Source organism: Pristis pectinata, chromosome 2 (genome assembly GCF_009764475.1).
Source record: "Pristis pectinata isolate sPriPec2 chromosome 2, sPriPec2.1.pri, whole genome shotgun sequence".
Classification (NCBI taxonomy): domain Eukaryota; kingdom Metazoa; phylum Chordata; class Chondrichthyes; order Rhinopristiformes; family Pristidae; genus Pristis; species Pristis pectinata.
Window position 1 is genome coordinate 102368833 of NC_067406.1, and position 144179 is coordinate 102513011.

A 144179-nucleotide genomic window follows, 5' to 3' on the forward strand; every position below is an offset into this window, starting at 1 on the left:
TAATATGGTACAGAGTGGAACTCTGGGATAACTCTTCTCCAATCAAACTTCCACTTGCAGGACAATTGAATACTTTGAAACATGAAAAGAGCAGAGCTTTTGGCATGAAACATGCTGGTTTGTAGCCTATAATGTCACTTAGAAGCTAGTCTGAGGGTACACCATTCATTTAGAATGGCAGTCAAGCTTATTTTCTTGTGAGACCTGGCATTACTGGTCCTTCTGCTTTCAACAAAACAGGCTCCCAGCTCACAATGGGTGTTTAACTCCATAAGAAAATTGGTGAATATCAGTAACAGCATTCTCACTTATATCTATGGATTTACTCTCCCATGATAGGTTTAAAATTAATTCCTCTTTCTACTTTCCTCCAGCATCTCTTGGGCATTCCTGGTAAAAATCTAGATCTGTATGATGTTCAATAATTCTTTCTTGAAATAAAATTACTTTTGTTCTCTGGGCAAATGCAGCCAATTTGCTCATAACAGAATCTTAGAATAAACTCACAAAACAGTTTTGATGTTGGTGGAGAGAGAAATGCAGCATAATATACTGTAAATATTTCCTTCCCTGAAAAGTATTGTGGAACCACTTACATTTTCCTGATCAAACAGACTGAGCATCTCAGCTAACAGATGATCAGAACAACATTAAGCACTGGCGCAGTGAAGCCTGGTGGTTGCACATTGGGTGCCCTTTTACTTCCCACCCAACATCCCTATTCACCAATGGTTGATCCACATTGACAGCCTTCCACACATAGACAAAGAGAAAATTACCTTATCTCACTACTGTACTGAAGCAAATCCCAGAATGGAGATGGAAAGCAAATGTTCATACTTAAAAGTGACTGTGCTACCTACAAGGGCAAACTGATGCTTGAAGTACAGTAATAGTTGTGGACTAGTTGACAGAATGACACTTATTGCGCTGAATCACATTGGAGACTTTGAATGATCGCTTCATGTCTGCCTTTGGAATATGAAGTAAGTCTGCTCACTCAGCTTTGTGAAGGCAATAAGGGTCCATCAGCTTCCCACTGATGGAACAATTTCCACACATAACCATTCATCAAAGGAAGACTAAGCAGTTTCAGATGTTGGCAAAGTGAATGCCCTCCTGCAGCAAGATAGACAGATTATTGAATAAGATTATAAGAACATAAAGTGCTGGAAACATTTAGAAGGTGCTCCCCAACCTGCTGCACATTTCCAGACTTTTATGTTAGCTTTCCACCACCTGCAGTTTTTTGATATTCAATTACTATCAAACTGGGTTACTTTGTGTACTCCAGGAGGAGACAAAAAATGTTCAAATTAACTGCACACCAAATATCCAGCTATATTTAAAGAAACAATGAATGGAAAAATAATTATTCCATATTGACATAAAGATTTTGTTCTTCAAATGAAAAATGCATCAAAGCTTAGTCTTAATTAGGAAGAAAAACTGAATGACTTCTTCAGGTTTTTACCTTGGTGACCTTGCAGTGGTAAAGGTAATGAACACCCAAATCCTGGTTATTTCTTTTAAAGTCTCTTCATAGCTTTTCATTTCAATATTTTCTTGTGCTCTGGTGCTTGACCGGATGAATGAACTAAGATGACATTTATGCTCATTCTTAAATGATCTCTTCATGTATGACATTGGTTCATTGTGCTGAATAAACCAACCTTGAGATTATTGTTTGCATTTTCAGTTCATCTTATTTGAACTATGTTCTCCCATTGTATGTTCTCCTACAGCATTCCTTCCATGGTGAATTATTCTTTTTTCCACATTGTGCTTTACATAGTCCTTACATCCCTGCTTCCTACAGTTCTCCCCCAAATCATATGTCTTGCCACCTCTACCCCTGTTTTAAACGCTACCAAAATTATTTCACACTGACCAGACCTTCAATATCCATGTCCTAAATTGGATTTCACTTTTTCTTACTTTATGTCCACCTTTTCTAAATAGTTAGGCTTTCTACTATGTGGGAAGCAGATAAAAATCATGTTGTTCTCAACAGTCCTGGTTGTTGCCACAATCCTGTGTCTCTAACAGAGGAGGAGTAATGTGATATATCAGTTTAGATCCTTAGGCCCAATTGAAGTTGCCAACAAAATCAACATTGTCATGTCTTCCATTAGATTACTCATGAAATTACACTTACAACACAATTGTATTATTGCTTACTTGGCCAGGGGATGGTGGTCAATTTCAGAATCTTTTTTGATGATTATTACTTTTGATATTCAGAATAAGTGCATTGTTACTATACATAGTTGTCGTCTCATAAAATATTATTTTTGATACTAGGTGTATGTGGATTTGCATTGAACTTGTGATACAGATAACATTCAGCACAACAGTTCCATGCCAGTGTTTGCACTCCACATGAGCCTCCACTTACCTTCCTTCATCCTAACATATCGCCATGTCATTCAATGTGTGTAATAAAAGCGTGATTGCATTGGGTTTAATTGGGATATTATAGAATTTCAGAAGACTACAGCTGGCTTACTTTGAGCATTATAAGACTCCTTGTTTTCTTTCATTTTGAAAGTATATTGAAATACAATATAGTTACATTGTCAAAAGATACATGATTAGTTTGAACATTCTGTCAAGTTCTGGCAGTGAAATTAGTGAAACCTAATCTATCTATAGAGTCTACTGACTAAACATCTAAGCTGTCTCCTGAGTTTCTCTCTGTTCTTTCTTTTGAAATTCATTACAATAAACAGATGATAGTCATAAATGTAATGCCTTAATAATATGCTTGAAAAAAAAACAGATTTGCCGTGGAGCACTTCTATTTCCCTTCATGTGCTGTAAAACATTTTGACTAGCTATTGTTTCTGTGGTCATTATGTGCAAAGTCTAATTAGTGTCAAGGAGAAGGATAATCCTTCCATTCTGCAGTTTGCAGTGCCTCTGATTGACCTCATTAGTAAGGGAGGTGAGATAGATCAAAACAAATTAATTCCTGCCCTGTGTTTTTTCTATAGATATTGCTCACTGGGGGAGGGGTGAGGAAACTTTCGATGTAGGATTGGGACTGAGTAGTAAATTGAGCTTGCATGTCTTTATCACTTCTTCCACAAATCTAAATCACACTGGTGGAATGAATTTCTCTTTGTTGAGTTCAGGCAGCTTGAATCCTTTGTGGACTTGAACGTGTAGCACAAACCCAATGATAACTTGAGGCAAATTGGAGATTCCATAATCTAAAAGCAACAAACTGTAGATGCTCAAAATCTAAAATGAAGGATGCCAGAGATACGCAGTGGATCCGGCAACATCTGTGGTGAGAGAAAAACCATCAATGCTTCATGTTGATGGCCTTCCAGCAGAATCAAGCAAAAATTGGAAATCAAACATGTATTAGGTTGCAAAGACATTTGGAAGAGGGTGGGAGCGGGGAGAAAGTGGGAATATCTGTGATAGGGTGGAAACCAGGAAAGACGGAATGACAGAAGTGGTAACAGTGCTGGCTGAGAAAGTGTGGTGAAGGTATGTTAATTGCAGATGATCTGTTTGGAGGGTATGTAAATAGGAGGGAACAAATGAAAAGAGAGGAGGAGAAAAAAGAAACGTAGCATAGAGGTTAGCATATTATGGCGCTAACAATCGGGGTTCAATTCCCGTCGCTGTCTGTAAGGAGTTTGTACGTTCTCCCTGTGACTGCGTGGGTTTCCTCTGGGTGCTCTGGTTTCCTCCCACATACCAAAGACATATGGATAGGTTAACACGGGTTTAACTGGGCAGCATGGACTCGTTGGGCTGGAAGGGTCTGTTACCATGTTGTAAATAAAGTTCTAAAAAATTTTTTTAATAGGCAAGTACAAACTGGAGAAGCAAGACACTGCAGATTTTGGATGTCTGAAACAAAATCTCAAGTGCTAGAAATTCTCAAAAGGTCAGGCAGCAGCTGTGGAGAAAGAAAGGGATTTAACATTTCAGGTTGACGACTTTTTATTAGAACTGGCCAGCTGTTCTAATGAAACAAGTTAAGTCCTGAGAGATTTAAGGGGTCTGCTCAGAAGATGAGTTACTGTTTCTCGAGCTTACATGGGGCTTCATCAAACTGGTGCACAAATCCAAAGACAGAGAGGTCAGGATGGAAGTGGGGAAGAGAATTAATATGACAAGTAACTGGTAAGCTCAGTGTCTCCTTTGAAAAATGATTGGAGTATTGAATGAATGAATGTGAGCATTGAATGGAGTACACCAAATTGGAAGAAATATGAGGAGTAGGTAAAATGGCAGCTATTGCACTTCTGATCTGTTTACAGTGCAGTTATGGTTTAGTAGATTCATAGAGTTACACAGCACGGAAACAGGCCCTTTGGCCCAACTCATCCATGTCAACTGAGACACCTATCTACACTAATCCTATTTGCTTGTATTTGGCCCATATTCGCTAAACCTTTCTTATCCATGTATCTGTCCAAGTGTTTTTTTTTTAACATTGTATTTGTACCTGCTTCTACCACCTCTTCTGGCGACTTGTTCCATATACCCACTGTCCTCTGTGAAAAACTTGCCCCTCAGATTCTCTTTAAATCTTTCCCCTCTCACCTTAACTCCATGCCCCCTAGTTTTAGAGTCTCCTACCCTGTGAAAAATTCTGTGACTATCTTTCCCATCCATGCCCCTCATAATTATACAAACCTTTATAAGGTCATCTCTCAGACTCCTTTGCTTCAGTAAAAAACAGTACCAGCCTATTCAATCTTTCCTATAAACTCAAGCCTTCCAGTCCTGGCAACATTTTAGTAGATCTTTTCTGAAACATCCTTCATCACATATGGTGATCAGAACTGCACACAATTCTCTGAGTTTGGTGTATTCACTTTTCTTTTTAGCCATGAATGTGAGCTCTCTGCCACTTCTCCTTCTTTTGACAAAAAGTGCTCGGGTCCCACAATGGCGGGAAGGGAGGAGATAAAAGAGCAGTTATTGAATCCCCTGCAAACGCATGAAAGTGTTAGGAGAAGGGAAGTAGGTACAGGTGGGAAGGGAAGAGTGAACCAGAGAAATGGTCCCTTGGGAACGGTGACAGAGGAGGGAAGGGGAAGACGTATCACATTGGAAATGTGGAGGATAATCCATGAAATGGAGGCCGGTTGGGTGGAAGGTAAGGATAAATGGAATCCTATCCTTGTTCTGGGTGGAAAAAGAGGGAGAGAGGACAAATGTGTTACAAATGGAACAGGAGTGGTTGAGGGTCTTGTCAGCTGTGATGGAATAAACCCAGAGTTGAGGATGAAGGAAGACAAAGACAGAGAAAGTGGGAGAATGGAGTCCTGACTAGGATTGGGTTAGGAGGAAGTGAAGTTGCAGCGGCTGACCATGACAGAGAGCATACACCAAGGTTTCCAGGCAATAAAATAAAAACCTTGGTGGAAGAGGAATGAAGGAGAGGCAGTTCCTGATAGATACTCAGTGGGGAAAAATAAGGCTCGAGGTCATAGCCAGAATTATAGCTGCAAGAACTCCCATACAGTGCAGGAAGAATTTTAATAATCTGATTTAAGTTGCCAAGGTCAGGGAGTTAATTTTCAAAGGCCAAATCACGCCAACTTTCACTGCTAACTTCATCCCTGGTCAATTTACCACAATCCCATTAGCATTACATCTATCAGCTAGATTAACACAACTGTAACTTGTATTTATATAATACCTCTAATGGGCCATTAACTAAAATTTAAGTCTAAGTCACTAAAGAAGTAGCAGGAGAGATCATTAAAGGTCAAATAATTGTGATTTAAGGATTGTCTTAAAGGAGAAGTAAGGCAGGTACAGAGTGTCAAGGAGAGATTCTTAGAACTTAGGCCAAGACAGCTGAAAGCATGGCTGCCAGTGTTCAGGTGATTAAGATTGGGGAGTGCATAAGAGGCCACCACTGGAGGACTGCAGTTATCTAGAAGGCTTGAAGGTTGTTACAGGTTTGTAGAGATAGGGAGGAGCGAGGCCAGGGAGAGATTTGGAAACAGGAAAGAGGATTGAAAACTGAAGTATCCTTGGACAAAGAGACTATCTGGGTCAGATCGTATAACTACAGCTGATGACTAAGACCTGTTGTAAGTTAAGATAAAGGAAGCGGAGCTTTGAGTGAGCATGAGTTTATGTAGGATGAAGGATGGGACAATGGTCAGGAAAGCATTAGAATGGTGGACCAGAGATAATAAATATGTGGATGAGGTTTCTGCTGCAAAGAAGAGGATGTAAGAAAAAATTGCAGAGATGGTAATCAGCAGCCAGTTAAAGATGCAGCCCTGTGGAAAACTCACCTTTGCATCAACTATAACACCTAAATTGTGAATAGTGTGGCTCAAGTTCATATCATTTAATGGATGGGAAAACTGGTCAGGAAACTAACCTTGTAGTGGGAACCAAAGGCAACAGCTTCAATCCTCCCATATTTAGTTGTAGTGGATTTCTGCTTATCCAGCACTGGTTATCAGACAGTGTGTTGTGTCTTTGAATATCACTGAAGAGTATCATTTAGATTGGCAATAGAGGGGAACCAAGGAGAAACCTTGGGTATTCCAGAGTTAATGGTATGGGTGCCAGAGGTGAAGTCACTGCAGCAGTTCTGTAGATGTAGTTTACTAATGAGAATGAAACTAAGCAAGAGCAGTTGCACACTGGACAATGGTGGAGAGAAGCTGAAGGAGCAAAGACTGGTCAACCATGTCAAGGGCTGCAGATAGGTTGAGATGATTGAGGACTGGTAGTTTACCCAGTTAGGGTGGTAAAGAATGAGATTTGTGATTTTGATAGGGGCCATTTCAGTACTGTAGAAACGTTGGGAACCAGACTGGAAGACTCAAAGGCAGTCCCAACAGATTTATGAAGCTGACAACGTATTCAACGTTAGGAAAGTGATGGAGGTGGAGGAGCATTAGGAATATGGTAACAATTTGCAAGGAGGCTGACCAAGGTTGGTTTGCTTGTATGTACTGGATGGGGATAGAGGTGTTGGGATGTAGCATGGTGATGATTATATTGTTATATTACATCATGTAATGCTATCTTGTCTTTCTCTTTTATGGATGGATGAGTAAAGAAGTAGAAATACTTCCATTGTGTTAAGTAGTAAATCTGTATAATTAATCAAAAGTATAAGGGCTAAAGGCATGGAAGTTTACACCAGCAATGAGTATAATGAACTTTAATAGCCGTTGTCATCTGTCTGAGAATTTCATGCTTGCAGTACCAACTAAGTTGAGCTTTGCTGTTGATTTCTTCTTTGATCCATTACGTGGGGTTGCTTGCAACACCTTTTTAGCTGTGATGTTTCAAACTGAGTCAGCCATTTAACTTTACAGTTTTGGAGGAGACTAACTCTCACACCTTTTCAAAGTAAAGTGATCTGTTCTAGTGGATAAACCAGTTTCCCGCTATATATGCAGAGATGTGGATGCAATATTTCAATAAGTAACCACATTTGGACACACTTAGCCCAGCTGCTAGCCTGAAATCCACATCAGCAACTTGTACACTCTGGCAGCTATTCGACCATGATGGCTATATCATCCAAACATTCATTTTTTTTTTAAATTTCACTTTTGGAAACTGGGAATGGTGGCAAGACCAGCATTTATGCTCATCTCTATTTGCCAGTGAGATGATGGTGGTGAACTGCCTCCTTGAAATGTCTGGTGAAGGTATTTCTATAGGGCTGCTGAGTGGGAGCTTCGGGATTTAGATCCAATGACAATGAAGAAGCAGTAACATATGATCAATGGCATCTAAGGGAAACATGCAGGTAATGGTGTTCCTGTATATTTTCTTCCCTTGTCCTTCTTCGTGGTAGAAGTCACAGATTTGGGAAGTGCTGTTATGAAGTAGCCCAGGCAAGTATATTTACATTTTGCATGAAGTGCATATTTCAGCCACTATGCACTGATCATGGAGGGAATAAATATTTAGAATGGTGGATAGTATATGAATTAAGTGGTTTGCCTTGTCATGGATGGTGTTGAGCTTCTTGAGTAATGGTACTGGAATTGCACTCATCCAAGCAGATGAAGGATATTCCATAACATTCATGACCTGTGTCTTGTAGATGGTGGAAAGGTGGGTGAGTCACTTGCCATTGAATATCTAGCCACTTATCTGCTCTTGTGGCCACAATAGTTATGTGATTGAATTTTTGGTCCATGGTGGTCCCTGAGATGTTGGTAATCCAGAGAAAATTCACTAGGCTAATTCCTAGGTTGAGAGAGTTGTCCTATCATGAGGGGCTAAAGAAATTAGATCTATATTCTTTTAAGTTTAGAAGAATGAAGAGTGATCTTATTGACACGCATAAGATCATGAGGGGATGGGTCATGACAGGGTAGAAGTCAAATTGTTCCCATGAGTGGAGAGTCTTGAATGAGGGTACCTAGTTATAAGTTTAGGGGCAGTCATTTAAAACTGAGGTGCACAGGACTGTCTTCTTGCAGAAGTGATGAATCTCTGGAATTCTCTATCTTGGGAGGGTTGTGGAGATCATTGGGGGTATTTGAAGTAGATAAAGATCAGGGAGTTGAGGGTTATGGGGAATTAGCACAGAAGGGGAGATGACAACTGGACCAGATCAGCTATGACCATATTGAACCGTACAGAAGGCATGAGGGGCCGAGTGGCCTTCTCCTGCTCCTACAATGGGATTAGTGTAAATGGGTTCTTGGTGGCTGGTGTGGATTTGGTGGACCAAAGAGCTTGGTTCTGTGTTATATGTCTTGTGATATCATAGATTACTTTTTTGAATTTTAGGAGGCCTCTTAACATGAAAACAATAGACTACACAATTTCTCTACCTGCTCTCCCCCACCACCTTCCCCACATGCTACCACCATGTTATTAACTATTAATCACTGATATGCCATAGGTCATTGAAGTTTTATCACCCTCTGACTCACTATCACCCATTTACTACTACTGCACTGACCAGATTTACATGCGTACACATATGAGGAAAGGACCTGAATAACTTACAAAGTAATTAAGTGGAAAATTAAATGGGTGGTGATACTAACATTGGTGGAATAATAAGGCAAATACATGTGATTAAAGCTACTTATAAGAATTGTGAATAATTGAAGAGGTGTGAGGTAAGCAAGGTATGAATGGAAGAATGAGCAACTGTTAGGGGTCAGAATCCAATGGCCCAGAAGCTTGAAAGAAGGCTCTGCCATTGGATGTTTTAGAACGGTGGTATTCAATCGAACTATTTAGGCATAAGAGTTCTTCTAGGATTAGACCTCTCCTTGTGATGGGTAACTCATGGATGAAGAAAGCAAATATCAGGGCTAAAAGAAAAGAGATCATGACTATGGAGAAAGAGTCTGGGAATGTGATCAATTAGATAGCTCACTCACAAGCTGGCAAAGTTATGATGGACTGAAAGGACTCCTTATGTAATGACGACATTTGCCGCAGCCATCTCTTGTTGAATAATAGTAATTCACCTTTGTTGAATCCTTTGGTTTTATTTACATTGTGTAGAAATGAAAGTAGCATTTGGCCAAAAGAAAATGACCATTCATGGAATTCCCCTTGGTTGTGGCTGAAAGGGTCTAATGGTTTGAACCAGGTGTTCAATACTCTGGTGTTGTAGATAGTTTTTTGCAGGCTGCCTTCTACCAGATGGCCTTTATTTATCACAACAAACCTGTTGAGACTGAACCTCTTCATGCCCAGTAGCAGGCGAGTGTTGCCTAGGGTATGTAGTGCCTGTGGTGTCTTCTATGCCTTTTGTGTTCATTGGCAATACCTGCTTCTTCTTCCTGTTGTACAGTGTTTTATGTATTAGCTCACTGACTGAAAACACTGACAAACTAAAAATTTCGGATAAATGAAATCTTCCTGTTTATCAAAAAAAGAAAACTAGTCCTGCAATTAGAGAGGGTAAAAGGGCAGAATACTCCAGAAGGATTTAATTTGGTTTATCAAGAAAACTCCCTCCATTTATGGAGAAATTATAAATTTACTTTGAATTTGAAAAAAAATAGTTTTCACTTCGTATCTTCCTCCTTACTTGATTGCTGACTGCTTTACTGATATGTTGTTCAGTATGAGTGGTAGGGCACAAGACTTCAAGCCGTTTTGAAAGGTTGTGGTGGTATTTGTGTTTTGGGAGCCCAGTGCAAAGATTTGATTTTGGATCTCCAAATTTCAGTGATGGTGATGATTTTGAGTGTTACCTGCATAATCTCTGTCAAATCTGGACACATAAATTATAAGAAGACATATTTGCAATGGCTAATGTAAATATGGGTGATTAAAGTGGTTTGGGAACAGGTATTGCCATTGTACAGATTTTGTTTCACTGCATCGCATAATCTCTGACTACTTCAGGATCTCCTGAAAATCCACAGACTACATGATCCTAACACCACAGTTGTGAAAATCAGACAGAAGGGAGCAATCTATGGAAGTTGTACACAGTAGCCTGGGCTCTGAATCAGATAATTATGGGTTTAATTTCCACTTCAAGTATTTGATCCCTTAACATTAGACATTACAATACTATATGGAGGGAGTACTGTGTTCTTGAAGCATTAACTTGAACTCCCACCTATCTGTTTAACAGCTATTTATCTCTGCTCTTTGTGGCATCTTGCTGTACAAAAATTTGTTGCATGACAAGTGTGAATTCAACTCAGAAGTATTTCAATAGCTGAAAAACATTATTGCATGTCCTGAGAAATGCATGGCCCTATAAAAAAGGAAATTCTTACTTCGCTTGACATATTTTATAGGCATTGGATGTTTTGAACTCTAAAGCTGCTTTGAGTTCACAGCCTCCTACTGTTTACACTGAGCCAGCCTGAAACCCTAGAATGGCAAATAGTAGAAACTATTTAAGTCAAATTTATCATTTTCTACTAAAAGAAATGACCATGAATAATTTCTGTTCCTTGGTGCTCCTTTTTCTAACCTCAGGAATGACCTGGAATAAAATCTCACATTTCAATTTCACTGTTCATCATTATAATGACCTTTATAGATCATTGAATTATAGAATAATGCAACATAGAAGACAGCCATTCGGCCTATGTGTCAACTTTTTGAAAGAGCTACCCAATTAGTTCTACTCTCCCTCTCTCCATAACCCTACAAATTTTCCCCTTCTGGTATTTAATCCAATTATTATTGAATCTGCTTTCATCAGCTTTTCAGGCAATGCATTCCAGATCAAAACAACCGTGGGTGTGATTTTTTTTCTCTTGGCTCCTTTGCCAATTATCTTCAATCAGTCGGCTATGTCTATTGCCCCTTCTGCCTCTAAAAGCTATTTCTCCTTATTTCTTAACTCAAAAATGCAATTAATAATCATTTCCATTCCTGTTAATTCTATCATTCAGCATTGTGGTGTCAACATTCAAATATGAACCAACACTGGGCTTTGCTGACCCTAGTTCATTTTTTTTTCTGCAGTTATTTCACCCCTGTTTGGAATGACCTGGTCTGGAACTCTTTTTATGCTCAATATCCCTGGCATGGTTTAGCAACAAGTTGTCATTAACTCAGCATATGTTTCTAATGGAAATTTGAAATAAATGTCCTATTTTCTTCTGTTGAAATAGGACAGTATGTCCAATAAGAACATTCCTAATCATCACAAAATCACAGGGGAACCAGGAACAAATTACTTGTTGGTTTGCCTATGCAGCTGTAGAATGGAGTACAGATTTATCAATAATGAGCAAATGCAGGCTTTTACCAGCAAAAGGTTTTTTCATTCAATATCTTTGTCCAATGCAGGTTAATTTTGGAAGAATGAGCATCAGGATTAAATAATACTTACCACTTTCCACTGACACACCTTACCTTTCCATGATTAACACTATGGAATTTATTTCCATTAAAGTCAATGAAAAGAGAAATTGATAGATCTAAAACAATCTAGAAATACCTGATTCGGTGTATCATGGGAAATATTTTCATGTAATTATTAATATTATCAATTGAAATGTTTTGCTATCAAGTTATCAAGAATTTAATGTTAATTATTTTGAAAGCTTCACACTGCACATCATTAAAGTTTTAATGCTAAACTAAGTTGTGCTATGAATCTTAGAATATTTCCAAATGAAACTGTGCTGTGTTAATGTATTACTCTATCTGATGGCTTCTGGGCTATGCAGGCTCTATCAAGGAAATAATGATGCAGCACATGGATGATTGGTCTTTAAGCACATACATTCATAATTATAACACAAATGTGAACTTCTTTATTTTTTCTCACCATACCTGAGTTTTTTTTTGAGATGAGGGAACATTCTGGTATCAATTCTTGTTAGTATTTTAATGTTCCCAAATTGCTGCTGTGTGATTGATAACAGAGTTTTCTTATAAAGTGTGTATTTATGGAGGGCAGCATTCTACTTGACAGGGTCAGTTACTTGACAGAATTAATGACAGACATGATGAAACTTCTGTGAATAAAGAAGTACAGATCATTTCATATTTTCAAAATGCTTACCCACGGAAAAGAAAACAAAATGGAGTTAAAGCATTTCTGTGATTTCATCATTATTTTGTAAGGCATCATTGTAAAGGGTAACATTGCTCGTTTTAAGTCAATGTTTTTTAAAGTGTTTCTGACAAGCACCTAGGGTTTGTGGGATGTTAATTGTCATGGATTAATTGGAAAGTTTAACAGAGCACGGAAAGCATTTCAAAGGGACTGACCCAGAACCAATTAGAATTTGGTAACAATTGACCATTCACCACAAAGCTCCAGTGAGCCTTGGACTCTGGGGGTGGGGGAGAAGACTGGAGGAGACAGTGGTTACACAAAAGAAGAAAACCTCTCTTTGCTTTTTAAAAGGTTTTTGATACACTGAGCAATCAATCAGCATATCTGTCAAAGCAGAAATCTGCTTAAATGTGCAGCAAATGCCAATACAAAGGCTGAAGAAGATGCTTAAGCAGTTGCTTTGGGAGGCTGCACAATGTCGCTTAGGATTCTGAAAAAAGCAGGTCATGCGCAGGGATATTCTTAGTCAAATTACTGTTGACAGCCCAAACAAGAAATGGCAGATTTTCCACACAAAGGTCTTTTCAACTACAGACAACAAAATTCATAATTAGTCAGTTTTCATCCCCCTCCTTCCTCATCAAATGTGGCCTTCTCTTGTGTATTCAGTCTTCCCCAGACACAGCATATGGATGATGACAGAACATAACCATGCCTTTCTTACAGAGTCGGCACTTTTACCATCCGGCAGACATTAATGTGGTCTGTATGAAAATCCGGATGAAGTCTTCAAAAAGTCAACACTTTGAGTGGCCCCTGGCAAATTATGGGTGTTTTAAATGTAATTACCATCTTAAAGACATTAAGATAGAAGGAAAGTATTTTATTACCATGTTAATAGGTATAAGGGTAACACTATTCCATATACATTTCTAATGGCCAGATGAGTTCATAACATAAAACCAGAAATGTTGATGTCAAGGAACATTGCGAGAGGGATAACTGATAATTATTTTTTGGAATTTGTTACATGCACATGCATAGGAGTGTAGCATAGATGTAAGCAAAGCAGTTTAGATTATATTATTATGATTCCATAATATTTAATGGGTACCAAGTATTCACAGTACTGTCATAGAACCAGAGTGTTGAACAGCACAAAAAATGGCCCTTCAGCCCACTGAGTCTGTGCTTCCCACCAATTATTTGGGAACAAAACAAATTTCAAATTTTTTTTTCCAGGAATCAACATTCCAGCTATCCATAGTAAGGTCAGACATAAAGTTCCGTACTTACAGCGCAGTAGTGGGGCACATGAGTAGTGTGGGAGAGGATTAGGGGCATGTCTTAAATTGCTAATAATTGTGAAAGTGCACCCTAACGTGTTGTAAATGTTCCTCCACAATGCTTAGCAATTTTGAGATTAAGTGATATTAATAGGTTAATGCCTGATGTGTATCTTCAATTTTTGGCAGCCAACATCTACTGACTTCCTTTCCCTGTCTGCAACCAAAACTGCCTGTTTTGGTGAAGCAGTTATGCCTGGCTCTGTGACATCCCGCCTCCCTTCAGCTGCCAGAGCAAGAGGTATTTTACCCAGATTCCCAAGCAAACCTGCAATAATCTTTCCTCCATGATCACCCCTCATCTTACATGCTCTCTCCACACCATCTTCGCCCTATGATTTCTTGGCAATTGCTCCCCATCCCTGCACACTCCTTCTTCCTCTGGATTGATATTTTCTTTCTCTCTCCCTTCCCTTCCTTCCCTTCCCTTCCCTTCCCTTCCCTTCCCTTCCCTTCCCTTCCCTTCCCTTCCCTTCCCTTCCCTTCCCTCCCTTCCTCTCTCCCTTCCCTTCCTCTCTCCCTTCCCTTCCCTTCCTTCCCTTCCATTCCCTTCCCTTCCCTTCATCCCTTCCCTTCCCTTTACCTTTCTTCCTCTCTCCTTCTTCCTCTTCCCTTCCCTTCCTCTCCCTTCCCTTCCCTTCCCTTCCCTTCCCTTCCCTTCCCTTCCCTTCCCCTTCTCTTCCCTTCCCTCTCCCTTCCTTCCCTTCCCTTCCCTTCCCTTCCTTCCCTTCCCTTCCCTTCCTTCCCTTCTCTCCCCTTCCCTTCCCTTCCCTTCCCTTTCCTTCCCTTCCCTTCCCTTCCCTTCCCTTCCCTTCCCTTCCTTCTCCTCTCTTCCCTTCCCTTCCCTTTCCTTCCCTTCCCTTCCCTTCCCTTCCTTCCCTTTCCTTCCTCTCTCCCTTCTCTTCCCTTCCTCTCTCCCTTCCTTCCCTTCCCTCTTCCCTTCCCTTCCTTCCCTTCCCTTCCCTTCCCTTCCCTTCCCTTCCCTTCCTTCCTCTCTCCCTTCCTTCTCCTCTCCCCCCTTCCCTTCCTCTCTCCTTCCCTTCCCTTCCCTTCCTTCCTCTCCCTTCCCTTCCCTTCCCTTCCTCCTTCCCTTCCCTTCCCTTCCCTTCCCTTCCCTTCCTCTCCCCTTCCCTTTCCTTCCTCTCTCCCCTTCCCTTCCCTTCCCTTCCCTTCCCTTCCCTTCCCTTCCCTTCCCTTCCCTTCCCTTCCCTTCCCTTCCCTCCCCTGAGATCTCTACCTGGAATGTGCCCCTTAATCTCTCCAACAATATCTCCCTGTGATTTCTCACCTGCAATTTCTTGCTGACCATCTCACCTCGTTAACTCTCCTTGATCACTCAACATACAAAAATGAAGGCTGGCTCACCACAGTAGTGCTGAGGGAATGCTGTGCTGTCAGGATGTCATAAAGTCATAGAGCAATCCAGCATGGATACAAGCCCTTTGACTCAATGAGTCCATACCAACCACGCTGCCACCCCAGTAGTCACAATTTCCTGCGTTAGGCCCATATCCTTCTAAGCCCACCTCTCCAAGTATTCTATCCAAGTGCTTCTTAAGTTGATACTATTGTACCTGCCTCGACCACTTCCTCTTGCAGCTTGTTCCATATACTCACCACCCTCTGCGGTGAAAAAGTTGTCCCTCGGGTCCCTTTTAAATCTTTCTTCTCTCACCTTAAATCTATCCCCCCTCGTTTTGGACTCTCTTAACCTGGGGCAAAACCCTAACCATCCACGTTATCCATGCTTCTCGTAATTTTGAACCCTTCTATAAGATTGGCCCTCATTCTCCCTCGTTCCTAGGAATAAAGACCTAGCCTGGCCAACTTCTTCCTATAACTCAGGCCCTCTTCTCCTGGCAACATCCTTGTAAATCTTTCCTGCATTCTTTCCAGTTTAACACGTCTTTCCTATAACAGGGTGACCTAAATTGTACACAGTATTCCAAGTACAGCCTCACCAACGACTTATACAACTGCAACATAATGTCCCAACTCCTATATTCAAAGCCCTGACTGATAATGGCCAGCACGCTAAGTGCCTTTCTCACCACTCTGTCTACTTGTGGTGCCCCTTTCAACAAACTATGCATTTGTACTCCCAGGTCCCTCTGTCCCATTACACTTCCTAGTGCCCTACCCTTCATAGTATAAGTCCTATGCTAGTTTGACTTTCCAAAGTGCATCACCTCACACTTATCTGTATTGAAATCCATTTGCCACTCTTCAGCCCACTTCCCCAACTGATCAAGGTCCTCTTGTAATCTATGATAATCTTCTTCACCTCCTAATTTTGTGTCATCTGCAAACTTACTGATCAAGCCTTGTGCATTCGCATCCAAATCATTTATATAAATAGCAAATAACAAGAGTCCCAACACTGACCCCTGCGGCACACCACTGTTCACTGGTCTCCATTCCGAGAAACAACCTTCAACCAGCACCCTCTGCTTCCTACCTCCAAGCCAATTTTGAATCCACCTAACTAGGTCTCCCTAAACTCCATGGGACCTAACCTTCTAGATCAGCTTCCTATGCGGACCTTGTCGAAGGCCTTGCTAAAGTCCAAATAGACAACATCTACTACACTACCCTTTCGGTTACCTCTTCAAGGAACTCTAAAGGATTCATCAAACACAATCTTCCTCACACAAAGCCATGCTGACTCCTCCTAATCAGACTTTGTCTATCCAAATGCTGATAGATCCTGACCCTCAGAATTCCCTACAGTAACTCCCCACCACTGATGTCAGGCTGGACTGGCCTGTAGTTCCCAGGCTTGTCCTTGCTACTCTTCTTAAACAACGGAACAACATTGGCCACCTTCTAGCCTTTAGGAACTTCACCAGTGGCTTACAATGAAACAAACATCTCCACAAGGGCCTCCACAATTTCTTCTCAAAGTCCGAGGATGCACTCAGTCAGGTCCTGAGGATCTATCATTTTAAGGTGCTGTAAGGCTATAAATACTTCCTCTCTGGTAATATTAGCGTTCTCCGAAACACCTCCACTTGTTTCCCATATCTCTTGAACAACTGTGATTTCTCACTGAGGAGAAATATTCATTAAAAATCCCACCCATCTCCTGTAGCTAGAGACATAGGCAGCCCTGCTGATCTCTAAGGGGACCTACTCTCTCCCTAGCCACCTTTTACTCTTTATATATCTATAGAACCTGTGGGGCCTTTCCTTAACCTTACCTTCCAGATCCATCCCATACCCTCTCTTTGCCCTCCTGATTTCCCTCTTAAATGTATTCTTAATCTTTTTATAGTCATCAAGGGATTCACTCATCCCTGACCCCCTAAACCCAATGTATGCTTCATTCTTTTTCTTGATCAGAGCCTCAATATCTCTCCTCAACCAGGGTTCCCTAAACTTGTCAGGTTTACCCCTCACCCCAACAGGAACCTGGACTCTTGATATCACACTCTTGAAAGCATCCTACTTGCCATTCGTTCCTTTCCCTTCAAACAGGCTCTCCCAATAGACCCCTGCTAGATCCTGCCTAATTCTCTCAAAATTAGCCCTGGTCCAGTTTAGGATCCTCACCTGTGGACCTGCCTTATTCTTTTCCATCACTATCTTAAAACTAATAGAATTATGGTCACTAGAGCCAAAGAGATCCTTGATTGCCACTTCAGTTACCTGCTCTGCCTCGTTCCCCAAGAGGAGGTCCAGTATTGCATCCTCCAGAGTACAGCCCTCTATATATTGACTCAGGAAACTTTCCTGGACACATTTCATAAATTCCACCCTATACAGGCCCTTAACACTCTATGTGGCCTGGTCAATACTGGGGAAATTAAAATCTCCCACGAATACAACCCTGTTATTCTTACAACTTTGAGCAATTTCTCAACACATCTGCTCCTCAAGTTCCCACTGACTATTGGAGGGGTCTATAATGCTGCCCCACTAGAGTGAAGATCCTCTTCTTGTTCCTAAGTTCTACCCATATGACCTCACTGGATGAGCACCCGAGAATGTCCTCTCTAAGCACTGCTGTTATGTCCTCCCTTATCAAAAGGGCAACACCCCCTGCTCGCTTACCTGTACCTCTGTCACACCTGTAGCATCTGTATCCTGGAACACTGAGCTGCCAGTCCTGCCCTTCTCTCAGTTGTGTCTCTGTTACGGCTGTAACATTCCAGTCCCCAGAGCCAATCCATACTCTGAGTTCATCCACTTTACTTGTTAAGCCTCATGCGCTGAAATAGATGCAGTTTAAACTGAGTATTCCTTTTCCCTGCTGTTACTGTGCCCCTGGCTATCCTGATTACTAAACTTGCTCTTGTAGGCTACTGCTTTATCCCATGATTGCTCCTGCTCAGAGGTCCCACCCCCCACCCCCCCCCCTCCGCCAATCTAGTTTAAATCCTCCAGTGTAACTTTCCTGCAAGGATATTGGTCCCTCTCTGGTTCAGGTGCAACCCGTCCCTCTTGTACAGGTCACCTGTACCCCAGAAGAGAGCCCAATGGTCCAAGAACCTGAGTCTCTGCCCCCCGCACCAGCTCCTCGGCCATGAATTCATCTGGCCTGTCCTACTTCTGACCTCGCTGGCACGTGGCACCAGGAGCAATCCAGAGATCACTACCCTCAAGGTCCTGCTTCTTAAATTCTTACCTAACTCCCTGTACTAATTCTGCAGAATCGTATCCCTTGTTCTACCCATGTCGTTTGTACCAACATGTACAATGACCTCTGGCTGTTCGCCATCCCCCTCGAGAATGTTCTGCACCCGCTCAGAGACATCCTTGACCCTGGCACCTAGGATGCATCACACCATCCTGGCATCTGTTTTGCGGCCATAGAGTCTCCTGTCTGTCCCCCTCACTATCGAGTCTCCTATCACTATTGCCCTGTCTGACTGCACCCTTTCCCTCTGAGCCTCTGAGTCACAGTGCCAGAGACCTGATTGCTGCTGCTAGCCTCTGAAAGGCCATCCCCCTCAAGAGTATCCAAAGAAGTGTACCTGTTAGTGAGGTTCTTTGGCCCTTGCTTTTCCTGGTAGTCACCTATCTATCCGAAGTCTGTATCTTGGGTGAAACCACCTCAGTAAAGTCTCATCTATGATTCCTTTGCATGAGGTCGAAAAAGAGCAAGGGAATAATACTCTTTTTGACAAAGAAGACACTATGTCTGCATTTTATTGATTTGCCATAATCATTCTTCTCTGTGATGGGTTGGTGCATTGTTTTGGTGTTGTGGTGTTAGTTATTCTTGTTGATGCAGTAGTTACACTCTCTTCAACTGATATTGCTCCAATTTTGTGGGAGTTGCTATTGATATTTCTGTTCCATCATCTCTGGGGTAGGTTGGAGATGGATTCTGTTCCATTTTCTCTGTTGACTCATCTCTGTCTGGAAGATGGAGTATTGGTTTCATTGATGACTTTAGCCTGGTTCCAGGCTTTCATATTTACTTTGGAAATGCACTTCTTTTTCTCTGCATGACTTGGGTAATAATTTACCACAATTGTTTTTGTGTTGCTTCCTTTTACTTGTGCATCAGCCAATTATTATCTTCTGGGTGATTTGGAGCATGTATTTTACCTGACAAAGTTGTCTTGTACTTCTGGCCTTATATGCATGTTGCCACTATTGACTCCATGTAGCTGATAATTCATTGACAGTTTATTTTGCTCAGCTTGCAACTTTCTATATTCCTATGGTCGCATTTCTCATATCCCTTTGTAGATCTTATGTAATAATTCTCCTTGCATATTTTTGGGTATGATGAATTTGGATCTAGCTGGTACAACACAACCTTCCAATGAGGTGCCATCTCTGCTTGACCAATAACATCTTATTGCTGGCTGTATTTCCATTTTTACATATTTCATATTTCATCATGGGGGCCTTTCAGCCCACTGAGTCGATGTCAACTGCAATCAATCCCATTTTCTACTATTTTCTCTATAGTTTACTGTTTATCAATTCCCATCAAGTCCTTTGTGATTCTCACCCTCCTATCAAAATTCGGGGCAATTTACAGGAACCAGTTAAGATAACGACCGGCACATCCTTGGGATGCGGGAGGAAACCGGAAGCAATGACGGGAAACCCATTCAGTTACAGGGAGAATAAGCAAATTCTACATAGCCAACATCAGAGATCAGAATTGAACCTGAGTTGCTGGAGCTGTGCTTCAGCAGCTCTAACTTCAACACCACTATTCCATCCATGATGGAATTTGTTTCAACTTTTCATACCATCCCTAACCCATTTGTTGAGACAATGTCTGTGACTCCTCACCTTTGTTAGTTTCTCCTCTGATCCTATTCAGTTTGCGGGTATCACATTTACTAGGTAGTATATCTTTACACCTTGAAGCCTCATCTCATGTTTCTCCTGTGGCGACAGTTGAGGTAGTATAACTGCCATTTAGTACCATTTCTTTTCCTTGTTTGTATTCCAGAGCAGTCATTACTCTGAAGCCTCTGGAGTAAGCTTCGTGGTCTCACTGGTGGTCCACATAGGTTTTTCTTGTAGATTTACTCCATGGGGCAGTGATCAGTTTCCTTCTGTGGAGAAGAGTGGGGAGTTTCCCATATCTATGTGGAACCGCTATTACCTTTCTGAGTGGTGTGCCTTTTTTCAGCAGCTTGAGTCTTTTCAATGCAAACATCATCAGCTTGCCAGCTTTTTAGTGGGCTTCTCCCAGACCTTTTAATATGGCAGTGGATACTCTTTTAAAACCACATCCCGGACAGTTTGTTGCCTCCCAAATGCCAGGGTCCGGGATGTCACTGATCGGGTCCACAAGATTCTTGAGCGGGAGGGAGAGCAGCCAGAAGTTGTGGTCCATGTTGGCACCAATGACATAGGTAGGAAGAGGAATGAGGTCCTGAAGAGCGAGTTCAGGGAGCTAGGCAGAAGACTGAGGAACAGGACCTCAAGGGTAGCAATCTCAGTATTGCTGCCAGTGCCATGTGATAGTGAAGGCAGGAACAGGAGGAGGTGGCAGATAAATGCGTGGCTGAGAAGTTAGTGCAGGAGGGAAGGTTTTAGATTTCTGGATCATTGGGATCTCTTCTCAGGAAGGTGGGACCTGTACAGAGAGGACGGGTTACACCCAAACCAGAAGGGGGCCAATATCCTTGCGGCTAGGTTTGCTAGGGTGGTTCGGGAGGGTTTAAACTAGTTTGTGAGGGGGAAGGGAACCGGAGGAGTAGGTCAGAGGAAGAAGGGGATGGGGAAAAGTTAGATCAAACAGGTAGAGAGGCTTTGGGGAAGGAGAAGCAGAATACAGGCTATAAAAGTAGTAAGGTAGATGGACTGAAGTGTGTTTACTTAAATGCAAGAAGTGTCAGGAATAAGGGAGATGAACTGAGGGCTTGGATGGGGGACTATGATATTGTGGCTATTACTGAGACGTGGCTGACGTCAGGGCAGGATTGGATATTGAATATTCCTGGTTTTCGATGTTTTAAGAGGGATAGGGAAGAGGGGAGAAGAGGAGGAGGGGTGGCGATACTGGTCAGGGACACTGTTACGGCTGTGGAAAGGATGGATGTTGTAGAAGGATCATCTCTAGAGTCCGTATGGGTGGAAGTAAGGAACAAGAAAGGAGCAGTTATTCTACTAGGATTATTCTATAGGCCCCCCCGGTAGCAGTAGAGATATAGAGGAGCAGATTGGCAGGCAGTGTTTGGAGAGAAGCAAAAATAACAGGGTTGTTATAATGGGAGACTTCAACTTCCCAAATATAGACTGGAACCTGATTAGTGCCAAAGGTTTAGATGGGACGGAATTTGTTAAATGTGTCCAGGAGGGATTCCTGGCACAGTATGTCGACAGGCCGACTAGAGGGAATACCATGCTAGATCTAGTTTTAGGAAATGAACCGGGACAGGTGAAGGATCATATGGTGGGTGAGCATTTGGGGGACAGTGACCATTGCTCCATAACCTTTAAAATTGTCATGGACAGGGACAGGTGCAGAGAGGACAAGAAGATATTTAATTGGGGAAGGGCGAACTATGAGGCTATAAGGAGAGAACTTGGGAGTGTAAAGTGGGATGTCCTTTTTGAAGGGAAATGTACCATGGAGATGTGGTCGATGTCAGGATCTTATGCAGGATGTTAAGGATAAATATGTCCCAGTGAGGCAGAGAAGGAATGGCAGGGTGAAGGAACCGTGGGTGATGAGAGAGGTGGAATGACTAGTTAAGGAGAAGAAGCGTAGCATACATAAGGTATAAGCAGCAAGGTTCAGGACATGGGCCCGTGAGGAATATAGAAGTAGCGAGGAAGGAACTTAAGAAAGGGCTGAGGAGAGCTAGAAGGGGACATGAAAAGGCTTTGGCTAGTAGGGTTAAGGAAAATCCCAAGGCCTTTATCACATATGTGAAGGGTAGGAGGATGGCTAGGGGAAAGGTAGGTGCGATTAAAGACAAAGGTGGGAGAATGTGCCTGGAGGCGGCAGAAGTGGGAGAAGTTCTCAATGAATACTTCTCTTCGGTATTCACCAAGGAGAGGGGTCTTGATGATGCGGAAGGGAGTGCTGGTAAGGGTAATGCTCTCGAGGTTGTAGATATCAAGAGAGAGGATGTGTTGAAGTTGTTAAATAATATCAAGACAGATAAATATCCGGGGCCTGACGGGATTTCCCCAGGCTGCTTCAAGAGGCGAGGGAGGAGATTGTTGAACCACTGGTTAAGGATCTTTGAGTCCTCGTTGTCCACGGGGATGGTGCAGGAGGATTGGAGGGTGGTGAATGTTGTCCCCTTGTTCAAAAAAGGTAGTAGGGATAGTCCAGGAAATTACAGACCAGTGAGCCTTACATCTGTGGTGGGTAAGCTGTTAGAAAGGATTCTAAGGGATAGGATCTATGAACACCTGGAGAATCATAGACTGATTAGGGACAGGCAGCATGGCTTTGCGAAGGGAAGATCTTTGCCTCACAAGCCTGATAGAGTTTCTTTAAGGGGGTGACAAGGAATATTGATAAGGGTAGTGCGGTGGATGTGGTCTATATGGATTTTAGTAAGGCGTTTGATAAGGTTCCTCATGGTAGGCTTCTTCAGAAGGTCAGAGGCCAAGGGATCCAGGGAAGCTTGGCTGTGTGGATTAGGAATTGGCTTGCCTGTAGAAAGCAGAGGGTTGTGGTGGAAGGAGTGCCCTCGGATTGGAGGGCAGTGACTAGTGGTGTCCCGCAGGGATTGGTTCTGGGACCTCTACTTTTTGTGATATTTATAGATGACTTAGATGAGGGGGTGGAAGGCTGGGTTAGTAAGTTTGCGGACAACACTAAGATTGGCGGTGTTGTGGATAGTGTGGAGGGCTGTCGGAGCTTACAGAGGGATATTGATAGGATGCAGAGCTGGGCTGACAAGTGGCAGATGGAGTTCAATCTGGAGAAGTGTGAGGTGGTACACTTTGGAAGGACAAACTTCAGGGCAGAGTACAGGGTAAGTGGCAAGGTACTTGGCAGTGTAGAGGAGCAGAGGACCTGGGGGGTTCATATTCACAGTTCACTGAAAGTTGCCTCACAGGTGGATAGAGCAGTTAAGAAGGCCTATGGGATGGTTAGCTTTCATAAATCGTGGGATTGAGTTTAAGAGCCGCGAAGTGATGATGCAGCTTTACAAAACTCTAGTTAGACCACACTTAGAGTACTGTGTTCAGTTTTTGGTTGCCGCATTATAGGAAGGATGTGGAGGCATTGGAGAGGTGCAGAGGAGATGTACCAGGATGCCTGCCTGGATTAGAGCGTAGGATATGAGGAAAGGCTGAAGGTGCTAGGGCTTTATTCACTGGAAAGGAGGAGGATGAGAGGAGACATGATAGAGGTATATAAAATATTGAGAGGAATAGATAGAGTAGACAGCCAGCACCTCCTTTCCAGGGCACCAATGCTCAAGACGAGAGGGCATGGCTTTAAGGTTATGGGTGGGAGGTTCAGGGGAGATGTCAGGGGGACGTTTTTCACCCAGAGAGTGGTTGGTGCATGGAATGCACTGCCTGGGGTGGTGGTGGAGGCAGATACATTGGACAGGTTCAAGAGTTTGTTGGATAGACATATGGAGAATGTGAGATAGAGGGATATGCGGAGGAAAGGGTTAGATAGTGTGAGGGTGGTTTGATGGATGGCACAACATGGTGGGCCGAGGGGCCTGTTTTGTGCTGTATGGTTCTATGGTTCCATGGTTCTATGGAGTCATCTACCTATAAAATAATGAGTTTTTCCTTGTGTGTGACAGACTCACATCTTTTCATGTGATCTCCTTGAGTTTACTGTAACTTGCTTCATGGGGTTGTGACCATTGGTAATCATTTCTTTCCTTCAGTAATTCTCTCAAGTTTGCTGTACATTCTGACAGATGACTAGTGAAAGAATTCACTTATTAGATTACCCTTAGAAAGCTTCTGAGTGTTTCTTGGCCTGTGCTGTTTCCATTTTAGCAATAGTTGTGACATTTTCTGGGCTTGATTTCACTCCATCTGGCTTGTATACCACTCCAAAGAATTGATATTATTTTCCTTTTATGATGCTTTTGTCAGTATTTAGTTCTGGCTCAGTGATTCAGGTTCCATCCACTGCCTGTGGATAGTCCCAGGCTTTGTCCAGAGATTTTGACTTCATAGATCTGGATATAATCTGCCTGGCCTACTGCTCCTTTGCATCCTCTCATTAATCTTTTACTGAAATGTGTACTGACAAAGGTACATATTGGGACTTTTATTGTTTGAATGGCATGCTGTTGACAGTGAAAATTTCTGAAAGCTTCAAAATCCTGTATCCATTTCTGGCAAAGGATTTGCTGAAAATCTTGGCCCCTGCCTATGCAAGTATGATTTCTTCCAGAGTTGGAGGTTGGGTGGTGGTGCCTTTTGATCACCTGATTCAGGAGCTTTTGGTGTAGGCATATCTTTAGCCATCTCTTAGTTTTCTCTGGTTAGTGCAGTGCAGTTTCCCTTGTCTGAAGGTTTAGTTTAATTTGACTTCTACTACTTTCTGATTTATCTCTTGGACTTCCTTTTTCAAGCTTCATTTTCAACTCAGTTGATTTCTTCTGTTGTGGCTGGATCATTGTTTTCACGGTGAGGTGATATTCTAAGCATCAGCTTTAAAACATTCTAGGTCTAGGAATAGGTCTGCTTGGACATTTTCAATTGTTATGTTATTTTCAATTTTCTTTGTTGTCTCTCCCATCTTGTGTTTTATTGAGTTTTACTGTAATTCATCATAATTTTATAGAACCAGAAAGAAAGTCCTTCCATTTCTGTGATATTGAACTTCTTTTCCTTGGTGCATCCCTATGATTTGGGTTATTCCAAGTTATGGAATTTTACCTCCTCCATACTCCACTGACATGTTTTGTTTCAAGATGCTTGCTTTTGGATTCCCACCTTCTTTTGTGTTTGTAGCGACGTTCCTTTGATACAAGTGGAGTGGTTTGATGTTACTGTTCTGGGCCAGGTTGCTATTTGGTGAATGTCCCTTTAAGGCACCTGGACAATAGAGTAGTAGTGTGTGTGTGGTGTCGTCATGACAGCAAGATTACAATGTGCTGTTTTTGCTCAGTGAGTGGAAGTGAGTCAAGAAGAGAAAGAGAGAGAGAGGGAGAGAGACACCGACTGCTGGTCTCCGTAACAATGGATGAAGAACAATAACTGTGTCTGTCATTACAATCCATGTATGGATTTTTGGAGCAAACAAGTGGACTCCACTTCGCTGTTAACCTGTAGAGGGAAACAGGTATTTGTGTGGACGGCCATGTCTCGAATGCCTTTTGGGGTGGCAGATACTTCGGAACAAAGCAATGGAGATCATCAGTGATTGAGGTGTCGTACGGGTTCCATCGTGGAACATTTGGATTTTGTAATTTCTCTCTATATTCTCTCTCTATGTTTTATCTTCAGTCAAAGGTGGTTTTGCAAAAGCCTTTGCTCACGTTTCACCTTATGACTTGCTGAACTGAACTTTGAGAACTATTCCTGGACTTAGAGTTTGGGAATTTGCCACACACACACTTTGAGTTTAGTTTTGGCGTTAATGTTTAATATCTAACATTTTTACTTTTCTTATTATCATAAGTAGTTATTAATAAAATAGTTTCTAACACTTATACATGACTCGGTGTGTTTCTATTGTTGCTGGTATGTGACATTATCTTGACCTTTTGTAAACAGTTTTAGCTTTAGATTTGTGACTGTGGGTTTGAATTTGTAGTCATCACATTTACTGCATAGCCTTCTTGTACTCTCGCTTTTATTCTTTTATTTCTGTTACCTAACTTCATCATTCCCGTTTGCTTTCCAAGGAATAGCCAGAATTTCACTCAATGTTCATCATATTCATTTGTCTACTTGTGGCTTCCTGTGCTCTTGCTATATTTTTTGTTTGTGCTATTGTGAATTCTACTTTTCCGATGAAAGCTTTTTTATACATATAGGCATGCTGAATTCCACGTGGATTGATACTCTAACCTTTCATCAATTTCCTTAAATCTGCATTTACTGGCCGTGTTTCTAAGTTAGGTGAAGAAATTACAGGCAGGCTCATTAGTTTCTTGCTGCAGACTTTGGAATTTATGTCTGTGGATCAAATGATGTGATTTTGGTTTGAGGTGTGTGTTGCATGTTCAAAGATCTTGTCAGGATTTTTATTTACTGACTCATATATGTCCCAACTATTGAAAAGATCTGTGTTTTTCTCTCCCCTCAATCAAACAAATGAAACTTACCTTCCCTTCATTATTCATGCCTTTTGGAAAACTACTGAATGTTTGTTCAAATTTATATTTAAATCTCATTAATGCTTTTACGTCATCAGCCCACAAGTCCATTATGGGTTGAAACTCAGCAGAATCATAGAATTATGGAATCATAGAACAGTACAGCACAATACAGGCCCTTCGGCCCACAATGCTGTGCTGAACTTTAAACCTCACCTAAGACTATGTAACCTCTACCTCCCCCATATCCCTCTATTTTACATTCCTCCATATACTTATCTAGCAACCTCTTGAATTTGACCAATGTACCCACCCCCACCACCACCCCAGGCAGCGCATTCCATGCCCCAACCACTCTCTGGGTAAAAAACCTTCCTCTGATATCTCCCTTGAACTTCCCACCTATTACTTGGAGCCATGCCCTCTTGTATTGAGCATTGGTGCCCTGGGAAAGAGGCACTGGCTGTCTACTCTATCTATTCCTCATAATATTTTGTACACCTTTATCATGTCTCCTCTCATCCTTCTTCTCTCCAATGAGTAAAGCCCTAGCTCCCTTAGTCTCTCCTCATAATCCATACTCTCCAAACCAGGCAGCATCCTGGTAAATCTCCTCTGCACCCTTTCCAATGCTTCCACATCCTTCTTATAATGAGGCGACCAGAACTAGACACAGTACTCTAAGTGTGGTCTAACCAGAGTTTTGTAGAGCTGCAGCATTACCTCGTGGCTCCTAAACTCGATCCCACGACTTAGGAATGCTAACATCCCATAAGCTTTCTTAACTACCCTATCCACCTGTGAGGCAAATTTCAGTGATCTGTGGATATGAACCCCCAGATCCCTCTGCTCCTCCACACTACCCAGAATCCTGCCATTAACTTCGTACTCTGCCTTGGAGTTTGTCCTTCCAAAGTGTACCACCTCACACTTCTCCAGATTGAACCCCATCTGCCACTTCTTAGCCCAGCTCTGCATCCTATCAATGTCCCTCTGCAATTTTCGACAATCCTCCACAATATCCAAAACACCACTGACCCTTGCGTCATCTGCAAACTTGCCAACCCACCCTTCTACCCCCTCATCCAAGTCATGAATAAAAATCACTAAAAGCAGAGTCCCAGAACCAATCCTTGCAGGACACTACTAGTTACAGCCCTCCAATCTGAACACACTCCCTCCACCACAACCCTCTGCTTTCTACAGGCAAGCCAATTCTGAATCCACACTGCCAAGCCTCCCTGGATCCCTTGGCCTCTGACCTTCTGAAGAAGCCCCCCATGTGGAACCTTATCAAACGCCTTACTAAAATCCATGTACACCACACATACTGCACTACCCTCATCAATCTGCCTGGTCACCTCCTCAAAGAACCCTATCAGGCTTGTGAGGCAAGATCTTCCCTTCACAAAGCCATGCTGGCTGTCCCTGATCAGGCCATGATTCTCTAAATGCCCATAGATCCTTTCTCTAAGAATCCTTTGCAATAGCTTGCCCACCACAGACGAAGGCTCACTGGTCTATAATTCCCTGGACTATCCCTACTACCTTTTTTGAATAAGGGGACAACATTTGCCACCCTCCAATCTTCCGGTACCATTCCCGTGGACAACAAGGACTCAAAGATCCTAGCCAACGGTTCAGCAATCTCCTCCCTCACCTCGCAGAGCAGCCTGGGGAATATTCCATCAGGCCCCGGGGACTTATCTGTCCTAATATTTTCTAACAGCTCCAACACATCCTCTCTCTTGGTATCTACATACTCTAGAACATTAACCTTACCAACACTGTCCACAGTGTCATCAAGGCCCTTCTCTTTGGTGAATACTGAAGAGAAGTATTCATTGAGGACCTCACCCATTTCCACAGCTTCTAGGCACATCTTCCCATCTTTGTCTCTAATCGGTCCTACCTTTACTCTCGTCATCCTTCTGCCTCGGGATTTTACTTAACCCTACTTGTCAAGGCCTTTTCATGTCCCCTTCTTGCTCTCCTCAGCCCCTTCTTAAGTTCCTTCCTTGCTACCCTATATTCCTCATTAGTCCTATCTGATCCTTGCTGCCAACACCTTATGTATGCTGCCTTCTTCCTCCTAACTAGATGTTCCTCCTCTCTTGTCACTCATGGTTCCTTCACCCCGCCATTCCTTCTCTGCCTTACCAGGACAAAATTATCCCTAACATCCTGCAAGAAATCCCTGAACAATGACCACATCTGCATAGTACATTTCCCTTCAAAAATGTCATCCCAATTTACACTTGCAAGTTCTAGCCTTATAGCCTAATAATTTGCCCTTCCCCAATTAAATATCTTCCTGTCCTCTTTGCTCCTATCCTTGTCCATGACAACGCTAAAGGTTATGGAGCAGTGGTCACTGTCCCCCAAATGCTCACCCACTGATAGATCTGTCACCTGACCCGGTTCATTACTTAATACTAGATCTGATATGGAATTCCCTCTATTCGGCCTATCAACATACTGTGACAGAAATCTGTCCTGGACACACTTAACAAACTCTGCCCTGTCTAAACCTTTGGTACTAAGCAGGTGCTAATCAATATTTGGGAAGTTGAAGTCTCCCATGATAACAACCCTGTTATTCTTGCACCTTTCCAAAATCTGCCTCCCAATCTGCTCCTCAGTATCCCTGCTGCTACCAGAAATCATATACGTCTCCCACATCAGATGTAACAATCATCAGAACCTAGTGTTGAATTTCTAATATAAAGGTACAAAGATATAGATACTTCTTTCTGTCGTTTACTTAACTACTGTGACCATGTTACATCTTGTTGCTATCCAGAGTTCTGCTTGTTAATTAGATATTCAGACTCAGATCTATGACTAAACAACATGCTTACTCTTACAGATACAATGCCATGCACTGATTGAATGATACATGTTATCAGTACCAGTCAATGATGAGTTTCCTTACACCTAAAGATATACCTCTATCCTCAATCTTACAGTAATGTAACATATACAATAATGTACCTATATAACAAAATTTTCCAAGAAAAATGAGACATTACGAATTCACTGAAGGCTGTGGGCCTGACACATGGTCAGTAGTCTTCTAAGGAGTACCAATATAAATCAAAAGAATCCTGAGTTTGCTTTTTGATAGGTGTCCATTTGGAGTGATAAGAGGATTACGAGGGCTTTGAACAATCAGCTTTGATGGATGGGCAGCTTGCCAGGCATGGGCATGCTAAGAAGTGTCTGAAGTAACATGTTCAGCACCAGTCTAAAACATAGGCTAAAGCTAAAGTTGAAGGCATTGGTTGGTCCACTTCTGATGCAGGTACTGGTGTTATAACCCCCTGAATTCCAGGCTTGGTATGTACAGCCCAGAAATGTATCTTTCAGAATTTATAGATTTTGTCATCGTTAAAAAGGAAAACAGATTTTCATTTAAACATGTATTATCTCTTTTTGTGGGCTCTGATAAAATATGGATTACTGTATTTGTTTCAAAATAATTTTGCTTTGGATTTAAGTGAACAGCCAATGAATCGGAACTGGGCAAAAAAATTTGTTTGACTAAGTTGTTTTCCTTTTGCATCAACAGAACTGAATTTGCAGATTGACAGTGCCCTCCACAGTTTCTGCATAATGGCCTCATTCCTATCCTCCACTGATCTGGGAATACACAACATTGTGGTTGGTTTGTTTTTTGATGACTGGACATGGTCAGTGTTGAGTCCCAGTATCAATCCAATGGTTCTCGCAGCATTTCTCGTTAGTTTGTGAATATTCAGCGATAATATGTTCAATGTGCATAACCACATATTCAGTTTCATTTACCACAATGCTATCCATTTTAAAATATTGCTTTGATTTTTTAATTACTTTCTTAATTTGTTAAAAGCAAGTATTTCCTTTTTTCTCTCCCAGCTACACCCACTACCCCTAGTCACTACCATCTTAATATCATCAGCAAATCTGACCAAATTACTCTTTCTGAATTTCAATCATATTGAAAACAAGACAGCTCCAGCAGCAATTGCTGAGCTACCATACATCTTGTATCTCCCATTGCAGCTCATCATTCCACATGCATTCCTGAGGTTTCATTAACTTTATTGAAAATTTTCCATAAAGCTTTCTTTTTGGGGACAGAACTCGATCTATCCACACACTCTCTGAAATGTGCCCTACTCATCCTTACTCTCCTACAGTGAGCTGACCATAAATGTATAGAGGATCCTTCAAGAGGAGGATGAGGATGGGCTAGACTTTGTATTGAAAGTTGTATAAAAGAGGAAGCTTTAAAATTGCATTTTTGTAGTGCTTAAAAGATCAAAGGATGTCTTAGATGGCAATGAGGAGGCATACAGGAGTGAGATAGATCGGTTGGTTGAAACCTCACACTCAACGTCAGTAAGACCAAGGAATTGATTGTGGACTTCAGGAAGGGGAAGTTGAGGGAACACACACCAGTCTTCATTGAGGAGTCAGCGGTGGAAAGGGTGAGCAGCTTCAAGTTCCTAGCTGTCAACATCTCAGAGGATCTCTCTTGGGCCCAACACAATGATGCAATCATGAAGAAGGCATGCCAGTGGCACTACTTCGTTAGGAGTTTGAGGAGATTTGGTGTGTCACCAAAGACTCTTTCAAATTTCTACAGAAGTACAGTGGAGAGCATTCTGACCGGTTCATTACTGCCTGCTATGGAGGATTTAATGTGCAGGATTGAAAGAGGCTGCAGTGGGTTGTAGACTCAGCCAGCTCCATCACGGGCACAACCCTCCCCACCATCGAGGATGTCTTCAAGAGGTGGTGCCTCAAGAAGGCAGCATCCATCATTAAGGACGCTCACCACCTCGGACATGCCCTCTTCAAGTTACTACCATCGGGGAAGAGGTACAGGAGCCTGAAGACCCACACTCAACATTTCAGGAACAGCTTCTTCCCCTCTGTCATCAGACTTCTGAACTCTCCTTGAACCCATGAACACTACCTCATTATTCCTTTCTTTTGCACTATTTATTTATTTTTGTAACTTATAGTAATTTTTATGTTTTTATGTCTTGCACCATACTGCTGCCGTAAAACAACAAATTTCATACATCTGTCAGTGATAATAAACCTGATTCTGAATCTGTTAAGATGTTTTTTTAAATGTAGTCATTTTTGTAATGAAGGAATTGAAAGTTCTGTAGATTATTTGAAGATGATTTGCTACACCATTTTTGCTCTACTGCTATTTAAATTTTGAGAGGACTTTTATGCCATTGTACTGTTGTGACACTGTTCTCTTGGTGCTGTAAATGGGGTTTCCAATGGAAACCACCCCTCTGAGGCTTTTGGAAGCGGAGGAGGAGAAGTATTACCAGAAGGCTGGTTGGGATATCAGTCTGTATCATGCATATCATATACCCATTCCCCAAATGCCTCAATTCCACATCCACAGATAGATATGCGCATGCAGTTCATTGTTATAAAGTTGGTGCACAGCAGATTCTGCATTGCTTTCTAACTAAATTAAGATTCTGCTCATGATTGAAAGTCCTGCAGCACAATTTAAAGACTAGGATATTATTCCTGTTTTTCCAAGCCATTTCGTTCTCAAGCAACGCTGTCAAGAATGATAAACAGGTTATTTATCTCATAATGGTTTGTGGGAATTTGCATTGTGCAAAATGGCCCATGTATATGGCTACATAACCGCAGTCGTTACATTTCAAAAAGTAATTTATTATGAAACACTTTGAGGTTTATCTGCATATCATAAACTATTCACTAAATGGATATTTCTCATGTATACATGATTTTCATCCATTATTTCCAGTTATATAATTGTGTAAATAAGATGTATAAAACTGAAATATATTTACCATATGCCAATTCAGCAATTTGAATTTTATTTATTCATTTATGGAGTGTGGGCATGTTGTGCCTAATATATAATTATATTAGAGATACTCCTGACAACTGGTGAAAGATAAACTTAGCCTTATTCAAACACTTATTTGCAAAGACTAAGTACAAGCACTCAAACTTGAACAGTATCCTACCTGTCAAGACACTGGTGATCAGTCTTGCACTTCTGGTTCCTTTATTCTCTGAGTCTCAGACTCAGGGCTCCTCCTGCTGAGTGTTGGTGCTGGGTTCTCACACACCAAATTCCAGGGTTCAGTAAGGAGTTAAATCCTGTCTCCAAGACCCATCTCCCTCTTATCCCTTCTGTTCTCTTCCACTGAAATGATACCACATTGACAGTTTCAGTCCTGATCTGACACATTTTGTCCATCATTGTCCCATTACCACACCATTGGATGTGGTTGCCATCTCCATCTTCCACTTCACCAATTGTGAAGCATCTTAGTTGTTGATAGTGGGCCAATCAAGTACATCGACGCATAAGATTGATTCCTCCTGACAGCTCGGACAAGGACTTCACACCTCAAACCAGGTTAGCTCTTCTTCCCGCTTGTGAAGTTGTGGATGTCACTGAGATGGAAACTTTGTTACAGCCAAATGGCCAATGTCTTTGTTTACACCTTTTTTGGCCACTGTTTGTCTTTTGTCTCATGCTAGACTGGTTTATGCTGTGATTATGTTGCTGGTAACTTCTTAGAGAACTTTCAGAGAACTTCATGGACCATTAACCATCGTCATATGTGACAGCCTACGAATATTTATTCAAAATGAAATCTGTCCATTCTTCTATTCTGCATCGTTGTTTTTAACTACTTGACAATCACAGCACGTCACAGGTAAGACCAAAATATTTTCACGTCCCCAAACACCCTTGAGAAGTTAGAGCTGAGCTGCATTCTCTATCTGTTACAGTGGTGCTGGTGCAATTATATCCACAGTGCTGTTGGGAAGGGAGTTCCAGGATTTAGACCGTGTTGATGAAGGAATGGCGATATTGGAAATATTCAATAACATTAATTAAAAATACATATGAGCTTCCTCAATTTAAGGAACAAAGAGGTCTGATTTTAGATTTGAGCTCTCATAGAGAGTTCATGGATGGACGGTTGATGCTCTCCATGTCCCTTCCTTCTCTGCCTCAGTGTGGAACAGACATCGGAGATCTCCAGTCCTGTTCATTTGGTAGCTGGTGGAACTGGTTAAGTATTTTTTAATGAATATTTCCCTTTGACTGGGAGGCCTGGGCTGACTGCATTAATTGCACAGGATTTCCCTATACTGCACTTGTCTATTCTGTTCAGACACCATCTTCGACATAGATATCCTAGCTCCAGTAAGAATTTCAACAGAAACATTGTATTCCCAGGTTCCAGCAGAATTCCCAACTCTGTCAGCTTTCCTGTGCCCCAACTACAGTGCAAGATCACTGATGTGGATAAATTCCAAGGTGCATTGAGTGCATTTGTAAATGTTGGTGTTTATTCAATTGCCTCTGGTTGTCCTTTGTCTCTTCTAATCAGGAGAGATGTTTAGCTATTGTCTGAATAGATAGTGCCCAATTTAATCTAATACACAATGTATTGTTCCCACTGTTTTTGTTTAGAAATGAAGGCAGTAGCCTTGGCACCGATCTGGGGGGAAATATCAGTTACTGACTGCAAGCTTGGGTTTTCCATGCACATGCAGAAGTCCTAAAGTCCTGAAACCCAGCAGTGTGAAGCTGTTGCAATTTGTCAGCACTTCAGCTGGGTGATTCATCCAAATAAGTTTTGTCTCAGCTCATTGACTCAGCATGGAAGGGCTGTGAGAGACAAAGGTAGTATTTAGTTAATTGACATTTTTTGAATTGCTTTTATTTAACTAAATGCCCCTTTCTAACCCAGCATAAGATGTCTGCAGCCCATCAGCAGCTAACAAATCCATCCTCATCCATCTCACTGGTCTCCCAAACACTTGTCATATGTACAGGCTGTCTGTAAATCAGACATTCATAACTTGGGGAGGACCTGTAATTAGGAGAGCAAATGGAATACTAGTCTTCATTACAAAGAGGATGGAGTATAAATGAAGGGAAGTCTTGCTGAAGCTGCAAAGGGCATTGGGGAGACCATACCTGGAATCCTACCAATTATTTAAGGAAGGATATATTTGAATTAGAATCAGTTCAGAGATAGGTCAGTAGGTTGATTCCTGGGATGAGGAAAAACTGAGCAGTTTGCTCTTATATTCACTGCAGCTTAGAAGAATGAGAGAACCTTATTGAAGCATATATGGGGGCTTGACAGGGTAGATGCTGAGAGGACGTTTTCCCCTCATGGAAGAATCTGGAAATAGTCAAGTCTAAGTTTATTGTCATGGGCAGACATACCCAGCATATAAATGGCATGAAGATTAGCTTTTTGTAGCTGCAGCACAATACATTATAAACGTAGCAAACCTAAATTACATAAACTTAAATTAACATGACAAAATAAAGAAAAATAACCATAACAATATTAGTGCAAGTTGAGGGAAATATACTCCAAGAGAGAATGAGGGTTTTTCAGGTCAGTTCAAGAACCTGATGGTAGTGGGGAAGAAGAACTTGTTGCTGTGTGGATCTTCAGGTTCCTGTACCTCCTGCCTGATGGCAACATCGAGAAGAGCGCATGGCCTGGATGGTGGGGGTCCTTAATGGTGTATGTTGCTTTCTTGAGACATCATCTCTTGTCAATATCCTCGATGGTGGGGAGAACTGTATCCATGAGGGAACTGGCTGAGCCCAGCACTTTCTGTAGCCTCTTGCATTCCTGTGCATTTGAGTTTCCATAGCAGGCTGTGATGCAACCAGTCAGAATATATAAATGTAGAATGTAGGGGATATAGTTTTGGAATAAGGCAATGAAGAATAGTCTTCACTCAGGTGGTGAATCTTTGGAATTATCTGCCCCAGAGACATGTGGTGGCTGGATAATTGAATATATTCAAGGTTGAGATGGACAAATTGTTGATCCAGGAGGAATTAATGGCTACAAGGAACAGGCAGGAAAGTGCAATTGAAGCCAAGATCAAATCAGCTATGAACTAATTCAATAACGGAGCAAATATAAGCCCACTTCTGCTTATATTTCTTTATTCTTATTCTTGAGAATATCAAGTGATAAAATTAAATTGAACAATTTGTGTATGTTTAATTATATTTCCTATTAACCTTGGCTGCCAGTGCTTTTCTATAGAAACTGGCAGGTAATTCATCTCCACATGTTCCCTAGATCCAGGCATGAATGAATCACAGTTGTTTCATAAAGCGTCAATATGATTTTACTTATGAATATCAACTAAAGACAAAGAGGGCACTGCACAATGGCATAAGTGCTCAACTGCCATGAAATGTAATTTGGTCCATTTATAAAGTTATTCGAATTAAATTAGGTGGCATAGTTTGTTTTATGTTACTACACAGTATGTGAGATGGTCCTATTATAAATTGTTGCTCAAAGTGGTTCATCCTCTATAATGGCAATTTAATGATAACCTTGGTTTCTAAGTGGAAATACTTGTTTGACCTCTCAAAGTTTTAACAGCCTGACGGACCAAATGAGGAATGAGGTGCCAGCCACTAACTAATATTTGGTTTCCGTCCCTTTTTTCCCTTTCTTACAACCACCGCTATTCCATTAATGTTCTTTCCTCACCCGCTAATGGTGAGAGGAATGTAAATACCCAGACTTGCTGACTCTTCCTACGTGCAAAGCTGATAAACACAAGACCACCTTCTGCCGCCAGTTAACATTCTCCAAAACCACAGGTCTCAAATGACCTTCTAGTTCATTGCACTTTGTCGTGCCTTGTTTGGTACCAAGATTTGTTGGGAGAAAATCTATCCGATTATTTCACCAATGCAAAGCACTTCTCAAAAAAATACACCATCTGTTGGATATTCATGACGACAGTGCATTACAATATTGTTTTGTACAAGTTATTGATTATTCTCCTTGGTAGTGGCTATTAACGCTGAGCTTCAAATTTCCCTGTACAGTCAGCACACTATGTCTTTCTTCTCCAACATCCTTCTCCTTATAGCTGGTAAAATCTTCTTATTGTTTATGAAGATTTACATCTCTGTGATTAGAGGCAGTATTTTCTTCTGCTGTTAAAAAAGGAAGTTTTAAAATTATCATTGCCTTTGAAAAAACAGATAATGATTTTGATTCTGGGGCTGCCAACCAGCCCTGCAGCAGATAAGACCTGGTCACTTTGAGTCTCTGTCCTCACCTAAGTTTGTCCAGTGAATTGTGGGTTTGGAGGAAGCATTCAAAAATGACTGCTTTTGAATTGGACTCTCACTTTTTCTGCGGGTGAGGATGTTCACAGCAAAGGATTGCCATCTTCTAATTATAGGTGGGTAATTCAGCAATGATATCAGGAAACACATTTTTGTCCATAGGTAATGAAAGTCTGAAATATCGTCTCCCAAAAGTGAAAAGGCATATGGTTTTTCATTGTCTGATTTTCTTTTACAAGGAACTCAGTGGTATGTAAAATGATGGATTGGGTGACACAGCCAACCTATTTTTAAGGCAACCATTTTGCACTACTATTGTAGATCAATCTCACCTCTTTAAAAACTAGTGGGGCAAAAATGTATTTAGGAGAGTGTCACAGTTGTACATTCCCTGTTGTATCTCATTGGATGAGGGATATTTTTAAAACTAATACAATGCAGCACAGTTTTGTTCAGTGACTGGTGAGCATACTCACTTGGAAATCTTTTGAGGACATCACATTACTCCATTTCTGAGGCCAGTTTCAATGCAAAGGTGAGTAAGCATTCGCCCTTTTAATCATCTTTTTCCAGGCTATTCTGCTGCTTTCCTTGACCTTGGCTTCCAGAAGAGCCAGCATTTTTACCAAGATCTTCTCAATAAAAGTTCTGATCAATGCTTGTGCTAGAGTGTTTTCTGCCCCTCTTCATCATTAGGACAGTTTTAAAGACCTTTGAGAGCTGGAACACTGTGTAATCGACTCTTTGTCCATTCCTAGTATATCATGTCCTAAGAGACAAGTGTTAAGTGTGCGGCAAGACTGCAGGTTCACAGGACCCATGCCTTCAGCTTCCATGAGCCGATCATCATTTCACTAATTGTTTTCAAGTGCTTTACATTTTGATTGGTAAAAACAGAAGGTCTTGGAAAATACTTATATAAGACAATATGCATAGATTTTTTTTGCATTAGTGCGTGATCTGCTGAAAATTTTTGAATATTTTTGATTATTTTTCATCTTAAGCTTTCATTGTCTGCACTGTCATATTCTTTAGTTTCTTTATCAGTTGAGTTCTTATGATTGGAAACACTGTCACTGTTGACCTCAATTCACATGCTGCAGATAACTGATGGATGCAAATATTCATACGAAGAATGATCTTACTGATGTCAGGACTAGAGAGCTATTCAGAAATAACCTTCAGTTGATTATGAGGAATTCTGTTGTCCAATATCCATTTGCCTTAATGAAGTGGTATGTGATAGCCAGATACTTCTCAGATGAATTCCTAATTAGACTTTTTATTTGCTCTCTGAAAGACAATCCACACTGGTTGTGAAAAGAACTTGCAATCTTCCTCTGGTTTAGTGCAGCCAAATGCCTTAGCTAAGCTGATTTCCAGACCCATATTGTTATTTTATTTTTGTTTTTGTTGAACTAATGAGTTCACCATACATATTATTTGGAGTTTCAAGTCACAAAAGACCTAAATAGGAAACTCTGAGAGTTTTACCAGGCTTTAGGTAAAATTAAAATAAGCATATTAAAAATTGATTGTTCAAGTTTCTATTGACCTACTATAAGGCTCAATTCAAATGCATAGTTCAGTGCCCTGGAAGAGAGAATGCTGTCTATATTTGGAAAGGTTACCATGGTGGCTCTATGTCATGATGGTTTATGACTTGGAGACACACTTGCATGGGGTGGTGCATCTGGGTGACTTCTACTCTTCTTCTAAGTGTTAGAAGCTGTAGGTTTTCCAGGTGTTGCCAGAGAAGTTCTGGTGAGTTGCTTCTGTGCATTTCATAAAATATATGCACTGTATCCATGGTATATTGGAAGGGGTAAATGCTCAGCATAGTTAATGGGAGTCCCAGTCAAATAGGCTGCCCTGTTCTTTATGATGTCAACCTTCTTCACTGTTATTAGAAATTGCCATTATCTAGGAAAATAGAAACAACTTCTTGTTCGAGCTGTACATTTTCTATGCAAACACACTCCTGATTGGTATCTTGCAGTTGAAGGAAAGGTTTCGAGAAGTCAGGGCCTGAATCACTCATTATTCACCACTTAACCTCCAACCTGCTCTTGTAGGTACAGTTATATTGCTGCTTCAGTTACATTTCTGGATAATGATAACCCTCCAGAATGTTGGCAGTGAAGGATCTGGTAATTAATGTCACTCCTTGTAAAGGTAGAGTGGTTAGACTCTCTCCTCATTATTTGTGAGGTTGGGGATACTTAGCACTCAAAAAGTCAAGCCTGAATATTGGCCAGGGCTTACTGCATGCGGACACAGACTGCTTCATGCTCCGAGGAAGATTGGCTCCTTTCAGGCTTCTCTTCACTGAAAGTTTAATGCTTTTTCAGTTTATATGTGGCCAAAAAGGGGCTTCCCTTTCCCCATTGCATCTCCTCTTCTTCCTCCTCCTCCTCCTCTACCTCTTTTTATTGCATGTCCTTCTCCTTCTCAACCTTATGCCAACTTCTTTTTTTTTCCCTCCTATTCCACCATCTCTTGCTCCCAAGGCTTGAGCCCATATATTCACCAGTCTGGGTTGTTGCATTGCAAAGTCCTTCCTGCATCATTCAAGGAATGGAATTCTTGCTTCAGGAATTCAGTGGGCTAATTGACCACATGGTAGTTGAAAGTAAGGCTCTCATTATATATGTACTTTTCATTGGTGGGCAGGCTTTAGTCGGGTGTGATAAGCCACTGGTTGGGTGGATGGTCCTTGACTTTGAGGAACCACAGTTACTTTGGTGAAAAATGTGGACACATTGAGTTATCACATTATGAAGGAACCAAGGCAGCTCATAAGTGTTTAGCACTGGCTTTCACTAACTTTTGAAAGGTCTGGATAGAATGGACATGGAGGGGATGTTTCCAGTAATGGGAGAGTCAAGGACCAGAGGGCACAGCCTCAGAATAAAAGGACATCCCTTTATAACTGATATGAGGAGGAATTTCTTTAGCCATAGGGTGGTGAATCTGTGGAGTTTATTGCCACAGACGGCTGTGGAGGCCAAGTCATTGGGTATATTTAACGCAGAGGTTGATAGGTTCTTGATTAGTAAGGGCATCAAAGGTTACAGGGAGAAGCCAGGAGAATGGGGTTGAGAGAGAAAAATAAATAAGCCATGATCGAATGGCGGAGCAGACTCGATGGGCCAAAAGGTCTAATTCTGCTGTTATATCTTATGGTCTAAGATTACAGAATTACTGCGTACTGAAGGAGGAATGTTCCATTGTGAAACATATCTGGGTTCTGGGATGGAACCCTTGAAGCAATGTGGAATGTGGTTTGCTGTCAATAACACATTGCCCTTTAAGAAATCCTGCTATTGTGGAAAATTCGTCAACCAACTCTGCCTGGTGATCATTTCCCAAGGAGAAAGAGATGAATTTGTCTCCATGAGCAGGGATCCCTGTTAACTCCCTTCGGCAGCAATGTGTTGCAAATTGAAAACTGTGACTTAAGTCACAAGGCTCAGCTTGTAATGAATGGGAGGCATAGAAGTTCAGCCTTTTTTTACCTTAAATGCTACCGACAAGTCAGTAATGACTGTGCTGCTCAGCTACAAGTGTGCCTGCAGAATGTAATTAATCTAGGAGATGAGTTCCTTGGAAAAGGGAAGTTCCATCAAGCATTGCTTCTCCCTCATGTTAAAGGTGGAGAAGTCCTCTTGGAATACTTTGGAGGCATAGTTCTTCTCCTCGTGCTTCTGTCTCTTCTGGCATTCTGGCCTATTCATTAGGCCATCTCTTCCTCCTCCCTTTCTTGCTAAGTCCTCAGGTACGTTTAAAATTGGTGTAAGCTTAAGTAATATTCTGGCACTCCCTCACAACTCTTTCTTCAAAAAGTGAACACTAGCGCTTCTCCACATCCAAATCAACTCCAACAATCACCAGCAAACCTCCTGGTCATTTGTCATCCTCATGGTTTGGGTGGGGGTGAGAGTTCATCCCTGGTTTTACTGCTAAGTTTCCTGAGTATGGTACACACATTGCATCAGCTGGATCAATGAGGGCCATTTACATGATGCATATGTTAACATATTATGCAGTTTGCTCAATCACTCAATTCAAAGTGCATTCAGATATCCTGAGGTCATGAAAGGCACTATATCAGTGGAATTTCTTTCTTTAATGAGGTGATCTCATTGTTAATATGAGTTTAATAAATACATCTCAGCAGGTACTGTAAAAATGTGACCACTTACCATGATACACGTGACAGAGAAGCAGGAGCACTCCATGTAGGATGGTGATTGAATGCGAGAAAGTTAAGAGGGAGAAGCATTGGGAGATGTCATGCAAAATTTCTTGACGTTGTATCAGCATCAGTTTCAGTGTGGCTTTGGCAGCTAATATGCACCAACATTTGTGCCAGGGAGATTAATTTTGTGGGGTTAGCATGTCCTATGAAACCACATAAGTTACAATCATCTCAGTCCTATTTACATACATTTATACTTCGAATTAAACAGAGTGATATCATTAAACCACCAACATCAGCACCAAGGTCTGTTTGTTCATTTTACATCATTTCATACTGTTTTAGTGCCCAGTGTCCAGATTTTAATTGAAACTAGCTGAAATAACCAGGTGGATGGTTCATATACCGCAGAGATAAAAATTAAACTCTGAAAATTGTTTACGTGAATGAAAGAAAATCCATGTTTAGCTTTTTTATTTTCTTCTCCATTTCCAAATTCTGGTGATAGGATTTTGATGGGTGAAATATTTCCTTTTACCATTAGTCTGTAAGGAAAGGGGTAGATTTCATCAGTATTTCTTACACTTTTGATATTAGTATACTTTTTATTCATAATTTTATGTTAAAGAATTAATGGTGTGAGCATTTTAATTAATTTCATTTTGCATTTATGGCACCAATAAAGCATTTATCCGGTAAGCATCTGTTAATTTCCTTAACCTTACTTCATCAATTATGTAGAGCTTTTGTGTTTCTGTCCTTTTCAAAGCTTGAATATGACTAAACTCTTAAATAATGTACACCTTCCACTTTATTTATGCTCAATTGCAAAACCTGCTTTTAGCAACTTTTAGTCGTGGTCACTCAATTATCCAATTGTTACACAAAAATGAAAACTTTATGTTGGTATTATTGGGAAGGACAGAAACTGCAAATACATGACATAAATTTTATAGTTAATGTGCTTGAGTGGGCTGTGAATTGATCTCAGATTTAAATAGACTACCATGAAGCCAGCTTTCATGTAAAAAAGATTTTAAATTTTAGTTCATTTGTGATTCTTGAAGCCAATTTGAAAGATTCCTTTGAGAAAATAAGAGAGTTCCCAATGATGATTTTCCATTGTTTGATCTTCCATTGTTGCAGGATCTATTCTGAAATTGACATTCTTTTGTGCTACATGTAGTTTGTCATCTTTATTTGTGTGGTTTCTGCTGGTTATTGCATGTAAGGATTAATTGTGATAGAGAAATAATGATTAAAGCAGTAATATCCTTGCCAGTTTGTATATCTTTGGTGTATGATCCTGGTGGCATTGGAGATTACTCATCATTGGCTTCCATTTTCATGGTGATTTAATGAGAGTTTACACAAGAGGCATCCATTTTCATGGTGGTTTTGAGATGCTTACAAAATATCCGCTCTCTGGAGAATTGATAGGAATGTTAATTCATAAAGGTCATTTCTGCTGATATGTTAAGAAGACTGTTCACCTTAGTTGCTGATTTGTTAAATGGAGTATTTGATTTTGTTTTTAATTACTAGAATTTGGCTATATTAATATAACTTAAAATACTGCAATTAGTAATGTTATCATGGTGAAAGAATGCACTTTTAGATCTCTACATAGCAAGATTCTATCCTGCACAGCCAGATCTCTACACAGCAAATTTAAATGCAAACATTTAAAATTTGAATGCATGGTTCCCCTTTAGAGTTGGTTCCTACACTTATCCGTTTCCTATATGGTTCAAGAAGACACCTGCCAGTTCAACCCAGAAAGCTACCAATAATGTTTTTGGTCAGTTTCATGTGCACTCAGAGTAGAAACATTAAGGAGGTTCTTTTGGATAATTTGGTAGAAACAAGTTAATGGGAAATAAGTATATCATTCAAAACATTCATCACACCACAGAAATAAATGTCCGAGACACAAGGGACTGTAGATGCTGGAATCTGGAGCATTCTTGCTCCAGTAATAAATGTAGTACCTACTGTACCTGGTTAATGAGAAAAGACTGTAATTTTCAAATTATTATTAGTTAATGAAAAATGTGATATTCTAATGAAACATTAGCATTTGTTCATTAATAATCTCATCATATGACAACAGACAACATCAGCTCCCAGAAGAACAATCCCATTCATCTCATTCCCCCTCTCCTTATTTCCCTGTACCCCTGCAATTTATTTTCTCATACATGACCCTTGACTTCTCATATGTCTTTCTTGCCATTAACCTACACTAATGGGTAATTTACAGAAGCTAATTAATTACTTAATTGCTGTCAATTAATCTGCAACAAATAGTAGCAAAATACATTTTGCAAATACAAATAAAATGATATTTAAATAATAAGTGCCAAAATGGGACCTATTTTTATCTTTCTTGCATGTGAAATGCTCGTAGAAGTAATTTTGTACAAGTTTTCATGAGATTGTGCCCATTTCTGATTGAAATCCTGTCCACTGAGAAACTGGTCTGGGTACTTCCATGCATGATTCATCTTAGCATGGATATCATTTCCTCAATGTCACTTTTATACATGATGAGATTACTAAGGTGCACAACTCTGATTTCTTCATTTGTGACTGGAATTGGTGGGAAATTGTATAACCTATGACCTACATTTTTCTTTTCCTGTGAAATACAGAGCACACCTGCAGCAAGTCAACTAACTGTACATGAATTAAATTGTCCCTGCGTATTGCTCCCTCGTTGTGCTTGCCTAACTAATAACTAACCTGCTAGTTGAACACAGCAGCTCTGTGTGCTTGTGTGCATGCAGCAGCTTTCCACTACAGAGATCCCTGCTCTGCTCTCTGTCTGTGTTGTGATCCTGTCTCACAGTAGCTGGGGGCCACTTGGAGCATGGGAATAGAACCATGAATGTGAATGGTGGGGTGCTTTGTGGGGCAGGTGGTGGTCAGGCTAAGTGAAGAGACATGTCACCCTCACCTGTGTTTTCCCTTCTCTCTGTAGCTGCTTATTGTACAGCTGCAGTGGCTGCCACAGAGAGCATACTTCTTTAAAGCACTGACATGATTCCCAAGATCCCTGTCAATTTTGCAATGGGAACTACTGTCATGCAGGTCATGGTTTAGCACAACAAAGTGAGATAAAAATACCCTAATGACATTTTAAATGTAAGTTTCACCCATTTAATGTTGACTGATTGGTTATTATAGATAAGATAAGATCTTTATTAGTCACATGTACATCGAAACACACAGTGAAATACATCTTTTGCATAGTGATAGCTAAATGAGCAATGTATATAATGTGCCAAAAATAGGTGAAGTCTATTTTCCAGGCAAATATTTTTTAATGGAAAATGTCCAAAGAAAGAGAAAATCTTAAATCCTAAAAGATATGAAATTGCGTTGGGATAGTTTCATAAAAAAAAGTTTCTTTTACAAATCTGAATCTGAGGCAAAGTAATGATTAAAATACCTGGATGTATTTCTGGATATTTGATCGACAATGCTTTTAGACTTAAAAACTGTATAGGAAATGTGCAGGACCATTTATGAAAAAGATCTTTAGATCACACAAAGTACTTGTCTAAAAAATTACTGGGATCAAATGCTAAAAGCCTGTTTGGGTGCTAGGAACAACATGTTCTCAAGCACCCTTAATAGCCATCAGAGATGTCTCGGGTTTCTGTACATTCTGTCATGCATTTGTCTACTAATGTTGGAAGCAAATGCCCTGTGGCTGTTCCAGCATCTGCAGACTTTATTCCGATCTATAGGGGCCAATGGCCATGCATCCTGTCAAGCGCTGTAACTGAAGAAGAGCCTAAGCACAGTTGAGAGAGACATACAAGGCATCTCTTAATTAGCTGCTCATCAGTGGGTCCTGACACAGGCTTTGGGTGTAGCCTAGAGGCTCGAAGTCAACACTTTATGGACAAGGCTTTAAAAATAAATTGAGAGCCAGGTCAGAGGTTTCGCAGATTCCGTCTGCATTGTCAGAAATAATTGCATATTTTCTTTGCATATCCCTGTTTAACAAATTCCATTGCACTGTTGACATGCTGTGAATTTCAGGAAGTAGGAATCTGCATAAGTTTTATTCGTAAGTTTTTAAGCATGAGTTGATAAGAGACATTGCTTCTGGGGAATTAAAACACATTTCTTGCAATAAAGCATATTTAATGCTCCTTTGTTATCTTTAGTACAGTATATACATATTAGACATATAACCCTAAAATACCAGCAGTCAGCAATAACCACAAACTAGCCTCAGTCCAGTAATTGCTGTCAAACTCTGAACTAAATCAGAGCGATATCAAAACACAGATATCAAGTGCAAGTGAAAACCTGTCTTGATTCAAGGTTGTTATTGTGCTTTCATGATAGTTTTATGTATGGGGGGGGGAGAAAGACTCTACTTTTATTTTTTTTTAAAAAATGGATAATAATATAATAATTAAGAATTATCACAATTCAGACAATCAGTTTATTTTTGAATTTATGTTTCTTACATTTCTTTGCATTTAGCTTTGAATATTTTGGTGTATTTTAGCAATTCGGGATTCTAGCATAACTAAATCCCTGGTGCTCTGTTAAATTTTTGGGTATTTTCACAAATATTTCTCTTTTATTTAGTATCAATAATCATTCCCATAAGTGAGTTTTCAGACCCAATAAAACAGTGTAGATTTATTGCAGTGGCCCAAGGGACAGTCAGAAATGCATGTCATTATACTTAGCTTACCAGATACATTACAAGCCCTTCCATGACTGCCTAGTGGTAAGCAGTGGAAGAAACATGATCAGCTTACAACTATATGACAGCTTTATTAATAAAATTAGAAGATCAACAATTGCAGAAATAGTTTCATAATTTATCAATTCTTTCTTCAGTACAGAAAACAGTTTATAGGTACAATCTTACAAATTTAGATGACCTACTTGTTATTGTAAGGATTCTCTCAGCTATCTCTTGATTGGTCTCAGAAAACTGATGAACTGTGACATGCTTTCAGATGAATACCCCTGACACCCATTTGAAGTTCAAACTGGTAAAGAAGAAATAAAAAATGTAACAGGAACTTTTTTTTTGGAATGTCAGCAGTTCTCATCAGCAGAAACCCACATACTATGCATCAGGCCTATTTCCTGACTGAAAATCATTTTGACTTAATGGATAATTTGAAGTGAGACAAGTCTAGCCATTGTGCCAGTTTGTTCTTCACTGAAATACATCTTTTACCAAATATCACCAGAAATATATTTTCAAGGAAAGGAGATCCCATTTATGAAACTGAATACAAACTTTGTATTTTTCATAGAAAAACAAAGCTCCTATCTAGTCATATTTTAAAAAAAAGTACTGACTTCCTTGTGATTAGAATTGTGGCTAAAATCCATATTGGAACTGAACCAAACACAAAAATCTTTGCATGAGTAGAATGAAAGTTGGGCAATTTTGTGTTGAATGACTCACCTCCTGACTTTTTAACCATTTCCAGTAACAGCAGGAGTGGGATAGAGAACTCTTCTCTGCATAAGCATAGTTTTAATAACATTCAAGAATATCCAAGGAAAAGCAGCCTGTTTGATTGACACTGCATTCACCATTCTAACCATTCATTTGCTCCTCTACTACAGCGCTATTGCTCCAATATACACTACACACAAAATGCACTGCAGGAATTTTCCAAGGATCCTTTAACAGCTCCATCTCAACCTCTCATGAAGCAGGTCAAGAATATCAGGTGCAGGGAATTCACCACCAATAAGTTTCACTCTAAGCCACATGTGGCCTTGATTGGAATCAAATTGCTGTTCAAATTGGAATCAAACAGGACATTCCAGTTTGATTCCAATCCTGATTGACATAGGAGGCTCATTGTGACCTTTGCAGGAGCTTGAGGTATAGACATAAATGCTAACCTTGCAATTGATGAGCACATCCTGCAAATGAATAATAAAATGTCATTCTCCCAGAAACCGAATAACAGAATAGACCATTGATCGAGTTGTTCAGTGGCCTGCTACTGTAAATCCAGGAGCATATAAGATCCTAGGCACAGTGCACTGCTGGAATACTGAACAACCTTTATACTCTGCCAATGGAGAGCAAGAGAAAGAAATTTAGTGATTACGGGTCCAGATCATTTTGTTGAGGTTGGGAAGAGAGAAATGAAATGAAGCTATCAATTTGAGGGCTTCAGGACTGGGAGAGTATAATTTTGTATAATTTATGTTTAATTTATGTTTTTCTTGTGAATGATGTGCCTCTAATGCTATGTGCCTGTGATGCTGAAGTTTATTATTGCACCTGTACTTGTACCCATACACTTACTTGTGCATGTGACAATAAACTTGACTTTGACTTTGGACTTTGAATCACTTGGGATCACTGGAGGTGGAAGGTGGTGATTAGCTGCTGTAGATCGGTAGGGTCATTGTGGCAAGTTTTGGGCAGGAAGTGTAATAGAGGTGTTGAGGAGTGATTGGTGGATCAATGTGGGATGTAGATCAGGAGGCAGATTGGTGGTGGTGGACGTTGGATGAGGATCAAAAGCTGGGAGAGGATCAGGACTGAGACCAGGAGGGATTGGAGTCTTGAAGGAGAGCTGTCATGACAGGTGTATAACATTCCTGGGTAGTGCACAGGCTGTTGAGTTTGTCAGTGGGACCTAATTAGGAATGTTTCCATTATGTAATGATGAAACTGGCCTTGCAAGGGTTTTGAAAGCTTTGTTCAGCATGAGTGCTCAATAACAGTCAGAGACTGCACAGGTACCTTCCAAAATTCTGCAGGAGACACCAAGATATGTGTTGCATGCTGCTAGATGTCACAATCTGTGTTTTGCCTCTGCCATGTGTTAGCATGTAATACATCTATGACCAGAGGAAAATTATGACTTCACAGATAAGTCCATAATTTTAATTTGTGAATAATTTTGAGTGCAATGAATCACAGAGTACATGAGAATAATCCAGTCCAATTGTCCATTTGGCGCGCCTGTAATCCGGCTACTCAGAGGTGGAGGCTGTCAGATTGCTTGAGGCCAGGAGGTCTGGGCTGCTGTGGGTTGTGCTGATTGGGTGTCCTCACTAAGCTGGGCATCGATATGGTGTCTCCAAAGGAGTCTGGGATCACCAGGTTGTGTAAAGAGGGGTGAATTGACCCAGGTCAGAAATGGAGCAGGTCAAAGCCCCCGTGCCCATCAGTAGTCGGATTGCACCCGTGAATAGACATTGCAGCGCAGCCTGGTCAACACGGTAAGACATGGTCTCTTTTGGGGTGGCACGGTAGCGTAGTGGTTAGCGAGACGCTATTACAGCGCCAGTAATCGGGGTTCAATTCCCGCCACTGTCTGTAAGGAGTTTGCACGTTCTTCCTGTGACTGTGTGGGTTTCCTCCAGGTGCACCAGTTTCCTCCCATATTCCAAAGACGTATGGGTTAGTAGGTTAACATGGGTGTAATTGGGCAGTGCGGGCTTGTTGGCCCATAAGGGCCTGTTACCGTGCTGTATAAAGTTTTAAAAGCTCATTCTGAACTCAAAATCGCATTCTGAGTCCCCTCCTTTGCAGAGTTCAAAATTCTAAATAATTTAAAGGGTGTGTAGAAAGAATTCTGAGACACAGATTGACATCAAAAAGCAGAAAATTTGTTCATGAAGTAAATGTTGCTATCATGAATTATAAACAAAGGGAAGTTCCATCCAAGGTTATAGTCAGAACTGTGGAGATGAATTGTCCATTTTACGACTTAAGTGTATCATCAATAAACAGATTAAAATTTAGACCTGTCAATTAGATTAGGTTTCTTCTCTTGGAAATGCATTACAGAAGACTTTGAGTGATTCTACAGTTATTAGTCAGTCAAAGTCGAGTTTATTGTCACATGCACAAGTACATGTACGCACAGGTGCAATGAAAATCTTGGAGCAGCATCACAGGTACATAACATCATATAAGCAGCATTCACAAGAAAAACATAAATTAAACACAATTTTTACAAGAAAAAAAACAAGTAGAACAAATAAAAAGACAAAGTCTATTTTAGTGCAAAGTGATCAGAGTGGTCATAGTGTTGCTAAACTGTTGTGGTGATTAGGGTTTTGCTGGTTGGTTCAAGAACCGAATTGTTGAAAGGAAGTAGCTATTCTTGAACCTGGTGGTGTGGGACCTCAAGCTTCTGTACCTCCTGCCCAATGGTAGCTGCAAAAAGATGTCATGGCCTGGATGGTCGGGATCTTTGATGATGGATGTTGCCTTCTTTAGACAGCGCCTCCCGTAGATACTACAAATGGTGGGGAGGGATGCGCTTGTGATGTATTGGACAGAGTTCACTACTCTCTGCAGCTTATGTTCCTGCACATTCAAATTGCTGTACCAGACGATGATGCAACCTGTCAGGCCCTAGGAGTAGACTAAAAGATCCTGAATGCTCCATAACTTCAACACAGAAGGCAGAAATATGTTGAGGTCCTGGACAAGCCTCAGTGTGAAAAGGATGTTATTATGTAATTTACAAGGAAATATATATGTAGTTTTAGGTTGAATTTTTCAATTGTTGAGAAACCATGATTTTATTATTTAGCATCAACCACATATAAAGCATGGAACTAGATCTGAGGCATCAGGTTTACTGTGTGAGACCTTGTTACTCAAAACTCAAGCATTTTAGAGAAATCAAGTTCTATTATATTAATAAACTAACCTGGATTGTTTGATTACATTCAATGTAATTCTTTCATTGTGTTTAATTCTGTTGCAATTTTAATCTGATGAAAATGCTTATTCAACATGTTTCATGATGCAAATTTACTTCTCTTCTTATCTGCATATATTTCCTCAGTCTCTCCTGGCCTTAATTTGAGTGAAAAGCCTTGAAAATACCACAGTTCTTAATTTTTGTATATTTCTCATGGCCAGGTAGAATATTATTGTAAATGATCAGCTGTGCGTCTTAAAGTACATTCACTGTCGATAAAGAAAGAGATGTTATAAAATAGTGTCTCTTTATAACACTTTGAAATGCTATGTACAGCAATGAAATGGGCATGAACCCACCATCTTTTTTTATATAACAGTACAGCACAGGAACAGGTCCTTCAGCCACAATGACTGAACTGATCACGATGCCAATCTATCTAATCCCATCTGCCTGAACATGGTCCATATCTGTCTATTCCCAGCCTGTTCATGTGTATGTCTAAGTGCCTCATAGATATTGCTATCATATCTGCTTCCACCACAACCCTGACAGCACATTCTAGGCATCTACTACTTGCCTTACATACCTCTTTTAAACCCTCTGCCTCTCACCTAAAGCTATGCCCTCTAGTATTTGACATTTTCCATCCTGGGAAAAAGACTTTGACTATTTACCTTCTCTATGCCTCTCAAAATTTTACATACTTCTCTCAGGTCACTCCTCAGACTCCGATGCTCCAAAGAAAACAATCCAAGTTTGTCCAATCTCTCTTTATGGATAATACTCTCTAATCCAGGCAAGATTACACAAAATAGATTTGGAATGCTTGAACAGTAATTTATAATGGTGAATTTGATAACTTCTTGAAAAGGGGAAATAATATTGCAGGAAAGAGCTGGGGAATGGAACAAATTGCAGGACTCCTTCAAAAGAGCTAGCACAGGTATGATGAGAATCTTGTGCTAACTGATTCAATGATTATTGCTAACTTAATTAATTTGGCCACATTTCTCACTTCAATGAGAAAACTAATTTCAGATAGTGCAAATTAATATGGAATTATTTTATTATTATTTAAATAAATGTTTAGCTGGGCATATTTTACACTTTTGAATGGAGCTTTTCAAAAACTAATGGGGAGCAGCAATAGTGCTGCCTTGTGTCAATATCTAAAGATATATATTAAAATAGAACATACGTGTGTCCTGCGCATAGCTCAGTAACAAAACAACCTAGAAACCTGAACTTTTGCATGTAAGTTAAGTTTAGCCTAAGGATGTGCAATACACTCTAGTTTTTCTAAAACCCCCAAAGGAAGCCCTCTATACCATAAATGGGATCTAATTTCAATTTTCCTCATTGAAAATAGGTGAGATTTATTTCAGATCAATTTTTGAGGTATATTCCTGAGATTTTCTTTCAAGTTGGTTGTTTTGAAATGGCTTTATTTGTCTCAATTCAAAATTACATCCATAATCGCCTTGCCAAAAAAGAATGGGATATTGCAGACGGTCATAAGAATGATGTGTTGCATGCATGGCTCAGTACTGAAATAATCTTGAAATCTGAAATTTTGCATGCTAGTTAGGTTTAGCATAAGGTTGTGCTCTACACTTTTGATTTTTCTAAACCCATCCCCCCCAAAGGAGACCCTTCATAGCCTAAAGGGTGCCTAATTGTAATTTTCCCTGTTGAAAATTGATGAGATTTTTTTTCTCAGATCTAATTTTGATGTACTAAATATTTGATGTAAGTATTTTAGTCTACCTGAACCATGAAGTGAAACTGAAAATTTGTGCACTGAATTTCTGCAGAAGACCAGCTGCAATTTAAACCGATTAGATGAATATATCCAAGAGAAAGCACCAAGTTTAGTGAGATACTAAAGAAAAGCCTCAGATATCGTTAAAGAGGCAGTTTACAATGCCTAAAGATGTTTTTTTTATGCTTCTACTGGAACAGGGAAAAAAATCATTATTGATCCACTTTTGGCTAAAGTTTGAAGACAAAACATGATTGCCCTGGTCATGGCATCAATAAGCGTTGCTTCAACATTTTTGACGGGGGAAAAACTGCACACTTAGCTTTTAAAACCCCTTTAGGTTTGACAAATGTGGAAACTCCGACATGTAACATTGGTTGGGGAATTGCAAAGGAAAAAAAAGGAAAAAAGACTGTACACTTATTGTCTGGGATATATGTATAATATCTCACAAAGCAGCCACTGAAGTATTAGATCAAGCATTGCAAGTTCTTAGAAATAGTAACTTGAGGTAGTTAATGGAGATGTCTTGGGGATAGTCCGCATTACAGCAGAGGAGGTACTGGATGTCTTAAAACATACGAAGGTACATAAATCTCCAGAGCATGATCAGGTATATCCAAGATCACTGTGGGAATCTAGAGAAGAAATTGTGGGAGCCCTGGCTGAGATACTTACATCATCGTTAGCAACGGGTGAAGTGCCAGAAGACTGGAGGGTGGCTAATGTTGTGCCTTTACTTAAGAATGGCTGCAAAGAAAAACCTGGGAACTATAGACTAATAAGCCTAACATCTGTGGTAGGTAAGTAACTGGAGGGGATTCTGAGGCATACGATATATAAACATTTGGAAAGACGGGTGTTGATTAAGGATAGTCCGCACGGCTTTGTGCGTGGGAGATCATGTCTCACGAATTTGAGTTTTTTGAAGAAGTAATCAAGAAGGTCCGTAAGGGCAGGGTGGTAGATGTAGTCTAATATGAACTTCATTAAGGCCATTGGTAAGCGTCTGCATGGTAGGCTGCAATGGAAAGTTAGTTCGCATGGGATCCAGGGAGAGCTAGCTAATTGGATACACAATTGCCATGATGGTAGGACGCAGAGGGTGATGATGGAAGGCTGTCTCTCAGACTAGAGTCCCATGTCTGTAGTGTTCTCCAGAGGTTAATGCTAGGCCCACTGCTATTTGTCATCTATATCAATGATTTGGATGAAAATGTACAAGGCATGAGTTGTATGTTTGCAGATAACACTGAAGTAGGTGGTGTCATTGACAGTGAAAACAGTTATCAGGATTTACAAAAGGATCTTGATCAGCTGGGTAAGTGGGCTGAGGAATAGCAAATGGAGCATAATTTGGATAAGTGCATTATAAGTGTTGCATTTTGGGAAGACAAATGAGGGTGGGACTTTCACAGTGAATGGTAGGTCCCTGGAAGTGTTGTAGAACAGAGGGGCCTAGGAGTGAAAGTGCATGGTTCCCAGAAAGTGGTGTCACAGGTAGAAGGGTAGTGAAGAAGGCTTTTGGCATGTTGGCCTTTGTCTGTCAGGGCATTAAGTATTGAATTTGGGATGGTATGTTACAGTTGTACAAGATGTTTGGGAGGCCACATTTGGAAAATTCTGTTCAGTTTTGGTAACCCTGATATAGGAAAGATGCCATTAAACTGGAAAGAGTGCAGAGGAAATTTATGAGGATATTGTTGGGACTTGATGGACTAAGTTATGGAAAGAAGTTGAGCAAGTTGGGACTTTTTTTGATTGGAGCATAGGAGAATGAGGGGTGACCTTATACAGGTGTATAAAATCATTAGGGTCATAGATAGGTTCAATGGGCACAGTCTTTTTCCTAGGATTGGGGAATCAAGAACTAGAGGGCAGAGGTTTAAGATGAGAGGGGAGACATTTAATAGGAACCCAAGGGGCAACTTTTTCACCCAGAGAGTTGTCAGAATATGGAATGAGCTGCCAGAGGAAGTAGTTGAGGTAGGTGCATTAACAACGTTTAAAAGGTACTTGGACAGGTCTGTAGATAGGAAAAATTTAGAGGGATATGGGACGAACTTAGATGGAAATCTTGGTTAGAATGGACCAGTTGGGTCAAAGAGCCAGTTTTCCATGCTGTATGACTCTATAATAAATTAATGGGACATGTTAAGTTAGTGCAAGCTGGAGATTTTCATCAAAGGTTACCAGTAATTCCATTAAGTACTGAAGCAGATAAATTGAAAGTCTGTATTGATGCTTATTTGGGAAAATGTTAAGTGAGTACACTTGAAATCCAATATGTGAGTGCATTTGACAGGGGTCTACCTGTGAGACAACTTGCTTCAAATTTATTCAAATTAGGAAAAGGGGAAATGAAACTCAAAGATTCAACAGGAATGATTTTGATGAAAGTCTTGAGCCACATTGTTGCATCACTTCATGGTCTGATGCAAGCTGTTGTCCCACATGTAACTCAACACTATTTGAATTACCAATGGTTATGTGAAAGGGCAATCTTAGCACCAAAAAATAATGCAAAGAAGGCCATGAATAGATAATTTCTTTTGAAACTTCCCGAAGAACCTGTATGATATAAATCTGTTGACAGTGTGACAGACATTGATGAGACTACATTTTCCTGTTGTATTTTTAAACTCCCTGTAAACACTCTTTGTGCCATCACATAATCTTGAACTAAAAAAGGAACCTCCAATCATACTTCTTAGGAATTTGGAACTACCAATACTATGCAACAGTATATGTTTATCAGGCTATCATAACATCTTCAGCCTTCGGATATCAATTGCCTGATTTGATTTACCTCTTCAATTCAAGCAACTTCAGTTTCCCGTTCAACTTAGTTTTGCTATGAGCATTAACAGGGGACAAGGACGATCACTAAAAGTTATTGGCCTTAATCTCGAAACTCAATGCTTTTCCCATTGTCAGGTGTATGTTGGTTGCTCCAGAGCTGGAGATAAAAATGATCTATATATTTTTACACCAGATGCAGATATTGTGTGCAGTTATGGTTGCCCCATTACAGGAAGGATGTGGAAGCTTTGGAAAGGCTACTGCAGAGGTTTACAAGGATGCTGCTGGATTAGAGGGTATGAGCTATAAGGAGAGGTTGGACAAACTTGGGTTGTTTTCGCTGGAGTGTTGCAGGCTGAGAGGAGACCTGATAGAAGTTTATAAAATTATGAGAAGCATAGATAAGGTAGCTAGTCAGAATCATTTTCCCAGGGTGGAAATATCAAATACAAGAGGACGTGCACTTAAGGTGAGATGGGGACATTTTAAGGAGATGTGCTGGGCAAGTATTTCTACACAGAGATTCCAACTCCTGGAACGGGCTGCTTAGGGGTAGTGGTGGAAGCAGATACAATAGTGATGATTAAGAGGCTTTTAGGTAGACACATGAACTTGCAGGAAATGGAGGGATATGGATCATGCGCAGGCAGAAGAGATTTAATTTAATTTGGCAAAGTGTTTGGCACAGATATTGTGGGCTGTTCTCTCAAAATGCTGCTCTCAATTTTGCTTCAACTTATCAAGGGCAGTCACAGGTTTCTTGATGTTCTTTTAAAAACAAAGATGCAATTTGAGGTGGAATAGGAGATGAGATGCTGTTTTGTTCATTTCTGGATTCTAAAGCTGGATTTTGTCTGAACTGAGATGTTGGAAATTTTCCAGCAGATTTTCCTGCTCTGGTGCCAGACAGGAGCAAAGAGCTCCTGAGGTTTCCTCCCCAGTGATAAAGATCAGATTCATGGCTGAAAGTTGGGCAGGGAAGTCAGGAGCGGCTTTAGATATTTCTCTGGCCTTTATGATCAGAATCTTCAGCTCACCGATGGAGATCAGTAGCCAGGAGGTCCTGGTGAGGCAAAATAAAAACAATTGAAACAGATTCTCACTTCTAAACCTTTGGTTTGTCCTGAAACCTGGCAATGAGACAATGACTCGAGGGAAGACCACCTATTTCAGAATATCTGCCAAGGCAGGCAAGCAGGATTTTTAAAGAATAATGTAGGATGCTTGGCATATCCCTCTCAGTTAAATAACTTGATGAACTTGAGTTAACCAGGTCAAATCTGTTCTCCCCACTCCCAGGGAGAGGCCGGAGTTCTGAAAAATTGGAACTTTTATTTTGTGATGTCTGCTGAAATCCAAGGTGAAAAAAATTTGGGCCTTCTCAGCAAGCTCTTGGAACAATGACTCTACAAAAGCAAAATAGTTCATAATTTATTTCAACTTGTCAGCCATGCTTACAGTGATAGCAATGATGATTTCTGTAGGTGAAGATTAAGTCCTATTAACATAATAAAGATCAATTGTTTTCAATTGTCACAAAGCATGATGTCATTGTAGAACTAACAATAGTCTGATGTCAGTTGTATTTAGAATCTTTGAGATGGAAATTTTGCTCAAAAACTAAGAAGTGGCCGTTCTTCAGGAATGTTATTATTCATATGAATAAACTTGAAACAAATCAAGAAAGAATCTTAAGAGAGAAAAAGGAAGTGCAGTTATTACCAAAATATCAAAACAATTTATTTAATTTTGAAGTGGTGGAGCCAAAAACATTTTGCTTGTTGGCAACTCTGACAACTTCAGTATCCTATCAAATAATGCTATCAAAATAATCTTTAATTTGTTTCTTCCTGTTGTGTTTATCCAGCTTTCCCTTAAATGAATGTGTACTAATTATGTCAGCCATTCTTGTGATAATAAGTTTCAAAGTCTGGGTAAAGAACATTCTCCTGAGGAAAAGCAAAATATCCAGTAACTGGGGTTAGTTAAATCTTTAAAAAAATCACCTATTGCCCAATCCATCCAGAAAATTAGCAACGAGAGCCCCAACCCCTGACTGTCCCATCCAGTAAATATCCTGCATAGACTAAGAGAAATTAATGCAAAAGTGGCAAGTCTTCAAATAAATCAACTGATGGGCATCTGTGTATTTCAGTGCTCTGCTGCCTTTGGTGTCCGGACAGCTGAGACAGAGAAAAAAAACATATATTAAAACTGCAGTCCTAGAATTCCTGGGTTTGCGGACAGATTGAAACTTTTGTGGGCACATGTCTCCTTCCCAGTTCTGATGAAGTGCCTTAGACTTGAAATGTTAACTCTGTTTCTCGTCCCACAGATATAGCCTGACCTGTTGGATCTTTTCGGCATTTTTGATCTTTACTTTAAGTTGTTCTGCAAACCTGCTCCATGCAAACCTTTTCACATTCTTTATCTCAGAACTTATCAGCATATCTTTTTAATATTTGCTCTGTCATACAGTTATCTGGCTTCCCTTTAAATGCATTGATGTTAATCACCTCATCTATACATGGTAGTGAGTTCCATATTCTAATTACTCTTGGGGCAAAGAAGTTTTTAAATGATTAATAATTACTTTCAGTGTCCAGATTGTAGCTTTCTTGGTAGCACAAATTAATCCCAGAAGATTGAGATATTTCACACAGACCATAGTTTTGATAGTGTTAACAAACTAAATTTAACATTAGCATTAGAGAGGCATTCCATTTAACAATAAACATATTTATGAACCAACAAATTAAATTTATTATATGATAATAATATGGAACAATCACTATGTTTGCTGTTCAATATTACTGATTTTGCAATAAACAGTGTAGAAATTTCCCACCAGATATAAATTTAAACTGATTAATCAATTATATGCCAGGTTATCAACATTGGTATAATTTATTTGGAATTCAACAGAAAATTATAGGCATTTTCAAAATAAACTGATAGCAAGGCGGAACAGTTGAGATAATGATCTGTCAGGTTGATTCCTGTACAGACTGTATTTATCTGGTAGAAAGTGCATGAAAGCAGTTGACCTGTAACAATCACATTAGTGGCTTTGTAGTCGTTAACAAGTACATTAATGGCGTGAAATAGATGTGCATGGTCTCCTGAGGCAAGGCATGCTGGTTTCATTGCTAACTGATTACAAAGTCTGTGCTCCACTTTACTAATCCATATTTTTATAGCACAGTTGAGACTGTGAAACCAAATACAGTGGCAGGAAAAGCATTTGCTGCCTTGCTTCACACTGAATTATTTTCTTTGTGTGATCACACAATTTACCTTTGCTGAGCAGTCAAGGATGAACAAGTTAGTCAATGTTTGTATATATAAAAGATATGTATTTTATGCAAAGTATATATTGGCCATTCAACTACAGAAATAAACTACACTATTGTTGTTCTTTTTAAATGGAAACTGAGTACACTCTTGACCGATAGAATGATATACACGGGAGACATGTGGTCTGCTCATTGGCATTCACATTGGTGCCGGCATTGGCACAAAACCAATGTAAAATGATGTTGTATATGTGATATTTCTGTGGGTTCTCCTATTCAACAAGTAACATATTTAATAGATTCTTCTGATCTGGCTTAGCAAAAAGCAATATATAATTCAAGATTATGATAATAATATGGAACAATCAAGATTTTTGGTTCCCCAACCTTAGGAATAAAACTGTACATATTGACCCTATCTATGCCCCTCATGATTTTATACACCTCTATTAGATCACCATCACTCTCCTATGCTCGAGTAAAAAAAGTCCCAACCTGCTCAACCTCTCTCCATAACTCAGTCCCTTGAGTCCCAGCAACATCCTCGTAAATCTCCTCTGCAGGGATGCAGCCATCTTTGCTGCAGGGTTACCAAAACTGAATACAATATTCCAAATGCAGCCTCACCAGCTTCTTGTACAACTGCAACATAACATCCCAACTTGTATACTCAGTGCCCGGACTGATGAAGGCCAGTGTGCCAAAAGCCTTCTTCACCACCCTGTCTACCTGGATGCCACTTCCAGGAAACCATGTACTTGTACTCCAAGGTCCCCCGTTCTACAACACTCCCCAGGGCCCTACCATTTATTGTGAAAGTCCTACTCTCATTTGACTTTCCAAAATACAACACCTTACACTTATCTGAATTAAACTCCATTTGCCATTCCTCAGACCACCTACCCAGCTAATCAAGATCCCTCTTTAAATTTTGATAACCATCTTCATCGACAAAGACGCCACTTACTTTAGTGTCACCTGCAAACTTGTTACCCATGCCTTGTACATTCTAATCCAAATTGTTGATATAGATGACAAATAGCAATGGGCCTAGCACTGACCCCTGGGGAACACCACTATTCACGGGCCTTCAGTTCGAATAACAACCTCCCCCCATCATCCTCTGCTTCCGACCATCAAGCCAAATGTCTGTCCTATTAGTTAGCTCTCCTGGATCCCATGCAAACTAACTTTCCATAGCAGCCTACCATGCGGAACCTTATCAAAGTCCTTACTGAAATCCATATAGACTACATCTTATGCCCTGCCCTCATCGACCTTCTTGGTTACTCCTTCGAAAGACTCAATTAAATTCATGAGGCATGATCTTCCACACACATAGTCGTGCTGATTATCCCTAATCAAAGATGATGCATATATCTCAGCCAGGGCTCCCACAATTTCTTCTCTAATTTCCCGCAGCTTTCTTGGATATATGCCATCAGGTCCTGGAGATTTATCTACCTTCATACATTTTAAGACATCCAGTACCTCCTCTGCTGTAATGCAGACTATCCTCAAGACATCCCCATAAATTATCTCAAGTTCTGAAGTCTTCATGTCCTTCCCCATGGTAAAAACAGAGGACAACTATTAATTGAGGACCTCACTCATCTCCTGTAGCTCCACACAAAGATGTTTACTTTGGTCTTTGAGGGGCCCTATTCCCTCTCTAGCTTCTCTTTTTCCCTTAATATATTTATAAAATCTCTTTGGATTCTCCTCAATCTTCTCTGCCAAATCTATCTCGTGCCCCCTTTTTGCCCTTCTGATTTCCCTCTTGAGTACACTCCTGCATCCCCTGCACTCTTCCAGGGATTCGCTTGATCCCAGTTGCCTGTACCTGACCCATGACTCCTTCTTTTTCTTGACCAGAGCCTCAATATCCCTTGTCATCCAGGTTTCCCTACCCCTGCCAGCTTTGCCCTTCACTCGAACAGGAATATTCAAATCCTGAACTCTCGATATCTCAATTTTAAAAGCCTTCCACTTGCCAGATGTTCACTTGCCTGCAAACAACCTACTCCAATCAACTTTTGCAAGTTTCTGTCTAATACCGTCAAAGTTTGCCTTGCCACAATTTAGACCTTTAACTTGTGGTCCAGATCTTGTCCTGCCCTATTTCCCAAGAGTAGGTCAAGCTTTGCCCCCTCCCTAGTATGGCCTTCTATACTATGGCAGTCCCAGTCTATATCAGGAAAGTTAAAATCCCCTACTATGACAACCCTATTATTCTTGCAGCTTTCTGCAATCTTCTTGTACATTTGTTCCTCTGATTCCCATTGACTATTCGGGAGCCTACAGTACAATCCCAACAAGGTGACCATCCCCTTCTTATTTCTCAGCTCCACCCATAAAGCCTCACTGGATGGTCCTTTAGTAATTTCATGTCTGACTACTGCCGTGACATTCTCCTTAATCAGAAATGCAACTCTTCCTCCTCTCTTTCTTCCACCTCTATCCCACCTGTAGCACCTGTACCCTGGAACATTTAGCTGCCAATCCTGTCCCTCCCTTAGCCATGTTTCTGTAATGGCTATGATATCCCAGTCCAACGTAACTATCCATGCCCTGAGTTCATCCACCTTACCTGTCCGGCCTCTTGCATTGAAATAAATGCAATTTAACCCAACAGTCTTTCCTCACTGCCCACCATGCTGCTGCCCATCATGTCTAATGACCTTACTGTCATTGAATTCTGTCTCAACTTCCAGCCTCCCATCTGTGTCGCTTCTGCTTTGGATCCAACCCCCACCCCCCGGCCAATCTAGTTTAAACCCTCCCTGATAACGCTAGCAAATCTGCCTGCCAGAATATTGGTCCCGTTCCAATTCAGGTGGAACCTGTCCCTCTTGTACAAGTCACCTCTGCCCCAGAAGAAATCTCAATGATCCAAAAAAATTGAAACCCTGCCCCTGGCCCAACTGTTCAACCATGTGTTCATCTGCCACATCCTCCTATTCTTACTCTCACTTGCACATGGCATGGAGACTAATCTGGAGATTACTACCCTCGAGGTCTTGCTTTTTGACCTCTTTCCTTACTCCCTATATTCACTCCGCAAGCCCTCATTCCTTTTTACACTTATGTCATTTGTGCCAATTGTGCACAACAATTTTTGGCTGCTCCCCCCCCACCCCCATCCCCGAGAATGTTCTGCAACTGCTCAGAGGCATCCTCGACCCTGGCACCAGGGAGGCAACACACCATCCTAGAGTTCCTTTTGTGGCCACAGAATCTCCTGTGTGTTCCCTAATTATTGAGCCTCCTATCACTATAGTCCTGTCTGCCTTCACCTTTCCCTTCTGAGCCTCAGAGCCATTCCCGGTGCCACAGATCTGGCTACTGTTGTTCCTTTCTCCTGAATGGTCATCTCTCCAACAGAATCCAAAACGGCATGCATGCTTTCCAGAGGAATGGCCACAGGGGAACCTTCATACCCCCTTTCCTGGTGGTCATCCAACTACCTGCAGTGTGCACCTTAGGTGTAACCACCTCACTGAAACTCTTATCTATGATGCTCTCAGCATCCCCAATGATCTTAAGTGCATTTAGCTCCAGCTCCAACTCCCTAATGCGGTCAGCTAGGAGCTGCAACTGGACACACTTCCTATATGTGTAGTCCTCGGGGACACTAGAAGTCTCTCCGATCTCTCACATTCTGCAGGATGAGTATACCGCTTCACTAACTGCCATCCTGATGCATCAAGTATGAAAATTGAAGTTGAGAATTCTTACCAGTGCTTACCTCGACTCTTACCTCTGCCAAAGCCTCAGCACTTTGACCTCACACTCAACCAGAATGCTCCAAAGTGATCACTCCATTAGATCCTGTCTCTCTTTTATACCTGCAAAACATGTTTTAAACTCTACTGGCTCCACCCCTATGCTGTAGAGACTGCTGGGTCTCAAATCCTTTGACTAAGAATTTTTTCCCATGTTTTTCCCTTTGATAAAGGATGAGATTGGATGATCTACATCATTCTTTTTGCACACTTTGATATTTGGGCCAAAGTGAGTATATAAAAGCAAAATACTAATGGATGCTAGACATTTGAAAAAATATAGGTCATGTTGGAAATGGTAAAATGTAATGGTAATGGCTTGGTTGAGTGGAGAATTAATCTTTTTTCAAAAGCATAAATCTGTTAACCTTCATGCTAGAAGTTACAGGGCAAAAATAAAATAGTGAGTTCACACTTGGAGTACTGCATACAGTTTTGGTCACCCTGTTATGGGAAAGATGTGGTTAAACTCAAAGAATGCAGAAGACATTTATGAGGATGTTGCCAGGAACAGAGGGCATGAATTATAGGGAGAGGTTGGCCAGGCTAGCTCTTTATTCCTTGGAACGTAGGAGAATGAGGGACGACCTTATAGAAGGTTTAAAGTTTTAAGGGGCATAGATAAGGTGGATGGTAACAGTCTTTTCCTCAGGGTAGGGGAGTCTAGGGGGCATAGATTTAGGGTGAGAGGAAAAAGATTTAAAAGGGAACCAAGGGACAACTTTTTCATGCAGAGGGTGGTGAGTATATGGAATGAGCTGCCAGAGGAAGTGGTTGAGGCAGGTATCATTTTAGAAGCACTTGGATAGGTACTTGGAAGGGCGGGCTAAGAGGGGTATGGGCCGAACGCAGGAAATTGGGACTAGCTGTGTGGGCATTCAGTTCTCTTTGACTGTTGAAATAATCATTAGACTATGTTCAACTGAATGTTATTATCTGAATAATTGTAAAGTATCTGGTTAAATTAAAGGCTTGTGATTTATAGGTCAATTGCTCAAATAATAAAATTACGGGAACAATTAGTTCAATTTCTTTCTCAATTTGAACTGTTTACTTATAACTCAGGAAAACAGTCTGGACTCTGAGTTAAGCTGTTGAATATGAGCATGTACAGTACATGCTTCATCACTTCACTGCAATTTCGCTCTGCTATTTAAACTGAAGGTTTAATCTAAAAATAAATAGATTGACATCCTATTAGTAGAGGGTTTAACCTGTTTTGAATGTTAATTTATATCCTCTTTTGTGAAACTTGTTTCTTCTGAAGATCAGGAATGTAAGTGAATGAAACCTTTTTTGCACCAAGTGACAACATGGTGGGCCGAAGGGCCCGTATTGCGCTGTATCGTTCTATGGTTCTATGAAACTTTACCACTTCAGGCGGAGCACAGATTAAGTGCTGGATAAAGCTTCTTGTACTCGATTGATTTAATCCCAACTTCATTACTTACACAATGCTTTCTCAAAGAAAACCATCCATGTGTATTTTGTAAATGAAACTGATAACTTAGTGTCAATTTATATCAAGTACTTTTGGCTTGTGCCCACATTCATCTCACTGAGGATCCTTAGAATAGTTTGAGCAAAGAGGCTTTCATCCATTCAGCCTTGATTGGATTTAAAACTAGACTTCAGCAACAGGCTGTGGTAATACTATCTCCCACTCAACGTCTTCTATATCCTTACTGATAAACTTGTGGTGGAAGTCTCCATGTTAGCAAAATATTTCCTTTAAGGTTGTTTTGGGGAGCAGATCACAGTAAGAAATATACACATTGCAATGATTGCTTTGTTAATAACACAGCTATAAACATGATTATACACAGAATATTTTATTTCTTTTATATAATTCTATGTGAAAGAAGATGAGAGGACTTCAAAGGTTTACTGAATCCAATCAATCAATATAATTAAACATTAGTCTTTATGTTGACACGAAGTTTTAAAAGGCTATTGCACCTGCATAATTCTTTGGTCGATTTGCTTTGAATTACTGGGCCAAAGTGGCAGTATTTGCTGCGAGGCGCAATTACTGTACTTAAATATAATTGTTTTACTACACGTCGCATACAATTTGCGTCAGACATTGCATAAGACTATTTATTTAAGAGTTTAACCCAGTTCAGGCATGCACCACCCAACTAAAGCTCAATAATAATTGCTCACATTTCGATTCCAGTTTCTTTCACCCATTATCTAGCTTGTTTGTTCCCATTATACAGGATGGATTACCTTTTGGACAAGAGAACAAATCATTTCTGATTGAATTATAAAAACACACTTTACCTGCCATTCTTTTTACAATTCAGATTTACAAAGTCTCTCTGTATTATGTTCTAAACTGTTTAATATTAAATTCTTTCCCTATTTATTACACTCTGAAAGGTGTTTAGTGGAACTTATGAACCTGTCTGACATTGGATGAGCCTCAAATGTTTTGTTTGAGGTCACAAAGCATGCATTTCATGGACTAAAGGATCAAGTCCCGAATGCTATTTCTGCATGAACAGACTGTTATTATAAATCAACGCAACACCAGTACCTCCCTCAGTACTGACCTTTACCCTTTGTTAAATAGTATGACAGAGGTCATTGTCTACAAATGAACATGATGGAAGCAGCTATTCATTCAGCTGTAATTTGAGGAAAGCCTAGGCTCTTAATAGGCTTATACATTAATGTTATCTTGATGACATATTCTTTCAATATTTATACATATTAATAAATGGATGAATTTTATTGAAAGGGAAAGAGAAAATGCTTGTATCTCAACTAAATTATTTTTAAGTAAAATACCATAGTCAATAAAAGTTGTTATAAAGCTAACCAAGTAACTCTTACAACCAAATAGTTATAAACACTTCAAACCAAGATGTAAAAACCTCTCCATAATGTATAAAATAGAAAATGAATGCTTGGGGTCCATAACAAATAGCCTCAGCCTAAATAAAGGCAAGTACAACTGTTTACAGGTAGAGTTATCAGGAGTGTATTGGCTTAGGGATAGTTCAGTGGATGAGCAGTGGCAGATATTCAAACAGCTGCTTCATAATGCTAAGCAGAAATTCAGGCATTTCAATTAGATTCCCATTAGAAAAAGAAATTCTGGGAGACAGATGAGCCACCTGTGGTTAACAAAGGAAGTCAAGGAAAAATATTAAATAAAAGACTAGAGCATGCAAAGAGGCAAGGGCTAGTGGTAGACCAGAGGAAATTTACAAGAACCAGCAGTGAGAAACTAAAAGTTAATAAGGAATAAGAAAATTGATTATGAGAGAAACTGGCAATAGTACTAAAATGAACAGTGACGGCTTCTACGGAAATTTAAAAGCAAGGAGTAGCTAGGGTAAATGTGGAACCCCTCAAGGGTGAGACTGGGGAATTAATAACAGGAAAGAAGGAAATGACAGATGTTAAATCAATACTTTGCATCAGTCATCACAGTGGAGGAGATTGCAAATATCCCAAAGATTTCTGATGATCTAATTTCAAAGAGTAAGGAAGAACTTGTAACAGTCACTATCACATGAGACAAGGCATTGGAAAAACTAATAGGACTAAAGTAAGATAAGTCTCCAGGTCCCAATGGCCTGCACCCAAGGGTTTTAAAGGAAGCTGCAGAAGAGATAGTGAAGTTATTGGTTGAAGCTTTTCAAAACTCACTGAGTTCCAGGAAGGTACCTGTGGATTGGAAAACTGCAAGTGTGACTCCATTGTTCAAGAAGGGAGGAAGACAAAAAAAAAGTGTAACTATTGCCATGTTAACCTAACATCTATTGTTGGTAAAATGCTGGAGTCTATAAACAAGAAAGTAATAGCTAATCATTTATTCATTTGTTTGAGAGCCAAGGACCTTAATGTAGCCTAACGCAATCAAACCGAGTCTACATGGTTTTGTGAAGGTTAATCATATTTGACAAATTTGCTGGAGTCCTTTGAGGATGTAACAAGCTAAATTGATAAAGGGGAACCTGTAGATAGAGTATATTTGGATTTCCAGAGCCTTTCCACAAGGTGGCACATAAAAAGCAGATGCATAAGATAACAGCTCATGGTATGGGGGAAGTACGTTAGCATAAATTGAAGATTGATTATCGCATAGATGACAGAGTCAGAATGAAGGGTTCTTTTTTAGGCTGGAAGGATGTAAAAACTGGACTACCCCAAGGACCCAGTTCTTGTCATTCAATCATTTACTATTTATATTAATAACTTAGAGGAGGGGGCAGAGCATAATGCATCCAAGTTTACCAATGACACAAAAATAGGTGAGAGAGCATGATGTGATGAGGATATTTGGACTCTGCAATGGGATATGCACAGGTTAAAAGAACAGATGAAAACTTGGCAAATGGAGTTTAATGTGGAAAAGAGTGAGGTCATCTACTTTGGGAAGAGGAATCTAAAGGCAGAATATTATCTGAATGGAGAAAGATTGCAGATGGGCAAAGTACAGAAGAATCTAGAGTTATTGTGCAGAAATTGCAAAAGGTTAGCAGGCAGGTACAGCAAGTGGTTAGGAAGGGTAATGATATATTGGCCTTCACTACAAGAGGGTTGGAGTTTAGAAATAGAGCAGTATTGTTACTATTGTACAGGGTGTTGGGGAAGCCACAATTTTGGTTCCCTTATTTAAGAAAGGATATACCGGCATTGGAGGCAGATCAAAAGAGACTCACAAAATTAATTTCTGGAATAAGTGGGTTTTCTTATTCAGAGTGGCTAAAGAAATTAGAGCTATATTCTCTGGAGTTCTGAAGAATGAGAGGTGATCTTATTGAAACATGTAAGATCCTGAGGGGGCGTGACAAGGTAAATGTTGAGATGTTTTCACTAATGAGAGAATCACGAATGAGTGGATGTAGTTTGAAGACTAGAGGTGGGCATTTAAAATTGAGGTGTATAAGAACTTCTTCTCACAGAGCGTGGTGTATCTCTGGAATTCTCCACTCTGAACCGTTGTGAAGGCTAAAGCATTGGGAGTACTTAAACAGGAAGTAGATTCATTTTTGAAAGATCAGGGAATTGAGGGCTATGGGGAACTGGCAGGGAAGTGAAGATAAGGCCTGGGGCAGATCAACCATGATCATATTGAATAGTAGGATAAGCTTGAGGGCTTATGTGGCCTGCTCTTGCACCTTTTTTTAAATGTTTTTATGTTCTTACATTCTTAAAATGACCCAAAGAGTTGAGAATTCCACATTGGAGTTTCCAGCAAAATAGGACAAGGGACTAAGGTATCACAAGTAAGAAACATCAGAAAAACATTGACAGACAAATGGATGTTTTGTACACTGGAAACCGTATTTTCTTTGGCATAGGTACACAGGAAAAAGAAACCTTGGGAAAAAAAACAATGCAGTAATGATACATGGTTACTGCGTTGTACATCCAATTCATGCTTCCCCTCATCATCATGATTGCAGATTCTAACCAGCAACATAATTGCTTTTGTGGTTTTTTTTTGCTTTGGTGGTTATTCACGAACCCCACAATTTTGAGCAGCTAGCACTGATTGATACTATCTGGCACAAATTCAGTTCATGCTTGAATCTCTCAAGGGGAACGTTCTCATTTTCTTCAGCCCTTTTAGGAAGTCATTCCAAGGTTTGGGAAGGATGTTGTGAGTCATGCTCGGACAGGGCAGAGAGTGGGCATTCTGATCATAAGACACTACTCTGGATGCCATGTATGATTATATAAGGAGGACCTTTATACTCATGGAAGCCATTCACAATAATCATGAAGCCTTGTGAGTGGTAGTGGAGGGTGTGGGGAAGTGAAGTATTTGGGGTTGTTGGGTGAGAGGTGGTATGGGTGATGGCTAATTGTGTTAACACCAGGATATGGGTGCAATGCTAGAAAAAGAATTAATAAGTTCAAGTGTTGTCAAGTGAAGACATCAGTTCTATCTTTCAATAAATGCTTTAATAGGATCACACATTGCTCCCTGCTTTATACTGCCATCACCCAAATAGCAACAATTCCTATCAATCTCCATTCTTATCCCATTTTCATACCTCCATGCCACATATCCAAAAAGTTACCACTACTCCAGAATGCAAACTCATATCTCACAGCTATTCAACCATACCAGGCACATCCCCAAGGTACATTGCACCTTCACTAACACACATAGCCCTTTTGAGGAGAAGATGGCACACAATGATCATCAACATCAGTAAACTAGCAAAAGTTAATGCTATGTCCATCAATAGCCTAACAGGGAGATTGCTGGCACACAGCCTGTGGCTAGCAACAGTGTAGGGCTCATTGAAGGTGTTGATCGACCAATATTCAATTCTGGCCTGCAAATCCTTCTGACTTACAACCTTCAAATTATATAAGCATGCACCTTTCTCTTTCTCTCTCTTCAACCCTCGCCCCTCCCCACCCCACCACCCACCACCACCAAACCCAACCTAATACCTACCTTCCTTAGATACATGAGCTTTCAGCTGCTGAGCCATAACGGAGTTAAGAATAAGACAACTTGTCACTGTTTTGAAGGTTGTAGCCAGCCAATACAAAACTGAGATTTTATATGTTGTTGAGGGAGTTTAGATATGAAACCAGACATAATGAGTTAACAGGTATGACTGGAGTGTATCACAAATAGATGATAAGAATCACGTAGATGCCAGTTCATTAGGTGGTGACGTTGCATGTGAGCTTTGATCCAGAGGATTCAGATTAGGACTTTAATTGGGCAGCCTATAAAGACTGGGGTGGGGTGTGTATTATGAAATTCTTGATGCATCAGCAGGCCTCCCAGAAAATACACATGCAGTGATAAGGAGCGTGCGGCTGATGAAACCTAGACATTTGGAGTCACCTCCATTGTAAAAACTTAATTTGGCCAAATTGACATCAAATAGCAGTTGTTTGAGGACCATTATCACAAGTTAAAAAAAAATTTAAAACAAAATTTTATTTACAGTATGGTAACAGGCCCTTCGGCCCAACAAGTCCGCGCCGCCCATTTTAAACACGAATTGACCTATCCGTACATCTTTTTTAGAATGTGGGAGGAAACCGGAGCACCCGGAGGAAACCCACGCAGACACAGGAGAACATACAAACTCCTTACAGGCAGCGACGGGAATTGAACGCCGATCGCTGGCGCTGTAATAGCGTCGTGCTAACCGCTACACTACCGTGCCTGCAGTGAAGAAAATTATTTCAGATAGACAAGTCAGGATTTTCAGGTCAGGATTAGCACTGCACAGTCACTTGCATAAAGCTTCCATCCTGTCCTAATAGTGTGGCTCAACCTCATCATAACTGCCTAGTGTGCCATTGGATTTTTTCCAAGCCTCTCTATATAATATCAGAAAAAATAAAGCTTACAAGTATTTTGGAATTTCTGTGTGGCTATTTTCTAAACTCTTGTGGGAGTTAATCAAAAAGGAAAAGATTGCGGATGCTGAGAATCTGAAATAAAAACAGAAAATGCTGGTAATAGTCAGCAGGTCAGGCAGCCTCTGTCATCAGCCTAAATCACAAACTCTGTTCTTAACTCCATAGATGCTGCCGACCTGCGGAGTATTTCCATCATTTTCTGTATTTATTGCTTATTTTAAAGTCAATTAAAAGCCAATTAAAGTCAATTAAAAGCCAATTAGTACCAGATTATGAGCTGTATTGAGCTGTTGACTCACACTGAAACTCCTTTTCCTAAGGAAACCATGAGGACATCAAGATGGGGATTTCCTTGGTGAATTCAGAACATGCAGCATATTTAGATGAAAGATGAATGATCTTAAAAGACCAATAAATAAAGATCCAGTGAGACCTGAGATTACTTTTTTGTTTGGATCCATCTCCATTGTGGGCCTTGCATATGCAAAACTCACCAATGGGTGCTTGGAAATGTTAGAGCAAATCTGTTATTGCAGCTTGTGCTTTACAAGACAGGTAATTGCAAAGTTAGAGCATCTCCCAAAGGAAAACTCGAAGAACATCTGCAGAAAGGAGATCTCTGTCCATAAGGTTGCAGAGCATTAAGCTTTCTTGCCAATAGATTTTTCCAAGTCTTTCTAGAGAATATCAACCATAATAAAGTTTACAAGAAATAACTACAATGTTTTCAATCTCTTCCCACATTGAAGTGAGGCATTAATGGGGTGACAGGATTCCCTTAAATTCAAATAATATGCAGTTGGCTATCAACGTTACTCTGTCGAATCCTAAAAATGCTGCAAGGACAATGCATAATTAACCTGAAAACATTTACTCTGATACAATTTGTGCTGCCTGCTTTTTCAAGCTCAGCAATGCTCAGATTACCTGCTCAAAAATCAAACAGCACCAAATGAGCTTAGTACCTCAGTATTGCACCCAATTTTGCGAGTAGCCACCACTAGTTCATGTTGGGTCATATTGGTTATAGCCAGCCTATTGCCTCTTAAAAGAATAAGTGTATTGAGATTGTGGAAACCATTTAAGGCATCACTGGATCAAATGATGCTGCAGATGGCAAAAAGCAGACTCCATGATTGCCTGATACAACACCGTAATTTGAGATAATTGAAATGGGGATGATCCTGCACATAGAGCTTCACATTATTAGCACTCACTTACCTGCAATCTTTGTCAATTGGGACTCCTATCTAGCAATCATTTTCCCCCGCTAGATCTTCTTAGACTTACCACTGTTACAAGTCCAGCATCTGTATCACACAGCTTGCACATGTTGCCAGCAATTCAACAGCAACAGCAACACCACTGAAATACATTCTGTAATAGTCACTAACAAACTTCCATTCATCTGGAGCAAAACTAAATCTTGCAGGAACAGAAGCGAAGACTGCCCACAATTGGAGTGGCCACAACAGACTTCAGACCTGTGACAGGGCTGAAACTGTTGAAGATGACAATGTCCTTACACCTAATCCTCCTTTTCGCATCTTATTTCTCCCCCAGGTGAGAAATCCAGCTTCTGTTCAACGAAAGGATCTACTGTAAATCTTAATGATTGTGTAGATTGCTTTAACTGACACCTTGTGAAGGGTCCAAAACCAGGTACGTATCGCATTTGATCTGTGTCATGCAACTCGGTTGTAAAAGTGAGAGCCATTATTACATTTGCCTCCCACCTGACACCAAGAAATTTCTTTTTGCAGCCCAGGATGACAGATCTGGGTGATCACACTAACTCACTGTTATGTCTCATTTTGTCATTGTACCTATATTTATTTTGGAGGTTGGCCTTCTGCCTCACATTCAGCCACTGACTCTTCCGAATGAATGACAGCACTGCTCCCTGCATGTCTCTGCTGTGTACTTGGGACCAATTAGTCCACTTTTCTGTCATCACTATCACCTCCCTTTAAATGTTGGCTTCAACTCTTTAAGGAGACTGGCATTATATATCATGGCCACATAGAGAATGAGGAAGACCTTCTGACTGTGAGAGTTTTATGGCCTTTTCTCTGAGCTGTCTGCACAAGTAGCAAGGGAAATAATATAATCATGAGGGACTTTAATCTACATTAGCATTTGACAAACCAAGTTAACAGTTATACTGTGGAGGATAAATTCATGGATTTCAAGATCAGTATGCTGAAGAATGAACATGGGAACAGGCTATTTTGGATTTTGTGCAATAAAAAAAGTGTTAATTCATAACATGGTAGTTAAGAGGCCTACAGGGAAGAGTGATCTTAATTTAATTTCATGGAGGTATTGTAAGTGATTTAGTTCAATCTGAAACCAGGGTCCTAAATCTAAACAAAGCAAACTCTGAAAGTATGAAATAAAAAGATTCTTTAATCTGAAATGTTAACTCTTTCCTCCTTTCACAGATGCTGCCTGACTTGCTGAGTGTTTCCAACATTTTTTTGTTTTTATTTCAGATTTCTAGCGGCGACAGTTTTTTTGATTTTCATTCACAAAGATACGTTGGCTACGGTAGATTGGGAAGCTACATTAAAAAGTATGGCAGTGAACAAGCAATAGCAATCTTTTTAACAAATTAATAAACAGTTTACAACAAATACGTATCCCTTTGAGGCATAAAAACCCAACAAGTAAAGTAATCCAGCTGTGGTTAATGAGAACATTTAAAAATAGCATTAGATCAAAGGAAAAAGCTTATACTATTACCAAAGAGAACAGGAGCCTGAGGGTTGAGAAAATTTTATAATTCAGAAAAGGAGGACCAAGACCTTATGAAGGAAAAGTAATAGAAAGTAAAATATGAGAGTAATTAGGCAGGAAACACGAAAAGCAATTGTAAAAGCTATGACATAGGAAAAGATTAGAAGATGTTAATGTGGGTTCAATGCAGACTGAGACAGAAAGAATTATATTCGGCAATAAGGAGATGCTGGAGAAATTAAACAGATATTTTGTGTCTGTCTTTATGGAAGGAGACATAGAAAACCTCCCCAGTATAGTGGAGAATGACAAGGTTGGAGCGAGTGAGGAGCTGAAAGAGATTACTGTCAGTAAAAATAAAATTAGAGAAAATAATTGGTCTGAAAAATGAGTGCTACAGTGGCAAAGATAGTTGAGCTGCTTCCTCAGTCACCCGGTTCCAATCCTGACCACTGTTGCTGTCTGCAGGTTTGCATGTTCTCCCTTGTATGTTCTAATTTTGTCCCACAACCCAAAAACATACAGTTGGTAGGTTAACTTGCCATGGTAAATTGCTTCTAGTGTGCAGGTGAATGACATAATCTGGAGGGAGTTGATGGGAAAGTGAAGAGAATAGGTTACAGGGAAAAAATAGTAGTGGAAAGGGATTGCTGTGTGAGCTGACATACACTTGATGGGCTGAATGTTGGAAGCTCAAATTAAGGGATCAACCATCAGGTTTGTGATGAAAAGAAATTCTTGTCCACAAATTCTTGCCTTGTGAATATTTGGAATTCTCCACTCAAGAGGGCTGTCGAGGTTCAGTTGCTGAGTATATTCAAGGTAGAGATTGATAGATCTTTGGATTATTAAGGAAATCAAGGCATGAGGTAAGTGCAACAAATTAGAAAGTAGCATGATGTAAAAGGTCAGCCATGATCTTATTGAATGGCATGAGGGGTGTTATGGGTTATCCTTGCTTCTATTTACGTTCTTAATTAATCCCATGCCTTCACTTGTTTAACCCCATTTTTGTCAGAATGCTAAAAATTGGAGATCTAATGTAATCCCATTTTTTTGTTTTTTTCTCCACGCATCTCAATACTCTTCTGCTTCAAGTGCCTAATTCCCTTTTAAATGAATTTCTGGATTCTGCTCCAATAATGCTTGAGGAAGGAAGTTCCAAATTCAGCTGACATTTGCATGCAGCATGTTCCTAGCCCTCATCCTGTTGTGCTCTCTTGTCACAGAAATTTGGTCTGGACAAGGTGGGCTCCATGTGGGCTGGAGAATGAAAAAATATAATCACTGGAAGCCTAGCAGTAGGATGAATTGGACACCTTGCCTTCCATGGTTAATTCTCTGAAAGCTCTGAGAGTTTATCCCACTGATTTTAATTTATGCTCAGAACTCACACTCTTTCCTATGGTCATGTAGAAATATTTATTTTAAGTTGTTGTGGGCATTGTAAGTTTAAATATCTACAAGTACATTGAGCAAACAATTATTGGTTTAGATGTTCATAGCATATTGAAAAATATAATTTAAATGATTGTATGAATCAAGTTTACTGGAAAAGGCGTGCATTCTTGCAGCTAGTAAAAATGTGCCAAGTTACTAAAATTATTGCTTCTTGCAAGCTGGTGGGATGACAACAAGGGACAAGACTAAGTGTGATAATCATTGGCCAAAAGGATGCTTCCCTTGCCGAAGTTGGTAAAGGGCACGTGACTTGTACGAATCAATTTCTTCCAATTTTCCACTTACTTTTTTTTGCTCCTTGACAACTTTTAGAATATAAACAGTTGGGGATACCAGGGTCAAACACCTCTTGAATCCACCAACTTAATAAGTTATAAGGAAACAATTAATGCATTAAAATGACACTGCTGAGGAGGGGTTTAAGTGGCATATTGGTGGTTAAGGGCTTAGGAGGCAGATCATTGTGTTAGAGTGAGGCTGTAAATTATGAGGGCAGGAAAGGTCTGTGAACGGAGGAACTCAGGAAACAAGCTGGAGGAGGATACAGGTCATGGGTGTCCCAGTATATACATTCCCCATCAGTGGGCTAGAAGCCAGCTCTAGAATGCATCGAGGGCACATGTCAAAAGTAGATGAGCTGTTCCAGTCTGTTAAATTTCTGCAAGCAACTCAGTCTTGTTGGTACATGGATTTGTCTTACCGGCAGCAGCCCCAGGATGTGTCATACTCTGTGAATGGAAGTAGATGTTTGGCCCACAGAGTCCATATTACACTAATCCTGTTTTATTTTCCCCATATTTCCATCAACTCCCCTCAGATTCCGTCACTTACCTACACACTGGGAGCAATTTGCAGTGGCTGATTAACCAACTAACTAACATGGCTTTAGGGTGTGGGAGAAAATTGGAATACCGAGAGAAAACCCATTTCATCATGGGAAGAAGTTGCAAAGGTCAGGATTGAAGCCAGGTCACTAGATCTGTGAGGCAGCAGTTCACAGATGCACCACTGCCATAACGTGTTGGCAGGTGCTGTGGGGTATGTTGTGGAGCAGGGACGAGTACCCCTGTCTCTCATAAGTCTACAGGAATTTTTTTAAACAAATGAAGATCAAATTTTTGTTAATGGTTAGTTCCTAAGTCACATCCTATGTCTGGAAAATCTAATGAGAGCAGACCACAGCCTGCTGCAATTATGGCAATCTAGTGTCTCAATCTTTCTAGAGCAGACACTAAGCTTCCATGAAAGGAACATGATTGTTTCAGATGTTGGATGCTTGAAATCTGCCAAGGTACAGATTGTGCAGACAACCTTGAAGCACAGAGAATAGCCCTGCAAAATTGGTCATTTTCCCTCTTGAAAACTGGGCACAACGATAACCAATTTCTACCCCAGTCTCTCTTTCTTCATAACATATGACATATGTTTATGAACCTGACAGAAAACATGTTGCTGTGTTACAACCCACAAGAATGTAGTTCAGGGTTATGCTTCCATCTTGAGACAGATATGTTTTCGCTAATGGTCTCAATATTGATCTGATGTGCACATTTAGGCTTCTGCCATAATGTAATTTATATTAATCTGCTTGATGATGTATAAAGTAGCAGTGAAATGTAAATGGGAGCTAGTCACCTATTAGCTGATTGCAGATATTACATTATTAGATACACTAGCCTTTCAGTGCATTCAGTTACCAGTTCCAATTATCTTAACAGAATACACTCCTTATTTATCGGCAGACAGAAGAAACCATTTTAATACAATAATTAAAAGATCTCATGTGTGAAATAAAACATAAAGGAGAAGACGTGTTACTGTATTAATTAAGTGACTGGAACCATTAAAGTATTTTATCGCTATTAACAATTTATATTTAGCCAAAGCAAAATGCATCGTTAGGAAGAAGTATCTGCTCCTTTGCATGTACTTTTCTGACACTTCTACAGCACATTGTAACACAGATGAAGAGCCTAACAAAAAGCTGCCCAAGCCTAATTAAGGGTTTCTGAAGTTGTAGAAGGGATCATTACAATCAATACAACATTCCATATGTGGGCCACTTAGTCCAGTTACACTGTAATCATAGAAGTGAGTAGCTGTAAGTATGCATGCTAAGAAAGTGATGAATTGAACATCATACCCTACTATTGCATTTTGATTATCCATTTTGTAGTTCATAAACTTTGGGGAATAAATTGGTGTAGGAAGTCTCATTAATTATTAAAAGTGTGTCTGAATGATATGTAGTTAACAGATCGAATAGTAACAGCAATGTTATAACTTAGCTCTATGGAATAGCAATTATACATGAAGGCAATAAAAAGATAGAGCACTAATTAGCTTGATGCCTGAGGTGGACAACCCACAGTTTATAGATCATGACTCCTCACTAATAAATGAGGATCAATCCTGAACAATACGCAAGCTCGAATCTTGAATTGATAAAGCCGTATTAACTAATAAAGCATTAGACTCAAAGCTATTATTTCAAGCACTTTAAACTGACGGTTTGTCTGGAACAGTGTGTGGTTGAAAGGCAAATTGCATTTTTAGACCTAAACAATTCTTCTAAGGTTGACAAAGAAATGATTTGGAAGATGCAACGAGGTATCCACACTCTACAGGGTTCTATAATTTTTAAGTTTTATTTCTATCTGCATGTTTCTGTGGGCAAAATGTATTGGAGAATGGAACAGCAACTCCCCATGGCTCCACTGAGTCGCTTATCTATCTTTCAAAGCTACATTTAACTAAGTGTTTTATGGAGTGTGACTTGAGCATTCTGGGGATTGGGGGAAGGGAGCAGATTTCCGAGAGTTTTCCGTTTCAACTGCCATAGTTTTCGTTGCAGACAGAATCTCCTTAACGTGAAATTAGTACTGTTTAATGTAATTTCCCTATGTTTTTTTGCACTTCCCCGGTATTTCAGAAAAGTCGACGAACCCAAGGAAGTTCACCTTCTTCCCTTAATATTGTGGTGGTCTGTAGTGTGGTGGTCTGGCATGGTCTCGCTGTAAGTTCCATGCGAGTGGAGCGGCAAGAATGTAGTTCAAGTCTGGGATATGGTCGTGGCGAAGTCTGTACGCCTCATGGACATGGACATCAACGGAAGCAGAGGGAAGGGAGGGAAGATTGGACCAAAACTCTGATAATATGATGATCCCATTCCTTGGACATAATCAGGACCTGCCCGGAGACTTGCCGCTCCAGCGAGAGCTGTCACTGACCTGCGTAAATATAGGATCCGCATCGTACTTATTATACTGTACTTTTTACGTATTTGGCTTTCCCCTTTTGAAAGCTCTAAAACTATGTGGCTGACTTCTACTTTTCTAAATCTTCAGCTGACTATTCTCTTTAAAAAAAATAACTTACGTGTTATTTTATATAGTACTTATCAACCCATACAGAGACCAACTTTCTGTCTGCAATGCTCTGGTTAAAATAATAAATATGCATGCCATAAATATGAACAACTTTAGTGCAACATTGTCGGTTACTGAGATATTAAACGGTTACGGTGATGGTCAATTAAGGACTGTCGGGCAGCCTTATTAGCATCAAACATGAAAGAGCGAGATAATCCCCGAGTGTGCTTTAATGCTAGTAATGAGCTTGTAACATGAACTCTATAACACTGCAAAGTACAACACAAACAACAACCTACTCATTTAGGCCTGTAATTTGAGAGGGACAGTGGGTATTACAGTGTTCCCAGTTGAGAATCGGATGACGTATCGATCTTTTAATTCAGCAGCTTTCAGCGCTTAAATAAATACCCTGTCCCACTGTAGGATCCACTTGGGCAAGAGATTACATGGGAAAACAGACCATAATGGGAAAGGGAAAAACCTGACACAGCGTATCCAACATCCAAATCAAAGGTCGTCCGCAAGTTTCCTCGTAATGCACTCCCGTACCCTTTGTCACGTGAATTCGGTTAATGTTTCTACAGTTTGACAAGGGGATTTTCGGAGGTTAGACGATGTCACGTATATCCATTAATTCTTGAAATTTTGCAGATGGAATGCTGTAAAGTAGGACAGCATTCTGCAAATGAGTTTTGTGTATACTGAATCAGGCAGAAAGAACATAGAATCAAGCAGATCTATCATTATGACTCAAAAAACAGAGTCACCTTTAATTTTCTTGCACTATTTCATTGAAGGAGTTGTAGGACAAGGGCAACAAGTGTTGATAAAACAAATATATTCATCAAGAATATAATATTGGCTTAGTCTTTACTAAATTGGCTCGTCCTTTAATTTTCGGGTATATATTTAATATTGTGTTCAGCTGACTGATAAGAGACAACTTAATTCAGGGCTCTGGTGGTGCTGAAATGGCAGATTTTCCTGATTATTGGATCTTATTCTCCATTAATACTCCAACCCTCTTTTAATTCACTGTTTTCAGATGTTACACAATATAATGGTATAATTCATTTTCGAATGAAACCGTTATGCTTTAATGGAACGTGGGAAATAGAACCAGGTGACTTTCAAGGGTGCGCAGGAACCTGGGCCCCAGTGAGTTTCAAGTGAAAGTGGGAACCAGCACCTGGTGAGCCAGTTGCCTAATCATCGGCAATTTCAATTAGATTAGACTGGAGTGCATTAGTTTATTGCCATATATACCAGAGTGCGATGAAATTCCTTGTTCACTTGAAGCTCACAGAGAAAGCAGTATACATAGCAATAAAAAATATAACAATAAATACAATGACCAGTGCAAAAACAGCAGAATAGTGCAAAGATGGTAGTGCCATCTGAAATAGTGCAAAAAGAAATGCTAAGGTGAAAATTGGTATTGGTATTGGTTTATTATTGTCACTTGTACAGAGGTACATTGAAAAACTTGTATACCATTCATACAGAGCAATTCAGTACACAGTGCATTGAGGAAGTACAGGGTAAAACAATAACAGACTACAGAGTAAAGTGTCACAGCTACAGGGAAGTGCATTGCAGGTAGACAATAAGGTGCAAGGTCATAACAAGGTAGATTGTGAGATCAAGAGTCCATCTTATTGTATAAGGGAACCATTCAATAGTCTTATAACAGCAGGATAGAGGCTGTCCTTGAGCCTGGTGGTATGTGCCCTCACGTTCCTGTATCTTATGTCTGATGGGAGAGTGGAGAAGAAAGAATGATCCGGGTGGGTGGGGTCTTTTATTATGCTGGCTGGTTCACTGGGGCAGCGAGAAGTATAGACAGAGTCCATGGAGGGGAGGCTGGTTTCCGTGACGCGCTGGGCTGTGTCCACGACTCTCTGCAGTTTCTTGTGGTCCTGGGCAAAGCAATTGCCATACCAAACCATGATGCATCCAGATGGGATGCTTTCTATGGTGCATCAATAAAAATTGATGAGAGTCAAAGGGGACATGCCAAATTTCTTTAGCCTCCTGAGGAAGTGGAGGTTAACAGAATAACCGAGAGAGGTAGAGTTAAGAGTATGATAATGTGGCAGCACCACCAGGAAGGGGGTGTGAAAGCTTTGATCAGTTCAGAAATCTGATAGTGGGGGGGCGGGGGCGGGGGTGGAGCGCAGAGAAGCTGGTCTTAAGTTTGGATATCTTGGCTTTCAAGCTCCCGTATATTCTCCCAGAAGGCAGAAGGCAGAAAAGGGAATAGCCAGCATGGCAGGTATCCTTAATGATACTGTTAGCCTTCCTGAAGCAACACACCAATGAAGACGGACTGAATGGAAGGAAGTGATGACCCTGTAATGGACGGGGCTATGTTTACCACTCCCTGGTAAAGGATGAGGTTCCATCGGTCAAGAGCAGAGCAGTTGCAATACCAGGCTGAGATGTAACCCGTCAGAATACTTTCTATAGTGCATCTGTAGAAGTTTGAGAAAATCCTTGTGGACATGTTGAATTTTCCCAGGTGCCTAAGAAAATAAATAAACTGATGTGTTTTCTTGATCATTGCGTCGGATAGTGGATTATTGGAGTTTTACTGCAGATTGGATTTAAGCATATTAAAGTGGAAAAATCCCCTGCCTGACCAAGTGTATCCTAGGACATTTTAGGAAGTTAGAGAAAACAAATTACAGGGGTTCTGGCAGAGATACTTGCATTATCTTTAGCCACAGGTGAGATACTGGAAGACTGGAGGGTGGTTAACATTGTGCCTTTATTTAAAAAGGGCTGTAAGGACAAGCCAGGCATTAACAGACTGCTGAGCCTAACATCAGTGGTCCAAAAGTTACAGGAGGAGATTCTGAAGCATCTACCAGCACTTGGAAAGGCAAGGACAGATTTGTGATAGTCAGCATGATTTTATGTATGGGATTTGTGCCTCAGAAATTTGATTGAGTTTTTTGAAGAGGTGACAAAGAGGGTTGATGAGGCCAGAGCAGTAGATGTTGTCTACATGGACTGTAGCAAGGCCTTTGACAAGGTCCCGCATAGGAGGTTGGTCTCACATGGGATCCAGGGTAAGCTAGCCAATTGGATACAAAATTAGCTTAGTGGAAGGAGTCAGAGGGTGGTAGTGGAGAGTTGTTTTTCATATTGGAGGCCTCTGACCAGTGGTGTGCTGCAGGGATTGGTGCTTCGTCGGCTGTTATTTGTCATATATATTAATGGTTTGGGTGAGAGTGCAGTTGGCATGGTTAGTAAGTTTGTGGATAACACCAAAATTAGTTGTACAGTGGACAATGAAGAGAGCTATCTAAGATTACAATGGGATCTACGTCAACTGGGGAAGTGGGTCAAAGGATGACAGACGGAATTTAATGGACTAATGTGAGTTGTTGCACTGTGGTAAATTTAACTGGGGCAGGACTTACACATAAAATGGTAGGGCCCTGGAGAGTTTTGTACGACAGAGACACCTAGGAGCACAGGGACATCATTCCCCGAAAGTGGTGACACAGGTAGACAGGGTAGTGAAGAAGGCACTTAGCACGTTTTGCTTCATTGGTCAGGGCACCGAGTACAGCGGTTGGAATGTCATGTTTATAACTGTACGAATCTTTGGTGAGACCACACTTGGAGCATTGCATACAGTTCTGGTTTTCCAGCAAAGAAAGGACGTCATTAAGCTGGAAAGGGTGCAGAAAACATTCACGAGGATGTTACTGGGACTGGAGGGCTTGAGTTATAAGGAGAGGCTGGATAGGCTGGGACATTTTTCCTGGAGCATAGGAGGCTGAGGAGTGACCTTACAGAGATACATAGAATCATGAGGGGCTTAGATAAAGGTGAATGCTCACAGTCTTTTTCCCAGGGTAGGGGAGTCTAAAACTAGATGGCGTAGGTATAAGGTGAGAGGAGAAAAATTTAAAGGGGGCCTGAGGGGCAAATTCTTCACACAGAAGGTGATGGGTATATGGAACGAGCTGCCAGAAGAAGCTGTAGAGGCAGACGCAGTTACAATGTTTAAAAGATATTTAGACAGGTACATAGATTTAGATTCAGAGGGATATGGGCCAAATGCAGGCAAATGGGACAAGCTCAGACAGACAACTTGTTTGGTATGGACAAATTGGGCTGAAGGGTCTGTTTCTGTGCTGTCTAGCTTTGTGACTCTATCTCTCTTTCTTTCTCTCTCTTTCGCTCTGTCCCTCTCCACATGTCTCCCCTGACTACTTCTTGCTTTCTCCCTTCTCACTCGTTTCCTCTTTCTCTCTCTCCCTCCATTTCTTTCCTTCTCTCTCTCTCCCTCTTTCTCTCTCTCTTACTGTCTCTGTAATTCAGACACAGACAGTTTGAGCAGCTACTTGAGAGGATGCTAACTTTGCCTGAGTATCTTGAACAACTCAGCTCTGATGGTAGTTTGGTCCACTGTGTCTGGGCACAAGCCTTGGTAGTGGCTGGTTGGGGCAGATCAATATTAACCCTACCAATTCAACAAATGATTGGTATAATGGACCTGGGTTCATTCATGACCTTGGGTGCTTTCTGTGAGGCGTTGGCACATTCTTCCCATTCTCCCACCTCCCAAAGATGTGCTGGCAGAATAATTGGCTACTGTAAGTTACTACTTAGTATAGCTAAATGGCAAAAGAATTAAAGGGGATGTGATGGACATTTGAGAGAGGATAAGTTGCAGGGCTTTGGGGAAAGACGGGGAGAGGGAATTTGACTGATATGATTGCTCTGCTGGGTGCCAGCTTGGACCCAGATGGGCTGATTACCTCTTTCTGTGTTGTAATTAAGAGGAGAAGCTTAAAAATGTTGGACCAATTGGTTTAAAAATCTATTGAAAGGATCACTTTCAACGGTGGTTCAGGTGCTGCCCTACACCATATAGAGTGGAGTTTCAGGCACTGCCTCATGGCATATGCAGTAGAGGTTTAGGTCCTGCATTCAACCATGCACAATGGAGGTTCAGGCATTGCTGCATGGAATAGGGGTTCAGTTGCTACATCACACCATGTGTAATAAACATTCATTACTGGCTTGTGGCACATATAATACAGGTTTGCGACTTGCCTCCCACCACATGCAATAGAGGTTTAGATGCTGTCTCATACCGTGTGAAATGGAGATCTGGACACTGCCTCAGACTATGTGCAATGAAGGTTCAGGTGCTGCCTCCAGGGTATGTTATGGGACGTCTGTTCCACCTCGCTGGGCTTGGTAGATATATTTTGCAGATTGTACATTTAAATTTAATTTTTGTTTGTGATTAGCTCATTAATAAAACTATTGGTTAATTTGTGTTTCTGCTATTTGTACACATTGATGCATCCTACCCTTAATCCCTGCAAGCCAAACTGCTAAATGGCAATTCAAGTAGGCACCACTATCTCATGGAAATTAGGCCAACTAAAGCTAACCTTGCCAGCAATAGCCACATGTGACAATTAAAAATGTGTGGCTACAAGACCACGTCTTAGTCTGGAGATTTTTTGGCTGAGTATCTTATCTCAATTCTCCAAAGCCTTTTCACCATCTACAAGGTCCAAATCAAGAATGTGATGTAATTCTTTATACTTCTACTGAAACTTCATTCGTGAAGCTCAACACTGTTGAGGATAAACTAGCTGACGTGATTGGCACCCATCCACCACCCTAAACATCCAATTTTTCCAGTACTGGTGCACTCTTTCTTTAGAAGTTCCAATCATGTAGTGATAAAGTAAATTTTACTTACATGAGAGCCTATACATCTCAACTCATTTGGAACACCAGTCTCTATATTGCAGGAAACTTGCTTATACAAGTAAATTGAATTTGCAGTGCACATGTGCCATCCACTGACAACACTTGCCTTATAAATGGTAAGTTCAATAGTTTTCTTCTTATTCCTGGGGAATTTTACCATTCTGCTGCTTCAGCTCAGGAAAGTGGTGGAACTTGTAAGATTTTGACCCAAGCATTTCTCACAAAAGTAGATTGTGCATTTCCTTATACTTCACTATTACAATGTGCAGTAATTTGCAATTGGTTATATTTGATTAGCCATAGCTTAAACAAAACTCCCAATGCCAGAAGGATTGCTATTACAATTTATCACATTAATTTTATCTTCTTTTAGCTTCTTCATTTAGCACATGATATTTGTATTTTAGCTAAGTTGTAAATCATGGGAATAGATTACTTATGTGAACATTCAGGAAGTATTTTTAAGCCAGTACATTGTTATGATTATATGTTGATTGATTGACTGACTGGCCAACAAGCAAGAATACATCAGTTCATGACAATAATCATTTATCTGTCTTCAGCTGTGTATAAAGGAACGGCATAGGTTAGTGGCAAGGTTGAGGAAGTCATTAGGAACTGGTGACCTCTGCATTTAAGGACACAGAACAGAGGCTGTTGCGGTTCTGTTCGGAGCTGACCTCTGCAACCACATTTGTGCAAATTGACTGTACACTTTTTTTAAGAAAATCAATAGTACAAGCAGAAATGTGATACTAATGGACACAGATTTGAGGTGCTGGATCAAGGAGGTGGAACTCATATTAATATGCATCGTCAAGGCCATATCTCTGTGCTATGAGAGGGTAACAGGTCACTTTGACAGCCAAGCCATACCTAATGGAAATTTATTGACTGGACACTGCAGAACCACAGAGAATATTACATATCACCTTGTAACGTGGAGCACGAGGTTTATAGATTTATGTGTTTCAGTAGTTTGAGCTGGAAATCTTTCTTTCTTTTCTTTTTTCCTGCCAAGATCAATAAATTGTTTTTAACAGATCATTATCACCAACATTAAAAACAGCATTTTCTCTGGAGGCTTTCAAAAGTGAGAGTTTTTTTAAATTTGAGCAAAATGGGGGAGAAAGTGTAGAGACACTTGATAGCTTGAGTTTTCACATCAGCATTAAGTGGCAATTTGCGCTCTTTAAGTGAAAACTGTAAGAGCATTTTGAAATTCATTGTTAGTGTCAGAACTAGTACCTATTCTGTGAGCTTTTTCATAGATTCATCATTTTGTTCTATGGGATAGCATGATAAAACTGAAAGTATTGCCATGTGAATATAATCATTTACATCTGTCTTCTCTATTCACGTGAATTCTAATGCTGCTGCTGATTCTCGTTGAGAATTTGTTTTTCCTTTTAATCTGAGGCAATTTTGATGGAGACTCAATAGCACTGCCACCTTACATCTTTATTAGCTGCTGCATAGGTCAAAGGTCAAAGGCACTTCAGAGCTGAAATGAAATTCTGTGGATGGTAATTGATGAGCTTATGGAAAGTGATACCCCTTTCTGTCACATGAGTAAAACCTCGTGATCTGATAAAAGGCAGGACAGAGAGCATTATCTTTAGTTGTTCCATCATGGTGGAATGTTGTTCTATCTGGTTAATGTTCTGGGGCTGCGCCATTGTGGCCAGGTTGCATATCAGAATCTGGGCCAAAGAAAACGCGGAATCTATTTATGAGTGGCATAGTATACTGGAAGTCTGCAGCAGTATGATCTGGTTGTATATTTCTTGTCCAGTGAGCTCCTGGTTTAGTCACGACAAAAGAAAAGATGTTGAATAGAGATCAGATGCTTTCCAAAGAGTTGGGACCAATAAATTAAGACACAGAAAGAGAGAGAGAAAGGCATGCATTGTTACGGAGTACTGCATGACCTGAGGTTCCAAAAGATTTTTTGGCCAATGAAGTACCTGTATTTGAATTGTGGTCACCATTATAATCTATGCAGAGGTTCAGTTTCTCAGACACATCAGCTGGATCAAGGAAAGCACTTGCAAAATCCTGCCTAGATGATTGTCCATCAGATGGGACGTTGGAAGAAAAGAGCAAAGCAAAGCACTGAATGCTATATTCACTTCTACTGCATGGAACTCAATGATGCATTCTGTGTTCAAAGTGCCCTTGGAAAATATTGTGTAAGCTGTTACACAATGGTGTGGTAATCTCTCAACAGAGAGTAATGTGGTTTTTCTTGCTTTGTATATAGACTGCATGGATTGACATGAGTTAAATGATGATGAAAAACACTATGATGCTGGAGGAGCTCAGCAGGCCAGGCAGCGTCTGTGGAGAAAAGCAGGCGGTTAACGTTTCAGGTCAGGACTTTTCTTCAGGACTGAAGATAGGAAAAGGGGAGGCCCAATATATAGGAGAGAAAAACAGAGCAGTGATAGGTGGACAAAAGAGGGGAGGTGGGGGAGGCATAAGGTGGTGATAGATAGATGCAGGTAAGAGACAGTGATAGGCAGGTGCGGGGAAGGAGGGGAGGGCAGATCCACCGGGGGATGGGTCAAAGGTAAGAAGGAAGAAAGGGGGGTGGTAAAAGAAAGAGAGATAAGCTAGGAAAGGGAAGAAAAGAAGAGGCATGGTTGGGTGTGGGGGTGGGGAAGGGTATGAGGATTACTTGAAACAGGAGAATTCAATGTTCATGCTGTTAGGCTGCAAGGTTTCAAGATGGAAAATGAGGTGCTGTTCCTCCAGTTTGCGCTTGAAATTCCCCTGACAGTGGAGGAGGCTGAGGACTGACATATCTGTGATGGAGTGGGAGGGGGAGTTGAAGTGACTGGCAACGGGGAGATGCAGATCGCGGTTATGGATGGAGTGCAGGTGTTCTGCGAAACGGTCACCTAGTCTGCGTTGCGTCTTGCCAATGTAGAGGAGGCCATACTTGGGGCACCGAATGCAGTAGATGGTATTAAGGGAGGTGCAGGTGAATCTCTGTCTCACCTGAAGGGACTGTTTGGATCCCTAGATAAAGGTGTTGGAGATGGTGTGGGGGCAGTGGAAAGTTCTCGAGCACAAAACACATACTAGGTGACTGTTTTGCAGAATACCTGCGCTCCGTCCGTGACTGCGATCTGCATCTCCCCATTGCCAGTCACTTCAGCTCCCCCTCCCACACTATCACAGATATGGCAGTCCTCGGCCTCTTCCACTGCCAGCAGAATTCCAAGTGCAAAATGGAGAAACAGCACTTCATTTTCCCTGTTGGAAACTTGCAGCCTAACGGCATGAACATTGAATTCTCCCACTTTAATTAATCCCCACAAGCCCCCCCCCCCCCACCCACCACCACCACACCCACCCCCAACCATGCCTCTTCTTTTCTTCTCTTTCCTAGCCTATCTCTCTTTCTTCTACCCCCCCTTTTTTCCTCTTTACCTTTGATCCATCCCCCGGTGGATCTGCTCTCCCTTCCTCCCCCACACTTGCCTATCACTATCTCTTACCAGCATCTACCTATCACCACCTTGTGCCCACCCCACCTCCCCTCTTTTGTCCACCTATCACTGCTCTGCTTTTCCCTCCTATATATTGGGCTTCCCCTTTTCCTATCTTCAGTCCTGAAGAGGGGTCCTGACCCGAAACGTTGACCGCCTGCTTTTCTCCACAGATGCTGCCTGGCCTGCTAAGTTCCTCCAGCATCATAGTGTTTTTTTTATCTAGATTCCAGCATCTGCAGTCCTTTATTTCTCTTAAATGATGATGAACAGTATTGCCACCGGTTTGTGTTTGTGTAATTATTGTTTTATTTTGTTGTTTAGTCTATAAATATCCATGCAGTTTAGGTAAATGCCAGCTGCTTAATTTGGACCTTTTAATATGAAAATACTTATGTTTGTGGGGTATATTTACCCAGATGGAAACATTAGGTGAACAACCAGCAGAACAAACCATTGACTACTGGATATCCATGGTCCATTTAGAGATTAGGACCTCATTATTGCACAATGGGAGCATCCTAATGGAAAATGGGTTTATGGTTATAGGCCACTGCAATAACTGGTGGCTTACACAGCCTCTGGGTTTTATTTTTATTCATTCTTGGGATGTATGCATTGCCAGCTTGGCCAGCATTTATTATCTTCCCCAGTTCGCACCTCCCTGATAGGCTATTTCATAAAGCAATTAAGAGTCAACTTCATTGCTGTGTGGCTGGGATCACACATGGATTAAAACTGGTAGTAAGATCAGGTTACCTTCCCAGAAGTATGTAAGTGAACCAGAGGGCTTTCATAACAATCCACCAGTATCACGGGCACCATAATTGACACTGGATCAAAAAAATTGTCCATGGCAGTGGTCTAGACTCCCATTTCAGTAGGACCCAGGGAGAATTCCCTTCAGCTTAGTTTGGTGTAGTCTGCAGGGGAAGTCACATTTCATTCTAAAAAGAATATACAGATTGTAATGGATGTCATTTGCCCTCCTTGTTCATACTAAAATTGGCTATTGCCTGATTTAGACATGCACATTATGTGTCCAACAGCCAGGACCTGAGTCCACCAGACTAAAGATGGGCAAATTTCCTGCATTTGCTGTGACGGTGTCTAATTGTGGACAGAAGTGCAGGCTTAGCAGAACTTCCTCTGTGATCCTCTGGCTCACTTCTCCAACTACCACAAATTGTCACTGCCCTTCCAGTTACACTTTCCTGAGGAACTGCAGAAGATGCAACACCTGCTCTATTAGCTTATCCATTTTCAGCATCCAGCATCTCAAACACTCTTTCCAGGTAAAATAGAAGTATATGTCTTCATTCAATTCACTCAATTGGTTTCTTTGCTCACAGTGTGGTTTACTCCACAGTGGGAAGACTAAATGAAGGTTGGACGATTATCTTGCAGAAAATCTCTATTTAGTTCGCAAGTGCAACTGTGATGCTCTGATCACATATCATACTATCCTCATTCTGACCTCTTAGTCTTTGGCTTGTTACATTGCTGCAACAAAGCTTGATGTAACTTCAAGGGATAGCAGCTTATTCTTCAACCAGACATCAAATTTCCAGACTCAACACTTCATCTGGCAAGTTTGTTGCTGGGTTTCACCAATCCCACCTGTTGACCACTGAGTGACAACAATCTGCCCACATTAGGTTGGTGCTGAAGATTTGAACCCTGGGTTTTAATGAAAATCAAAACAAAAATTGCAGATGCTGGAAATTTAAAACAACAAACAGAAAATGTTGGAAATTTTCAGCAGGTCAGGACACAACTGTGGGAAAAGAAACAGGGACCTCAATGTTTTGAATTGAGGTCCCTTTGCCAGAGCTGCTGTGGGGAACAGAGTAGAACTTCTTCAGCCTCTGTCGAAGGGGAAATGTAAACTTTGTTTCTCTTCCCACAGATACAGCTTGACCTGCTGAGCATTTCTTGCATTTTCTGTTTTTATTCCAGGGTTTTACATCCAAATGAAGCAAAATAAGAGGACTTGAGGCATGAGGTGGCTGTGGTAAACTGGAACACGAGATTAAAAGGAATAACACTAACCCAGCAATGGCTAACTTTTAAAGAATTAATTCGTAATTTTTTTTCCACATCCCAAAGAAGCACTGTTAATTGGCTACTCTAAATCACCCCTTAGTGTAGGTTCATGGCAACAAATATCAAAAGATTGATAGACATGTGTGATGGAGAATAAGTTGCATGGTCACAGGGGAATAAGAAGAGGGGAAATGAGACTAATGGGATTGCTCCCTTGAGAGACAGCATGAGACACCTGAGAGACACTAAATGGTCTCATTTAGTGTCATTGTAAGTATAGGAAGGTAGCAAATTTCTGGCGACCTGCCATTTCTGATAAGAACCATAGAACCATAGAACCATAGAACAATACAGCACAATACAGGCCCTTAGGCCCACCATGTTCTGCCACCCTTCAAACCACACCTAAGACTATCTAACCCCTTCCTCCCACATATCCCTCTATCTTAAATTCCTCCATATGCTTATCTAACAATCTCTTGAACTTGACCAACATATCAGCCTCCACCACCACCCCAGACAGCGCATTCCATGCACCAACCACTCTGGGTGAAAAACCTCCCTCTGACATCTCCCTTGAACTTCCCACCCATTACCTTAAAGCCATGCCCTCTTGTATTGAGCATTGGTGACCTGGGAAAGAGGCGCTGGCTGTCCACTCTATCTATTCCTCTTAATATTTTGTATACCTGTATCATGTCTCCCCTCATCCTCCTTCTCTCCAGTGAGTAAAGCCCTAGCTCCTTTAGTCTCTCCTCATAATCCATACTCTCTAATCCAGGCAGCATCCTGGTAAATCTCCTCTGCACCCTTTCCAATGCCTCCACATCCTTCCTATAATGAGGTGACCAGAACTGGACACAGCACTCTAAGTGTGGCCTAACCAGAGTTTTGTAAAGCTGCCTCATCACTTCTCGGCTCTTAAACTCGATCCCACGGTTTATGAAAGCTAACATCCCATAAACTTTCTTAACTACCCTATCTACCTGTGAGGCGACTTTCAGTGATCTGTGGATATGAACTCCCAGATCCCTCTGCTCCTCTACACTGCCCAGAATCCTGCCATTTACCTTGTACTTCGCCTTGGAGTTTGTCCTTCCAAAGTGTACCACCTCACACTTCTCTGGATTGAACTCCATCTGCCGCTTCTCAGCCCAGCTCTGCATCCTATCAATATCCCTCTGTAAGCTCTGACAGCCCTCCACACTATCCACAACACCACCGATCTTTGTGCCATCTGCAAACTTGCTAACCCACCCTTCCACCCCCTCATCTAAATCATTAATAAATATCACAAAAGGTAGAGGTCCCAGAACTGATCCCTGTGGGACACCACTAGTCATGGTCCTCCAATCCGAATGCACTCCCTTCACCACAACCCTCTGCTTTCTAAAGGCAAGCCAATTCTGAATCCACACTGCCAAGCATCCCTGGATCCCTTGGCCTCTGACCTTCTGAAGAAGCCCACCATGCGGAACCTTATCAAACACCTTACTAAAATCCATGTAGACCACACCTACTGCACTACCCTCATCAATCTTCCTGGTCACCTCCTCAAAGAACCCTATCAGGCTTGTGAAGCAAGATCTTCCCTTCACAAAGCCATGCTGGCTGTGCCTAATCTCCATGATTCTCTAAATGCTGATAGATCCTATCTCTTAGAATCCTTTCTAACAGCTACCCACCACAGACGTAAGGCTCACTGGTCTGTAATTCCCTGGACTATCCTTACTACCTTTTTTGAATAAGGGGACAACATTCGCCACCCTCCAAGAGAAAGGAAGAAAACAGTAGTAGGGAAAATGCCCTGATAAATTATTAAGTAAGTGACAACAAGGCACTCGGAAGATAACAAAAGGACTAGGAAGAGTCAACAGGGGTTAATCAGAGGAAAATCACGTTTGATAAATCTTTTGAAATTATTTGAGGTGTAATCTGCAGAATAGATAAGGGTAAACCAGCTCACATGCTGCACTTCAGAAGGCCTTTGATAAGGTGTCATGCAAGAGATTATTGAACAAAATTAGAGCATATTATTGGGAGTAATATATGGCGTGGGTTCAGGACTGATTAATAGACTGAAAACAAAGAGTGGGAATTAATGGGTCTTTCAGGTTTGGGAGGTTGTGATTAAGGGCTTTAGTGCTGGGGCCCCAGTGATACCCAATCTACGTCAATGATTTGGCTGAGGGATCATTTAATATATTAAAGTTTGCTGATGATACTGGAAGGAGGATTCAGAGAGGCTTCAGGGGTATAGAGGCAGGCTAATTGAATGGGCAAGAATGTGCAAGGACATGACAGATGGAATATAATATGGAGAAAAAGGAGAGAGATTGAATGGTATTGGTGTTGAGGGGGACCTGGGTGTCCTTCTACACAGATTATTAAAAGTTAATGTAGAAGATAGTAAGCAATTAGGATGGCAAATTAAATTTATTGCAAGAGAATTTGAATGCAAGATTAGTGATGCCTTGCTTCAGCAATATAGGGCTCTGATGAGACTGTATCTGGATTATTGTATATAATTTGGTCTTTGTACCTAAGGATGAATATACTAATGATGGAGGAAGTTCTAATATGACCACTCCCTGCCTGAAGTAGACACCAAATTCTGAAAAATCAGGTGGTGCTTGGCCATCCTCCAGCCTTCAGGAAAGAGAAGGAAAGGCAAATCCTGTGCAGCTGCAGGGGATTATCAGGCTGTTGATGGGTGAGTCATACTGTGGCAAGGCATGAATTCTAAGTGGGCGTTTTGGCTGAGTATGCTTTCTTTTCCAGGCCCCATATAGAAAAGGATAAAACATGACAAGAGAACTTCTTTAACTTACATTAAACTCCTCATGTGGTTCTTCACATAATCTGGTGAAGGACTGTGGCTAATTTCATACTCGCCCAAGTTAAAAATCGCTATCAGGACTCAATTACTTCATTGACCTACAAAGTTGGACTGTGTCAGGTCCATGTAGGCAGTTTAGGTTCCTGCCTGAAAAATCCACTGAAGTTAAATTGGCATGACATAAGCTTCTCTCCATGAGTATGTAAACTTAAACATATTAACTGTCCAATTGCCCAGTTTATGCTGCACAGATTGGGTTAAAGTCTTACCCAACACCCCACTCCCTCCACCATACCTTGCCATAGAAACTCTCCTTCATCATATCTCTTTGGCATCCAACTAAAATTTATTCCTAATCTGTCACTGTAGTCATGGAAGGGCAGGAGCCAGAAAGAGTCAGGACCACACCTTGACTCCTTCACTTCAACGTTTGGTGACAGCTACACAGTTACACACAGTTCAGAGAATGTGGCTGGTTAGCTTGAGCTGGTACTGAAGCTAAGACAAGGCATAAGGCAGTGGTAGAGGAGGAATGGGAGTTTAGATTAGATGTCAGCAAAGTGAGGGTCTATTTTGGTATTGTGGAAAAGAAGCAAAAGTGCAGGTCACTCTCAGGATTTAATCTGCAAAAAGCCAGAGCTGGAGGTAGTACTGAACCAGGCTTCCACTGGCAGTGTAGTCCCTATGACGCTGCACTCAGAAGTCGGTGCCTTTTGTGCCCATTTTAGACTTGTACAATTGTGCAAGAAAGACTAATTACCATGCTAACAGTTTTATATTATTAAAGGTGGGGGTAATTAGAGTTTGCTTTGGTGAGTGTGTTTGTGACAGTATTGTTAAGTGTTTAGAGAATGCATCTTTAATGATACAAGTTTGGAGAATGTCAGATATGAGTAATGGGAAGTGAGAATTGCAAATGTGGTATAATGAAGTATTACACAGTGATTGCACAAGAGTGATGAAGCAGGGGAAGGAGTACTGAGGGTAGTGAGGTGTGAAAGTACTGAGGCTGAAACTGTAAGGATGTAAGCAGAGAGGAAGCAAGCATTTTACCTTACCTTGGTGGCTCTGCTGAGATTATTGAACTTCTTTCAACATTGCACCAATATACTAGGAGCAAAGCTTTTGGCATTGACCTCCTCTGGAACATCTTCATAATGACAGCAGAATTGATGCTACCTGGGAGAAAATGACCTCAGTTCTTCTGTCCACCAGCTGGAACGAAGCTTCTGGGGTAGCATTGGAGAAACCGGCATGATCTGAAGGTATTGCAGCCATGTATTTTTACTTCTTCAGAAACATTCCTTGTAATCTGCAGCCAGAATGAAATCCATTTTAAGATGTGCTCACTGCATTTAATGAGTGGCAGAGATGACTGATTTCTAGCCTGACAAACTAATATCATCCAATGAATAGTATGTTGCTGACTACATATCTGCCTCAAGATAATGAGAAAGCAGCTTGGACATTAAATGTTGCCTGGCTAAATACTAACAGGCATGTACAATATTCATTCTGTCCACTGCATACGTTTGGGTGCAATCAAACTTCTAGCCCTAAGTTTTTCCAGAAACTCCATTATTATTCAAATTTTCCACAGCATATGAAAGGTCTAACTTGGAAATATTTATTATAGGGAGGGAGGTGTTAGAGTTATCTATCAGGTTACTTGGTCTGTGAGGTATCATGAGCCATTCAGGCTTTGAAGTATTTTTGAGTGAGAGGCTTTTGTGTTCCACTGGTGAGGCAGGAGATTAATCCAACATCAGACTGCTGGTTAAAATTACAATCACACGTTCCCTCTGGGCAGCTATTAGGGAGGCACAGCAGCCCTTGCAGAAGTTAAAAGAAAGTAAAGGCATTTCACCTTCAATTGTCAAGGGACGGCTGTTAAGTGAAAAATTTGATTTAAGCTTTATTAACAAAAAGCAGCGGTTTCCTCCAGCCTTACCATTATACATTTTAAGTGGACCTTAACATATTCAGTTAAAGCCAAACAGAGAGTAACATAGGAAACTGTCAGATAGAAAAAATTCCATTAGTTCTGTCCTGCTAGAAATCTGACCAACCGAGCAACATGACCTCAGTGCTCACCCATCCACAAGAAACATTCCATAACCTCGTTGGAGATTTCCAAAAAAAACGAGACCAATGCACAAAAAAAGAATACCGCAAGATTGTTCTCCAACCCCTGAAGGCAAACAAAAAGTACAGGAAATGACAATGATCACAAGTTACGTTCCCCTGTTTCCCACTTACCTTCAGTACCCAGCAACACAAGGCTAATTGTGGAACTTGTCCAGCTGCCTTTCAATGTATCAGTGAATCTGCCTCACTGGACAAGTGAGGAACCCATTCTAATAATCCTCTGGGAAAAGAAAAAAGCCTTTTGACATCTAACCTATGCTTTTTTAGGTTACATGTAGGGGTGGCCTTCTTTCTCCCTCATTTATCCAATTCAAATTATCTGTCCATGTGCATGGATTCTTATCCCTTAATCATTTTAAATGCTTCATTTAAGTATTCTCAAAGTCTTTGCTGGGGTCTATTGCAATTGCTGAGAGTTTTACTCTAGTGAGCCTCCTATGAACATTTTTAGGGCATTTCTTTCTTCCATCATGAGAGATGATGGAAGATAGAGTTTATTTTTCCTATTTATTCAAGGGATATGGGTGTGTAGGCTGAGCCAGCATTTAATTACAGCCTAGTTGCCCTTGAGAAGGTGGTGGTGAGCTGCCTTCTTGAACCGCTGCAGTCCTTGAGGTATGGGTATACCCATAATGCTGCTTGGGAGAGAGATGGAGAAAGGGTTCCAGGATTTTGACCCAGAAATGGTGAAGGAACAGAAATATATTTCCAACTCAGGATGGCATGTGGCTTGGAGGGTAACATCCAGGTGGTGGTGTTCCCATGCTATTGCCCTAAAAATGTTCATTTTTAGAACGACTTCAATGGTTTACGAAGGCAGTTCATCACCACCTTCTCAAGGGCAATGGGGATGGGCAATAAATGGTGGTCTTGCCAGCACTACCCACATCATGAAAAATGAATTAAAAAAAAGTACACCTTCAAATCAGCATACCTTGTACCCAACAAGAACCATATTGACATGCATTACACTATATTTAGCTGTATTAAACTTACTTGTCATATATATATCTATTCTCAATGGTTCTGACACCAACAGTGACCTTTGTGTTGGCTCTAAACTTATAGATAGTGCACCAGTCCTCTTGCAGTCTTTCCTCCATTTGCAGTTTCATTGAGAAGTAGCTTCCTTTGATGATGACTTTCAACCCAGAAGAACACAATCAATTTCCCAACAAAGCAAGATCTGCACATCAATCCCTTAAGAGTCTAGCAATGGATTGTCAGATACATTGCCTAACATTTTCTGAAAATTCAAATAAATTATTTCTACATGCTTTCTGTTATCCACCCAGCTAATAACTTCCCAAGTAACTGAGTCAGGTTGTAGACATGACTTTGTATTCTGGTAATCATGTTGCCTGTCTCTAATTACCTCACCTCTGTCAAAGTGATCCTAAAGATCATCCTTATTGATCCCTTCTGGCAACTTTCCCAATGGATCCATAATTTCGAATTTCTGACACTGACCTTTTTGAATAGCAGTACATTAGCCTTATTTTAATCGCCAGTTCAGTAATCTATAGGAAATGGTGAACATTGCAGTTATAACAGAATGGTAGATATCAAAAGAATTGAAGAAGGGAGGAAGAAAGAAAGGGGCAAATGAAGGGTTGAAGAAGATGCTGCCTCATGTGGATTTTTAAAGGCCAGCAAGCGATAACAGTATGTAAGTAAAGGGCTAAGATGTAAGCATTATAAGATTGAGGCATAGCTGTTTTAGTGCAGACTGAATGTCAGGGAGTCACACTGGTGTGGTAGGCCTTGACATTTCTGGTGTGCTTATTGTAGTTTTAGATCATCTCTGCAAATGTGAAAAATGCCTCAAGTAAAGACTGTGGTGATATTGTATCTATCCATTGTACATTGATGGCTACAGTATCAAGTCATTGCTTACTTCTGTTTATAAAATGCGTGAACACTTGGACAGAGCTTCACTTACCAGCTAGAAAAACCTTGAATGCGTTGAAAGAGCAGGAGGTGGTATCTACTTTTTCCAAAACATTTAAATAATCAATGTTTCTATTTCTAAACAACAAAGAAGGCTCATGGAGTCCCACCACTTTTTAAACTCAGCTTGGAAGTGCACTGAAGTGTACAATATGGTGAAAAAATCTTCCGTATGGCAATCGCACTTGGATGGATACATTCCAAAATCAGGTCAGGTTCTGGCTTATATAATCACAGCCCTAAACCTAGATCCCAAAAATTGACAGGTCTTTGATGGCTGGGTATACAGTGGATTGGTGGATCAGGGACCGGCACTGCTAACCCCACTGGAGTTTCAGAGATCAAGAAAGATTTTCTTTTATTATAAAACAGTTGGGTGTCAGTGCTATTTTGAACATGCTTTAGATTTAGCTCTAAATGTGAGGGGAATGGTGAGCGATTATTGCAGCAGAAGTGCACCACCAGCTGCCATCTCAGAAGATCTGGGGAAAATGTTAAAGCTCTGTTGACATTCTTTTAACTAGGGAGTCCAGGCAAGTTCCCCACCACAATGGCACAAGGTGACCACCATATCCTATGATTAGTAGACTGGCTGATGTTAGATTCCAGGCTGAGGCTGCATGAACTCAATAGCTGGGAGTCACCTCTTTATAGCTGAGCTGTAACTGATGCAGGAGACCCAGGTTAGGGTCAGAAAAAGGCTCCACTCCAAAACAAGGTCTGGTGGGAATTAGCAGCAAAGGCCAGAACCTTCCTGTTCAGAATTTAGGATAAATCGCAGGTCTTCTATTTGGACCCAGATTATTGCAAGAGTGCTCTGGACCCATTCTGAGTTCTTGGGCTCTAATATTTAAGCCAACAAAGAAGAGAGAATTCTCAGCAGATTAATCTGAATATCCATCTGCTAATATCTGACTCTTGTGTTCCCCATGTTCGGATGGAAGAAGAAATACTGGTCTATAATGTAATGATACTTAGTTCCAGAGGAATAATTACTTACAAGTTTAGACCTTATGAAATTGTAGATTGTTTGATCTACAAGTCCATTTACTGGAAGAAAGACACTTACATGTTGACATTGGGCAGCTTACTGATTCAACAGGAATTTAAGGGAAAAGTGGTTAGTGTCAAAGCTGGCAGATGTTATAAATGACTTGCATTGTCTCTGCTCTTGGATATAAATAACAGGAAAAGTAGGATAGGAAAATCACCATTTATTGCTTTTTTCCAATCATCTTACAATGTTGACAAGTATAAACATAAAACTATTTTAAATAAAATCTGAGGTGACTTTTCATATTTTAGCACAGAGATTCTTATACGGTGAATATATATCAGGATTTAAGGTACATTCAGAAAAATAGGCACTGTGACATAGCAATTGAATTACAAGTACTGTTACATTTTACCTACTAAATTACCATTTGTATTACTACAACATAGAACAGTATTACCACAACATAGAACAGTATTTCTTTTTTCAAATGAACATGGAAGAACATGAAAGTCAGATATTAGCAGCATGGATTTTCAGAGTGAGCTGCTGAGAACTCTCTCTTCCTTGTTGGCTTAATTATTCAAGCCTAAAAACTCAGAGTGAGCCCAGTATTAATAGATTAAAGATAGTTGTTAATTTTGCAATTTCCTCCTTTACGGAGATTTTTCCTTATCCCCTGTCTTGTGGCTGTTTGACCAATCTCGGCTGAAAGAACAACTAGCCAGCTTGCTTTCAGGTTGATATTAATGTTGCATAATGACAACTGGAAAGATGGACACAAGAGTGGCCCATCATTGACTATTCTTCCAATTTTGACGATAAGCGCTGGAGAGAAATTTATAAATGAACACTCCCAGCAGCAGGTCTCACTTTCAGTAATGTGTAATGAAAAATTGTTAGAGCACTTCCTGTGATATTTTGCTCATTAAAGTTAATAGAGAAAGAAACTGTGGGGAACATCCCTCCAATTTCCTGAAATGTGCTCCCAAAGGTGAAGCCTCATGTCAGGATTGTGTGTTCATAATGTACACCCTTTGGTCTAAAACAGCACCTTTCCATAGAGCTATGAATAAGGTTGGGAACTTTGTGCATCGAGGTCATTAGGACAAATCCATAGCTTGCAATGGTGTTTGAATAGACCACCAATAGTGAATTATTTATAAGTATTATTCATAGATACTACAACTCTTGGTGGAAACTAGATTTAGTCAGGCCATGCAAGCAATGAAATACTATCAAAGCAGCTATTAAAACAATAATATAAACTCTAACACATCAAAGCAGTAGGTTATTATTTAATTGATGTTTCTTTTATAGGCTGCATGAGACATTGAATCAATAGTAATCTTCATAAATACAACTTAGTGAGTTATGTAGTAGACTGGAAGCAAAACAAAGAAGTGCTTTTTATTGCGGGGAGCAGACAGAGATTATGTACATCATTGGAAAAATGTTTGCTGGGTAATTTTCACATCCAGAACAATAAGCTTTTATTCTGATTTCCTGTACATCAATTTGTTAATGTTGTAAAAGCATTGCTTGATTGACTTTTTTTTGTAATTTACAATCTTGTAAATTCATACTTTAAATGGCTGTCAGTAAGTGTATTATAATGGCATTTCTTTCCAGAGGTTATCATATGAATGTGGCAGAAAAATATTTGCTGTAGTTTAATGCAATATTTCATTTATACTCACAGTAATAAAAAAAATGCAAGTTTTGACCTATTTGCATAAGTGACAGAATAAAAACTATTGCTTAAAAATTACAGCGTATTCTTCTCTGATACTTTGAACTTATGAACTCCCTAACTGTCATGAGCCTAATGCTACCTCTCCATTGTCACCCCTGTGCCCTAATTTGCCTTTGGACAGGATTTTGCAGGGAAACTCTCCAAACCTCCTGGCTAATGGGTACCCCACAACTACAATAAAAAAAACAGAAAATGCTGGAGGCCACATTTATGGAAAGAGAAATAGAGTTAACATTTCAGGTCTAAAATTCTGTTACTATCAATGAGGCCTCCTCTCATTTTTCTAAACATTGGAGAATATCAGTCTTGTGTACTCAATCTCTTCACTTATGGCAAACCCCCTATCCCTAGAACAGGTCTAGTGAATCTTTGTTGCAAGTCTATCGATCTTTAGGTATGGACCAAAACTGTTCAGAATGATCTAGTGCAGTCTCACTAATACCCTATAGAATTTCAAAAGGCACTTTTACTCTTGCACTCATTCTGTTGTAATAAAGGCCAAGATACCTTTTGTATCCCTATTTGCTTGCTGTACTTGCATATTGGCTTTCTCTGTTTTGTGTACAAAGACACCCAAGTCCCTTTACACATCAACACTACCCAATGTCTCACCCTCTAAAAAATATTCTGCTTTTCAATATTTTACAATGAAGGAGGTAGCATTTTTCCACAAATTGCTCATTCGTTCAGCTTCCCTGCATCCTCTTTAAGCCTCTTTATATCCTCTTCCCTACTTAGAATTCCACTTAGTTTTGTATCACCCACAAACTTATAAACATGACATTAGGTGTCTTCAGCCTCATTGTTAATTGTGAATAGCTGAGGCCCAAGCACTGATCCCTGTGGTAGCCCACCAGTTACAGCCTGCCAACCTGAGAAAGAGCCGTTTGTTTTCACTCTTTGCTTTTTGTCAGATAACCAATTCTCAATCAATGAGAGTATATTATCTCTAATTATGAGTACTTTAATCTGATTGACTAACCTCCTGTGAGGGACCTTATTGAAGGTTTCTGAAATTCCAAATGCACCACAATAACATGATCCTCCTTATCTATTGTATGAGTCACATGCTAAGAGAACAACAGTAGTTTAATCAAACCTTATTTTCTTTGCATATATTCATGTCGATTCTGCTCAATTCTATTGTTCCTTTCAATATGTTCCATTATTACATCCCTCATTATAGATCTCAACATTTTTTCCACTACTGATACTGGGCTAACGAGTTCCCTGCTTTCTCTTTCCCACATTTCTTTAAGAATAGTCTCACATTTGGTTTCCGCCAATTCACGGGAGAATACCAAATTTCAGAATCTGAAGAATTTTGGAGAGTGATAACCAGAGCATTCACAATTCTTATAGCTATCTCTTTCAAATCTCTGCATTGTAGATCATTGAGTCTTTTGGATTTACTGGCTTTTAGTTTTACTAACGGCTTGAGTACTTTTTTACAGGAAAGATGTGGAAGCCATAAAAGATGGTGCAGAAGAGATTTACAAGGATGCTGCCTGGAATGCGGAGCATGCCTTATGAAAGCAGGTTGAGGGAACACAGCCTTTTCTCCTTGGAGAGATGGAGGATGGGGGGAACCTGATTGAGGTGTATAAGATGATGAGAGGTATTGATAGGGTAGATAGTCAGAGGCTTTTCCCCAGGGCTGAAATGGTGGCCACAAGAGGACATAGGTTTAAGGTGCTGGGGAGTAGATACAGAGGAGATATCAGGGGTAAGTTTTTTACTCGGAGAGTGGTGAGTGCGTGGAATAGGCTGCCTGAAATGGTGGTGGAGGCTGATACGATAGGGTCTTTCAAGAGACTGTTAGATAGGTACATGGAACTGAGTAAAATAGAGGGCTATGGGTAAGCCTAGTAATTTCTAGGGTAGGGACATGTTCAGCACAGCTTTGTGGGCCGAAGGGCCTGAATTGTGCTGTAATTGTTCTATGTTCTATGTTCTAAAACTAATATTTATTTCCTTCAGTTCTTCATTCTTGCTAGACCCTTGGTTCTCTGGTATTTCTGGCAGCATTCTTGTGCATCTTCTGTGAAGACAGATACAAAGCAATTATTTAATTCTTCTGCCATTTCCATGTTCTCCATTATAAATTTTCATGACTGTCTGTAAGGGGCCACATCTGTCCTCGCTGGTCAAGTCAAGCTAAAGCAAGTCTTTTCCTTTTTACTAACTCAAGGACTTGATCCAGACGTCTGAATCGTCTACTTAAACTGCAAGAAACATAGATTGTTCCTCTCTCCACCTCACCTGGTGCTGAGGAAACATGTTAAAGCTCATAGAATTCAGAAGTCCAGTTATGGAAGATATTTGAATGAATCTTCAATGTGTCTGTAAGACATTCTGTTGTCTGCAATTCTATAACCAGAATTACAAAAATAGATAGAGAAGGATTAGAAGATAGTTATAAACAAATGCACCAGCAAAAGTTAGGATTTGCTTGTTCAGTGTAAGGTAATTTTCAATGGAGTGATGAGACTTAATTTGTATCAAATTTAGGTTTAACTATTTTAACAGACACTTCCTAGCTTAGAGAGAGGAAGACCTTGGCTAATCCTCCAAAAGCAGACACTGAGTTTACAATCATTTGTTCATTACATTACTGGTAGTTGACCTTAAAATGGTGTTGCCTGCACTGCCAAGGCATACAGTCAACACTCTTGCATTGTTCATTAGCTGTACGCAACAGCAAGTCTGATACTATGAGAGGCAAGTGCTAATTAAAGGCATTCTCAACCTTTTAAAGGGGAGAAGGATTATGACACCAAGACGTGATGGAAGCTTTTTCAAAATGCAGTCTGTGCAGTAATACTTTGTGCAATGGCAATCCGGCAGGAGAAATATTAAGGTTGTTACAGATTCCATTGCATCATAACTAGCTTGTAAAAGAAGTCAGAGTGCATGAAGAAATTCACACATGCTTGTGGATGCTGCTGTTGAATGTGACTTGCAGAGCCTCAGAGGAGTCCTTCATCAGTTCTCCAACAGATCAGTATGATTCCTGAGGTCCTGCTACAGGAGAGTATGAGTTGCTCCATGAAGAATAATTTTCCTTTTTTTTGTCAGGAGGCACAATTCCTACTTTCAATCCTGCCACTTCATCAGTCTTGTCGCTATTACCTATCAGTTTGTCCAGACTTCTGGTTAAATGCTGCAGTCTGCAGCTAAGCCTTCTTAACCTGGACCTACTTAAGATTGTTCTTCAAGATCATCTACTGTCTCCTCAGTTGATCTGCAACCTGAAACCAATCATGCTGTACCCATTCTCAAACTAAGTTTGAGAGCACTAGAAGCAAAGCACATAGAAGACAAGCAGAAAAGAAATACATAAAAGAGTCAACTTTCATGTTATTTGCACCATTGTCTATTCCAGTGAACTTTTGGCCAGTCTCCCTTGTTTCACCTTCTGGGACTTAAGATTATGTCTGCCTCTGTTACCTGTTTTTAACTGAAACTAAGTCCCATTCACTCATAACCCTGTGCTTGCTGGCCTACATTTGCTCACAATTAACTAGTGTACTAATTTTAAAATTCTCCATTTTGTTTTCAAATTCCTTAATGCCCTTACCTCTCAATGGTCTCACCACTCCTTATCTGTTATCTTCTCCAGCTCTACAAACCTCTGAATTCCTTCAATTTTGGTCTGTCAATCAACTCTGAATACACTAGTTTCCAGTATTGGTCTTTAGCTGCCAAGTTCTTAGTCTCTGGAATTTTTTCCTTAAACTTCTCTCTCCACCTTTCTTTCCACCTTCCAGAAGCTCTTTAAAATCTACCACATTGATCAAATGTTTAGATATCATGCCTCATTCTTCCTTATGGTTCCGAGTTAAAATTGACGGGTCAGAGCCGAGCAGCAGGGCCGCAGGTTGAATCAACGCAGAGACCGGGACCGAGGAGCAGCCCCCAGCTGTGGGGTGGAGAACTGGTAGAGGAATTGCGAATGGGAATCTCAGGCGTGATATCACATCGGGTCTGCAGCCTCGCCCAGTTCACCAGCACCTGAATATCATCGGCCTTTGAATATGGAAGGAGAGATGCTTGTCAGTTTGACTTCAGAACACAGGCAATGAGACACCCACGAAGGGCTGTTGTGGAGAACAGACCGTGACACGGCTGGAGAGACGTCACGACACGGTGGTGTAGTGGTTAGCATAACACTTTACTGCGCTAGCGACCCGGGTTCAATTCCGGCCACTGTCTGTGGGAGTTTGTACGTTCTCCCCATGACTGTGTGGGTTTCCTCCGGGTGCTCCGGTTTCCTCCCACATTCCAAAGACGTACGGGTTAGGAAGTTGTGGGCATGCTATGTTGGCACCAGAAGTGTGGCAACACTTGCAGGCTGCCCCCAGAACACTCTATGCAAAAGATGCATTTCACTGTGTGTTTCGATGTACATGTGACCAATAAAGAGATCTTATCTTATCTATGTAGCTTTTTGAAGGTGTTATAAAAATACAAGTAATTATAGAAGGAATTTATGAAATAAATGAATTCAAATGTGCAACTTCTTAGTTGAGTTGATTTTTATGTTGTCAGAAAGACGACTGTATGGTGCTCATTGATGGAGGAAATGGCCGTGGCACAGTTGGTGAATGGGAGCTGTGTATGAAGTTACTTGTGTTGCTCATAAATTACTTGGTCATTTAGAGCCCTGAAAGGAATGATTTTACTATGTTACTGTATATCCTCCCATCCTCCTCCTGTTCCTCCACTCCGGTTGTAGCCCTTCCATCTCATTGTGCTCATTTCAAAGTTCTGAGAGGCAGGAAACGGAGCAGTCTTCAGCAGGAAGGAGTCTTTCCGATTTGGTAATAGAACTCTTTAGAGAAGTGTTTCTTATCGGTTAATTGTGAGACATATCAGCCAATAAAAGGAAAGCAGGCTCTAGCAGAGTGGCCATTGTAGAGTGGTCCAGTGTTTGAGTGGTAAGTAAAGAGGCTTTGGCTTCCAAGGCTTCAGCAAGTAGAAGCTCAGGTAAGGTTCCTTAAATTTCCTTTTTAATTCTAGAGCATTCAGATGGCAGTTAAGGCAGTGGCATGCTCCTCCTGCAGGATGTGGGAGATCAGGGAGATGTCCAGTGTCGCCGAGGACTACACCTGTGGGAAGTGTGTCCAGCTGCAGTTCCCGACTGACCACATGAAAGAGTTGGAGCTAGATGCACTCAAGATCATCCAAGATGCTGAGAGTATCATAGATCTGAGTTTTAGTGAGGTGGTCACACCTAAGGTACAGGCAAAATGTAGTTGGGTGACCACCTGGAAAGGAAAAGATAGTAGACAAATAATAGACTGAGAGTGCAGGATTCCCCTCAAACAAGTATACCATTTTGGATACTGTTGACCATTCAGGAGAAGGCAGCAGCACCATGATTGGCTCTGAGGCTCAGTGGATAAGGGTGACGGCAGACAGGACTCTAGTGATAGGTGACTCGATAGTTAGGGGGCAGACAGGAGATTCTGTGGCCGTAAAAGGGACTCCAGAATAGTGTGTTGCCTCCCTGGTGCCAGGGTCCAGGATGTCACAGAGCAGTTACAGAACATTCTCAAGGGGGAGGGTGAGCAGCCAGTAGTCATTGTGCACATTGGCTCAAACGACATAGGTAAAGAAAGGGATGAGGTCCTGTGGAGAGAATATAGGGAGCTAGGGAAGAAGTTAAAAAGCAGGACCTTGAGGGTAGTAATTCTCTGGATTGCTTCCAGTGTCACATGCTAGTGAGGGTAAGAATAGGAGGATATGTCAAATGAATGCATAGCTGAAAAAGTGGTGTAAGGCGCAGGGATTCAGATTTTTGGACCATTGGGATCTCTTTGGGGGCAGACGTGACCTGTACAAGAGGGATGGGTTGCACCTGAACTGGAGGGGCACCAATATCCTGGCAGACAGATTTTCTAGTTCTACTAGGCTGGGTTTAAACTAGATTGGCAGACAGGTGGGATCCCAAGCATCAGGGAGGCAAATGAGGGGCTGGAAATTGATGCAGAAGTTAGTGACAGCAAGCTGAATATGCATGACAGGCAGGAGAGTGGCAGGGAGAGATGAAAGCCTATCAGATTAAATTGCATTTATTTCAATGCAAGAGGTCTGATAGGTAAGGGAAATGAACCTAGGGCTTGGAGTGTTACATGGGACTGGGACATTCTAGCCATAACAGAAACATGGCTAAGGGAGGGACAGGACGGGCAGCTTAATGTTCCGGGGTACAGGTGCTTTAGGCAGGATAGACGAGGAGGAAAGAGAGGAAGGGGAGTTGCATTTTTGATTAAGGAGAATGTCACAGCAGTAGTCAGAGATGAAATGACTGAAGGATCATCCAGTGAGAGCTTTATGGGTGGAGCTGAGAAATAAGAAGGGGATGATCACATTGCTGGGATTGTACTATAGGCCACCAAATTGTCAATGGGAATTAGAAGAACAAATATGCAGGGCGACTGTGCAGAGTTTTAAGAATAATAGGGTTGTCATGGTAGAGGATTTTAACTTTCCTAACATAGACTGGGACTGCCATACTGTTAAGGGCTTAGATGGGGTGGAATTTAAGTGTGTTCAAGAAACTTTCTTTGGGTAATACATACAGTGGCATGCAAAAGTTTGGGCAGCCCTGGTCAAAATTTCTGTTACTGTGAATAATGAAGTGAGTAGAAGATGAACTGATCTCCAAAAGTCATAAAGTTAAAGATGAAACATTCTTTTCAACATCTTAAGCAAGATTAGTGTATTAATTTTGTTTTGTACAATTTTAGAGTGAAAAAAGGAAAGGAGCACCATGCAAAGGTTTGGGCACCCCAAGAGATTTAAGCTCTCAGATAACTTTTACCAAGGTCTCAGACCTTCATTAGTTTGTTAGGGCTATGGCTTGTTCACTTTCATTGTTAAGAAAGGCCAGGTGATGCAAATTTCAAAACTTTATAAATACCCTAACTCCTCAAATCTTTTTGCAACAATCAGCAGCCATGGGCTCCTCTGAGCAGCTGCCTAGCACTCTGAAAATTAAAATAAATGATGCCCACAAAGTAGGAGAAGGCTATAAGAAGATAGCAAAGTGTTTTCAGGTAGCTGTTTCCTCAGTTCGTAATGTAATTAAGAAATGGCAGTTAACAGGAATGGTGGAGGTCAAGTTGCAGTCTGGAAGACCAAGAAAACTTTCCAAGAGAACTACTCATATGATTGCTGGAAAGGCAAATCAAAACCCCTGTTTGACTGCAAAAGACCTTCAGGAAGATTTAGCAGACTCCGGAGTGGTGGTGCACTGTTCTACTGTGCAGCGACATCTGCACAAATATGACCTTCATGGAAGAGTCATCAAAAGAAAACTTTTCCTGCATCCTCACCGCAAAATTCAGCATCAGAAGTTTGCAAAGGAACAGCCTGATGCATTTTGGAAACAAATCCTGCAGACTGATGAAGTTAAAATAGAACGTTTTGGCCGCAGTGAGCAAAGGTATGTTTGGAGAAAAGAGGGTGCAGAATTTCATGAAAAGAACACCTCTCTAACTGTTAAGCACGGGGATGGATCGATCATGCTTTGGGCTTGTGTTGCAGCCAGTAGCACAAGGAACATTTCACTGGTAGAGGGAAGAACGAATTCAATTAAATACCAGCAAATTCTGGAAGCTAATATCACTGTCTGGGGGGGGGGGGGGGGGGGGGAGAAGCTGAAGATGAAAAGAGGATGGCTTCTACAACAGGATAACGATCCTAAACACACCTCAAAATCCACAATGTTCTACCTCGAGGCACAAGCTGAAGGTTTTGCCATGGCCCTCACAGTCCCCCCACCTAAACATCGTTGAAAATCTGTGGCTAGGCTCAGAGAGCAGTGTATGCAAGACGGCCCAAGAGTCTCACAGAACTGGAAGACTTTTGCAGGGAAGAATGGGTGAAAATCCCCCAAACAAGAATTGAAAGACTTTTAGCTGGCTACAGAAAGGGTTTACAAGCTGTGATACTTGCCAAAGGGGGTGTCACTTAGTACTGACCATGCAGGCTGCCCAAACTCTTGCTTTGGTCCCTTTTCCTTTTTTGTTATTTTGAAACTATAAAAGATGGAAATAAAAAAGTAATCTTGCTTAAAATATTAAAGAAATGTGTCGTCTTTAACTTTATGCCTTTTGAAAATCAGGTCATCTTTTACTCGCTTAGCTATTCACAGTAACAGAAATTTTGACCAGGGGTGCCCAAACTTTTACATGCTACTGTAAAGGGCCCTACTAGGGAAAGGGCAAAGTTTGTACTACTCTTACATATTAGGGCAGGACAAGTGACTGAGGTGACAGCGGGGGAGCACTTTGGGACCAGTAACCATAGTTTTATTAGTTTTTAAAATAGTTTATGGGAAGGGGCAAAACTGGTCCACAGGTTCAAGTTCGAAACTTGGGCAAGGTGAATTTTTACAATATGAGACAGGAGCTTGCAAAGGTTGATTGGAGAAGGTTGTTTGCAGTCAAAAGGACCACAGGCAAGTGGGAGGTTTTAAAGGTGAGATAGTGAAAGCTCATGGTCTGCATGTTCCTTTTAGAGTGAAGGGCAAGGCTGGTAGGAGTAGGGAACCTTGGATGATGAGGGATATTGAGGCCCTGGCCAGGAAAAAGGAGGCATGGGTCAGGTACAGGCAGCTGGGATCAAGCGAATCCCTGGAGGAGTATAGGGGATGCAGGAGTATACTCGAGGGAAATCAAGAGGGCAAAAAGGGGGCATGAGGTAGCTTTGGCAGGGAAGATTAAGGAAAGTCCAAAGAGATCTTATAAGATATATTAAGGGAAAAAGAGTAACTGGAGGGAGAATAGGGCCCCTCAAAGACCAAAGAGTATATCTCTGTGTGGAGCCGCAGGAGATGGGCAAGGTCCTTAATGAATGTTTCTCCTCTGTTTTTACCATGGAGAAAAACATGAAGATTTCAGAACTAGGAAAAGTAAGTATGGAGGTCTTGGGGATAGTCCACATTACGATAGAGTAGGTGCTGGATGTCTTAAAAGGTAGACATATCTCCAGGGCTTGACCATGTATATCCAAGATCACTGTGGGAGGCTAGCAAAGAAATTGCAGGAGCTCTGGCTGAGATATTAACATCATCGTCAGTCCATGGGTGGTGCCGGTAGACTGGTGTGTAGCAAATGTTGTGCCTTTATTTAAGAAGGGTGGCAAAGAAAATCCTGAGAACTACAGGCCAAGTCTAACATCTGTGGTAGGTAAGTTACTGGAGAGGATTCTGAGGAATTAGGTATACGTACATCTGGAGAGACAGGGATTGATTAAGGGTAGTCAGCATGGGAGATCATGTCTTACAAACTTGATTGAGTTTTTTGATGAGGTGACCAAGAAAGTTGATCAGAGCTGGGATGTAGATGTGGACTTCATTAAGGCCTTAGAGAAGGTTCCACATGGTAGACTGCTTTGGAAGGTTAGATTGAATGAAATCCAGGGAGAGCTGGCAAATTGGATACACAGTTGGCTTGATGATAGGAAGCAGAGGGTGATCATAGAAGGTTGTTTCTCAGACTGGAGGCCTGTGACTAGTGGTGTGCTTCAGGGGTTGGTGCTGGGCCTATTGTTGTTTGTCATCTCTAGCAATGATTTGGATAAGAATGTACTGGGCATGGTTAGTAAGTCTTCAGATGATGCAAAAATAGGTGGTATAGTGAACAATGAAGAAGGTTATCAAACATTATAAGGGGATCTTGATCAGCAGAGCAAGTGGGCCGAGGAATAGCAAATGGAGTTTAATTCAGATAAGTGCGAGGTGTGCAATTTGCAAAGTCAAATCCAGGTAGGACCTTCACAGTGAATGTCAGGGTGCTGGGGGATGTTGTAGAACAAAGGGACCTTGGAGTTCAAGTACATAGTTCACTGAAAGTGGAGTCACAGGTAGATAGGGTAGTGAAGAAGGCTTTTGGCTTGCTGGCCTTCGTAAGTGAGGGTGTTGAGTATAAAGGTTAGGAGGTCATGGTGCAGTTGTACAGGACACTGGTGAGGCCACACTTGGAGAATTGTGTTCAGTTTTGGTTGTCCTGCTATAGGAACAATGTTATTAAACCGGAAAGAGTGCAGAAAAGATTTACAAGGATGCTGCCAGGACTTGAGGGACTGGACAGGCGAGGACTTTATTCCTTAGAGTGTAGGAGACTGAGAGGTGATCTTATAGAGGTGTATAAAATCATGAGGGGCATAAATAGGGTGAATGTACTCAGTCTTTTTCCCCAGGGTTGGGGTATCAAGAACTAGAGAGCATAGGTTTAAGATGAGAGGGGAAAGATTTAAGAGGAACTTGAGGGAAAACTATTTTACAGGAAGGGTGGTAACTATGTGGAATCAGCTGCCAGAGGTAGTTGTTGAGGCAGGTACAATAACAACTTTTAAAATACAGTTGGACAGGTATACAGATTGGAAAGGCTTAAAAGCTTATGCGCCAAACACTGGCAAATGAGACTAGCTTGGATGGGGCATCTTGGTCAGCATGGACCAGTTGGGCTGAAGGGCCTGTTTCTGTGCTGTATACCTCTATGACTTTATGATTCTACCATCTCTTCCTCTTGCATATCATCATGCTTCTGTGCCTCAGCCTCTTGCTGACAATTGGTGGCAAGGGGTGTTCCATCCTACCATTTGCTCCAACAAATCTTGATACTTACCCGGACACAAGAGATTCTGCAGATGCTGGAGTCTGGAGCAACACACACAAAGTGCTGGAGGAACTCAGCAGGTCAGGCAGTAGCTATGGAGGGAAATAAACAGTCGACATTTCGGGTCGAGACCCTTCATTAAGAGTGGAAAGCAAGAGGGTAGAAGCCAGAATAAGAAGATCAGGGGAGGGGGAGGAACACAAGGTGGCAGGTGATGGGTGAGTTCAGGTGAGAGGGGGAAGGTAGGTGGGTAGGGAAGGGGGGGGGGGGATGAAGCGCAAGCTGTTAAGATAATGAAAATGTACTTCAGCACCTGGCAGACTACTTCCTGGGCAATATTCAAACATTAGACCACAAGTAGGAAAGCTCTAAAAACACATTCAATTTCACCAGCAGGTAGAAATATTTGTTTCATTTTTTCTCACAACAGAAGCCTTTCAGCCCATCGAGTTGATGGTGACTTTCAGAGCCCTGCTTCAATCTGAGGTTCCCACCTGTTTTAAGAAGACCACTATCATCCCAGTATTGAAGTAAAGCAGGTAACATTGCCTCAATGCAACTGACCAGTGGCTCTGACATCCACCATCATGAAGTGCTTTGAGAGGATGGTTTTGTGGCATGCATCAGCTCCAGCCTCCCCAGACAATCTGGCCCACTGCAATTCGCTATCGTCGAAACAGGTCTAAAGTGGATACCATCTCCCTGGCCCTACACTCAGCTGTGGAGCATCTGGACAGTAAAGACACCTACGTTAGACTATTGTTTATTGATGACAGCTCTGTCTTCAATGCTATAATCCCAAGCAAACTCTGAGACCTAGAACTCAACACCTCCCTCTGTAAACTGGATCCTTGACTTTCTAACAAACAGACCGCAATCAGTGAGGATAGGCAGCAATACCTCCGGCACGATATTGCTCAGCACTGGTGCTCCACCAGGCTGCATCCTCAGCCCTCTACTCTACTCCCTATACACTCATGACTGTGAGGCCAGATTCTTCTCTACTCCATCTACAAGTTTTACAGATGGATACCACCGTTGTAGGCCGTATCTCAAACAGTGATGTGTCGGAGTACAGGAAGGAGATAGAGAGCTTAGTGGAATGGTGTCATGACAACAACCTTTCCCTCAATGTCAACAAACAAAAGAGCTTGTCATTGACTTCAGGAAAGAGGGTGGTGTACATGCACCTGTCATACATCAATGGTGCTGAGGTCGAGAGGGTTGAGAGCTTCAAGTTCCTAGGAGTGAACATCACCAACAGCCTGTTCTGGTCAAATCACGTAGCTGCCACAGATAAGAAAGCTCACCAGCACCTCTACTTCCTCAGGAGGCTAAAGAAATTTGTTTGTCCCCTTTGACTCTCACCAACTTGTTACCAATGCACCATAGAAAGCATCCTATCTGGATGTCTCAACAGCTTGGTACAGCAACTGCTCTGCCCAGGCCACAAGAACTGCAGGAGAGCTGTGGACACAGCCCGTGCATCACGGACACCAGCCTCCCTCCTTGGACCTCTGTCTTTACCTCTCGTTGTCTTGGTGAAGCAGCCAGCATAATCAAAGACCCCACCCACCCGGGACATTCTCTCTTCTATCATCTTCCGTCGGGGAGAAGATACAGGAGCCTGAGGGCACGTACCACCAGACTTAAGGACAGCTTCTACCCCACTGTAATAAGACTATTGAGTGGTTCACTTCACAATAGAGTGGACTATGACCTCACGATCTACCTTGTTGTGACCTTGCACCTTATTGCACTGCACTTTCTCTGTAGCTGTGACACTTTTACTCTGTACTGTTATTGTTTTTACCTGTACTACATCAATGCACTCTGTACTAACTCAATGTAACTGCACTGTGTAATGAATTGGTATGCAAGGCATGTTTTTTACTGTACCTTGGTACAAGTGACAATAATATACCAATACCACCTCATCATCCTATTTCCTCCCACTTATTTCCCTATACTATAATGTTCCCAAAAGAAATAACTCAGAACCTAAATAGCAATGTTGCTTTAAATAGGGATGGTAGTTGTGGTGGCACTTTACTTTGTTTAATGTTGCATTTCGGTATGTAAGGTTAAGGTTGCTTAGGTTGGTGCATGACAGCACTGATGTCAAATCAATGCTGCAGACCAATTTCATACTTGGGTTCTATACACGCAGCTATGGAATACATGCATATCTGGCATTTTCCTGCATTTTACTTTGTTTAATGTTGCATTTCGGTATGTAAGGTTAAGGTTGCTTAGGTTGGTGCATGACAGCACTGATGTCAAATCAATGCTGCAGACCAATTTCATACTTGGGTTCTATACACGCAGCTATGGAATACATGCATATCTGGCATTTTCCTGCATTGTATCTTTAAAAAAAAGGTACTTCTGAGCCCAAGTTTCTTTGACAGCCTTCAGGAAGGATTCTTCAAATGGCTTGATTAAAAATATGCACAGGTGTTTGTATTATTCACAAAGATCCTGGATCTCAAGTGTTTTCTATTCATGCAAAGTTCTGTGCAGAGGCCCACAGAGAAAATGTGTAGCAAATGGCTGGTGCTGTGTAATTGGTGCTGATTGCAAAATCTGGGGCAATTTTATTGCTCAGAAATATACTTTAGAGCTCTTGGCTAATGATTTTGCTAGTAGCTTAAATCTGAAAATGTACGGATGCATAGGTGAATATCCACAAATAGAATGAGAGCTTAATATATCGGGTGTAATAATTCATAAAACTTAATTTAATTATTTCAATATTTTTGACTTCAGTTTCAAATTTCAATGCTTTTTTTTAATCCCATTAAAATGATCTAAGAGTGATTCTTGAAGGCATTCTTGCAAATAGGGTGCAGATGGCTGATGGAGATCTTGAAACGAAAATGAGCTAGATGGGATGATGGTTGGTCACTGAAGCCACCTACTTGAAAATGTTAAGAAAAGCTTCAAAAATTCATTTGGAGAAACAATTTTTCAGATCTCTCCTTAATAAGATCTTAATGCTAATGTTAGTTGTAGGGCATGTAATTGCGTTTGTAACGGATGTGAAAGAAAATGTATTTTCTTCCAGAGAACTGACAAATGTATTTATATGTGTAAAGGTGTTGTGATTTGATGAAGAAAACTGTCTTTTTCTTCACTGTATATACCCGAAAGATATCCATATTCTCTTTGGTGATAGTCATTTGTCATTTTGTCAATATCTGAATTATTGCCATGTTTAACCTCTGCAAGGCACAAGACAGTATGATCCATCTGGCTCAAAAACTATGGTGGTTAGTACTGTAGTGATCTTAAAATTGTTAGATTAGCTATTTCTCTAGACTGGACTCATATCATGAACATAGTCTTTTCTTTTTGCAAAGACTGGAAATGACTGATGTAGAATATTTGACCATGAGATGATCATTTACCTTGATGAAGCCCTAATCTGAAAAGAATCACCAGCATTGGTATTTTCATTCACACAAGTTTGCACGATAAATTTAAAGCATTTACCAATTTGGTTAAACATGCTCCAGTGAATGGGCAATTTATTGTAAGGTGGTTTCCTTTCATTCTTAACAAAGCAGAGTTACAATCCAGAACTAATCATAGTAATACCAGGAGTTAAATTTGTTTCCAGTTATTAATCATGTTATTGCCAGCTTTTGTATTTTATGAGAGAATCTCAATTACACGGCTGTCTTGCTTAAAGCTAGCCCATAGAATGCCAATTCATTATTGTGCTCTTGATACTCCAGTCAGAACATTCACAGGTACACACCCACTATAATTTTGAAAAGACATCTGCTTGCACTGTGTACTGCTGTACCGGAACCTTGCATGAATCTGTCCTCAGATGGTGTTCCTATCACTCATGGCTTGTCATTGGAGAGGTTGCCTATGAGGGCTGGTTATGGGTGAGCTGGTTGAGTAGTGCAGACACTCAGCACTGAGATATGGGCTCAGGGCTGCAACCTGGCTAGCATGGTGAGTACGGCCATTGTTGGGGAGGCAAGTGCTCTGTGCGTTGGCAGATTGTCTGGATCCTATGGTCTCTCTCATCAGTCTCTCTCATCACCCCCTGGAGCTAGAGAATATTGATTTGCACCAGCTTTCCAGCATAGCATTATGTGCCAGTGGAGAGGACTGTTGGTAACACAACTCACTATACAATATATAATGCTATTATGATCCCTCTTAGTGGTAGTTCCATTTGCACTCTTGTTGCTGGGAATGCATATTGAGTGCTAAGCAAGGTATCAGTGTGTACTCAAACAATGTATACAATGCATGCAAAGTCAAAGTAGAGTTTATTGTCAGATGCACAAGTACATGTATGCACAGGTGCAATGAAAAACTTACCTGCAGCAGCATCACAGGCACATAGCATCAGATACACAACATTCACAAGAAAAGCATAAATTAAACATAGATTATACATAATTTTAACAAGAAAGAACACAATTAGAACAAAAACAAAGTTCATTGTGGTGTAAAGTGATCATAGTGTTGCTGTCCTGAGGTAGTGCTTGGGGTTGTGCAGGTTGATTCAAGTTGAAGGTAAGTAGCTGTATTTGAACCTGGTGGTGTGGGAGTTCAGGCTTCCAATTCTCTTGCCTGATGGTATCTGCAAGAAAATGGATTGGCCTGGATGGTGGGGATCTTTCATGGATGTTGTCTTCTTGAGGCAATGCCTCATGTAAATACTACCCATTGTGGGGATGGACGTGCCCGTGATGTATCGGGCTGAGTCCACTACTCTCTGTAGCTTTCTACATTCCTACGTTTTAATATTGCCGTACCAGAACATGATGCAACCAGTCAGGATACATTGCACTCAATGTAATTATGTCAGCGTGAGCATGCATGCACATGCACATCTGCAAACTCACATATGCATGTGCACACAGAACATGAACTCATTAAGCTGAGTGAAAAAAGCGTTGTTTATTAAACTATGTCTTAAGAATGTCAACAGAGGTACCATAAACACCAAAAACAACTCTCTGGCTTTCTGTACCTTGTGGAAAGAAATCAATGTTCAGGAATGGAATCTGCAGCAAAAACACAGTTATAAAACATATACAATATTTAAAGGATTTACTGCAGTGTTTTGGTACAAAAGTCCACCCGTCTTAGAGTGCTGGGTCCAAATTCTGCCCATCTGGTTCAGGTAGTATTCCAGAGGATATGGGCCAATACCACGCAATAATCTCTGATTTAACAGAAAAAAATGGAAATTTAGAAGTATAGAGGAGTAAGAAATGGAAATATCACACTTTTCTGTTTTGCTTTGGCTGTGCAAAGGTTTTTTTCTATATCTGAGGGGACCTCCTGGATTTGTTTCGATCATCCAAAACTATGTGACCTTGGTAAACAGAAACATTTACCAAGAAAGATAAGCAAGGAATTCAGACAGTACTTTCAGAAATAATATAAGGATTGAGGTGCTAAGAATTAGAAATTAGAACATGGTATGTGGAAAAACCAAATAAATGCTAGTGAATTCTCAACTTCTTTCAGCTGTCACACATGTTAATCAGAGGAGACTCAGTCAAGGGTAAGCAGATAGAGAGAATGCAGGAGAGGGCTAACTGTGCAAAATTATTGCAATGAAATCTTAATGAGTTAAAAGATTAACAGGCACTGGTGAAAATATTTGTTTTACACCACCCACCATAAACTATTGCCTGTACATATTTTTCATTATATTTTTCTAATTACTTGTAACATCCATTACTCCACTGCTAGAATAATTGGTGAACTTACATATCACCATTTGGATAATCACATCATGAGTTTGGAAATAAGGAAGTAATTTGTGGAACATTCAGAATTTGAAAATAGTTGTGTCTACTCTAATGGTGTCAAGGGAGCCTTTGTCACACCTTCTTCAGTAAGTAAAATGTCTATTCAAGACATGCTTTCAGGTGCACATTATCAAGTTAATTAAGATGAACATAAGTAGTTATTGGGAACTAAACATTTCTGAAATCCTTGTACTCCTAAATGTTTTGGTAAATCCATAATTTAATGCTCCTTATACAGATCATTGTACTAAAGAAGCACAACCTGGGAATTCACGGCAGCAGGTTAACCTGTTTCTGACCTACATGATTTTCTAATTATGAATTTAAATGACCTTTGACCTCCATACTGAAATTCCCAGCTAGAGTTTCTGGTCCACAAAGGTCGATGCTGGGAATACTAAGATGTAAAGCTTATTTCACAAAATCTGTACATTTATCCACTAGTCTGTACAAACTCTAACTTTAACTCAATGATATTAGGTCAACCAATTCTTCTTTCAAATGTCCCGATTAAAGAGGATTCTGAGAACATCATGACCATTGATAAGATCTCAGGCCAAGCTCTAAGATTTTCTTAAGCCATTCTCATTACAGATGCAAAGGAGAGGAAATAATTCACAGTTGCAAGACTTTCCCCTTTCCTTATTAAGAAGTCAGCTTCCACTTACAACTGTTGGCACTCACCCCTACATTTCCATTGCCTCTGTGCTGTATTTGCTCAATATTTAGTTATTGATGTTCACTATAAGAAATAGGTTGTATTATAATGTTGTACAGGGATGTAGACAGTTTACATTACTGGGTAAAACTATGCAAAATGTTATTCAATATAAGGAAATGCCACGACTTGAGGTGCAAGAACAATGCAAGGCTACTTTCTTAAATAGTGAGAAACCAGAAACTGTGGATTTAGAGGAAGTTATGTTTCGTTGATCAAATTCTACCTGGCGTGCTACTTTCAATCTCACTTACTATAACACAGAAGGAAATTATTTGGCCCATTGAGTCCATGCGAGCTTTCAGCAGAGCAATCCCAATAGTTCCATTCCTCCTTTGAGAGTTATTGGGAACTAGAGTTGAGGCCTGCATACATCAGCCATGATCATATTGGTAATTGGTTTATTATCGTCACATGTACTGAGGTACAGTGAAAAGCTTTTGCTTGCCGATCATCCAGACAGATCATTCCATACATAAACACATAGATGTAATACATTAAATAAAAAAAGAATGCAGAATATAGTATTACAGTTACAGTGAAAGTGCAGTGCAAGTAGATGAATAAAGTGCAAGGGCCATGATGAGGTAGATTGACAAATCAAGAGTTCACCTTTATCATATGGGAGGTCTATTCAAGAGTCTTATAAGAGTGGGATAGAAGCTGTCCTTGCGCCTGGTGGTACATGTTCTCAAGCTTTTGTATCTTCTGACCGATGGGAGGGGAGAAGAGAGAATGACTGGGGTGGAACTTCTTGATTACGTTAGCTGCTTTCCCAAGGCAGTGGGAAGTGTAGACAGAGTAATTGGTAATTGCTTTGTTATTGGCCTACGTATCGCGATATAGTGAAAAAGTTTGTTCTGCATGCCATCCATACAGATCATTACATTACATCAAGGTTGTACAAGGGAAAAGCAATAATACAATGCAGAATATAGTGTTACAGTTACAGAGAAAGTACAGTGCAGGAAGACAATAAAGTGTAAGGCCAAGATGAGATAGATTGTGAGGTCAAGAGACCATCTTATCATACAAGAAGTCAGTTCAATATTCTTATAACACTGTCCTTGAGCCTGGTGGTACCTGCTTTCAGGCTTTTTTATCTTCTGCCCAATGGGAGAGGGGAAAAGAGAGAATGTCCGGGGTGTGTGGGGTCTTTGATTATGTTGGCTGCTTTACTGAGGCAGCGAGAAGTGTAGACAAGAGTCCATGGAGGGGAGGCTGGTTTTCGTGATGTGCTGAGCTGTGTCCACAACTCTCTGCAGTTTCTTACGGTTTTGGGCAGAGCAGTTGCCATACCAACCTGCGATGCATTCAGATAGGATATTTCCTATGGTGCATCTGTGAAAATTGGTGAGGGTCATTGGGGGTATGCTGAATATCCTTAGCCTTCTGATGAAGTAGAGGTGTTAATATGCTTTCTTGGTCATAGCATCCACATTGCTGGACCAGAACACATTGTTGGTGACATTTATTCTTAGGAACTTGATGCTCTCAACCATCTCCTCCTCAGCACCATTTATTCAGACAGGGGTGTGTATTCTGCCCTGCTTCCTGAAGTCAATGACCAGCTCTCTTGTTTTGCTGACATTGAGAGAGAGGTTGTTGTCTTGACACCATGTCACTAGGCTCTCTATGTCCTTCCTGTACTCTGTCTCATCATTGTTGGAGATCCAACCCACAATAGTGGTGCCATCTGTAAACTTCTAAATGGAGTTAGAACACAACTTGGCCACACAGTTATGAATGTATAAGGAGTAAAGTAAGGGGCAAGATTGAGGGGCTGAATGGCCTACTCCTGCTTCTATTTTCTTGTGTTTGTATGTTTCTTTAGTTTCCCCATAGGTCTGCAACTTATTCTCTCATATGCTCATCAACTCCCTTTGATTCCTTTTTGACGATAATTAACAGTAGCTAATTACCAGCATATCCTTTGGATGTGGGTGGAAACTGGAGCACCCAATGGAAATCCAAGTCACACAGAGAAAATGCAACTCTGCACAAATAGTACCTGAGGTCAGGATCGAACCCAGTCTCTGGAGTTGTGAGGCATCAGCACTAACTCCTGTGCCACTATCCCACAGCTGAGCATCAAACTGCAAGAAAGGTCTTTCACCCTGGGCAGCGTTCAGTTTAGATTCACCTGAAGGATAGTGGGATGTTGAAGGGTTAACTTATGAGGACAGGTAGTATAAACATGGCTCGCACTCTCTTTTGTACAGGATATTCAGACTGATCCAATGAAGTGGTTGATTACTGGGTAAAAGCTGAAGACTATTTCTTCTTGTGGGAATACCTGGAACATGATTAAACTGTAGATTTGGGAGTGAAAGTAGGAAATACAAAATAGTGGAGAAACCTGGAAGGTTTTTCTCTGAAGAGTTATGGATATTTTATGAGGTAAGTAGATTTTTCTCCACCATCTCCTGGGACATAAATCAAAGTGAGGTACACCTGGCTGGTGAGGGGGACTGAACAGCTTTCATTTTCTACCCAAATTAAATCTGAGTTCATCCAAAACTGGCCACCTGTTCATATCTAGCACTATTTTAATGATCCTTCATTCGGATTTCAGGGACAGGCACGGAATCAGCTTAAACTCAATTGTAAAGTACTTTGTTAGGTAATGTGTTTAAGTTACACATCTGTGATGGATCTGGCCAATGCTAAAATGGCAATTCAGATGGGAAAGGACTTAAGGTGAGAGTGAAAGATCAGGTGCAAAAATCAACCATGCAAAGCGACGTTCCTGCGGCAAGTTAGGACTGAACAAATTGTCTAGAGCAACTTGTAAAAAAAAACTCAACACTATTGTGATAAGATCTCAAAAGTAGACAATTCTTGTTACCTTCAAGATGACAATTGATGTTTTTTTTCATTATAAATTGGTTATGATGGCACAAAATCCACTTAATTACGATTTATAATAATTACAACTCTATTCAATTTAAATCTGAATTTTGCAAAAGTGTAGCATAATTATAATCCCCTTAACTATAGCATATATCATTGTAGCTAAATAACCATATGAGGGTACCTTAATTATAGGAATTATGGGCTTTTTTTTCATTTCAAGGAAACAGTAGGCCTTTGAGTCACATTCCTGGAGGCTTATGATGTTTGAAAACAATACAAAAGCTGTCAAGAGCCAAGATTTGTTCAGACTGTGTCACCATCTCTAACTGAGAATTAAAAGCTTTAAATGGAATTAAACAGGACTTTTGATTGTCAGTGCAGATACATCTGTCAGCAAACTAAGCAATTATTACTTTGCACCATTTGTCTTCAGTGAAACACATCAGGCAAAAGTGAAGCAGACAGCATTAATCTGGCAAGTGCACCTCCATTTGAACAAAATCGGAAATCATAACTCAACCTTACAACCTGCCCCAGGGTGCATTCATTATGGATTATGTGATCACGATTGCTCATTTGGCTATAAGAAGCTTTTAATTTAAAACATTTTTCCCACACTTGATTCCCTTCAAAAACCTTCTCAGGGGCACATCTCTTTAAATGTGTCAGCTTGTGCCAACTAGTGAGCTCAGTGCTGAACCAGGCGAAGACTGCAGGGTCAAGAGGAGATTGCCTGAACTACTTACACCATGCACTTGACATTAGGATCCTACCTCAGGGGCATGCCAGCCACAACATGTCAGAAACTGTAGTGTCTGCTGTAGTGCCTGAAAGGGAAGGAGAGCCAGCCATGCTCCAACTTCACCCAGAAGGAATACTACAGAGCTCCCAGTTACATTCTTTATAAAAGAGCATCATTTAAATATATTAAAACCGAATTGTCCTATTTTGTCCTCTGGTTGCACCTCCATCTACATCATTAGCCTGTATATTGGGCAGGTGGACATCCTATTGAATCCTAATATCAGTCCGGAATCCAACACATCTGAATCCTGGCCTTTATCTGGCATTCCCATTGAAGAGCAGTGGAAGTGAATCAGAATAAGGATTTTCACACCCTGCTGCCTACTGATAGTCATTTGCAATTGCTTCCAGCTAAGGTATCAATGGAAGAGATCACAATCCCCACAAGTTCTTTGATACTGATAAAATATTTCTGGTGATAAGTGTGTGGCACTACCTCCCTTCAAATCCAGCTGTTGGATAATAATTTACAAGGCTTCATCTGGGCACCAACGGTTTATCAGCATATTAGGACCTCAATAAAAAGAATAATCAAAATTTATTCTGCTTCACCAACCAGTTTCTTGCTGCCTATAAAATTAGTACTGATATAAGATTGTGACGAGTTAGCGACTGAGACTTGGATTTCACATCCAGTCATACAGTACTGTTTCAAAAACCTGTTTCTAATACTAGAGGACATGTATTTAAGATGAGGGGGGAAAGTTCAAAGGAGCTGTGCGGGGCAAGGTTTTTTTACACAGAGAATGGTGGGTACCTGGAATGTGCTGCCAGGGATGCTGGTGGAGGTAGATATGATAGAGGCATTTGAGAGGCTTTTAGGTAGGCACATGAATATGCAGAGAATGGAGGGATATAGACCTTGTACAGGCAGAAAGGATTAGTTTAATTAGGCATCATTAGCTTAATTAGTTTGGCACAACATCATGGGCCAAAGGGGCTGTTCCTGTGCTGCACTGTGTTATGTTCTATATTCTATGTAGCCCACCAACTGGAGTTTGGACGATTACTGACTGATACTTGAAGGAATGAATACTACCTTGGGACAAAAAGTGAGCCTTTACTAAAGTAGAACAGCAATGGCTTTGGGAACAACATATGTCGCTTATTAACCTATTTTACAAATACAAATTCATGTAGCAAAGAATGGTTAATGTATAATATGAGCTGCTAATTCCAGTTAATAATGTTTGGTTAAGTGGATTCAAAATTACCTCAGGTAGAAACAGAAGGTGGTGATTGAAGGTTGTTTCTCGGAATGGAGGCTGGTGACTAGTGGTGTGCCGGAGGGGTTGATGTTGGGACCCTTGTTATTGTTATTTATATAAATGATTTGGATGTGAATGCACAAGGCTTGATCAGTAAGTTTGTGGATGACACAACATTAGGTGATACTGTTGATTTGAAGAAGGTTATCGTAGAATACAGGGCGATCTTGATCAGTTAGGGATGTGGGCCGAGGAGTGGCAAATGGATTTCAATACAGATAAGTGTGAGGTGATGCATTTTGGAAAGTCAAACCAGTGTAGGACTTATACTGCGAATGGTAGGGCACCAGGGAGTGTAATTGAATAGAGGGACCTGGGAGTACAAGTGCATAGCTCGTTGAAAGCAGCATCACAGGTAGACAGGGTGGTTGAAAAGGCATTTAGCATGCTGGCCTTCATTAGTCAGGGCACTGAGTATAGGAGCTGGGACATTATGTTGCAGTTGTATAAGTCATTGGTGAGGCCACATTTGGAGTACTGTGTACAGTTTTGGTTGCCCTTTTATAGGAATGACGTGGTTAAACTGGAAAGAGTGCAGAAAAAATTTATGAGGACGTTGCCAGGACTAGAGGTCCTGAGTTACAGAGAGAGGTTGGCCAGGCTGGGTCTTTTTGAATGAGGGGTGACCTTATGGAAGTATTTAAAATTATGAGAGGCAATGGTAACAGTCTTTTCCCCAGGGCAGGGAAGTCCAAAACTAGGGGGCATAGATTCAGGGTGAGAGGGGAAGGATTTAAAAGGGAACTGAGGGGCAACTTTTTCACTCAGAGGGTGGTGAGTATGTGGAACAAGCTGCCAGAGGAAGTGGTTGAGGCAGGTACAATAATATCATTTAAGAAGAACTTGGATAGGTACATGCAGGGGCGGGGCTTAGAAGGATAGGGCCAAACACAGGAAGTTGGGACTAGCTGGGTGGGAACCATGGTCAGCATGGACTTGTTGGGCCGAAGGGCCTGAATCTGTGCTGAATTGCTCTGACTCTATGGCTCTAAGTGTGGATGAGAAGGACTTGCCTCTTTTTTTCACTGAAAGAATGGTGACTGGTGGTTATAAGGATATAATGGGTGTGGAATTTAAGTTTGGCATGTACAATGTGGGTCATAGTATCTGAACTACCCACCATGCCACCCATTCAATATTCCCTTCTAAAGACTTTATCACTCTGCATTTTGCTGCCCTCATTGGAGCTGAATTTCACCTTCCCCCATTTTCTCCAATAACTTTACCTTCACCAATGTTTGTTCTCCATTGAGTAGAATGATGGAAGATCCTTGGCTATCCACTGAGAGATAAAATGAAACATTGCCAGATAAAGATCAGCTTGTGCTTCAAGCCTACTGGGAATGCACAATACCTGGATCATTATGGCTAAACATTTTGAACCCTCAGCAACCTCGTAACCAGACAGACAAGAAAACCAGGGGCAAAAAGAACCTAAAAATTGCTTTGAAATCCACCAGGGTTCAAAATCAGTCCAAAATATGACAGGGATCATTGTGTTCATGGGTTGTTAAACTGCAAGTTTTCATCTGATGTGAGCTGTTCCCCAGTCAAGGATCAGTCGAACTCCCTTTCAACACCAACTTGTAAAATCAACAACTTGTAAAATCTCCTGATGTACTTTCCAAGAACAATGCCAAACAATTTTTTAGAGAAGATGGCCATAATTCTAGTCAAAGGAAGTAGGTTTTAAGGAGCATCTTAGAGAAGCAAGAGAGGCAGATAAGTTTAGGGAAGCAATTCTGCAGTTTAGGGTCTTGTCAGCTGTGTTGTTATTAAATTGAATGATGATTAAAAAAATGCTAGCATTAGAGTAGTAGGAGTATCCTGCTCTGATGCAGGGTCAAGACCTGAAATGTTGATCATCCCTTTGCCTCCATAAGATACTGCCTGACCTGCTGAGTTCCTCCAGCAGTTTGTTTTTTGCAATAGGATTATCCTGGAGGGTTGTAGGGGTGCAGGAGGTAACAGTGATAAGGAAGGAAGAGGTGTAATGGAAGTACTTAAAAATAAGGATAAAAAAATAAAATGAGGTTGTTTCTTTGTAAGAGTCAGAAAATGGGCAGCAGAGTTTTGTAAGTTCTCAAGGTTATGGACGCTGGAATGAAGGAGGTCAGCTAGAAGTGTGTTTTATGCTTAGTCCTAAAGGTAACAAGGATATGCATGAGAGTTTCAGCAACAACTGAGTTGACAGCCAGACAAATGGAGTCACAATATTAAAGATGTGCAAAAAGACAATCTTAGTGATGTCCAAGTATGTGGTTTGAGGCTGAGCTGCAATGTCTAGTTCAGTTTCAGACAATTGTCAAATGTGGTATGGAGGAAGTGGCTTGGGAACAGCATTTATAACATGGACAAGAGAAAATATCTACATTATTCCCAATACTGGAGGAAATTTCTGCACACCCAGCCATGAATATAGAACAAATATCTGAGATTTTTCGAGGCAACGGAAGGGTTAATAGGTGGTGGTGAGGTGGAGAGGCTTGGTGTCAGTAGCATATATGTGTATATTGATGCTGTGAATTAGAGTTATTTCTGAGGGACAGTACGTAGTGGAGAAACAGAAGGCCACCAAGGATAAATTCAGAGTTAGTACGAGGGCACGGGCAGTGAAATCACTGTGGGTGGTTATGGCCATGACTGTAATAAGAAGAATAGAACCAGATGAATGTTGCTTCACTTCGCTGGAAGATGATGGAGGAACAGCATACGGCCAATTCACTCCAAAGGGTGCAGACAGATAAAGAAAGAGGAGGTGGATACGCTATCTTGTCACAATAGCATAGGATGTTATTAATGACTTTGAAAAGACCTATTCTGATGTAGCAAGGGATAAAACCTGATTGCAGTGAGTTCTTATGGAATATAAATTTTAAATGTTAACTCTTTCTTTCTACATCATTGCTGCCTGACTTGATGAAAATTACCAGCTTTCACTTTTTTTTATTTTATACTTCCAGCATCTCCAGTATTTTGCTTTTGAGTATTATTCGACAGGATGCTCTAACACCCACCCTATCCATGTTATTTGCATGGATTGGAAAGTGCAATGCTTGATGGTACCAGTATTTGATTCTTTTTGGAATCAGCATGGCTGTTTGAAAGCAGTTTTGTTTCTGTGTTAGCTTCAGGTTCAGACTCACCCAGGACACCTGAGCATTCAAGTTTAGGATGATAGTTCTGAGCACCTCAGAAGAAATGCTGCAAACTTGAAGGTACTGTCTTTCAAGTGAGACATTAAATCAAGGCATTTCTGCTCTAGGAAGAGCACTAAATATGTGAGATTATTTTGAGGAGTTATCCATGGTGTGTTGGTCAATATAAACTGCTGCACTTCTGATGTTACATCAGTGATTCCATTTAAAAAAAACCTCATTGTTTGTAAGATACTTTGAGATGACTTAAGGGTCTGCAAAGTCACTATCAAAATACAAGTTCTTCTTTCTTGAGTCAACACAGAATATTTGCCTTTGGATCTTCTACCTGCAGTAGTAACAAGTATTTCTGTCTGCTTTTTTTCCCATTTGCTACTAGTTTCCACACTTTTAACTGTCACTTATGATTAAATCTGCCTCCCTCAAAGCTAAGCAGATATGTCTCACGTGGTTCAGATTACATTTGGCTAAGTCTCAAGTTTTCACTGCATTTTCCAATAGCTTCCTATTTGCTCTTGGGCCATCCATCTCTGTAATGCCAAACAACAAAGCAAAAGGGACATTGGTGTTTTTCCACTTCATTATGATCAGCGAATTTGATCGTTTTCCTGACCACTTCTGCAAAAACATTAAAGTCAGTTTAGTGCCAAATTCTATTGTCAAATTTACTCTTTTTAGAACCATGACTTTGGTTGAGTTTTTAAACCCTGGAGGCTACAACTAGGCTGGGATTTCCCTTCTCCATTTTAATTACTAGCCAGAAATAGGTTTATGAATTTCCTGGCTGTTAACTCAAAAGAAGCAGGTTTCTAATTGGTCAAAATTACCCAATTAAGTGCTCAGTTCATGACAATCAATGAGTCACACAAGACTGATGTTGTTTATTTCAAATAATTTTTTTGGAAATCTGCCCTGGAGAAACTAGGTAATGATAATATGAGAACATGTTTTTCAATTAGTATATACCATTAAAGAAATATAAAACTACTTTCCTTGAATTGATAGTGAGCTATAACAATATGACCTAAGTGTCTCTTACTGCTCATGATTTTTGAAGTTGAATGTTCAGTGGGATAATTAATGGCTCATTATGTTCCAGTTAGAGATTGATAATCCCCACAATTTCCGTGACTTTAGATTGATGACCCTTTTTTTGTTCACAATTACAGGTTTGCTAATTTGTCACATGTGTACTTTAAACAAGCCTACTTTAGAATAGGTGAAATCAATGCTGGTGCATACCGTGTTGAGAAAGCAGGCTGAAAGGATAAACTGTTATTTTAAATCTTAGATTTGCCTTCCAAGTATAAGAATTTATGAAGTTAAAGCCAAAGACTAAAGCCAAGAAATCAAAACCAGGAGGTTGACTTCATCATTCACCAAATCTTCATCACCTACTTACAATTAAATAATTGCACATGTGCCTTCTGGCAAACAAAAAGTAATATGTAATGGAGCACCACCTCTTTGGGGTTGCCCCAGTTATCTGCTGTAAATTTAGTATTGGTATTGGTTTATTATTGTCACTTGTACCGAGGTACAGTGAAAGGCTTGTCTTACAAACCGATCGTACAGGTCAATTAATTACACAGTGCAGTTACATTGAGTCAGTACAGAGTGCATTGATGTAGTACAGGTAAAAACAACAACAGTACAGAGTAAAGTGTCACAGCTGCAGAGAAAGTGCAGTGCAATAAGGTGCAAGGTCACAACAAGGTAGATCGTGAGGTCATAGTCCATCTCATTGTATAAGGAAACCGTTCAATAGTCTTATCACAGTGGGGTAGAAGCTGTCCTTAAGTCTGGTGGTACATGCCCTTAGGCTCCTGTATCTTCTCCCCGATGGAAGAGGATAGAAGAGAGAATGTCCCAGGTGGGTGGGGTCTTTGATTATGCTGGCTGCTTCACCAAGACAACAAGAGGTAAAGACAGAGTCCAAAGAGGGGAGGCTGGTGTCTGTGATGTGCTGGGCTGTGTCCACAACTCTCTGCAGTTTCTTGTGGTCCTGGGCAGAGCAGTTGCCGTACCAAGCCATGATACATCCAGACAGGATGCTTTCTATGGTGCATCGGTAAATGTTGGAGAGAGTCAAAGGGAACAAACCAAATTTCTTTAGCCTCCTGAGGAAGTAGAGGTGCTGGTGAGCTTTCTTGGCCATGGCATCTATGTGATTTGACCAGGATAGGCTGTTGGCGATGTTCACTCCCAGGAACTTGAAGCTCTCAACCCTCTCGACCTCAGCACCATTGATGTAGACAGGTGCATGTACACCACCCTCTTTCCTGAAGTCAATGACAAGCTCTTTTGTTTTGTTGACATTGAGGGAAAGGTTGTTGTCATGACACCATTCCACTAAGCCCTCTATCTCCTTCCTGTACTCCGACTCATCACTGTTTGAGATACGGCCTACAACGGTGGTATCATCTGCAAACTTGTAGATGGAGTTAGAGCAGAATCTGGCCACACAGTCATGAGTGTATAGGGAGTAGAGTAGGCCATATCCTTGTGGGGCACCAGTGTTGAGAATAATCATGCCAGAGGTATTGCTGCCTATCCTCACTGACTGCGGTCTGTTTGTTAGAAAGTCAAGGTTCCAGTTATAGAGGGAGGTGTCGAGTCCTAGGTCTCGGAGTTTGGTGACAAGCTTGCTTGGGATTATTGTATTGAAGGCAGAGCTGTAGTCAATAAACAATAGTCTAACGTAGGTGTCTTTACTGTCCAGATGCTCCAGAGCTGAGTGTAGGGCTAAGGAGATGGCATCCGCTGTAGACCTGTTTCGGCAATAGGTGAATTGCAGTGGGTCCAGGTTGTTTCGTAGGCTGGAGTTGATGCATGCCATGACCAACCCCTCAAAGCACTTCATGACGGTGATCATGATTTGCTGAAGTTCCGGCAGAATGGAATATAGAACCATCCTCTGGGTCTTCCACGAGAATAATGGTTTTTGGAGATGGTCTGAGAAATTAATAGCATCCAATCTTCTGTTGTGGGTCAAGTCTTAGAAGCCAGGCATGATGGGTTCCTGGAAAGTGAAACTTTATGCAAAAATTATCCAGAAAGCTAATGGCAGAATAGATTCCAAAAATGATATCATGTACGGTTGCCTCATTAGCATCTGTAAACAGTTGGATTAATATATTGTAAATTCTGGAAATTTGAACCCAGCTTCAAATTTCCAGAATTTACAGTTTGCCTTTCTCAATTTTCCTTCAGTGCAGTTCTTTTCCTAGAGGTAGGTAAGGGTGTAAACAACTCCACCAAACCCCATCCCACCCCTATATTCTTGGTTAAGTGCAATGAAAGAGGAGTCTGGTGGGATTTCTCTACACAGTGGAAACTCCCACCGCTGGCTAGTGAAATGCAGTGATATTGGAAATAAAAGGAGGCAAAGGGTTTTTAGGAGAGGACAGATGTTCCTGAAGATTGTGCTGTAATTTTATTGAAAGACATTGAATGTGCCAATGTGTGGAATTACAGCATGTAAGAAGCAGTAAAGGTAAAAAAGGGAGCATAATCATTTAACATATGTTCCTTTGGTGGTCTGCTCCAGTGAAGTACTTTTGGCTATTCTTCTGGTGTAAGGTTAGTAGGAGTTGGCAAACTTAACAGAATAAAGTACGCTTAACACACCATCCTTTAAGTGTGACAGAACAGTCAAGGAGCAGGTTAGATGGGTTTAAATAGGTAACTAGACAGAAGCAGTTCCCATTAATTGAAGTTTTAGGAATCAGGGAGCACAAATTTAAAGTGAAAAGCAAAAGATATAGGGAACTGGAGGATCTACTTGAATGTAGAGGGTGGCTATGATATGGAATTCACAGCATGTGAAATGGTGGAAACAGAATCAATCAGGGTTTTGCAAAGGGATTTGGATGGGCATAATCTCCTGGCCTACTGGAAAGGGCAAGGGAATAGAACTGAATGTGTTGTCTACAAAGAGTTGTCATGGACTCAATGGGCCAGACGGCTTCCTTCTGCACTGTAAAGATTCTATGATTGTTGGAGCAGAGAACAGTAGCTGGTTGGAATCAGTAGTCAGCCACCTTGCTGCACTTTCCCTGCTCTGCTGTCAATTTTCCACTCAGTTCAGGTTGAATAACAGGAGGGAAATACAGGGCATTTCTCTGAAGGATTCACTGATTTGATGCAAATAGACTTAAGTGAAAGAATTGCTCTCTTACCTAAGTTTTTTGGTTTCCTAATTCATGTTGTAATCTTATATTCTGTGTTTAACAAAAAGCATAGAAGGAGATGGCAGCTCAGCTGTAATTTTTGCAGCATTTTTACCAGCTATAAAATGTTGGGCTGGGTTATGGTGGGGGTCCACAGAGAGTCATTGGCTGACTGCAGTGTGCACCTTAGCACATGCTAGACTTTCACATCTACATAGTGCATATATTGCCCTGGAGATCATATGCTCCCTTTTTTGTGACTGACCTTTGGAAATAGTGTAAATTCATTCTGACATCAAGGCAGTCCTTTAGCAGGCCTTGAGCCCTGGTTATTGCTCACCAACAGCTCTCCTTCACACAATGACTGCAATGGTGAGGCCTCAAGGTCATCAGGAGCTGCATGACTGCCAAGAGTTAATGTGGCCGCAGGTGGAGTGAGCACAAGTCATGTGCCGGACCTATTGGGAATCCCCTTGTGTATCATCCTCCACATTAATAGCTTCTACCGTCACTTTTGAAAACCCAGTGGAAGCAAAACAGCAGCTGGCCATAGTTGTATAGTCAACCCTATAAGAGTCTTTAATGGCTTCCCCTTGTTTTTCCTACTGGAGCAATGCCTCATGATTCTCTACTGGCTTCAACATTTCTTTAGACTTGGATTCAAAATTTGGTTTGCTGCTTGTGTCAACAGTTGTATGGCTGACGTGATCTAGTGATATGAACTGCATGATATGGTCTGGTACTTCCTGCAGCTGTGAACTGTCAATGATGAGTCATTAGCTGTTGTCCTCACAATGAAATGAGGAAAGACCTGACCTGAAATTAGATATGTTCAAGTTTAATTACATGCATTCATTTAGCACTCATGGACAGAAGCTATAGAGTATTGCTGAAATAGGAAAAGGACCACACCTGTAAAAGGTGTATCCAGCTGCAGCTCCTGATAAACCGAGTTAGGGAACTGGACCTGGAGCTGGATGAACTTCGGATCATTCGTGAGGCAGAGGCAGACATAGACAGGAGTTTCAGGGAGATAGTCACCCCTAAAGGTCAGGAGGCAGGTAGCTGGGTGACTGTTAGGAAAGGGAAGGGGTATAGACAGAAAGAGCAGAGCACCCCTGTGGCCGTTCCCATCAACAATAAGTATACCATTTTGCATACTGCTGGTGGGGACGACCTACCAGGGACAAGTTGTAGTGGTCACATCTCTGGCACCGAGGTGGTACCCTCAGCTCAGAAAGGAAGGAGGGAAAAGAGGAGAGCAGTAGTGATAGGGGGGCAGATAGGAGGTTCCGTGGGAGAGATCGAGAATCCTGGATGGTCTGTTGCCTCCCTGGTGCCAGGGTCCACGATATCTCGGATCGAGTTCTCGATATTCTTAGGAGGGAGGGTGAGCAGCCAGATGTCGTGGTCCATGTAGGGACCAATGACGTGGATAGGAAGGAGGAGGAGGTCCTGCAAAGAGAGTCTAAAGAACTAGGTGCAAAGTTGAAGGACAGGACCACCAAGGTTGCAATCTCAGTATTGCTACCCGTGCCACATGCTAGTGAAGCTAGAAATAGGATGATCGTGCAGCTAAATACATGGCTAAGGAGATGGTGCAGGAGGGAGGGCTTCATGTTCCTAGACAATTGGGCCTTGTTCCAGGGAAGGTGGGACCTGTTCTGACAGGACTGTTTGCACCTGAACTGGAGGGGGACTAACATACTTGCCGGTAGGTTTGCTAGTGTTGCTCCGGGGGGTTTAAACTAGATTTGCAGAGGGAGGGGAACCGGAATGTTCAAGCAGATAGTGAGGTGGAGGAGGAAAATGTTCATGGGAGGACTGCAGGTATCGACAGAAATCAAAGGTTTGTACGTGATAGAAATGTTCTCAGGTGCATCTATTTCAGTGCAAGGAGTATTGTAGGTAAGGCAGATGAGCTTAGGGCGTGGATTGGCACATGGGATTACGACATTATTGCTGTTACTGAGACCTGGTTGCAGGAGGGGCAGGACTGGCAGCTTAATATTCCGGGGTTCTGTTGTTTCAGACGTGATAGAGGGGGAGGGATGAAAGGGGGAGGAGTGGCATTACTAGACAGGGAAAATATCACAGCTGTGCGGAGACAGGACAGCCCAGAGGGCTCGTCTACAGAAGCCATATGGGTGGAGCTGAGGGACAGGAAAGGTGTGACCACACTAACAGGGTTGTATTATAGACCACCCAATAGTGAGAGAGAATTGGAGGAACAAATCTGTAGTGAGATAGCAGACCAATGTAAGAAACAGAAATTAGTCATAGTAGGGGATTTTAACTTTCCACATATTGACTGGGACTCCCACACTGTGAAAGGGCTGGATGGCTTAGAATTTGTCAGATGTGTTCAGGAAAATTTTCTAAATCAATATATAGAGGTACCAACGAGAGGGAATGCAATACTTGATCTCCTATTAGGGAACCAGACAGGTCAAGTGACAGAAGTATGCGTAGTTGAGCATTTTGGGTCCAGTGACCATAATGTCATTAGTTTCAAGTTAATTATGGATAAAGATAGGTCTGGTCCTCGAGTTGAGGTTCTAAATTGGAGAAAGGCCAATTTTGTGGAAATGAGAAAGGATCTAGGAAAAGTGGATTGGGATAAGTTGTTTTCTGGCAAGGATGTGTTCAGTAAGTGGAAGGCCTTCAAAGGCAAAATTTTGAGAATGCAGAGTTTGCATGTTGCTGCCAGGATTAAAGGCAAAGTTAACAAGCATAGGGAACCTTGGTTTTCAAGAGAAAGAGAGAGTTGTATAGCAGGTATAGGCAACTAGCAACAAATGAGGTACTTGAAGAGTATAGAAAAAGTAAGAAAATACTAAAAAAAGAAATCAGGAAGGCAAAGGCATGAGGCTGCTTTGGCAGATAATGTGAAGATAAACCCAAAGGGTTTCTACAAGTATATGAAGAGTAAAAGGATAGTAAGGGACAAAATTGGTCCCCTAGAAGATCAGAGTGGTTGTCTATGTGTGGAGCCTCAGGAGATGGGGGAGATCTTAAACAGTTTTTTTGCATCAGTATTTACTCACGAAATGGGCATAGAGGATATGGAAGGAAGGGAAACAAGCAGTAGGGTCATGGAACATATAGAGATTAAAGAGGAGGAGGTGCTTGCTGCTTTACAGTGAATAAAGGGAGATAAATCCCCCGGGCCTGACAAGATATTTCCTTGGACCTTGAGAGACACTAGTGTAGAAATTGCAGGGGCCCTGGCAGATATATTTAAAATGTCCTTAGCCACAGGTGCGGTGCCAGAGGACTGGAGGGTAGCTCATGTTGTTCCGTTGTTTAAAAAAGGCTCTAAAAGTAAACCAGGTAACAACAGGCTAGTGAGCCTGACATCAGTAGTAGGTAAATTGTTGGGACGTGTTCTGAGAGATCGGATATACAAGTATTTGGACAGCTAAGGGCTGATTAAGGATAGTCAGCATGGCTTTGTGTGTGGTAGATTGTGTTTAATTAATCTTGTAGAGTTTTTTGAGGAGGTTACCAAGAAAGTAGATGAAGGAAAGGCTGTGGATGTTGTCTGCATGGACTTTAGTAAGGCCTTTGACAAGGTCCTACATGGGAGGTTAGTTCAGAAGTTTCAGGCACTAGGTATCCATGGAAAGGTTGTAAACTGGATTCGAAATTGGCTGTGTGGGAGAAGACAGAGAGTGGTAGTGGATGAATGTTTCTCAGACTGGAGGCCTGTGACTAGTGGTGTGCCTCAGGGATCTGTGCTGGGGCCATTGTTGTTTGTTGTCTATATCAATGATCTAGATGATAATGTGGTAAATTAGATCAGCAAGTTTGCTGATGACACTAAGATTGGAGGCGTAGTGGACAGCGAGGAAGGCTTTCAAAGCTTGCAGAGGGATCTGAACCAACTGGAAAAATAGGCCAGAAAATGGCAGATGGAATTTAATGCAGACAAGTGTGAGGTGTTGCATTTTGGAAGGACAAATCAAGGTAGGACATACGCAGTAAATGGTAGGGCACTGAGGAGTGCAGAGGAACAAAAGGATCTTGGAGTTCAGATACATAATTCCCTGAAAGTGGCGTCACAGGTAGACAGGGTTGTAAAAAAGGCTTTTGGCATCCCGGCATTCATAAATCAAAGCATTGAGTATAGGAGTTGGGATGTTATGGTGAGGTTGTATAAGTCATTGGTGAGGCCAAATTTGGAGTATTGTGTGCAGTTCTGGTCACCTAGCTATAGGAAGGATATTAGTAAGATTGAAAGAGTGCACAGGAGATTTACTAGAACCTTGCCGGATCTTCAGGAGTTGAATTACGGGGAAAGATTGAAAACGGTGCAGGAGGTATTATAATGGATGATAGTGAGATGGCAAGGGAATTGAATGAATATTTTGCATCGGTCTTCACCGTGGAGGACATAAGCAATGTGCCCGTTAGTCAGGAGTCTCACGAATTGGAGCTGAGTTCAATTGAGATTAATAGGGAGAAGGTGCTTGGAAAACTAAAGGGGCTTAAGGCTGATAAGTCTCCCGGACCGGATGAGGTGCATCCCCGGGTTCTGAAGGAGGTGGCTGTGGAGATAGCGGAGGCATTGGCGATTATTTTTCAGGAATCGATAGATTCTGGCATGGTTCCGGAGGACTGGAGGGTAGTGAATGTAGTTCCGTTGTATAAGAAAGGTGGGAGGCAGCACAAAGGCAATTACAGACCTATTAGTCTGACGTCAGTGGTGGGAAAATTATTGGAGTCTATCCTCAAGGAGGAGGTTACCGAATACCTAGAGGCGCAAGGCAAGATAGGACCTAGTCAACATGGTTTTGTGAAGGGGAGGTCCTGTCTGACCAACCTATTGGAGTTTTTTGAAGAAATCACAGGTAGGGTGGATAAGGGAGAGGCGGTAGACGTTGTGTATTTAGACTTTCAAAAGGCCTTCGATAAGGTGCCTCACAAGAGACTGATTAATAAGATGAGAGGTCATGGAATTATGGGCAGGGTAGCAAAATGGGTGGAGAATTGGCTGGTTGGCTGGAAGCAAAGGGTGGAAATAAAAGGATCTCGTTCTGGTTGGTTACCGGTTACTAGTGGTGTGCCGCAGGGGTCGGTGTTGGGGCCTCTCCTTTTTACCTTGTACATCAATGATTTGGATGATGGAATAAATGGTTGTGTGGCTAAGTTTGCGGATGACACCAAGATAAGTGGAGGAGTAGGGAGCATAGAGGAAATAGAAAGAATGCAGAGGGACCTAGACAGTTTAGGAGAATGGGCAAGGAAATGGCAGATGAGATTCAATGTTGAGAAATATGCAGTTGTACACTTTGGAAGTAGAAATAAGCGGGTAGATTATTATCTAGAAGGAGAGAAGATTGATAGTGCGGTAGTACAAAGGGACTTGGGGGTACTCATACAAGATACCTTAAAAGTTAACCACCAGGTTGGATCGGTGGTTAAGAAAGCGAATGCTATGTTGGCATTCATCTCGAGAGGTATAGTGTATAAAAGTAAGGAAGTGTTGATGAGGCTCTACGGGGCGCTAGTGAGGCCTCATTTGGAATACTGTGCGCAGTTTTGGGCCCCACATCTTAGGAAGGATGTGCTGACGTTGGAGAGGGTTCAGAGGAGATTTACGAGAATGATTCCAGGAATGAAAGGGCTTAAGTATGATGAGCGTTTGTCGGCTCTTGGACTGTACTCGCTGGAGTACAGAAGGATGAGAGGGGACCTCGTAGCAACATTTAAATGTTGACAGGTAAGGATAGAGTAGATGTGGCTAGGCTGTTTCCCTTGGTGGGCGTGTCCAGGACCAGAGGGCACAATCTTAGAATTAGAGGGTACAGTTTCAAGACAGAGATGAGGAGAAGTTTCTTTAGCCAGAGGGTGGTGAAATTGTGGAACTCCTTGCCACGCACAGCAGTGGAGGCCAGATCAGTGGGGGTATTCAAGGAGGAGATAGACAGATATCTAAATAGTCAGGGTATCAAGGGATATGGGGATAAGGCTGGCAAATGGGATTAGAATAGTTTTTTTTTTCTTCTTCTTTTTTTCCCACCCCATTTCTTTTTCCCTTTTCCTTGGAGCAGACTCGATGGGCCGAATGGCCTGCTTCTGCTCCCTTATCTTGTGATCTTGTGATCTTGTGAGGTTAAGAGTTTATTCTTTGGAGCGCAGAAGAGTGAGGGGAGATCTGATAGAGGTTTACAAAATTATGAGGGGCATAGACAGAGTTAACGCGAATAGGCTCTTTCCACCTAGATTAGGAGAGATAAGTACAAGAGGACATGGCTTTAGGGTGAAAGGGGAAAGGTTTGGGGGGAACATTAGGGGGAACTTCTTCACTCCGAGAGTCATGGGAGTGTGGAACGGGCTGCCATCTGATGTAGCAAATGCAGGCTCACTCTTAAGTTTTAAGAATAAATTGGATAGATGGACGGGAGAGGTCTGGAGGGTTATAGACTGGGTGCAGGTAAGTGGGACTAGTGGAATAACGTTTTGGCACAGACTAGAAGGGTTGAATGGCCTGTTTTCTGTGCTGTATTGTTCTGTGGTTCTATGGAACAGAGAAACAAAGGACTGCAGTTGCTGGAATCTAGATGAGAAAAACAGGATGCTGGAGGAAATCAGCAGGTCAGGCAGCATCTGTGGAGAAAGGGTCAGGACCCTTCTTCAGGACTGAAGATGGGAACAGGGGTAGCCCAATGTATAGGGGGGAAAACAGAGCAGTGATAGGTGGACAAAAGAGGGGAGGCGGGGTGGGCACAAGGTTGTGCGAGGTAGATGCAGGTAAGAGATGGTGATAGGCAGATGCGGGGTGAAGAGGGAGAGCAGATCCACCGGAAGATGGGTTAAAGGTATGGAGGCAGGCGGCATGGGGGCAGGGGAGGAGAAGAAAAGGAGAGAGAAAAAAACGGCGAGGAGAAAAAAAGAGAGGCTAGGAAAGGGGAGAAAAAAAAGAGGCAAGGTGGGGGGGTGGGGGGGTTGGTGTTGGTGAATTCAATGTTCATGCCGTTAGGCTGTATGGTCCCAAGACAGAAAATGAGGTGTTGTTCCTTCAGTTTGGACTTCTCCTGGCAGTGGAGGAGGCCAAGGACTGACATATCAGTGATGGAGTTGAAGTGACTGGCAACGAGGAGATGCAGATTGTGGTTACAGACGGAGCGAAAAAGGGACAGATGTATCTAAATATTATCCAATGATACTTTTCGAGCATTCAGGATCACAAATCTTCAGATGTTGGAAATCTGTAATAAAAACAGAAAGTACTGAAAATAATCAGCTTTCCGATACTCTTAACATTTAATAATAAATAAAATGGTCTACCTTTTGCTATATCTACCTGTGTACACGTGTCTAGAGATATGAGTGAGAAGTTTTGATAAAATCACTTGAATAGGAAATTTTCAACATAAGGAAGATTCTTGATTGTCTTCTGTTAGAAGGTTCATACCCTGTCCTTGCGCAAAACATATATGGAAGCTGGTGAATGAAGACCAGCAGAATGATTTTGTGTTCATCCACAAATGTGAGAGTACCTAGAACATGAGGACTCTTATACTTAGAAGTGCAGCAAGTTCTATGTTGAATTTCCCAGCAAATTTCTAGTTAATGAGCCTGACGGGGTACTGCCATACCATTAGCCTGCTAACACAGGTTACTCAGTGAGGTGTTTAGCATGTCAGTGTCTGTTTTGAGCTTGTTCTGCCTTGCTTAATGGTGTTAATTTGAAGTGAGAGATTTTATCTGTATTGCTATAACCATGTGGCAACAGGGATAATTGTAAAATCTATGTTTGTAAAAGTTATTGATGAAGAGTGAGAAAATATTTGGAGCCTCAATTGACAGTGTCAATCAATTGATTGCGCCAGGACAGAATGCACATTTTCATTTGCTGCATTTTGTGACTCAAGTACAGGACAATATAAACAATCCCACATCCTTCCCTAAGGGAATTTGCTACCAGATAGCACATTTCATTCTACACCATTGAGCTAACTCTTATTCTATTGATGTAAAATTGGAAGTTGCCTTGCTTAAATGTATGATGTAAAGATTCTAGTGCAAAAGAATAAATAATATAGATCTTGCCTGAGTGAATTGGATGATTTTGGAATTTAAAAACTGGGAAGGAAAGAAAGTTGACTACCAATCTGCTATTGCCCATTTTACACCATCACTTAAGGTCAAAATTTATTCCTGCACCTCATGAATAATTAGAATTTAATTCAATATTTATTCAGCAAGCAGAGTATATTTGCCAATTTTGTCCAGTTGCTTCCTTAATTTGCAAGTTATAATACTGATATATCCATATTTTTTCAAATATTTAATGTTCTACACAAGGCATTTAGTGTTATTCAGCAAAATTTGGAAACAAAAGATTCTGGTAAGTAGCTTATTGTCCATTTTTTATTATTAATAGGAAAGTCATAAAAATTGTGTAGGAGCAGTTTCGATACTCAATCTTGCATATAAATTTTTGATAAATGTTAAGAGTTTTCAGGAATTGCTCAGTATTTCTTTTCCACTACAGCATTCATTGGATGAGCAAATGGTTTTTCATGTCATTTGTGCATACATAGCAAACAATTAATTTTTAATTCTAAAACATTTGATTTTAATTTCTTTATATCAACTAACTATAATCATAAATGTACAAAGGATTGTTTTAAATACGACTTGGTAATTTTCCATTAAGTGCAATTTTGAGAAATCTTGTTTGAGTAAACATCTTCTATTATTAAGGTTGGATTTTTTTTGGTCTTTTCCACAACAGTTTTAAGCAGAGTGTTTCTTTTGCATTTTACATGACTCTGGGGTTTGCAGCCATTGCCTGTCAGGTCACTTTAAATCACTTAGATTTCATTGGAACTGTTCTGTGCTGCTGATTTCTCTACTGGGATGTGCAATTTCTGCATGAAGAATTCCTGAGGAACAAGGCAGGAGTGTGCCGTGGCAATTAATTAAATAATAACAAAAATGCCTTTTTATTATTTAATGTTCATTTAATAAGGTTGGATTTAATTCTGCATTAAAATGATGAATGAAAATGTTCATTTCAACATTTCTGTGAACTTGGAAATAAATGATTGCTTGACCCTTTGAAGCCAGTTCCTCTGAGTATAATCCCAGAAATACATTTTATTTAGGTTGGCAAATTAATTATTTAAAAAAAGGGTCTTATTATTCTTGATGCCTGATTTATTCAAGAGAAATAAAAACTGTGCTGATGGTTATGAGATAAAACACAAAAACAATGTGACAAATCACTTTTGCTTGAGTGATGCAATGATGAATCACACACTTGATGGAATAGTGCCTTTAGAAATTGTGTTCAGATAGTGCAATGCTAATCAGCAAGTTGTGTTCTTCAGATGGCTTTGTCTCTTTAACTTGCTGCTTGTATTCCTTGGGGCAGCATGGGTAGACTGGGCTAAATAAGTGAACCTAAATCAATTCTGAAGTTAAACAATCTAAAGCATACTCAGTTTAAATTTAAAGGGTGTCAAACTTGGCTAGGATACCCTAAGGTAATTTTGGATATGACTGTCACAATTTGGTTGGACTTTGTTATTATTATTGGTGTTTCTAATTAGATAACATTTTAGTCTTGGGTCTAATCTATTGTCCGACAGTCTATGGCCTCCTATAGTCTAAACTTGAGCTAACTTCAATGGTTGTAACACCACTGTAAGTACCCCTGTTCCCTTATTTAAGAAATATGATAGCACTGGAGGCAGTCCAGAAGACATTCACTAGGTCAATTCCTTGGATGAGTGTTGTCCTATCATGAACACCAGAAAAAAACTTAGATCAACTATTCAGAAAAGGTGATATTATTGAAATATATAAGATCTCAAGGGGTCATCAGAGAGCAGGTGTTTTCACTATCGGTAGGGTCTCAAACAAGGGCACATAAGTACAGGATAAGGGGGTGGTCATTTAAAACTGAAGTGTGTAGAAAATTCTTCTTGCTGAGGGTGGTGAATCTATGGAATTTTCTAGGGTTGTGGAGGAAATATTCAAAGAGAAGATAGATAAATGTTTGAAAAATCAGGCAGTGGCATAACCAGTAAAGCTTGTGCCTCAGAGCTCCAGTGACCAGGTTCAATGTGAACTCTGATGCTGTCTGTGTGGAGTTTGCATGTTTTCTCTGTGACTGTATGGGTTTCCTCCAGGTACTCTATTGATTTCTTCCCACATCCCAAATATATGCGGGGAGAAATAGATTATACAAAAATTTGTGGGGGACCACAATTGCTCTATGATAGGAAAAGATGAGATATCTTTAATAGTCACATGTACATCGAAACACACAGTGAAATACATCTTTTGCATAGTGTTCTGGGGGCAGCCCGCAAGTGTTGCCACGCTTCCGTCGCCTACATAGCATGTCCACAACTCCTAACCTGTATGTTTTTGGAGGAAACCAGAGCACCCGGAAGAAACCCACGCAGACACAGGGAGGACGTACAAACTTCTTCTAGACAGCGGCGGGAATTGAACCCGGGTCGCTGCCGCTGAAATAGTGTTAAGCTAACCGCTACACTATCATGCCTGCCCGTAGACTTAGAGCTAGCATAGACTTAATGAGCTGAGTAGCCTCCTTCTATGTCATAAGGAAATATGGTAAAGTGGGGAATTCAGAGTGATGGCAAACATATACAAGAGGGATTGAAGCCTGGAACAGATCAGCTATGATCATATTGAATCATGGGTCAAGTTTGAGAGGGCAGGAGGTCTTCTCCTGTCCTTTTCTTTTGGGTTGCTGTGTTCTAATGACCTGCCAATATTTATTCTCCCCAATCCCTCCTCAAAAAAATACTGTGCCCAAGAAATTCTTTGGCATCTGGTCATAAAAAAAGAGCCATTGACCCATGGCTTCCAATCTCTTTTACTCATGAGTGCCAGGAACAGGTCATGCATACTTTGTGATTGAATACATGACAGTGAAGACCAGTCTAGCAATTAGTTGAGAGAGGTTGGACTGATAATCCAGAGGACCATATGGGTGGGATTAGTGGTTGGGGACGAGGGTTGGGTATAATTTTTAGGAGGTGGGTTGAGTGAAGGATTGGAGGTTCAAGAGCAAACCACTGAAACAAGCAACATTACTCAATGGGAACCTAATTGAAATAGATTCCTGACAGTGAGTTTAATGGAGCAAAAAACAAAATGCTGGAGGAACTCAGTGGGTCAGGCAGCATCCATGGAGGGAACTGGACAGTCGCCATTTCAGGTGGAGACCCTTCAGGGTCCAGCATCTGCAGTCTCTTGTGCCCCCCACTAGGCTTAATGGAATGAGAGATGCTCATGTAAGTCCCCTTTAAATAACAATGAAGTAGGTCTCACAAATGCAGTGAAGACCTGATTCTGCTTGAATGCCCTGAACTATCCATGGACCATGTATGTGCAAATGAAAATCACGGAAATAAGATCTATGCATATGTTCTGAAGGTAAATCATAATCCACATGAAATATCCCTGATTTTCTGTCACAGGTGTATCATTGAACTTCAGTCAAATGTTCTGGGCCAATGTCAACCAAGCATGCATGGCTCTACACTGGTTTATGTGACTTTCTCAACTTACCCACTGGATCAAATAATACTTCTCCAATTGCTATGTATATAGTATATGACAGTATACTACAATTTGAAGCTGCATAAAATTTATAAAATAATTGAAAAGCAATTGCACCCCTGGCATCATTTGACATTTAAAGACATTTTAAAAATATTGAAATTGATTTAAATAATTAAACAAAATTATTTAAAAATGTTAAAATAATTAATATCATTAATTAGAAATGGTAAAACACTCTGAAATAATTAAGTACATTAATTATTCAATGGCACAGTAGTTAGTGCTGCTGCCTCACAGGATCAGGGACCTGGTTTCAATCCTGAACACAGGTGCTTTCTGTGTGGAGTTTGCATGTTCTCCCTGTGACCATATGGGTTTCCTCCAGGTACTCTGTTGATTTCTTCCCACATCCCAAATATATGTGGGTTGGTGGGTTAATTTGCCACTGTAACTTACCCTTAGTATAGGTTGGTGGTAGAATCTGTGAGAAGTAGATGGAAATGTGCAGAGAAATAGATTATACAAAAATTTGTGGGGGAAAATGATTGGTCTATGAGCTAGCACGGACTCAATGGGCTGAGTAGCTTCCTTCTATGTCATAAGGAAATATGGAAAAAAGGGGAATTCAGAGTGATGGGAAACATGTAAGAGGGATTGAAGCCTGGAACAGATTGACTATGATCATATTGAATCATGGGCCAAGTTTGAGAGGGCAGGTGGTCTTCTCCTGTCCCTTTTCTTTTGTGTTGCTGTGTTCTAATGACCTGCTAATATTCCTTCTTCCCAATCCCTCCTTTAAAAAATAAAGTGGCTGTGACTCTGTGTGGGTTTCCTCTGGGTCTGGAAGTTTCCTCCCATATGCCAAAGGTATGCTGTGCTGATTGGTCACTGTAAATCGCCACTAGTGTAGGTGATTGGTTGTATAATAATCTGGTGGTGGGGGTGAGTTAATGGGTTTGCAAGAGAAAATAAAGATGGATATTTGATAGTCAGCATGGACACGGTAGACTGAAGGGCCTGTTTCTGTACTGTAGGACTCTGTGACTCTATTAAAGTAAAATAATTTATTTAGAAAAATATATCTTGTCTTTCTCTTGCTCCTAATCCTTTGGTTCTAACTCACCATTAAAATCATTTGCTTTTGCCAGTTCTGATATAGCATCAGTGAGGGATTGTGATGCCAGATGCTGCACTATTGATCATTCAGTGAGTGTCGACTTATAACGGTTTCAATAAGTCCAGGACTTACTTCCATTGAAATGATTGAATATTGCCTCTTCCCTTCAGCTGCATTGCCTTACCTTATGCCCACCCCACCTCCCCTCTTTTGTCCACCTACCACTGCTCTGCTTTTCCCTCTTATATATTGGGCTTCCCCCTTTCCCTATCTTCAGTCCTGAAGAAGGGTCCTGACCTGAAACATTGACGGCCTGCTTTTCTCCACAGATGTTGCCTGGCCTGCTGAATTCCTCCAGCATCATAGTGTTTTTCATCTGGATTCTAACATCTGCAGTCCTTTATTTCTCTTGCCCCAGTGCTTCTCTTATGTAGAAGAGCAGGTACAGTAGTGTAGCGGTTAGCATAATGCTATTAGAGTGCCAGTGACCCGGGTTCAATTCTGGCCGTTGTCTGTAAGGAGTTTGTACATTCTCCCCATGTCTGTGTGGGATTCCTCCGGGTACTCCAGTTTCCTCCCACATTCCAAAAGACGTACAGGTTAGGAAGTTGTGGGCATGCTACGTTGGTGCCGGAAATGTGGCGACACTTGCAGGCTGCCTCCAGAACATTCTACGCAAAAGATGCATTTCACTGTGTGTTTTGATGTACATGTGTCTAATGAAGAAATCTTATCTTATAGATGGACTGCTTATGCTTTCATTTGTAGACTTTGACTTTTTGTCAGTTTAGTTTTGTGGATGAATTGATTATCTGGTCCAATAGGAAAGCAATCAGGTAAACAAAAGTAATTGCTGAACTCTAGCAAATTTGTGTTTACTGAGTGGACAAAGATCTGTACCGTACTGCCTCTTGCTGCTTTCATGCATTTCCTGCTGGCTGCCTTGACACCCACTTGTCCATTATACTTGTATGTGTTTCTGATTCTACACATACAAGTGCATTAATACACTTGAGTCATCAATGCTGACAAATCCAAGCAGAGCATTTTCATTGTTGCCAATTGAGCATTTAGATATTCACTTAAAGCAAGAATCAATAAACTGTCCATCTTGATTTAGTTTGATTTGAATTGACCCTAGGTCATTGAACTGAGAGACAGATCTGCTCTATTTACTGTTCCACATCAAAGTCAACACTGCTTGGAAAGATTGGGTTTAAATTCTGAGCCACATGCTTTGGGTGGAGTTTGTTTGCAGTTGGTCAATGACAATTTTGTCATTTGATGCAGAATTAGAACTTGAGTCTTGAATGAGCAAAATGAATAAAAATGGGTCAATTTGGTGTTTAAGGCCTATTTTATTCTTCAACCTTAGTTTACTTCAGAACATAGAACAGTACAGTACAGCACAGCATAGTACGAGCCCTTTGGCACATACTTTATAACTGCTACAATGTGTGCTATAACTGCATTACCACAAATGTAAGCAAGAATCTCTTAACATGAAGAAGTGTTAAATGAGGGCTGGAGGAAGAAAGTAGACAGATTATCGAAAGGGTTGTGTGCATAACTGATGGAAGGGCTATGAAAGTCTCAGAACAACAATGTATTCTATGGCTCTTTCATTTAGGTTTCACCAAAGATGTGAAGACATCCCCATTTGGTGTGTACTCAATGGGAATAATGCAGAAATTTGTTGAATGCTGTGATACTGGGGAAGAGGGACAGAGGGGAATTGGGGGATGGAATTTGTAGTTTTCTCCTTTTGGGCAGATGCTAAATCAAGATCGTATTCATAACTTCTTTGATCCCATGATCTTGCAAGGTTTTGCTCCAATATACAATGGTTAAATACTCCAGTGGGCCTACAGCTTTTCATGGAGTGAATTCAGTTATTGTTAATATGTTACTGGTGGAAAGGAAGAGCTCACGTAGGTTTCCATTACATGGTATTCTATATATCTTTGAAGCCAGTTGAAACATTGTGTAGATGGATAGTAGGGAATTGTTTCATTGCTTTTACCCATTTATTGTAATACTTTTGTGACTAAGTCTCTAACTTGGGATGGAGGTAGGGATGGATTTGTTTTTAAAGTGCAGAGTTGCTGCAAAACAAATGTGTAAGCATACATAGCGTGGTCATGTTGTTATAATGCAAGGACTGATTCTTTGTTAAAATTCACTTGGCAACAAAGGACTAATTCAACAGCAAAATAGGAATAAGCAGTACCATACACTATATAGGATGTGAAATTTTAACCACTGGAGCACAGAAAATTTACTGTATATGCTATCCTTTTTAATTTGTAAGTGTTAGCATGTCAAATATTTGTGTCTCCATGTTCACAAAGTGGATTTATTGGTTACTAGTTATTCATCTCTTGGTGTTTGTAAGATTCTACTGTTAAATAGCTGTCGATGTCTCTGTGTAACAATAATCAATGAACTTTAAGACTCGTGGTCCATGAAAAACCTTGAGATTTTTGGAAGATACGTTGCAGTATTATATACTTCTTCAGAAGTGGGAAATCAATCTAAGTGGACTGTGGATGGAATATGTGCCAAATTGTGGTGTTCAAAAACATCCTGGAAATGTAAATAATTTCCACCAGTCACTTAAAATGAGAACAATGTCTGTAAAAAGGAATGTGAGACAAGTAGAGTTGGAATGGAACATTCACTGGAAAATCAGCAGCAAGAAGATTCAAAGCCCAACATTCAACAGCTGGCAACCATCAACCCAAGTGATTCTTGAACCAATGACAGAAAATTGATTCTGCAAATAAATATTTTGCAGTCAACATGTGATATTTTTATGGCAGACTCAGAATTTAAAACTGATGGAACAAAGTAGGAGAGAATAAGGCATATTTTTCTTCTTTCACCCACCTTGTCAAGCAAGCAAGCAAAGCTTATCTGGCATGAAAGTGTCCTTTTAGCATTCAGATGGTCTGCACAGACTGCTGCTTCTATCCCACCTCAGCTGGTATCAGGTTCCCCTTACTCTGTAGTGAGGGAAGTCTGAATTTCAAGCCTGCAAAATCTATTGTTTTTTTGTCCAAAATCTTCATCCAGAAACTCCCTCCCAGCTCTGCTTAAAAAAAGGCTTTTACCATTAAGCTTTCCAATTCACACATTAAACACTTGGATTAGAATGTAGGAAGTACGATTAGTGAGGCTGCAACTGACACAAAAATTGGTAGTGTTGATGATAGTGAGGAGGGTGGTCTTTGGCTGCAGAATGATATTGATGACAAGTGACTGCAGAGGCTGGAACCCAGAGCAACAGAAGAGGTGCTGGAGGAACTTAGCGGGTCAGGCAGCAGGTATGGAGGGAAATGGACAGTCGACTTTTTGGGTTGAGACCCTCCATCTGGTTCTCATATCTGAACTCAGTCCAGATGAAGGGTTTTGACCCAAAATGTCAGATGTCCATTTCCCTCTATAGATACTGCCTGACCCACTGAGTTCATCCAGCACCTCTTGTGTAGCATGACACTGATCATCTCTAAGTTCGGCAGAGCAATCGCAGATTGAATTTAATCATGATAAAATTTGAGATGATGTCGATTGGAAGGTGTAAAAAGGGCAGGACATTCACCATGAATAGTAGAGTCCTATGGAATACTGAGGAACAGAAGAACTTTGGTGTACCAGTTCTCAAGATGGCAGCACAGATAGATAAGGTGGTGGTGAAGGCATATGGGATGTTTGTCTTCATTAACCATGGTGGAGAAAATAAGAGCAAAGAGGTCATGGTATAACTTTATAAAAGTTGGTTAGGCCACTGCCAAAGTAATATGTGAAGTTCTGTTTGCCGTACCATAGGAAAATGTGATTATGCTGGAGAGGATGAAGAGGAGGTTTACCAGGATATTGCCAGAGATGGAAGATTTCAGTTATCAGGAAAGACTGAATAGGTTAGTTTTGTTTCCCTTGGGGAGAGAGAGAGCTTAAGGGAGGGCCTAATAGTTGTATACAATGTTATGAGAGGGATAGGAAAGGTAGATAGTAGTAAACTTTTCCCCATAATAGATGTATTGATAACCAAAGGGCATAGATTTATAATAATTGGTAAAAGGTGGATCTGATGAAAAATTGTGTCACCCAGAGGGGGACTAGAATCTGAAATTCATTGCCTGAGTGGATGGTGAAGGCAGGTATTATCACAACATTTTAAAGTATCTGGATGAGCACCTGAATAGCCAAGGCATAGATGTCTACGGACCAAGTGCTGGTTAATGGGATAAGTATAGATACATACTTGATGTTTGGCATATACATGGTGAGCTGAAGGGCTTTGTTACTGTGCTGTATCACTCTGACTGCGTGACTCTTTGCCGAGGAGTACTGGATGAAAGAAATAGCCCTTTTGGCTCATCATTATCCTGATTAGATTTTGCAAGCTTAGTTGCAAGTAATGTTTCAGTTATTCTCATGGCATAAAGGAAGCCATTCAGCCCATCAAGTCTAGGCCAGTTCTCAGGAATCCTATTCCCTCAGTTATTTCCCTGTAACCATCTGTAACCTATTCTCAATCACACACCCATCTAGTTCCCCCTGATTCTCCAGCTATCCACTTACACTAAGGACAATTTGCAGTTGCCAATTAGCCTAAAAAGCCAACACATCTGTGGGATGGGGCGAGAAACCGGAACACCCAGGGGAAACCCACAGTCACAGGAACAATGCACAAACTACACAGACAGTACCCGAGGTCAGGATCGAACTCAGGTCTCTGGAGCTGTGAGACAGCAACATTACTCACTTTGCCACAAAGCCATCCTCCAGGCAAAGAAAAGCACCTCTTTTTCAGTTCTGTAGCTTTTCTTCTTTTCATTCCAAACCTTCTACCCATGAAATTTCTAGTTTTGTACCAAATTACATGTAGTTTTGCTCCAGGCAATACCACTTTGAAATGGCTTGCATATTGCACTAGCCCAACTACCAGCAAATGAGGAAGGTTTTCAGTATATCAGTCTGGACTGGATTTTCCTCTAGGTGCC